At 40.3% G+C, this 144,179-nt stretch overlaps 1 protein-coding gene across 2 annotated transcripts; it reads left to right on the top strand.

Annotated features, from left to right (window-relative positions):
- The first annotated feature begins 64,014 nt into the window (after nt 1-64,014).
- runx1t1 (RUNX1 partner transcriptional co-repressor 1) lies at nt 64,015-132,032 on the top strand. Of its 2 annotated transcripts, none has more exons than XM_036566262.1 (11): nt 64,015-64,664; nt 106,771-106,908; nt 108,885-109,126; nt 111,118-111,207; nt 115,771-115,952; nt 120,296-120,546; nt 121,831-121,919; nt 122,648-122,849; nt 123,715-123,783; nt 125,907-126,097; nt 127,766-132,032. In XM_036566262.1, exons 1-11 carry the CDS (start codon nt 64,637-64,639, stop codon nt 128,042-128,044), a joined length of 1,761 nt encoding a protein of 586 aa, XP_036422155.1. In that variant the 5' UTR covers nt 64,015-64,636; the 3' UTR covers nt 128,045-132,032. The 2 variants fall into 2 exon arrangements, with proteins under 2 accessions (XP_036422155.1, XP_036422154.1); XM_036566261.1 differs by having other exon boundaries at nt 121,831-121,928.
- Nucleotides 132,033-144,179: the final 12,147 nt, after the last annotated feature.

The raw sequence follows: 144,179 nt of genomic DNA, 5'->3' as shown, positions 1-144,179 counted from the left end.
AGGTTTAATAATTTGCATGTATGAAGTCTGTAAATTGTTTCTTGTTAATATGGCTAAACCTTAACTATATGAAGTAGCCTATAGGCTACTATTACTTTAGCTATGCATTGTTTTGTTTGTAATAACTAATGTAATCACAGCATAAAAATCTTTTAAGAGCCCATACATGTTTCCTGAGGGAAACCATTCAATGTCTTAAAGGCTTCTGCACAGATTTATCCATGTTAAAAATCCAGCTTTTGGATACCAGCTTTAGATGGTATAAGTGGGTCTTTGATAATTGATGTGGCTGACAAGCTGGACATCCAGCTGGACTGACCAAAAGCATACCCTATGCTGGTCAACCAGTGGGTTAAGCTGATTATGTTAGTAGACCAACTTAGCTGATTGGCCAGCATAAGGTATGTTTTCATTTGAGTTTGATGGTCTAGCTGGTCTTACAATTTAACCAAATTGACCAAGCTGGGCTGTCACCTGGTCGATCATCTTGGTCAAACTAGTCATGCTTGTTGACCAACTTGGTCAACCTGGTCAATCAGCTAAACCATCAAACTCAAATAAAAACAACCTATGCTGGTCAACCAGCTGAATTAGCCATATGTTAGAAAAAAAGATTAACCTTGCACTGCTATACAGTGTTCCAATCTAAAGACAGACAATATGAACAAGACATGAACTAATGCTGCTCTCTTTGTGAGAGAAATCAAATGATTTTTGTACATCCTAAAGCACACAAAAACTATCAGAGAGTAACAATGTTATCATCTACTAGTTATTATAACAAATAATGACATACCATGGCAGGTAAAGCCTAATTAACCCAACCTTTGCCCAATCTTCATAGCATTGTGAGTAGATGGGGTGAACGGTTGAAGACACTTTCTTGTATTTTTTCCACCGTATTTAACTTTGTTTTCTTTACTGCGGTCAACTTCATTACTACTTAGCTCACTATAGCTCTGCTATAGCCCACACTAGTACAGCTCAGTCATGCAATCAGTAGAAACAGTTGCGTGGGATAATGCTGTGGTTACATGTTGGCACTGTGAAAAAAGTGCTGTCTTTCAGTGCTTTATTGCAGAATTGTGGTAAAACTATGCTACTACTGATAGTGCTGTGCTGCCCTGGAGAAAATGCCATGGTGATATCAGCTGCTGTAAATTGGTGGTGATCAGAGCTTTGGTGATACCTTTTATTTGTTTAGGGTGGCAGACAAACTGAAAACAAAGTGGTCTACAAATGAGACAATGGCTAAACCTGCCCTTAAATACGCAATGTCTAATTATAATAATAATAAACTAGGCACAGATTTTCAGGACTTTAGAAGAAAAAGCTGCAAAAAGACGTGCATAGCTTAATGCATAGCTGTTTGCCCTAAAATGAATATTAATAGAAAATTATGTAATGTAATGTTAATGAAAATCATTCATATTTGTTTTTGGAGTAAAACTATACCATATTAAGGTATAACATGAATGGGTGATAGATACTCACAGCATATCTACTACTGGGAGTAATAGATTGCACCACTGTTTGTGCATATGTGAAAGAGTATGTGTGCACGTTTGGGTTTATGGATGTGTTTTTATGTGTGTGTATATTTTGGACAAAAGCATGCATGTGAGTGTGTATGTGTATGTATGCCAGTGAGCCTGTGTTATGAGGAGTGAACGTGTGCCACCTTGTATTTGTGAGCATGTAGTGTATGGGATCTGGATGCTGGTCCTGTGTGTACGGCTGTGTTTGGGTGTGTACATATGTTTCTGCTTTGGGTTAATAACGCAGTGCTGGGTTGTGCTTGCTTCACTGGCAGGGCAGTCGTAACATGATCGTCAGTGTGTGAGTCAATAAGTCATTCCTGATGCATAATGGTTTATTTACTGAGGCGCTCTGCCATTGAGGCACAGGGGAGGAACACTCTCCAAAGTGGGTAATGTTGTGTAGTTCGGCCATATGCTGCTGTATTACAGCTTCAGCACCAGCGTGCACTGTAGTCAATCCATAATGAAATCATTATACAGAATCAAAACAAAAACAAAGGGTCTATGGAGTTTTCAAACACTTCTTTCTTTTCATAGAATGCTAAGAAGTTATATGAGCTACAGCTTGACAAACAGTATTGTAAAGATTTTCTGTGAATTCTACTATAATGTACTGTGTTCAAGCCAGTATGATACTATGTGTCTTAGGGGTTTATACACCATGTTGAACTCCCGGACATTTACAGTCGATTCAGATTATACTGTATTAAGCACCTTATTGTACAGCTACTGTAACATTATTGTAACACTATTGTAATAATACATCAAAACAAACAGTATCATCAGCTTTACTGTAAAAGTATTTTTTGATGCACCAAGAGATCATCATCTTCACTGCTATTAAATTTGGGTTTTTTTTCTGTTTTCTTTTATATAAAGCCTGAAATAATTATTTACAAGTCAGGGTCAGATATGATGACAACAGTCGATTTACTTACATTCTCAAAAAACAATTCTTTCACCAAGTCTCGACTGAGTTCCCTTTGAATACTGTTTTAACATCCTCTTAATCAGATTCATCCACTTGAGGAAGGTGTCCAGAGTGCAATCTATGCTACAAAATGTTCTTTGCACATTGCATGCAATTACACATTTCCACCAGAGAGGTCTCCAAAATACCAAATCTTACATAGTGTAGCTTTTAATGTTAAAAGGGCTAGCAAAGATGTTATATTATTTAATATTTAAGGACCAGGATAAAAGCAACAAGTTTATATGTAACTAGTGGTAAATTTAGTTAGCCTACATACCTAATGCTAGCTAGCTATCTAATAGCATGCTAGCATACCTAACTCAACCCATACCAACATGAAATAAAGCTTGAGATGTTCAAGTGAGTTCATGGACTTTTTAATCTTTTATTATATATCTTTTTTCTTTGTAAGTATCCAGTATCCCAAACAATAATGCTAATTTCAGCTAGCCATTGAATCCAGTCACTATGGAATTTATAGTGTCAAGTTAATGGCAAGCTAACAGTGGTGTACATTCACTCCCCCACATTGAGTTCAATACTATACAGTGCTTAAACACACATTAGAGTATGAGTGTTATGAATACTAAGTACAGTCATTATCTGGCAACTCTGTTACCAGTAAATTATTGTATATACATATCTCTTCATATTAATACAGTATATTATCCATTGTGCATTGATCACTATTTTACACTATTTTGGGTCAGCATATAATTGCACGTACATCACTCAGCCTTACAACAGTAAATGTCTACAAATATATAATGTTGCATAGCCATAGGTACCAGGTAAATAGCAGGTGCTTGTTTTTTTCCCTCATTCATATTCATTTTAATAACTCTCTCACCAAATCTGACATAAGTGGATTAATATAAAATTGACCTTCACTGGGGAAAAGAGTAAAACTTTAAGGTTAAAGTTAGACGTACGAACAGAGACAGCACATTCTCTCAGCAGGGGGAGATGGGAGATAATTGATTTTGGATGCAGTCATGCAGTGGGACTCACTGATAAGAAAGTTTTAGATCCGGATTATGTCAGAACTCTGCATATAAATTACATCAGTGTAATGAAATAAAAGCATTAAAAGCAGAGGTAGATGTAATTAAGTGCACGCCGCAGGACCCTACTGCATTCAGCTCAGCGGGGTTTGGATACCTCAGGTGGCAGAACATTATTATTTGACAAATTGTCTCCATGTACCCAAATGTATCTTTTATTCATCCTTTTGTTCCCATAGCTTACATAGTGAATTAAACTAGAAGCTGAGACAGATCCTGTGTGTTTTGTGAAACTCGCTCTGGTGTAGTCAATTGTATGGTATTTGTGATGGAAAGCTTATCTTACTGAGCATGCTTATGAGTGTTTTATATATATAGTGACCTGTCTTTGAAGGAAACAGGCTTATAAGTCAGTTATTAATCTTAAGACGTGTTATCCACTATAGATTACTCTATTAATAGTAACCATTATGAAGCTAATATGTAAGATATGTAGTTATAAGCATGAAGAACTGATGTCTGAACTCGCCTGCAGGTTCTTATAATATGTGCATGCTGGTGTTGACGAGTGCTCTGGGCCTCACTGCAGAACTGCATAAGCAGTAATACTATGCAACTTATGGTGATAAGCGGCCTTCAAAATGTTGGTAACAGCACATTATTGGTCATCAGAAAATGGATGATCATTAAAGGAGAACTTTGTTAGTCTTGGCTGTTTATTCCAGAGGGCACCAATCTTATCCACAATGGGAGAGTGTGACTGCAAGTTTTCATTCCAACCAAGCAGGAGCACACCTCATCACACCTCATATAACTGACCAGATGTTTGAAGACCAAGATCAACTGATTAAACTAGTGGAATCAGCTGTGCTCCTGCTTGACTGGAATGTTAACGTACCTGTCCTTTGTGGATAAGACTGGTGGTTGAATCAGAAATGCTAGTTGTCTCGAATCAATTCATATTTTCATAGTAGGTCATCATTTGTGAAATGACAATATGCATGGTTAGCTACTATGAGTTGGTGAGCAATTTACATCTAGTTTATTCCACCATTTCAGCATGATGACGTAAGCTGTGTAAACTGAGCTCTAGACGGAACATTCTGTTGGGCTTTGTATTACACTGTCTTGGTCACTGCTACCCAGTCTTCCATCCCTGCTTTATCCACTGAAAAACTTGAAAAATCCAGTTTGCCATGAAAGGTCTATACTGAAATTAAGGTACAGTGCAGGTACATTTTTTTGTCCATCAAGGTACAAACAATGTAAATATACCTTCAAAGGTACAACAGTTGTTTTAAGGTTCAGTTGTGTTCAGTTTACCTTAAATAAGTTTTTCCCAGGGGAAAAGTACATATTTGTACATTTTCATAACCTAATGTTTTAAAAACAGAACAATAAAATAAAAAGCCTGGAGATGAGACTGGAGAGTATTGTTTCTTCTCTGAAATAACAATTCAAGCTGAAGTAAAATGTACCACTCTGTAAAAGAAGTAGAACTATAAAAGTAGCAGTACTAAAACTTCAGTACTTCAGTACTGAGTAAATCCAATTTCAATCAGCATAGAAACTGAAGTTTTTTGGCACTATACTGTTTTTGATGCACTCCTGGTCTAAAATCCAGAAGCAAACACTAAGTCAGGTGTGAACAATCACAGAGCAGTACAGACACTGTCACCAATGTAACAACATGAAATTAAGCAGCAACTACATATGAATACAAACCAAAATGGAACAATTAAAAGTAATTATTTTCCTCATATGTAAATTGGAGTAGTTTATATGTAGTAAAGGTCATTTTCTCTCTCTCTCTCTCTCTCTCTCTCTCTCTCTCTCTCTCTCTCTCTCTCTCTGACTGCATGTAGTGCCCAGAGGGTACATTCAGAAGTCTTCCCCTGATAGGAGAATCTCCTTCCCAGTCAGGGACTTTTGAACACTTTTGGTGAGCAGATGGTGCCAGTCCAACAGGTGCAGACAGGCCGGAGAGCCAGGCAAGAGGAGGGAGCCTAGAGGAAGAAGAATTGCCTTCCTTTCCTTTCTCGTGCCCTTACCTCCTCATCCTCCCCTTTATGGGTCCAGATGGAGCCCCTGCAGTCAGGCAGGCAGTCCGGCAGCAAAGAGAGAGAGCACTGAAAGTGTGTTCATGGACGCTGAGAGGACAGACGGTGACTTGGACAAAACCAAGGGTCTCCAGAGTGAAGCTGGTGCAAGAATGCTTTGATCATCAGCAACGGCCATCCTCCTTCAACCACATCCTGCCTCACCTCTGGCTAAACAACAAAACAAACTACAGGAACAGGCAAAAAGGTCAGCACTGTGCCAAGATGCAGCTGGAGCTGCAGCTGTGTGCAGCTGGCCTAAAAAAGCTACATCTGACTGCTCTTCTGCCTGAGTTCGAGAAATCAGGCCGAATTCAATTTGCCATGTCCTTCACCCACTGTATACCCACGTTTATTATTAAACCCTAATTTCCATATCATCTCATTTAGAAACTCCTATTTTCTCCTGACTTCACAATTTGAGTTGGGGGACATCTGCTAAATTAAACTTTGAGGATCATTCCTGAAGATGTCCAGGCAGTCAAGGGCAAAAGGGTTAATGATGGAATCTAGAGGTGAGACAGAAAGAGAAGATGGAAAGAGGAACCTTGGAAGTCACCTCGCTTTAAAAAGATCTTGCTTCCATTTATGAACTGGATGTAATGGAATGATGTAACCTCAAATCTGAGCTATTTTAAAATGAAGCAGCTCACTCGCAGTAAAGAAATCCCCATAAAACATTGTGACTAAAGTCATTTTAAACACTGAGGTATCTGTACTTTCTTAAAATATTTTTAGGTTTTCACTTTTTTTACTATATAAATTTATATATCTTATCACAACCATATACCAAACTGTTAATGCTGAATCGTGGGCGAACATATTACATTCAGCAGTTATTGTGCATTAAAATTGTGCAGAAGTGTGTTCTCTGTAGGAGTGTGTTAACTTACACTTACACATTTACACTTCAAAAAGTAACTAAACATGTCATTTCACCAGGGGTGCCCAAACTTTTGAATAAGACTGTATGTTTATTAATAGCAACAACATAATTCACAAGCATAATCTAGCATCCCTATGCCTGTATGACACCCATGAACAAGAAGGGGAATCAGATTCTGTAGGCAGTCACAATTCAACACAACACTCGTTGTCCAAAATGTCTACAAACTGCGTTTAGCTGAGCAGTGAGGTTTCATTCATTTTTACAGCTGACAGTAAGTCATATTGGGCTCTAAACAACATGATCAAGCATATGATCTTAATGAATAGCTGAACATGGTTTGAGAAGGTTGAGAGAAGTTTTGGGAAAAGATCTGGGTGACTGTAGACGTCTACGTCAAGTACAACTTGGACACCAAACATGTATCAGCTAATCAACTATACTTGGGGTATGAAAATTGTGTATATGTGATATTTTGCCAAACCTTTCGTTTAAAAACATTTGAAAGGGAATTTTAAAAAATGACTTTGTTTACTTCTTGACTATTTAATTATACGTAAGTCACAAAGTTTTCATGTGTAATGCTCCAATTCTAGGGAAACTTACCAAGTCATAGTTGTTCATAGCAGTGGTGACATCTGAAACATTTAATGCTACATCAAAGAAGGTTATTACAAGAAATGGTTATGAATATACAGCTTGATACCAGAGAAGGTGTTGGCCTAAAACTTTTTAAATTTTTTTTATTTATCTGAGGCAGAGGGATTTTTGGAAGCTGTAATGCAAAACAGTTCCCAAAAAAGTAGTTTTTTTTAGATTTAATACTATTTTACCATTGTTGCCATTACATATAAAATTCATAAGGCTCATGCAGATTTATGTTGGTTTAGGATAGTAAATAAAACCTCTGTGTTGTGGGCATCGCGACCCCTGGTTCCTATCAACACTACTGTAAAGAAATCCGAGATGGTAAGTTTGCAATGTACCATTTCACAGCAAACCTTGCATGACTTTGTCTACATATCAATGATTGAAATATGCAGAATTGGTGGAACTCCCCTTTAACCCAAGCATCAATATGAATAGAGTGCTTCTAGCTTTACTTCAGTAAGGATGCTGGACTTGTACACTTTGTCCATCCCTGCATTTCAGTAATGGGTTGGATATTTGTTATTCTGGGCTACCTCCGCTCCAAATGAGTCGTGTAAGAGAGAGACAGGCAAAGCTGCCAGTCCTTGGAGGGTGAAAAAGTGGCTCTCGCTCAGGCACATTGACGTGACCTCCAGAAAGTTTCTCCTTTGTCCCGAACATCGGTGGCATGCCAAGGCTGCAGTCTGTGCCCTGTGAGCTGGCACTGCCAACAGGCCGGAGATTGGGCAGGGTGGCGCGGGCCATCTGGGATATCTCCAGGAGACGCACGCCGAGCTCACACTCATCAGCAGGTTTGAATTTGCACCATAATCACAAACAGACGTTCACTTCCTCCTCCATTGCCCTCCTCCTGCCTCGCCTTCTTTTGCGTTTGGCTCGCCGTGCAACCTTTGACCTTTCCCTCCTGTGAAGAGAAAAGATGACCAGTGATGAGAGGTGCAGGCATTGGTTTGTGTGTGTGTGTGTGTGTGTGTTTTTTTTCTTTCAATTAAGTCTAAATGCAATTAATGCATTATCAGATAAGCTATTCTGTTTGCACCACTCCAAATAAAATAACCTGTAAGTTCTACCTACCACGCAATCCGCGATTGAATGTTTAATGCATAGCTTTCTCTGTAGGTGCTGGCACTTATGCTGTATTCATGTAAACGCTGGATTTGCTCTGTGAAAAGGGAAAAGTACATATCTCGAATAAAAGCGTCTTACTGCATATACCTATTCCACTTACAGTAAGTGGTTCACATTATGTTATTAAAGGCTAAAACCATGTAAACTCACAAGGACACTGGCTTGAATTGATGATGAGTAAAGAAAAATTAAAAAATACTTCATACTTGCGCCCTGTGCAGAATTTACCTTGAGAGAAAGCTTTGTCTGGTCCCTCTTCCACCGTTTCCTGGGTTACCGGTTAAGGCATTTTCTTTATAATTCTTCACAAGTTAATGCTGGATGAAAGTGATGTTTCACAGCTCGGCGGACATTTCCACTCGTGTGGTGAGCAGCTTTATGCTATTATATGCTCTCTGTGACCCATATTGCTTCCTTAACTCTATCTGTGAAGCACCTCTGTTCAATAAAGCCAATTAGCTAGCTGCTGCACCCCACCCTATTGGTTCTGTAATCGTGTTAAGTCTATTCTTCTAGTCCTGGTCCAGTCACTCAACCATCGCCACATGGGGGTTTATCGATCACGCCACTCTTGTGGTCAATGTTAGCACTCGAGCCATCGCCTGGCTGCTCTAATGTACTCAATAATTGTAATTGTGTGATCAGAGCGGCCTGCAAAATGGCCCTCACAGCTGTGACGGCTTCATCGGCCTGGAGGGACCGCAGGGGACCGCTGGAGGAGATAGGAGATGGGGGCTGGAGAGAGGGACTTTGCTGCACCATTGGCCGCTCCCAAGGGCCAGGGATTAATGGCTTGTGTCTTTCCGCTACAGCGGCACATTATGCCAGAGCTAAGGGTGAAAAAAAAGCTTCCCCCACACACACATCTGGCACCGGCACTGCCTGGGATGGGCTCACCGGGACAGGGCCCACTCTTTGGCCCCTCACCCATCACCACCAGCTGCCAGAACTGCAGCTAACTGGGATATTCTCTGTAGCAGCGGAGTTACTGAGGATGCGTTAGGCTTATTTTCTAGCAAGAAGTGTATTATTCAGTGTGACATTCACTGTGCGCAACAATCAGTGTCATATTTTGCACCATCATCAGAATGAGTGGTAATGAAGCAAGACTTTCTGTGTTTCTCATTAGGCCCACTTCATGCTCATCATAGCTTGTATGAATTCGGAGTATTCAGAAATACCAAATCCAGTATCAGTAATCACAATAATCAGTGACAAAAATATAACATCTAAGATATTTTAAAAATTGTTCAAATTATCATCCAATATTTTTGTAGTTTTATTATTATTATTTGTTATTTCCACTTATAACGTCTGTCTCACTTTATGTACCAAAAAGAGCCATTATTCATTTTTGCTGACCTCTCATAATTCATTAGAATTAAACAGGCTGTATTTGTTACTGTGCCTTTAAAACATGTAAATGATTGGCTAGCCTGTACTTGTGCCTCAGTTAAAAAGCAGTCTGGGTTGAAGCACTGTTTGTAATGTCAGTGTGAATGGGCAGGGCTATACTGCTATAAGCGGTTATATGTAAATATGTTGGTTTTTGTGACATCACTAAAGCAATTAATGCGTTTTTGCAGCCTAGTTTTTCTTTTTTTATGAAGAGGCCAAAATTCACAATAATTCTAGTTGTAATAATTGGAACTAAATAATGGGAAGTAAAAAAATAATGTATTTCATTTTTAGTTAGTTTTATCCGATAGAATTACACTCGGCAAGTATTGTAGTAATACTCTCATTTCATTGTTAAGATTTGGTTGGAAACATAAGCATTGAAATGCCCAGTGGAAAACTGTCAAACATGATTTTTTTTCTCTATGGTATTTAGGTAGATGCCAAGCCAGCTGTTCTGTTGGTTAGGACCTGAACCGAAGGCCTTACTGGTTAAATTAACCACCCACAAAATTATGTTATTACAGTGGAATCAACCTATTAATTTCCAGTGGGGGACCAATTTCATGAAAAAAAACATCCTTCTGGAAAATCTATATACATCAGTGACTGTGAATATGAGCTGTAGTCTAATCTATATTAGAGCTCTTTACTGAAAGAGTCATGTTAAAACTGCAACATACAAGCTTCAAACTAAACTTTATAAGCTTTGAATGTCCATGTTTAATCTGGCCAAAAAGTGTTCATGTGTATCAGTGTTAATTTACTGCTAACATACTTCTAGAATCCCATAGGGACACTAGCAGAAATTAGCATTATGGTAAAGTGTATTATGTCTAAAGGGACTTTCGACCCTTATGGCCTGTACAGATGTCCTAGCTCTAATAGTCACAGTTTGCCATGACTGAAAATAATAATGAAATTGAGTAATGCCTGGCCTACACTACAGGATAATCACAAAAGGACTCCTGATATCTGGGTGGTATTCAACTATAATCTTCCCAGACTATTCTCACATACCACCAGCATAGCAAAAGCCTCGCTGTCATGGGCTGTGTTTCTTTAGATCTAAAGTCACCTTAGTTTGTGAGAAACTCCCATAAGGTTTTGAGGATCGGAACCATTGGTCAGGACTTCATGTGCATAACAGTAAAGTGTGTGGTGCTTCAGGGCAGATTGTGTAGTTTGGGGGACTTTAATGGCTAAGAACAATCAAGGACAGAAAAATCAGTGAAAAATGTCATTATGTGTGATGTCTCTCTTGTTGTCAACATGGCTTAGGATTTTTAAAATCTATAGTGTGGGCCAGGCGTAATACACACTGAAATAATTTCACCACAGGTATGATTTTAATAGACATTTTTACATAACCTCTTGTCTTTTATTTATAACACCAATGCATTGGGCTTATTTTCATAGGGTTCACAAGCTGTATTATTCAGTGTGACATCAAGTGTGCAAGGAAATCAGTGTCATATTTTGCATCATCATCAGAATGTTGTTCTGAGTTTCTTTTTGGGCTCAGTTCATGTTTATGCATTGCCTGTATGAATTTGGAGTGTATGGAAATGCCAAAGCAAGATGTCACATGAACTCCGCAGTGTGTATCGTCTGAGGCTTGTAGCTCTCGTAGCTTGTAGCTATTAAAGTGTAATGAGTTGTGTGGAGGCATTGCTCTTTGTTGTCTGCTTGTTTAATACTCTGTGAAATGTTTAAGGTTACAGGGCCTTTTGTCCTTGTAAGATGTATTGATGCATTTCTCAGTTGCTAAGTAACAGCAATAATTACGTCTTTTAAGCAGCCAACCAATTATTCCCCTGGTTTTTTGATGGCATGATGGAGAGGCTTGTTTATGAGTGGTATTACTGAATTAAAAAGAATGAATAATAATTAATCATACTGGGAGAAGAGAACGCCGGAGCGCCATTTATTTTCATAAACATTTTATTATGATAGCAAAAGCATATTGGGGCTGTCAAGTGCTTTTACTGACAAAGATAAGTAAAACTATGCTCTATTGCGAAAGGTTTTTACATTCACATACCAACACTGGAAAAAAGTGTGAAAATTAGCAGTGTCTCTCTCTCTGAGGCTCTGCATAGTCTAGAATCCTGATCCAGCCTGTAGTTCAGTGTCAATCATGCTGATGTTTAATTAGTGGATTTGCAAAGGCAGTTAAAAGAAATGATGTGGAGAATTGGAAACATTTTAAGCACTGACAGTGCTGATTTAAATGTTCCTCCTGAGACGCTGATCAGTGCTGTGATTTGGTTAGTGGAAAGGTGATGTGCCCTCTATGGGGCTTCTTTGATGCAGATTGAAAAAGGCAGCAAATGCTCAAATCATTCTGTTAAAACACTGAGTTTGAGGTACGTTAAGAGAACTGCCTCCACCTTTTCCTGGCTCACTCTGATCTGTTTACCATGATTCACCAAAGACACTGTCCCAAAAGGAGGCCTGGGTCATCAAGTCATCAACACTGGGTACAAATATTTGGTGGGCCCCTGGCTGCCTTTTTTGGGTCAGTGATTTTTTATGATATCACAGCAAATTACACATTACCTATGAAACACCACAATGGTGCTCATGATGCTGGGCACGTAACTACCATAACACCAGTATTTTTTTTCCCGGTCGAGACAAAACAGGATTTCTCTACTTTCAGGTCTTGCTTTTACAGGTGCCCCTTTTGAAAATCTAGAAACGGTAGCTTACTGCTGAAAACCTGAAAGCTTGACTGAGGTAGTGGCGAATGGCGTAACGGTTGCAGTGACTGGAGAAGTAAATAAAGCAGTCGTTTAGGAAAAACGTGGAGATGCTTCAGGATTATTATTGGCTGTACGAAGAAAAATTATTTTTTTTTCAGCTGTGCTGCTAGTAAAGTTCCCACCACTACTATCACCGTGAGTCAATTTAGATTTTCTCATATTGCTTGCAGGGGCCCCCTAGTGTCTCAGGCCCCTGGGCACATTGGATTAACCAGGCCAGCCCATAGGGCATTGTTAAAACAGCAGTGCTGAACTTCAAGCACCATTAATTCTCCACTATAGAAACCAACCAAGAGCCATGAAGTGAACTTCAGTGCTTCCACATGGTTCAACTTTTTGGAATTTTGGAAATATTATCTATTTTCAAATTATCTTTGGATTATCGCATGTTAAAGCACTAGTTCAGCAAAACAAAACCTCAGTGCTAACGTAGCATCAGAAAGCAAATAAGCAAGTCTACGTGAGATTATTTAACTCTTTTTTACAGTAACCATAAAATTAATGCAATTTCCACCTGTGTTAGTCCCTCAGATGGACTATGTGTTCTTGTCTTCAGCAACATGAATGGAAAATATTTCAATGAAAATGTGTATGATTTAAAAAAAAGTAGAAGTGAACAAAATTTTCATCTTAATAGGCGAGCAAGCAAGGCAATGTGTATACATTTGTTTTTTTTTGTTTGTTTAAATGGTATTTTTTATTGTGGCAGAGGTACACAGTCTTTTGATATGATGCATATTTGCATTTGTGCTGTCTGTTCTATCTCAGCACAGCCATCTTTGTGCAGAAATGTGGATTGTTTTCTCAGCAGGAGGTTCTCACCCATCTCATTTCAGCCCCTATTGCTCGCTAGCAGCTCAACATGATATCACAACAGTTCACACACACAGAGAACCAACAGTGTCCTAGTTAACGTGACTCTTTGGCATTGTAGTCCAGATCCCAGTGCAGTGCGTTACGGCCCTGGACGGGAAAGCAGAGTGTGTGAGGGAGGAGTGTGGGGGTGGGGGGGAGTCTCAGGGTTTGGGGGTGATTTGTCTCCGGTGCATTCCTGTCGGCACGCGGCGTTTGACAGATCTGCGCCCGGCGTGGCACAGAGGAGCGTGCCACAGATGGCGTAATTAGAGAGAGCTGAGCCAGGGCGTGAAATTTATCTTTGATCAGCACCTTCTCGCCAGATTGTCATCTATGTTAATATGATGATAGCGAAGCAGAGATGCATGGAGGAGCGTGAACCTGCCCCCCACAGCCCCCAATACACACACTTAATCCTTTGTTAACTGAAAAACACCCTCTTAGTATCAAGACATGGAGCTAAAGGAGGCAGGTATGAGGATTAATGCCATACAGACTCCATGCACTTCTCAGGAACACTGTGGAAAGGCTGGCTGCTACCGCATGTGTGCGTTTGGCTGTGTACTTTAGCCAGCCAGAGAAAATGAATTAATAAACATGAGTGTTCTCTCTGTGTTGAATGTCCTCAACCCGCAGCAAATGTACTTACACTGTGGGAAATTAAACAGAATATTGAGATAGTGAAAATGCCTGGCAGCCAGCTCTAAATAACACAGCCCTGCACTGAGGGTGGAGCTCTAAATGTGGAGATGACATGCCTATTCATACATACAATATACAACATTATATATGGACAATATACTCTCTCTCTCTCTCTCTCTCTCTCTCTCTCTCTCTTTGGCATATATATATATATATATATATATATATATATATATATATATATATATATATATATATATAACCTCATGTTACAAGTTGTTTCAGCCCAGACTGATCTATCTATTTATCTAGCCATCCAGCTATCTCTCTGCCTTTCTATCTCTAAGGGGATCTTTGGACTGGCTTGGCTTTGATAGAGTTATAGTTAGTTAGATCCTGTTCTGGATCCGCCGCGCTGAGAACAAGCTGACGAAGGTTTTGAGATTTGTGTTTCCTAGTAAAGTCCCGCTGACCCAGCAGGGACTGGACGCTGGGGGTTGGAGGGTGCACTAGGGCTGAGAGATGCAGCTTGGGGCTCCTGTCACAGATGAAGTCCGCATGCAGCTTTCATCGAATGAGCCATTAAGTATAATGGCATGTAGGTGTAATGGAATGTGCCTGGAACATCTGTGCAACTGAGAGAGACAATGAGAGAGAAAAAGAGAGAGAGAGAGAGAGAAGGAAGGAGGGAGGGTGGGAGGGGAAGGAGGGAGAGAAATAAGATAGTGAAAGAAATGGAGAAAGAAACACAAACAGAGAGAGAGCGAGAGAGAGAGAGAGACAGAGAGATGTTAATAGATTTGCAGATGTACTGCAGAGAGAACAAAGGATTTTTCTTCTTCTGTTTTATTGCTGTAAAGTCCATCTGCTCTGTGTGTTTGTATGTGTGTTTGAATGGCTGGTCTGGGTATTGGAGACCACCTTCTGAAGTCACTGTAGATTGTGTAAGTCACTCCACTGAGCATTCTGTCTGTTCAGCTCCATCCATACTGACTCTGTGAAATTACATGAGCAGTAAATGAGCTGATATATATATATATATATATATATATATATATATATATATATATATATATACATAGATAGATAGATAGATAGATAAATATAGATATATATAGATATAAATATACTAAATATTACTAATTTTTTTTTTTTATTTCACTTTGACCATCATTACCCTCATTATTGTGACCCTCATTTGGTTGTGATCCACATTTGCAGCAAGTTAAACAGGGATTGAAATAGTATATATTCTTACATATATATTGTATAATACATATGAGGTTATGGGGCATATTATTATTACGTGTAGGTACTTACACATACATATATTACACATATTATATATGTGACATACAGTACTCTACTTCCTGACATATAAAAACTAGTGCGTGTGTGTGTGTTTCAGTATGTGTTTCAGTGTGTGTTTCAATGTGTGTGTGTGTGTGTGTGTGTGTGTGTGTGTGTGTGTGTATGCATGCACGCATGACCCCCGCATCATTTAGATCTTGGGCCCAAGCCAGAAACGCCGCCCCAGAGCTAGCTCGTAATACGTAATAATGTGATATTTGCTTTCATGCTTTAAACGGGTGGAATGTTTGGACCTCCCATTTAGACACAACAGGAGTTTGGCACTGATCGTGCACAGGTGCAGAGAGGCAGAGAGAGAGAGAAAGAGAGAGAGAGAGAGGAAAAAAATCCCTGCTTCAACATCTGTGTCAGTGGCTGTTGCTATCTCCCCAAAAGCAGAGAGAGAAGCTGCTTAAAATAGCTGCGTGTGGGTTGGTGACTGGCCAAGCATGCACGCCCCAATCAGGGAGGTTTAACGGGAAAGAGTTGCACATTTTTTTTCTCTTCTTTCTTTTCTCATCTCCTGTTTCTCTCTCTCTCTCTCTCTCTCTCTCTCTCTCTCTCTCTCTCTCTCTCTCCCCCCCCCAAGTGGCTGCAGCTGAAGCTGGCCTGATCTGCGGCTGCTGCTGATACACTCCCATATCTGCTTGCGGATGTCCCTCTGCGAAGGTCCATATGCTGTGCAGCTGGTGTGTGTGTTTGTGAGCGAGAAAGAGAGAGAGAGAAGCGTGTATGTGTGAACTGCATGTGTCTAACAGTGAGGCTAGACATAATGTTTTAGAAAGACGTGTCACCAAGTTGGGCTCGGATGAATAACACGCCGTTTCCATAGCGCTGAGGAGTTTTCTCAGCGTTCTGCACCAGCTACAGCAGATGCTTTTTTCACCTCTGCTGCTGCTGCTGTTGATGATGATGATGAACGCTTTCACAAAGCCGAACGTGTAGATCTTACTTAATGCCTCGTAAGGATGTTTACAAAGTTTACCATCCTTGTATAGAAAATATTATTGACAGACTGACCATACTAGATTAGTAGAAAAAAATCTGGACATCATCATAAGAGCAGTCAATAGATGTAGTGATACCTTGTTTATTGAGGCTAATCAACTTCACACTAGGCCTGTGTCTGGTGACGAGTAACCAAGTTTCTGGGACAACAGCCCCGAGTGACGGTAAAAACTAATTTACTGCTAGTTTAAAAAGTTGTTCCAAACCATAGCAAGACACTAGACCACATGTTGGGTCAATTAATATCATACATTAATACCAGTTTTATTGTACCAAACACAGATAAGACTGCTCTGGAAATGTGGCTGTTGGGCTGAGCTAGTCTAACCCACTTGATGATGCACTCCTGTAAAGTTCCTTTACTTTTAACATACTTTATTGAATATTATTGCAAATAATTACAGTTGCCCTTCCAAACACAAAGCAGTTGAATCACTGATGTACATTAAATATCAATATCGTTCTATGTGTTATGGAGTACTGTGCAAAAGTCAGAGACCACCCTTCATTTATTAACTTTATAGTCCAAACGGCTATTAAGTACCAGTTTCAGGAGACATTACTGATGAAAGTGAATATAAGATAATCCACTTGCAAAAGAAAGGGTAAATTTAAAGGAAAACAACTGAAAAAACAGGAGTTTTCAAAAGAGTTCCATCCATCCATAATCTAAACCGCTTATCCTTCTGGGTCGCTGGAGCCTATCCCAGCTGTCATTGGGCAGAAGGCAGGATACACCCTGGACAGGTCGCCAGTCCATCGCAGGGCAGACAAACAGACATACACATTCACACCTAGGGGCAATTTAGCATGTCCAATCAGCCTGACTGCATGTCTTTGGACTGTGGAAGGAAACCGGAGTACCCGGAGGAAACCCACGCAGACACGGGGAGAACAGGCAAACTCCACACAGAAATGACCCTGGTCACCCAGCCGGGAATCAAACCCAGGCCCTTCTTGCTGTGAGGCGACAGCGCTACCCACTGCGCCACCGTTCCGCCCATTCAAAAGAGTTCCAATAATCATTAAAAAATACAGAGAAAGTGGGACTCCTCACAACCACCTGCAAGACCTTGTAGACCACCAAAGTGTCCCCATCAGATCCTTCCCTTGGAATTCTAAGATTCTATCCGACATTTGTGTCAAAATTGAGTTATCCACCTATTCCTATTCTGTGACAACTTCTTAACATTATGTGAGGGTTTTTTTTAAGTTGTATGCATTTTTGGACTCATTATCAAGAAAACAAAAAAAGTTAACTTAGTTTTATAAGGTTCTATCTGTGAGCTAATCAGCACCTGGAATACACACAAGAGGACCAATCAGGTTTTGCTTCTTTGTCCTGTCTACTCAGTGACAGCGGGAGAAGTTTATAAAACTTTATTAAACATGAAAACATGTTGCTGAAACTCCTGTCTTCTTGCAGTTCTTTAAAAAGTCTTATTGTTTTAAATTTTGTAAATACAAAGTCTTAAAGGTAATTAAACAGTAACTATAATTACAACATAAACATTCCTCCATCCATCTTTTCTTTTTCTTCTTTCTCCCAATATAAGACATTTTGGCTCATTAGAGTCAACATTTCTGATATGAAACAAAACCTCACACTGCCTGTAGACTGATCTACTATGCTTACTTGCCGGGACAGTTTATTACAGTAGCTGGTTGCTGTCTAACCTGAAGGAAACTTATAAACTAATAGTTCCTACCTAAAATTGACCTCTGCACTGGCAAAAAATGTAGCACTGACCTTTACACTTAATCTGCAATGCTTTTTGGAACAAGAAAAAAATGATTTGACCTGAAACAAGAAATAAATGTCATAAAAAATAAATCAATTATACAAATAAATGTCATAAAAATGTCATAGAAAGCATTAAATTTAATATTGCTTCATTTCATGTTTTGCCAGATAAGAACCTTATTCCACACATCAGTTTTGTTATTTGAAACGCAGAATCTTTGAAGCTCAATGTCTCAGAACTGCTCAGAACGCAGATAGAACCTTATATTTCCAAGGGGGTGAGATATACAGAACATAAAGCTCTCGTCTTTGAGCAATGGGAGAAAATCAAGCTCCGCTTTTGCTTCAGATCTGAAAAAACAATATTGTGATTCTGAAAGCATGTGTAGCTGTCAGGAAGCCATTACTGGACACTAAAACTGGATATCTTAGTGTGAAGTACGGGTTTATGGACTGATGAGTATTAATTTGTAATTGGGATTGCTTGAATTGTGAGAAGCGGCGAATGCAGCCAACGTCTAAGACTGAAATTTGGAGATTTCTTTGAAAAACTCTCCTGTCTCCTGAATAGAATATACACCCATACTAAATACTGAAGGTGCTAGGATTAGGATAGTTATAGAGGCATCTATATAGTTTTCTATTATAAATATATTTTCTAATATTTTATCTGATGCTCAAAAAGGAATAATGCTATGGTTGTTTTCTCTGGAAATGAAATAAATAAAGGGTGGTCTCTGCGGAGAGGACTTTTGCACAGCACTGAATATTTAATGTATTGTAAGACTGCATGTAAATATATTGGTTTAGTTCTTCTTTGTAAGGATGGGCTCCCCTGTAATGACCCCACAGTCTCTGTAGTATTCCCCTTTTGAAATAAATCTCCAAAGATGACGGAGTTTGTGAGATTTCTGTATATATCGGCCATCATTGGTTATTTAATTCAGCTGCTATGTAGTAGAACAGCATATAAACCTGAAGCAGCGGCACAAACAATTAGAGTGGATGTTGTAAATGTCATCTGATGTCTGCTCCATCACAGAGTGCTTATAATTCTGCTGCTCGCCAGCTAAGTGGCTGTTACTCTAAAACGTTTTTTATTCAGAACTTCAGGCCGGCTCTGAGCGTAATGCATAACCGACGAAAGCATCTCAGTCAGCCGGCGATGGTAAAGCTCACTCGGAAGGGCACAATTTTGAACAGAAAATTGCGGCCTGTCAGATAAACGTGCTGCTAGACAGTTGAGTTGTTGCATTTTCTGTTCAAGGCTGCTGCATTTGAACTCTTGCAGTGTTACAGAGGCAGAAAATATGTGTGCTTATAATGCCTCTGCATTCCCGACGCTAGTTTGACGTTTGGAACGTACAATGTTATTAGTAAGCTGCCTTTGACAGCAGCTTTGCTACATTATTGCATCTTTAGGTGTGCGGATTATTTGCAGGTTTTAGTATATGTGCTCTGAAAAACATAACGCGTTAAATCTGTTTCAAATGTACAGCATTTCCACGTGAATAAAATATAGAACATATATAGTACATACAGCTTAATGCAGAAGTAAACTGAACTGATAGTGAATGACAAAACTGTGTTAATGTAATATATTTTATTTTTGTAGAAATGATGCACATATTAGAGTCATATAAAATGATGTAAAATGTAATTTCAGTCTTTTTTCTTCCTGTATGTAGCACCCATTTAGCACATCCAGTAGGTGCAATAGCAACTTTTCTTGCTTTATAATTGCATATATTGGAGCCCAGCACAAATTGTATGTGTTATTTTTCCCCAACATGTTACATGTGCAGAAATGAGTTCCCTGTAAAGAATGTGCACTTATTTTAACTTAGAAAATAGCATGTAATTTGACCAGGAGTGCCCAAACTTTTGCATTGTTCCCTGTACGTTATGGCTTCCATGCACTAAAAAAGTGGTGCAAAGAATGCACTTGATTCAAGCATGTACAGCATTTTCACATTTGAATTGTGTAAATTCTATGCATCACATGTTGCAGTGTGACTGCTCAAAGCATCTCAGAAAATGTGCTTGTGTATAAGAATGAAACAGGTTTCGAACTGATTCCTATATTTGGTAATAACATCTGTTCTGTAATGGACTCTGTGATAGGACTGTTATCTGTTAACCAAGGTTAAGGGGCTGGTGTGGTGTAAACGTTAAACAGTGGACGAGAGCAGGGGTTGATCTGGAGTGTTTGCACTGGAAGTTCACAGAGCTCCATAATTATCTAATAACATCTCTAAACATATTTGCTGTAAATAGAACAATTTTTTAGCTGTCAATCACAGTACTGATGTGGCTCATTCCATATTTTATTTAGTTAAAGCATCTAATCTGCGAAGTCGAAAGCAATAGCTGTGCCGTCATTACATTTCAAAGTGAATTCTATTAAATTCTGACTCAAATTCAGCATTTTAATTTTTAAATGTAAATCATCGTGCATTGTTTTTTAGTCAAGTGACATGAAAACAATGTAATAGAGGTTTTGTTTTTCATTTTGGTGTATTTTCTGCATGTCGATATGGAAAATTAATGTAATGTGCACCGCATTTCACATTTTTCCACTGTAGTGATTGCTTTTCAATTTGTTCCTCTCCATACTTTTCACAATACGGTCAAAATGTCAGTGTTGTAGTGTATCCATGCACCATAAAAAGTAAGGAGTCACATGTTTTTCAGGAGAGCCACATTTACAGCAAATTAACAAGCCTCTACCGACATCTTTCCATAGCATACAGTGCATCTCAATAATGCAGCCAATACATCTGTGATATTTACAAAGCCTCATATTTTAATCAATGTTGTCTTTTATATAGACCATTCCATAGTTCAAATGATTTAGAAAAACAAATATTCAGATCTCTACTAGATTTGTATTATGCTATAATCTATTTAAAATTAAGGCAATAAATGAGATAAAAATAAGCTAATTATACATCAGCATTTATAGGGTACTTTCTATTGGGAGGTGTCTGTCCCAAAGTCTAACATAAAACGACTAGCGTGTTCCTTACTCATATTGTATTGGCTAGCATTTGGAATTATTCTAAACGTTAGTTAAAATGAACTAATTAACACTACAGAAAGATTTGCTAAAGTTTCTGAGGTATTATTGTTTAGGTAGTGACAAAATGAAATGCTTGATTATTTGTTTTAATAAAATAAACATTATTAAAATACAAGGTCGTTCAAAGAAAAGGAATTTTACTCTATAGTCCATGTCAATTTAAAGTCTGAAATTAATTTTCAGCTCTGAATTTGAGCCAATTTGACAGAATAATCCATATCACACACATGCGGCAAGCAAAAGCAGTGCACAAAGTTTAGTTTCACATTTTTTTGCTGTTTGCCAAATAGAAACAAATACATACATATGCTTAGTGTGACATGATGTTTGGTTGCTGAAGCATTGCACCATTAAATGACCCAGCGACCCAGGGCCTGGTACTCCAGGACCAGGGTTAGGAGATATGGTCTAAGTGAAAGAGAAGAGGTCGGTAACACTTTCTATGAATGTTGCATTTGTAAGCATCTATAAACACATTTATAACATGTTATAATGTATTCATAAGGCATTATAAACGTGGTTATAAATATTTATAAAAAAGAATTACACTGAATTACACTTTATAGCCATGTTTATTATACATTATGAATTGTTAATATAAGGCATTATAAATATTGTTAATAACATGTTATAATGTCAGTGCTAAAGAAGTCAGTCCCAGCTTGGAGAGCGTAAAGTAAAGACAAATACCAAGCTAACGGTGGTGTACATTACCTTTCCCACATTGGGTAAAACACTGATGGAGCACTAGTTTAAACTCTGACATTTGAAGCCTGTAATGTGCTTTATTGTGTATGTTTTAGTGTTTCAGTAAATCCTTCAGTAAATACTTCAACTTGAAGCCTCACTCTTAACACTGGAGGAGGCTTTAGTACAGTACGCTTCACTTTACTTAGAGCGGACAAATACGACTTATGAGCTCTTATAATTTGTTATCAACAGTACTTATAATGCATTATGTTAACAATTCATAATGCATAATAAACATGGCTATAACGTATAATGCATTTTTATAAATATTTATAGCCATGTTTATAATGTCTTATGAATGCATTATAACATGTTATGAATGTGTTTATAGATGCTTACAAAGGTGACATTCATAGAAAGTGTTACCAAGAGGTCTAGTATTGTTATTGTATAAATCATTACAGGATACTATAGTGATAATGACTAAATCGGTCCCAGGCTGTGTCACTGCCTAAATACACACCATTGCATACCAATATGTCATTTAATTTCATTCCACAGTATTCTGTGTCAGAATGGTCAGGATTGTTGTTTTTGCATTAATACTGCAGCCTGTCCTGTACAAAAGAGTCAGCTTGTTTTGAAGCGCTCTGCAGACCTCACTTCGTTTTTTCCATCAGCTTTTTTCTCTGACACTGATTATTCTTTGTATTGTTGCTGCCTGTCTCTGACACTGCCTATTATTGGCTGTGAACAGCCGCAGTACACGCTTTCCTGATGAGATCCTGTCATATTCTGCCGCAGCGTTGCCTCGGCCACTTCCATCGCGGCCTTCTATGACTTTTGTAGGATCAGAGGTCTCTACGAATGTGATGCATGTTTCACAGTAATAGGAATGTATTGTCTGGCAGCTGAAGTAACGCGGCCTCGGCGGAGCGGCCTGGTTAGAGGTGTGTGATCAAAGCAGAGAGAGGGCACAGAAACACACACTAATCCTCATTATTCTCCCCTTTTTCTTTCCTGCTCTCTCTTACTGTTTGGAATCTTTAACCACCCCTCCCTCACGCAGATGAAACCACCGCTCTGATCTGTGCTCAGTTTGTAACTGTGAATAATAGTGCGTGCCCTGGCCTGACCTGCAAATAAGCACGCGGGGGCCAAACGAGCCGCTTCAAAGCCTTGCGTGTGGAGCCTGATGTATGGGTGCGCTGCACATCACTAACGGACACGCAATTGGCTCCTGAGCAGCCACACTCAAACCCTCAACCGGTAACAGCAATGTTTTATTTATCTGCTCTGGACAGATTGTTGCACAATACAATTTTGATAACTGTTCTCGCAATATCGTCCTTTGCAATAATGATATTGTAGTTGGATCCAATATGCAAATGAGCATCTAATTAATCACAATTTTTTTTTTATTTTGTGTTGTGAGCATCTTCACCAGTCATAGCTTGTTAGTGTAGTTATTAAAATATTAAGCCTTAGTATGTAATAAGTTTGGACATTTAAGGGGTTATTCAGGATACTCATGTAAAAACATTGATTTACTGATGTGTTTTTAATATATATCACAAAGTATATAGCAATTATGACAGTACATTTGTAGGGTATTAGCCACTGTTAGGGCATGTTTACACTGAAAAATGAAAGAGAATTTAGTGTACTATTAACAAAGGGGAACCCTCAAGGTCTTCTTGGCTTTCAAAGAAATTCTAATGATTTCTGGGAACTAAAAATATCATAAAACTTTCAGTTGATTTGTATCTGATAGAATCATCATGCATCTTGAATTTAAACTCTGTAAGAGTTGTAGAAATCCTCGTAGTTCATTGTTACATTTTGCTTGAAAAAAGGGTTAAAATTTTTGACCACCCAATGGAACATTGTATTTATGTGGATTTATTCTTTTTGGTATCTTGGAGGAAACAGCTAGGTGATGCTATCTCATTGGTTAGGACTTCAGGAGCTGAACATAAGGCCAAATGCTGCATTCATGACCAAGTAGGAACTGAATTTTCCAATTTCCAAGGGGGAAAAGTTCATTTCAACCTATAATTCCCAATGGAAAGTTGCACTGGAAATTACTCAAGAGCTCTGTATGATATGTTATTTGTACATGATATCTCTAAATGCAAGGGGATCCTTAGATAATTAAAAGGGTAATCCATTCCATGCAATATGCTTTATCAAACTGCATCATAAAATTACAAGAAATGTTAACCAAACCTTTTTTTATTTCAATGTAAAAGAGCTATTTATATGCACAAAGTTGTGAAAGAAGCACTAGTTTACTATGAGCATCCAGTTTTTCTGACTTCAAATGGCTGAAGTTGCGTCTTTTAGTAGCTTCAGATGTCCATATTTAATCCAGAACTGCTAAAAAAAGTTAATGTGCATCACTTTTAGCTTAGCACTAGCATCTTACTATAGTGTATTAATGTGATGCATGTTTCAAAACAACAGAAATTTGGCAGCTATAGTTGTTCAGTCTCACTGGAAATTGGCTTCATTGTAGAAGTAGATTTTTTTTTTTGACTGAACTGAACTGAAAGCCTAACTCTAATCATGACTTGCCCACTGACCATTAATACCAGGATGGTGCTCTAGAACCATCAGAAATAAGGTGTATGTTACACACTGTTTAGTGACTGTACATAAGGAAGAGAAGGAGCCATCAGAGGAAGCTCCAGCTTGAAATGTTTAAATGGTCTACACACCAAGCAAGATCACTGCTGCCAGTTAAGAGTAAAAAGATTTAGTCTGAACATTTTTGATTTTAAAATTTGTGCTTGTTTGTATGGAGGCTATTCATTCGCAATTCAATACGTTAGGTATCCCATGGCTATCAAAGTAAGAATTGCTAGCATTCAATTTGACATCATATTACTGCAAAAAAATCCAGAAACTATAGTGAAGTACAACGTATAGTGTAAGAATATAATGCATAGCGTCAGAATCTTAAAGGTACTTAAAGCTCACATACATTTAAACATTTTATATACTTACTGGCAAGTAAATTCATCAATACCATTTTCTTAAATGCGTCCTATATCAAAAATTATATGAGTTTTGCATTTATATTTAGTGCAAAACGCCTGTGTTTGCTTTAAAAAGTGCACATTATAAGAATATAGTGCATATTGCCTGAACTGAGCTCATGAAAGGTGAACCTGTATGAGTTCGCATTAGCATCAGCCTGCCATTTCCCCATGAGATTCCAGGTGCTGAAAGTGACCTTTCGTCTCCACACTTCTCTCTTCTTCTCTCTCTCTCTCTTTGCAACACCATTAACTTGTCCATCCGCACAGGAACCATTGCAATTTACTCTCTATTATTAAAATCTTTCCTGGTGCCAAGCAATAGGGAAAAGAGCCTGTACCCCAGTAATCCAATAGGAAGCCATTCTGAATGCGTTTTTTTCCTCCGTCCTCCTCAAGGCGAACATGTTTTGAGGAAAGGCTCTTTAATGGCAGCCGGCTTTGAGTGGGTAATTGTGAGCGTGGAGGAGGGATATGCGGCTGAGTTATAAAGCACAAAGATGAAGCTGCAGAGGGCAATCACTTAACATTACTGCCATATCGTATAAAAGAGGACCTAATAAAGTGCCTCCAAATTGAGTTAGTGGAAATCTATGAAGGCCAAATATCGTAGTGCTCTTATGGTTTATTTGCAATTAAACACTTTCTCTACTTACTGACAGGCAGAAAAAAACTTCAATACCAGTTTTCCTTCTTTACGAGTCAGCAGTGAAAGAGCTGAATGGAAGCCAACAGTTCTTTCTTTCATTCTATATGAATATATCCATCCTAACATTAAAGCTTAGAATGATTATTTCATTATTAAACGTGCATAGAGCACAAAATGCAAAGCGCTCAATGCTAAAAATATACTCCAGCACAATTACGTATTGACATCATTTTTATACTCTTAGAATATCAGTATGTCTAATGAGTGTAGGTTGATTTCTGTGGTATTTGACATGCTAATCAGACTTAACATCTATGCAAAAATGCAAATAAACTTCTGTCTGGGTTTTAACCTTTGCTTAACATTCAAATATTACTATGGCACATGACACAAATACTATTAGAACACTGGAACCTATATTATTATTAGTCCCTGGAACTACAGATCTTTACCATCATCTTGCCATTCCTTTGATAACATGCACAAAGCTTTGGTGGGACTAAATGATGAGAACAAAACTGTTGTACAATGTTTTTTATCCCATAGAAATAAACAGGCTGTTTCTGTTACTGTGCCTTTAAAACTGATACATCTAAATTACCTCTGTTCTGATTGGCTCCTCTATATTGGGCCTTATTCAAAAACGTCTGGCTGAAACAGTAACGTCAGTGTGAATGGGCGGAGCTAAACTGCTGTAGGCTGCGTAGGCAGATTTATGCAAATATGTTGGGTTTCATGACATCATAAAAAATAATTAATTCAGAAAAGGCTGTTTTTCCTGTTTAGTATTCATATCCAAAGGACAGCATGGACTTGGGAGTGAACAGTATGTTTTGAAACTTCATTTTAACATACTACATTTAACATACTACATCAAACTCAGAAAGTAAGGGAAGTTCAATTTTCCATGAGTTTATGCAATGTCTTGTGTACCTTTCCCTCTTGGTATCAGAACTGACTCTTGTTTCTAGTGTTGTCATAGCACAAATTTGAACTAGCTAAGGACACATTCTCTGAGTGGAAAAGAAAGTACTTTTAAGTCACTTTGGATAAGAGTATCTGCTAAATGTCATAAATGTAAAGGCAATGTAAAGTCACAAAAACTTACCACAAGACTCTATACAACTTGCTAAAGACACAGGATGAACACACATAATTATATTAGTTATGTTATATGTTATGTAGTTATGTTATAACTGAAGTTTGGGGGGAGGAACATGCCTGAAACCCCTCCTTCTTCCAATCCAACACCCTATAAATTCACATCCTCACCTTCTGTTCCCGTGATGAAGGGCTCACAATCCCCACTGCCACCCCATCTCCTCCCTGTTCCTCAGTCCTACATTAGTCCTACTACAGCTAAGAGGTGGGGTCCAGCCTTCTAACTACAAGCAGAAGCTGCCCAGAGCTCCAGCCCAAGTTCTCAGCGTTCTCCCCCTCCCTCAATCAGTCTTCCCTCAGACTACCACCATGTTAAAGGCATGGTCTGAACTCACAAACCCAGTTTTATGAAACCATTTCCATACTTATTTCCTAGTGAGCATAAACTTTGATGAGCTGTCAGTAAGTCAAAATTAATCTCACTGACATTTCTGTCCATGTTCATGGACATATCGCTTTCAGTGTTCCAGCACCGTCAGCAAGTTTCAAATGCAAGCCTTCTCAAATTGGACTAAATTCTGATCTCGGTGCTGATAGTTGGTAGATTTCTACTCTAATTGGAACAATTCTCAGCTTCTCAAGCCTGTCAGTGCAAGTAAATATCAGGGGAAATAATACAAATACAGCAACATTTTTTAGTGATGTTTAAATAAAACACATACATTTGGTGAAACATACTTTCGAATTAAACATTTTTCTTGCCTTTCAGTAGACCTTGGCAGCTGATCCCTTACTGTAAATGTCAGTTTGTCAGTCAGTCAGTCAGGCAGCCTAAACTGCACAGCCTTTGCATTCTGATGCTGGAAAAGCAAAAAACAAGCACCACAACTCTGAATTAGACCTTTGTGCCAAAAATTGAATATTCAAATCAAACTGTATGGACTTACTTAGCTGGGCATCTGTCCATCATTTCCATGCTCAGACATGCTTAATGCTTGTCACAATGTATGTTAATGAATTATGAATTAGCAACTGAAAGGAATTAGAATAAGTAGAATCAGATTTGTGGTCATTATGGCTCCTTTTGTTATGTATATCTCTAAGCTCTCATCTGTGTGCAATCTAACATCTCTTTGCCATGCACATCTGGCAGAGCGAGAGGGGGACCAAATGTTGGAAAGAGAAACATTTTATGTTGTTCCTTCAGCAATGCTAATAAAAACCACACGCTACTATGCGCAAGCCGGCCAAGAATGGGGGAACTCTTCACATTATTTATTTGTTTTCCAAAGGAAACCAGCACTCACCACTATTAAGAATGAGTCAGAAGGTCTGTTTATTTGTAATGGGATACTTGCTCTACACTGTTTTACATATGGCCACAATTATATCACTCTTCTCTCCAATCCCTCGCAACTCAGCTGGGATCTTGCATCACTGGAGCGTATTGCTTTTGCAGCACTCAGCTCGGACGCGCACCCCTCCCCCCAGTGACTAAATTAGCAAGGAGAAACTGAGAGCAAACACTGGTACGCTAATCATTTGTCAACTGGACCCTGATTGGGGCATAACCTGGGCTTCTTTGCTTGTCTTAACTTGGTTTGTGGCGCCTTTTCCACATAGAACAAGAGGGTGAAAGTGGCTCCAGAATGAAACGAGGTTCAGATCTGGTCTAAAGATGGTCATTTCTGCTTTTCCACCCACAGCTGCTTTCCCTCTAACTCCAACTGCTCTTGGACATTGTCTGAGGGAAAACATCTTGATCCGTTTTATCCCTCTGTTATTCATGGACCCTTCTAACCCTTCTCTCCTCTCTCGCTCTCACTGGGGAGGAACACAAATAAGGGCTTTCTGGCACCGGGCCTTAGCGTGCGGTAAGGGCTTCATGTTAAAACACACTGTCATAGACCTCTCGGCAGTACACAACTCCTTTAGGGTAATTGCTCCCCTATTAGTTTCTGCCCATTGCATCTGACAGATATGAATTGGATCTTGCCATGCAGCCTGCTGATTAATGACATCCGAAATGGGGGTTTAATTGTTGGGGACGAGAGCAGAGAGCAGGCGAGGAGTGATGTGCCCATCTGCACACCTGTGATTACGGAGTGTCAGGAGCTCTTGTCTCTTTGCCCTCCTCCCAGACATAGGCGTCTGACCCCAGGGGTGGCACAGCAGCTCTGCCCAGTGAAAGGGACACCGGGCTGCTCTGGGCTGAGAGGAGGGTCATGCAGAACTAAAGCAATGGTTTGGCCAAACATCTAACATCAGCTGATACATGTTTGGTGGCTAAAGTTAGATCCTTAGGTTTTGCACTGGAGCTACAAGGCTAATGTAGCTAACAAGGAAAGGATGCTTATAGCCTCAAGGTTAGCATCATGCATATCTAAGTCATCAGATACTTGCCTTAAATTGCATCATCTAGTGAAGCCGTTGCAAATGGACTGTGGTTTCTGACACCGTATAACATCAGTGGCATGCCCAGACCAATTTTACAGGGAGGGACCTTGTGGGGCACAGAGTCCAAATGGGAGGGTGGGTAATTAGACATTATGGCTTAAAATAGTTTTAGACATTTTAGAGCAAGAACCATCTTTATAGCATTAAAGGAAAAAATACAAGATGTTTATAGTGTGTACAGTATGCAAATGTTTGAACACTACTGGTCAAATACCATGTTTTGTTGTTTGTAAAATAAGTTAACACATTCCTCTACAGATAACATATTTAAATATGGCATTTTCTGCAAATTTTAGAACACAATTTCTATTTATTTGCTGAGCTTAACATATTGAAAAAAATAAAATATAAAATATAAGGCCACATTTTGTGTTTTAATTTTTTTCCAATGTGTTACATTCATCAAATCAACAGTAACTGTGCATTAAAATGTGCAGAAGTGTGTGCTCTGTAAAGAATGTGTTAACTTTTTACTTCAATTTAGCAAAGTATGTCACCCTCTACTAAAATAACCACACCCACCAACCCCACCTTCACTGCCGCCTCTGCTGTTTTCAACGTGATTTCACCACAAACTCCATTTCGAACGTAAACAAGAATAATTGTGCCATCGTTGGATGGCAGGTTTCCAGTAAATCATGTTTTAGAACGCTAGATTGTATAGGCAAGTGAACTCCTTACTGTCTGCATTTCAGTTTAACTGGTAACATGATGTGCCCTACGGATGAATGTTTGCATCCCTTTTGTGATGGAATATGTCAGTTCTTGCCTAAGCTCTTGAAAAGTGGTGCAATTTCTAGCCTACATGGATGACGTTTCAACTCTGAGCACTTTTCTGACCTTAATCAGACTAGAGATACAAAGCTGATATGTAGGATCAGTTTAAAATGAGCACGCATAACATGAGGACGTGTGATTGCTAAGTAAGCAAGATAGCGGCGTCAGAAAAGCACTATACACTCACAAAGCAAAACAGGGCTCTGACTGTAAAACCTTTCACCATTTGGAAACCTCCTGCTGCATCCTGGTCAGTGGTTGGCCCTCCACAGCAGTCACTCTGTGTTCTCTGACTCTGGATAGAACATATGAGGCCATCGCACAGCATCCAAAACTTTGTGTACCGGCGCCAACACTCTGCAGATCACAGTAACGTGGCTGGAAATTCACACAATGAAAGGCAATTTCTCTAAAACAGAGACAGACAAATGCTAATGGTCTGTTACCTCCGTTAACGTTACCAGCCTAGTTTTTTTTCCACTTTGTATCTTTCAGCTCGAAAACAGTGAGTTTGTAGAGGCAGTAAACTGAGTCCAAGCATAATAAAAGATGTTGAAAGTTTTATTTTGTTAAATTTTAACAAGTAGAGTGTAAAAATGAACTTGATCTTGTTTGTATGCGTTCTGTAGCACTGCTCTATTATGTGACACTATATGGTCTCACAATGCTGTGATCCACTGCAGCCATTTTTAAATTATACAGAGCAGCACGATTACAGCCCTGCCCCCAAACGTGTTCTGCCTAGTCACCCCACCCGTCGTCCAATGCGAGTCTTCTCATTTATATAAAGAATCAATACATAGAACATGAGCTGTTCTTCACAGATGAGAACATTCTAGGTTAAAACACACTAAAACAGAAATAGGGCCCCCTTAAACAACAAGATTACATTTGAATCCCTTTTTATTACGCACTTATGTAAGCTGAGAATAGCTCGACCAGTTTGCACTGAAGTCCCTGTGGTTGCTGAATAATAAGACTTAGTATGCAATAAGCCTGGAATTTAAAGGGTTAAGTTAGTCAGCTAAATTGTGGGGCTTAGTCTCATTGCAGTGAGTGTAGTCTTTTATTCCGACTGCATGAGTCTGTTTTTGCCGCTTGTGGTGAGCACCATGCCACAGTCCTGTAGAAAGATTTCACTTTGCAGACCATGTTGCATTTTTTCTTATATAGTAAAATGTCAACTGCCAACTTCAGTGTGGGTCACCCATGGTGGCCTGTGGAATTTCTGAGGGGGGCCAGTGACACACGAGGCCCCCCAGTCATGCCACTGTACAACGTGCAGTTCAAAAAAATAACACATAGCTAAAAACAGTAGCAACAGCCATCATATAGCCTGAATTTTGTCCATACTTTTGCTTATTTTTTTCCATACTTTTGTCCATCAGTGTGACATACAGTGTCAGAAACCACATAAGGAAATGTGATTATTTAGGATTGTAGTTTGCATAATGCTAAAATGCTGCTTTCATTCCTTGTTAGCTACATTAGCAGAACTTCACCGTGAAACAAAAGAAGAAAACTTGTCTCGGTTGATCGACTTCATTTGGGCTGAGGGGGAAAACCTTGTACGTTTTACTTTTGGCTGAGCAATCATTTTAATACTGCATCCATTTTAGCACGCACATCCGCCATCTGTAAAGAGAGAGGGATTCTATTAGTGCTCACATTCACACACACCCATAATTAACCTGGTGCTTGGCGCAGCTGGCAGCCTCGACTCCTGTGCCACGGTGAGTGTAGGTGGCGTGGCAGCGGCACTAAATCAATGGGAGCTAATTGCCGTGGCCTTCTGCGTTCTGCTCCGCTGAGGCACTGCCGCAGCTCCGCCACTGTCCTCTGTCAACACGCTGGATTTCACCTCCTCATGGCCTTTAACGGCTAAACCAGCAAACCACGTGAGAACCCGGAGATGATTGACATTTGGCAGTCTGAAAGTACTCTAATCAAAAATGGCAAAAGCATATGCTCCATTATATTGCTTTTCTTGCTTTCATTTTTTTTATAACCCACTCCCCTGTAAATTCATATGTAATCCAAGCACTATACAGGTGTTTGCAAAAGCGGTGCAAAGGGCAGCCGAGCCTATTGTCCCTGCGGCTCTGTCTCACTTTCCTGGCAGGTTGCATTGCTCTGTCACTTATCCCAGTGATCAATTGTACTCCCTCAATCCACAATGCACTCAGAGCCAAGAATGGTTTTGCCATCAATAACAGTGAAGCCAGAAACCTGCTGCGAGCCCCCACTTACGTTTCAATGAAGAAATGCTATCTAGCCACACCATAAAAGGCATGCGAGCCCCCTGACTAAAGAAATGATTGTAAGTCATTTCTACAAATCCATTGCCAGTGATTTCTGTTGCCTTGGCATCTGCTTCTCTCAACTGTGTTTTTGGATTCATATTCAGCTGCTATGAAAATCACAAAGGTCCTATTGATCAAACACGGCTGTGCAGGTGCAAATGGCACAGTTTAAAATGACATTTCAAAACAGAAGTTTAATAGAATGTATTGTGAATTGAACACGATTCGTTTCTCATTCCATCTAATTTGATGGAAAAATGGTGTCTGCAATAAAAGAACAAGGCGAGTGTTTCGTCACTTTTGTAAGAAAACCTTGCATCCTCAAAACAAGACAGAGAAAATGTTTCAAAACTTTTATTTAAGTTAATTTATTTTGGACTATTTTTATTGGCTCTTCATCATAAAATGCTCATAGCATATGGGCCAATGTAAAAAAATAAATCTAAAATAAAGTTGTTATTATGATATAAACCCCCATATTTAACTAAAGTAATGTGAATATTCATGCATTGTACACACAGAGCACACACAGTGCTGAAGTGAATGACGTGAAGCTTTCCTGTCAGCTGCCCCATCAATCTCTCCTCTACTGGCTCTGACCTTCCTCTGAGACTGGAAACGTGTGCATTTTAGCATTATTACCGAGAGTCCCTCGTTAGCCATTAGGCCAGGTGGGAGGGGAGCGGGTGAAGGAGAGGGGCAGGGAAAAGGAGGAGAGAGAGAGATGAAGACATTTGGAGGAGCCTGACCTGGCCCGTTCCGCGTGTGATGGAGGCGTGCTTTCAACAGCTGGAGGGAACTCTCAGGGGAGCTTTGAGTGAGACGCCACCAGCCTAGCACACATATTTCACCTGGCCTGCCAGCAATAATACACACTACTGCTCTTTAATATTTGATGGACTGGCTGCTGAAGCTGTCTAGCAGTGAGAAGAAGAAAAGGATAATCAAGAAAAAAAAGGTAACAAAAGAGAAGTGAGCGTCCACTTTTATTTCCGCTACCACAAAATAGGAAACAAGACTAAATTAACTTATTTTTCAAAAGAAAAGTCCATGAGTATTTAAATACAGGCAAAAATATATAGAAAATACAACAAGTAGGGCTCAGAAATGTAATATAAAGTCATCAAGCAGAACCAATGCTTGACCATTTCCTTTTTTGTGTTCCAGCCCCAACATAATGTTCCTAAACTGGTTAGCACAAAATGAAAAGATGGTTCATTCTGTTCCTTTTACTGTATGTAGGCCTACTGTAATAAACTATTAGGTTTGGAAGGCTATTAGATTCGGTACGTGCGTATGTATAGACCTCTGAATTCATATTTTGATTCTGTAGTCAGCGTCATGCTCATATTAGGACCTGTAAGCAGTTTTTTCTATGGGAAAAATGAATGGCATTTGCAAAACTTGCTACTGTTGCTTCCTGTGGTACATTTTTTTTTCTAACCCAATACATTTTGTCTTGTGTACATTTTTTTTCTCAGAATTTCGCTGGAACCCCTGAATTACAGGTTTGTCTAGCAGTCGAAAAACAAATGGTACATACATGCTACATGCTAACGAGCTCATATATGCTACATATATTAGCTTGTTAGCATATAATAGAAGGCTCACCTTCATCCTGTCACATGAAAGTATACCTTCTATTAAACTTCAACACTGTTGTCAACACTACTACTATTATATGCCTACATTATACTGAAACTGTAGGCAACTACTGCCTCCTTAACAACCTTGTAAATAGGAGGATTCAGTGACATTGAGGGGAAAATTGTACAAATAATTGGATTTGGAACATTTTTCTTTACCTCAGGATAGTTATTTCTATAGAGTGAACCAGCTCAGACTCAGAGATCCTAATACAGGCATGACACCTACAGAGTGACGTATGACTTCACAAGTCTATTAAGGACATGTCCACACATACAGCCTAAGGAACCTTCCCTGTTTGTGAACCAGTAATTTGCTCCAACATATAGCTATGATATAGCCCTTAATAATTAACACAAAGCTGTAATAATCAAAATAACTCCAGATGCATTATGACAAAAAACAATATCATATGAGAGTGTACAGAGAAACAAAGAGGACATTAAGAGCTGTTGTATCTAATGGTCATGATTACTGAATTAATCTACAGCCTAAGCAAAAAAATACCAAATAAGTGCCTCACAAATCTGGTAAAATGATTAATTGAATGAAAACATTCAATCCAGAAGCATTTGGGAGGTTGAAGTTTGTGTTTCTTGCAAAATACTGTTCATTTCAGGTTTTCACTTTTGTTTCTCAAACTGGTTCAAAGCCCTGATGATATAAAAAATAACTATGCAGAAACCTAATCAAGTAACATCTTTTTTTGAGCCACAAAATATATATATATATATATATATATATTTATAGATAGATAGATAGATAGATAGATAGATAGGTATGTGTGTGTATGTGTATGTATGTATGTGTATGTATGTACAGATATATACATGACCTATATATATATATATATATATATATATATATATATATAGGTTTAAAATAGGTTGAAGGATCTAATATGGCCAGACTCAGAAAAGGGGGCATATTATACATTTTTTTTTCTTTTTGCATTTTTCTTTTTGCATTTTTCTACCCAAAAGCTAATAATTTCCATGTTTCTGTCAGTGTGGCCCGGTTGCCAGCTGAGAGCTTTTCTGTGTATGACTGCCATAATTAGAGTAAAGAGAGAGCGAAAGAAAGAGAGAGAGAGGGGGACTGCAGGACCCAGAGCTCCATATGGAACCCATTCTCAGCACTGCCATGCCTGCACGCCTCAAAGCTGCTCACGCCCATTTGCAGAAATTTGTCAAAAGTAATATGGGATCCAATCAATTCAAATGCTAACACATGTCCAAAAGACCCGATCAGAGAACAGCAGGTTGACTGTGTGCCCTGGCACAGACGGTGGGGTTGAAATGGTGGGAGCAGGCAGGTTGACAGAACTCTCTGCTCAATTCTCTGGAAATGGCAGACGGAGTTGGATTGAGCCGTGGTGACAATGACCGCTGGATCACTGAGCCACATGGACACCTGTGACTCCGGATCATAGGACTGGTATGCCTTCTACAAGATGACCAAAAAAGCCTCCAACTTTAGGGTTAAACAGTTTAATATTTTCTCCCTTAACACAAATGCAGTTGATCAGCCAAGACATGTTTGGTGTCCAAAATTTGCTTTTTTAGTTTTTCACTGGAGCTATGAGGCTAATGAAGCTAACAGGTAATGGAAGCTTATTGCTGCCAGGTTAGCATCATCCAAACTGTGTGAACTTGTTAAGTCAATTTCTCAAGCAGACATTCTTATTTGGTTTTTATAACACTGTATGACATATTGTTAGTGGGGAACCCTCAGGGCCTTCTAGCTCTTCAGAGAAGGCCTAATGATTTCTGGAAAAACTAAAAAGTAATAGATCTGTTATTAATGTTGCAATTTTATCCAATGTAACTAAGATCTGCAAGTAATTTATTTTCTCCGTAGTATCGAGGGTGATACAGCAAAGCAAGCTCTTCCATTGATTAGGCTTTCACAAACTGAAGTGAAGGCCTAACACATCAGGCTAGCTACCCACATTGCATGCTAGGAAATGAAATCAATCACTGGGTGGGACCACTTTAATGAGAAAGAAACTTTACGTTAGGCTTTCTGGGCGTCCTAAATACATCACTGACTGTGAATATGAGCTGTAGTCAAACGGAAAACAGCCCCTGTAGATCTATGTCAGTGTTTCCTTACTGCAATAGGTACAAGTATAGATAGAATATTGGTAATAGCTAAAATATCTGCTGATGTTATAGTTTTCAAGTATAACATTTGAGATGTCTTTTACAAGCTTCAATTGTCCTTGTTTTATCTAGAACAAACAAAAAAATGTTAACGTGCATCACTGTTACTTTTGCACTACCAAACTACAAGAATCTAGAATTAGCTAACAAAATCCATCATTACTGTAGAGGGTTTTTTCCTCATTTTTGACAGGGTTTTGACATTTGTGGCCAGAATTGAAAACTAGCTGTAATAGTCAAAATTTGCCACTGCATAATGTAGTTATGTTATAACTAAATTTTGGGGGGAGGAACATGGCTGAAACCCCTCCGTCTTCCAATTTAACTCCCTATAAATTCACATCATCATCTTCCATTCTCGTAACGAAGTATTCGCAGTCCCCACTGCCACCCCATCTCCTCCCTGTTCCTCAGTCCTGCATCAGTCCTACTACAGCTATGAGGGGGGTCTGGCCTTCTAGCTACAGACAGAAGCTGCCCAGAGCTCCAGCCCAAGTTCTCAGCGTTCTCCCCCCTCCCTCAATCAGTCTTTCCTCATAGTACCACCACATGTTGAAGGCATGGTCTGAACTCACAAACTGTTATCTAGAAAACAGATAAACATAGGTTGCATTGTTAAAAACAGTACTAGCAGCCTGAGTTTGCATCATGCTAATTGGTCCATAAGCTTACATTCCTTGTTAGCTGCATTAGCTTCATAGTTCCAGTGCAAAACTTTGGACACCACATTTGGGCTAAGTGGAGAATTGTGTAAATGTGATTTTTTGCCAAATTTTTGCTTTAAGTTCACTGCGAGGTATGTTGTGGACCCACCTCTGAAAGATTAATGAACTCAGAATGGCCAAGACACAAAAACAATTGAAACTAAACGCTGCATAACATCTTTAGAAGTGTCTTTTTTCATGTCTGTAATGTTGCTTGCTGAGCATTCCGCCACGGGTGTCGACAGACGCAGTTGTTATTGCATTAGTCAGAGAGTGTGCATGTCATTGGAGGGTTGGAGTTTCACCCTCTTGCTCTTTCACTCTCCCACAGTGTGTATCTGTGGAACGGCCTGTGTCTCCTGGAGAGCGGCAGCGGAGCCCCGCTGAACTGGCCTTTCAGGGAGTGTTTATGTAAACCAGGGCAAATCATTCCACCAATTACGGGGTTCGTGGGGTCAGTGTGGCCTGGACGGGGGAGCTGTGGATCAGCCAGGCCGAGTTTCAAAACATCTGCTGCGCGGGAATGGGAGGGAAAACGCGGCTGGAGCCTCGCCCTGGACAAACGGCCGGCCCACGAGAGGACGCTTGACTCCTTGACCGATAAATTTGAGCGGCGGAGGCGCTGCTAGACTGACGAGTGGAGCTGACCAAAATATGGGGCAGCAGCAGAGGAGAGAAAGGTGGAATGAAGGGAGTTCCAGAGGAATGACTGTTTTCTCCCTGCTTCAGTGGCAGCCACCCTCTCTTGCCCTCTTCTTTTTCTCTGTCTCTTTCTCTCTCTCTCTCTCTCTCTCTCTCTCTCTCTCTCTCTCTCTCTCTCTGTCCTTCTTAAACTACTTTTTTTAACTTGCTTTCAGTTCAACATGCGTTTGTCTCTCTATCTGATTCTTTTTCTCTCTCCAGTTCCATGACTCAGTCTTGTCCTTTACCTCCCCCTCTTTCTCCTCATCTCTCTTCATTTCTCTCTCTCTTTCTCTGTCTCTCTATTTCTTTCTCTGACTCTCTCTCTGTCTATGAATCTCTTTCTGTCTCTTTCTTTTTCTCTCTCATTCTTTTTTCTCTCTCTCTCTCTTCCTCTCTTTTTCTCCTCCTTTATCTTCTCTCTTTTCTGTCTTTTTCTCCTTCTCTCTTTTCCTCTGTCTCTTACCCTCTCTGTCCTCCTCCTTTATCTTCTCTCACTCCCCTTTCTCTCCTTCTCTCTCTTTCTTTTTTCACTCTCACTCTCTTTTTTACTCTCTATTCCCCTCTTTTCTCTCTTTTTCTCTCTTTTACAATCTCTCCCACTCTATCTTTCTCTCTTTCTCTTATCTTTTCTCACTGTATGTTTCTGTGTCTCCTTCTCTTTCATTCTCTTTCTCTCTTTCACTCACTTTTTACTCTCTCTCTTCTCTCGTTTCTTTCTCTTTTTGTTTCATCTGTGGCTCTCTTTCTTTTCCTTTCTCTGTCACTCTCTCTTCTTTATCTTCTCTCTCCCCCCCTTTCTCTCTTCCTCTAATTTTCTTTCTCTCTTACACTTTTCTATTCCCCCCACTTTTTTCTCTCTCCCACTCTTTTTCATACGGTCTCTCGTTCTCTTTCCCTCTCTCACAGCAGCGTGAAGGGAAAATGTGAGAAACAGATGTGGAGCCTTGACTGCAGATGTGCACGTTTAGAGGCCAAGAAAACTCAAATCTCGTGACACACACACACACACACATTTATACACACAGAGGCTCTAGGCTCTTCTGGTTCAAGTCCTTATTCTCAGTAATAGATGTAGGAAATTGCAATAATATACGCTGAAGCCCAATAAAGAGCATCAGTATCCTGTTAAAACTGGCATGTATTTGCCATTTTTTATCCATTTCCAGGAATCCCAGGACACCAGATGATGATAACCTCTTACCACTCAGCAGAGTTAAAACCATGCTCTTGTGTCTGCCGCAAACAGTCTAATGGTCTTAAATGCACTCAAATATTAATGCGCATCCTTTAGCTGCTATGAGCCAGGCAGCTATTGCAGAAACAATCAGCACCCGGAAAAATGAGCCCAGACGCCTCAGCCCCAGTGAAATGAGTGCAAACAGGAGAAATGCAGCACTTGAGTAAAAAAAGCCTGAATAAAAGGCTGGAAAAAAATTGAAAATGTGCATTTGCACTCACTGAACCACGTTCAATAAACGCAGGGCGAAAATATACAATCAGTCTCATAGAGCAAAAAACACAAAAATGGTTTTACACATTCACAGCCCTGATATGCTGAAGAGAAAGAGAGGACTGAACAAGGGGAAATGGACCTGTACAGTTTTGTCTCTGCAGTCTTCATTTCGGAGATGTTTATGTGACAGAGAGAGGACAAGGTTGCCATTGTGTCATTCTGTTCCTGCACCGCCCTCATTATCCCTCCCTGTGCTCTCTCACCCGGTATGTATTGATTGGACTGTGTGATGGAGAGCGCACCTCACGAATGACAGGCTGCCTGGAGCCTGAGGTTAGACTCAACTGTGTTCACTTGAGTGGCATGTGCTTGTTATGTACATTTTCAGGTCCAAAAACCTGAAAAAAAACAGAGAAGAACAGGACAGATAGGCAAATAAAGGAAAAGGGTACAGTTGGGTACAGTTATGGCTTTAGGCTTAGACATATAGATAATATAAATATATAGTACATATGAGACTACATAAAGTTTTGAAATTTGCAAAATTCTGCACTTTTTCTGAATCACTATACAAATGCCACCAAATTTGTGACATTGACCATGTTTAAGCCTTTGTACAAAAAAGGGCAGATTTTTTTGTCTTATCTCTTCTATTGAAGCTCGTGTTCAGATGACTCTCAGGTGGATTTGATCTTCTCATCAAGGCTTTTGCGCCAACTTGTGGAGTCTATTCCAGTTCGAGTGCATGATGTCATTAAAGCAAAATGAGAGACATACCAAATGCTACGAAATTCTGAAATTCAACTATTTCAAAGATTCTACTTTTCACTCAAATTGGTTTGCTGACAATATAGTTCTTTATGAAACATTGTGAAAACAATGCAAAGGAGAAAAAATTTTCATTCATTTTCATTAGTGCTCTCAGACAAATATATAGGTATATATATATATATATATATATATATATATATATATATATATATATAAAACAAAACAGTATTTCCAAAATGATATACTTTTTTCTCCATTCCTCATGAAATTAAGACCCAGTTGGTGTTTTCAAAGTATGTCTAAAAGACATAAAAAATACAATAAGAATGGAGATACAAGGATTTGTTTCAACAGTGACAATGTGTTACAATACACCATTATATATATATATATATATATATATATATATATATATATATATATATATATATTTATATAATTACATATATAAAAATACATATATGCAAAATACATATGGAAGATGTTACTACATACAAGTATTCATATACACATAAAATAGTACATAATGTACTAGCAGTATAGTACTGAAATTGTATAAAACAAGTGTGTGTGTATGTGTATGTCTATGTGTGTGTATGTGTGTGTGTGTCTCCAGGATAAGCTCTCTTCAGTGCGCCCCATCTGACTCTCCAGCTCCCTTCGACCTGGGAACGTCTCTCTGAGGACCAATAACACGTCCCTTGATTTAGTGTGGGGAGCTTATACTGAACTTGTGTTTAATAAGCAGCGCAGAGTTGGGCATCCCCTCCAGGACTTGGGGGATAATTACCTTATTTCCATCTCAGTCTGATTGGGGGTGGGAGGAGGGACCACATGACTGGGAATAGGGAGCCACTGAGGGTCCTGAGCAAGAGGAGGAGAGGAGCCCTTTAGGTTATTGGATATTTTATGATTTCTGTTTAAAGGGAGGGGAAATTTATGGCCCTGTATGTAAATGTGATTAATCAGATTTTGCACTCAATTTTCTTTTCTCCATAAAAGAGTAAAGCTGTGTTGTTCTCTGATTGTTGCGGAGAGTGTGCAGGTTCATAATGGAAAAGCCTGCTACACGGCTGTTTGGCAAACATGGTATTGTTGACAGGAATCTTGGCACACTCTGACTCCTTTCAATAATTCAGTGAGTGAGTGAGTGAGTACAGCAGGGGGGCTGGCTGCACAAGTGAGCTGAGAAACACCTCAACTTTCTCCAGAGCAATGTTCACACAATATTCGGCCTGAGCAACGCAATATTGCAGAAATCTCCAGAACCATCCTCGGCAACAAATATATTCGGACCATGTTGTTCTTGCTTACTTTTTCTCCTCATTTTCTTCAGCATCAATACTAGTATCAATAATGACAGCCATTGAATGAATGCCATTCATTATAAATCGGCTTTGCCGGTATACTGACAACCAGCTCCCTTGTCTCTGATTGATTCTGTCCCACTCTGTCTACGTCATTATCACCTGATCCTTCTTTTAAAGGTATACTTCAGCACTTTTCAACTTAATCTCAATCTGCCACATCTGTATTATACCATCGATTTCCACAGTCAAAAATTTCAACACATTTCTTGTGTGTCCAGAAAAGAACTGAAAATCTGTTGCCTCGAAACTTACTTATAAAAGAAGCAAATGGGCCGATGCTGAATTTTGTGGATAAAAGCGACAGCATTCCAACAATGCAGGATGAGAGAATGTCATACCAAAGCTGTTATTATCATGTTTTATGCGATTTTAAATACTGGAGCAGCACAATAAAAAGCAGCTCTGAATCATTTTGTCTTTCACCTGTGAAAACTACACCCACACTACTGCACCGACAGTAAATTACCACAAATTCTGGAGAACTAGTCCCATCTCTTAAAGAAAGAATCATACAGACTTAAGCTGGGCTTACGCCACATAATTTACCCCATTTTTAACCTTGATGTGTCCTTTCGGACAAATGTTCACAATCTGAAACACTTTGGGAGCCACTGACAGCATGGATGTCAGAGTTATCAGCCACCTTCCAATTATTTCAAACATGTTTGATTTTTAGGACTCAAAATGTTCACGAATCCTGTAATGTAAGATGGTCAGTGATGCGATTGAACAAGTGATTCAGGCAACAGCCAATAAGAGAGCTAGGAAGGAGACAAAAAGACAAGTATGCATACCTCCAGCTGCTTGTTGAACACAGGCAAAGAGGCACTCACTGTGATATCTGCTATTCATCTATAGTTTCTGTTTTCATTACGCCTCTTGTGTGTGTATAATAAGTGCGGTTCAGGTTAGCTTTGTTTGTATTGTGTAATATCAGTGGAAATTTGAGGGTTTAGATGCTTTTTGTACCTTCTTTTTGCCTTATCATCTAGCAGGCGAACCCTCAAGAAAAACACAAGAATTTCTGTAAAAGACTGATGTTAAGTGTGTGATGCTCTCCGGTTTTGATCTGTTAGGATTTTTACAGTCATGCAGTGTACACCCAGCTTTAGAGCTTAGTTTATAGATGTTGTTGACTGAAGAATTCATAAAAATATTCCACAAAAAATTCAGCAACTGCCCGTTGGCTTCTATTGTAATTGTGAGATAAAAGAGTTTCTGGTCTTTTCTAAGTAAAGTTAAATGGTTTATAAAATGATTGTGAATAGTAACTAAGCATATAGTACAAATAGATATTAGCTTGAGAAATACTGCAGTATTCCTTTAATTCTCTCAAACTACAAAGGCAAAGGATACCCATCAATGATATAAAAGGATAAATTAAACTGTGAGTCAGAACCAAGGTGATGGAATTAAAATAATAATAATCACTGATTAGTTTTGCTTCAGAGTTTGTGACAGTGTAGTTTATACAAAGCATTACACATATTAATTCATTAATTTATTCATTCAAGAAAGAAAAAAAGAAAGAAAGAAGGACCACCATTAACAACCCACATTTGTCATGAGCATCTCTCTCACTGGATTAGACATGTGGCAGTTCCAGCACATCAGATCAGTGAAAAGCTCACATACCAGAGTGAATGTGCAGCGTATAGGCTGTGGGTGGACAGGCAGATAAGAGCCCAGGCATACACTCACTTTATGATGTGTAAATATGTAAACATGACAGGTTAGGAGCAGAAGAATTTTTAATTGCATTCAAATTTAATTACAAATTCACTTATTACTTCCATCTATTTTCATCAAAAAGTGAATTAAATTTCAATTTGAATGTGTTTTTGCAGTCTATGATCCTATAGTAATAAGAATATTTTACATTTACAGCCAAAAATGGTCAGTGTGATACTTAGAATAGCCAGGCTGTTTTTGTTACCCTGCCTTTAAGACTGACATGTCTAAATGACCTCCCCTCTGAATGCTCTTGATAGTAGGAAATCATTTAGCATCAGTAGGTCTGACAATTCCATAAGTTCTTCAGAAATTACTTAAGTAACAGATATCAGCATGTATTCTTTGATGTTTTTTTTGGCCTGAGAAGCTCATTGTCAGAGCTGGGGTTCCACAGGGCTCCATTTTGAGGCCTGTGTTGTTTACTCTATGCATTAATGACCCCTGCAAAAACGTTCTAAATGCTGATATGCACTTTTATGGAGATGTTTACATTATCTATTGTTCTGCCCTTTGTGACTGTTCAGCACAATCTTAGGTCTCTAAAGCTAGTTCTTAATGATCATTGATGATCGTAATGTGTTATTCTCTAAAAATGTGACACAGAGATCATCTTTGCATCTCACATTTGCACACTACTGGGCACACCAATAGAATTAGTTTTATCTTTTTAAATATTTGGGTTTTATGTTAGATGATAATCTTTTAATTTGCAAATTGAACAACTGATAAAGCTAAGGCTAAAATTGCGATTTAGGCATACCTCAAAAAACAATGTTGCACTCACTGGACTATGTTTATTATTCTGTATTAAGATTTATAATTTAACTTATTTAACTCAGCGATGAATGCCATGAAGGGTTGTACCTGGTCTGCAACAATGTCTAGGTAGTTAACATGCCAAATTGATGTGCATATGAATGTCCGGACCCAGGATTTCCCAGCAGAACATTACCTAGAGCATCATGCTCCCTCCATCGGCTTGTCTTCTTCCTACAGTGCAACCTAATGCAATCAGTTCCTAAGGTAAGGACCACCCAGTCGCCCATGCGATGTAAAAGAAACTGGGATTCATCAAACCAGGCGACCCTTTTCCAGTGCTATGAGGGCCAGCTCTGACGTTTGTGTGGCCATTGTAGTTTTCAGAGGTGGACAGGTGTTAGCATGCCCATTGGCGTCTATATGACTGGTCTGCCACCACTCAGTCCCATATGTAGCAGGGTGCAGTGCACTGTGTGTTGTGACTCATTCCACCTGTAACTACTGTTAAACATTCATATGTCTTGTGCCTTCTGTTGTTTCAGACTTGACAGGATGCCCTTCATTGCTTTTGAGATAATATGCTTCATAATGGTTTGGCTCATTGTTTTGCTTTATAAAACTACATAATATAGTTGGATGTCAAGGAAGAGGAATGATGAAATATAAAGAATAATGCAAGAAATGGGTCCTTTATTTCAAAAAAGCACTCCATGACATGACCCTTTTAATATACTGGAGAAACCAAAGCAGAAGAAAATCAGTAAAAAAACTTTAAAGAGAGGTTACTATGCCCCATTTACTTTATGTGACCTCTCTCCAGAGAATACAGTGTTGTGTAACTGCTCCACAGCTCTGCAGCTGTCATGTAAACACATTCATCGTCCCCGAGTCCGGCCCGTGCTGCAGCTGAGGCAGACAAAGTGGAGAGTGTGCTGAAGGGCAGACACGCACCGGGCAATATTGCACCAGTCACCTTGACTCTGCTCGGCTCAGGAGCCAGTGAGCATTTCCCTTCTCCATGAGCGCCTGCGCTTGGCTTCAGGGCCCTCTAATGATCCTCTGTCTCTTCAGGTTAGTCATGCTGGCTGCAGCTCTTAACCCTCCTGCCCGTCGCCCTTTTCCAGCCTCCGCACCTCAAATCCGCAGAGCTCTAACGCTAGCTGCCTCTGGAGGGGTGGGGAGCTGCTGGATAAGGAAGCCGAAGATGAAACTGGACAGAGGCTGATTTGATGTGTTTATGAAAAGTGGATTGATAAAGAAGATTGTTTTTAAGCAAATGAACTGTAACTATGCTTTATTTTGTATTGGAAAAATGTATTTGACTCAAATTAAAACATCAACATATGAGATTTATTATTACACGTAGACTTATATGTGCAACATCACCGTCAAATTATGTTTTGTTGATTTTCTAAGTGAAAATAAGTTAACACATTTTCTGCAGAGAACATACTTATAAAATATTGCATTTTCTGTTAAATTCAGTGCATAATTTCTATTCATTTGCATAATGAAAAAGAATGAAACTGAAAATATTGAGTAAAATGTACCACAACTTTTCCACAGGACACATTTTTCAGCAAATGAACAGAGGTTGAGCATTAAAAGGTGCAGAAGTGTGTTCTTTGTCGAGGATGTGTTCTCTCATTTTCACTTGGGGGGACACCCAAATTTTTGCACACCACTGCATATTACAACGAAATGGACTGTATGTAAGTCAGAGATACTTTAACTTTTTTTCAATCAGGAGCAAAAAAAAAAAAATACATCTTTCACTCAATTTTATGAAAAAAAGATTCCTAGAATAGTAAGTAGATAAGTGCCTTGAATTGGCATAATTAGTCGAGTTTAAAATGCAGATTTAAATATGCTTATTAATTCCATTCTGCTCATTTCATATGACTGACTGCACTTAATTAAATCAGATTGATTAGACCTTTCCCAGACTTCCCCCACAACCACATAATTATGACAAATAGAGCACTCGCTACAAATGGAGGCCTTTGACGACTTCTCTCCCTGTCACCTTTAAAGGTACGGCTACGCTCGCACCTTCTGTCCGTATAGAGAGAGAGTGCCAGAGGAAACCTGTAACACTGCAGAAAGGAAAATGGTGGTTCTCTTTCTGGCGTCTTCTTCAACACAGCTCTCACTCATGGTGTATTACTGTCTGTATGTGAAATCCTTATATTGTTCTTGTATTTTATTTTTATAGGCCCATTTAACATTTAAGTACCAAAAACATCATGTTTAGTTTTTAAATGATCATTTTGCACCCTCTTTCATTCCTTAGTATTAAACAGGCTGTTTTGTTACAGGCTTGTTTGTGCCCTCTTTCAGAAGGCAGGGCTGAAACACTCCTTATAACTTTGGTGTGAACTTCAGTGTGAGCCAAACTGCAATAGATTCTGTGATATCACAAAAGCAAGGAATTATTATGGCTTATTTGCCATATATGGCCAATATGGTCTGAGAGTCAATAGTATGTTTTAAACTTTAATGTGCTATATCTGTAATTTAATCACTTTTATATAAATAAAAGTGAAGAAAGTTAATTTTTCCATGATATGCGCCCTTTAAGCATTTAATAGCAGTTGGCCAACAGGCAATGACCAAAGGAACTAAAGACAGAAGAGATGTAGTGAGAGACCGATTCAGCGGAGTCTTGGCAACGGCAGCAAAAGGATATTAAATTTTAATATCATAAGCCTCCAGTATTGTTTTCAATACAGCCTGTGGTATTACATTAGCATGATCATTTAATACAGGCCACAAGGGCCAATTTAAAGTGCTTTATTTGTGAACTTTTAGCCTTGTAGCTGAGTAAACAGCAGTCAAATGAAAGGCGAATCCTTAGCAAGTGAATATTTGATGGTTGTTGTTACATTTCTGATTTCTTTGACATCATCATGTTGTATGCATTCAATTGTCCATTCATGTTTAAAGAACTTATACAGAGTGGATTTTTTATAGATCTATGTATTCATAAGGTGGTAACAGAAAACTACACAGAAGCCTCAGCAACCAAATATATTATTTTTTTCAGTATTTAATTTGTCCACCCTTTGCCAACATTGCAGCTTCTATTCTTTTCAGGAGACCTGATTTCATTTTTTCAAAGAAATCTGCAGGGATATTTTCCACACCTCCAAAGTTCAGTCTTAGAAGCTACACATCCTTTCAGACTCCTAGCATTGAGCTGTCTTCTCACAGTGGACGGACAGACAGAAACTCCTGTGGATTTGTTCAGATCTGAAGCAAGAGTGGAGCTTGATTTTATCTCTCATGAATGAAACTTTAAGAGCTGTTTATCTGATGGTGACAGTTTTGATGGTCTACCAAGTCTTGCATGTGATTGTTAGGAGCCTCATTTTTCTGTATCTTTTAACCATTTTTTAACTTCAGCTTTAAAAACTCAGACTGACAGATTGCAAGCTGAATCTCAGTGATTGTGTGACCAAAGTCTCTGATTATTGGTCAATTTTATCGCCAGTATAATCAGCAGACCAATATATAATTTGGGCCTTGATTAAAATTACTACATGCGGTCATAAACGTATTTCCTTAAACAAAAGGTTGAATAGAGCATTTTAAATAAAGTTTTCCATTAAGAAGCCCAAAAGTGAGTTAAATGAATTACAACATAACATAGAATTTAATTAGATTATTTCCTAACTTGTCACATACCTTAAGTGTATTTAAACCTTTGTTCCACTTCGAATGAGCTCTACTCATAATCTTGACATCCTCTACATTGAGAATTCAAACAATTAAAAAGTAAAATGTTGCCTAAATTATGTTTCTTTTATTATTTGTCACCATAGCAACAACTGATTTTGAAATTCAACAATGCTGATAATGTAAAACTACTGTAAAATACCTAAAAGTTCACTTACCTAACTAAGCAGGATGCTTCATGCAACAGAGTTTTCTAATATGTGAGGGAAGTCTAACCCCTAAAGAGATCAAATAACTCATAGGTCAGAAAGAATTGCCTGACCTCAGCCATGGAGCTACTGCTCATCTTTGAGAGGTTAGAGGACCCAAGACCTTTGAGCTTTGGCCTTCTTTATCTGAGACGTGGAAGACATTTCAGTATTCTAGTGAACAGATGGAACTATTTTCTGTTGCATGTGAATTTTCAGAGATATATAAGAGAAGTATCTTTTAATATTTCTTCTTTTTAACAGATCTGCTGTAGACAAAGAGACCAAAGAGAAAATATAACAACCTGCCTGACCACTCCGCTAGCGCTGAGGGCTCTGCCGATGCTTCTGTTAGTTATGAGAGGCGCTGTAACATGTTTATTGTTCCCAACACAAATCTCTGTTCAACATCCTTTGAAAGATTGATAAGACGTCAGTTTTTTTAATGTTGACAGGCCACTTTGAATAACAGCTTACAAAAAAGGATGGAGCGGCAGAAACAAAAGGCATAAAAAAGCACTCCCCAGGAGCCGATGAGTTAATGGTTGATAGGGTTATTGTTGGTGAAGTGTTTCTAGAGCTTTGATTGGGATTTTGAGTGGAAATTATCTCACTGGGGGGGTGGCTTTGTCCAACTGTGAGTACCGTTCATTAACACACACTCTCTTTCGCTCTCTCTCTCTCTCTCTCTCTCTCTCTCTATTTCACTCCTACTCCCTCTCTCTCTCTCCATAATATTTCTGGAGATAACAGATAACATCCAGTAGCAGCAGCAGCAGCCGCACAATGAGGTGAGGAACTGTTGCATGTGTCGGACGCTGGCTGAGTTCATAAATACCGCTCTTTGTTGGAACATCTCCTTATCTCTTCTCTCCACTGCTCTCACTGCGTGAAATGGCCTGATCTAGCAGCTAGAGGACAAGAGCTATCAGATGACAGTCAGAAACCTCCATCCTCAAGCTGGTCTGAATAGCCAGCGCTGTCTTCATTCTTGTGAATCTTCACATGTGCACATCAGGGTCCAACCGATATAGCGGTTTGACAATAAAATCGGTCAATATTGGGAAATATTTTGCAAATATATTGCAATTGGAGCAAATTCTGCTAACAAAAAATGTTGTTTAGTGGCTCCTTTTATATTGTAATGAAGACAGATTTTATTTGAGAACTAATAGAAAAAAATAGCCAATTAATAATGAAAGCATTAATAATTCTGGGAAGCACCTCCCCTTATGTTGCAGTATTTAAATGATTTAAAAGGCCTATATCATGGAAAACCACATTTTCCTTGTTTTTTTTTAAATAAACATGTGATGTAGGATGTAAACGTTGTTCACTGCCTATACACTCCATACATGTACTACGTATACTGTGTATGTATGTATTCCTTATGAATAATGTTCAATAATTGATGGATGAATTTTGTCAGAATTCACTCCTTTTAGTGTAAGCTAGCTGTTCTAATGCTAATTACCCTCACCAGTCATAAGGCTGACGTGGCTTGTCCTGCCACGAAGCTTTAACAAAATTGAGTGTTCTGTCCCACTCTGGTCAAGTCTGAACAACTTGGTGAGCACAAGCTAACAATCAAGCGAAAGCTAATTTAAAATGAATACCTGAACTATTAAGCTAGCTCATCTGTCTCTCAGGTTGTCATCCGTTTGTTCGTTTGTTTGTCCAATGGGTTATGCCAGCATTCCATCATCATGTTCATTTGTTTATCACTTTATGTGTCCATTGTGGACAGTAAGTTGTCAATCAAACATGTTTATTACAGTATTAGAACCATGCACTGACTGTTCTCAGATAGGTCTGATAAGTGTTTTTGAATAGTTTTATTTCTGTCTTTTTTTTTTTTTAATCAAACTTTGCTGGTTAAATATGATACAAATATAATATGATACAACTTACAAATTTGTTCAAAAATTTTACTCTGTGGAACTGAAAAAATAACAACTGAGAAATCACAATCACATTTGACTATTCACAGTTTACCAATGATAACAGCACTGTTTAACTAAAATTATTAGAATTTTTACATTTTTGATCAGGTAAAATTGTATCAATATCAGCATAGATAAATGTATCGCTGATATAGCTCCATTTTTGTCGTTTTTCAGTTTTTGACATAATTTGAGAATGCCTATTGCCCTTTACATTGTGTGTAAATTTTGTCATGAATGGACTAAAAGAAATGACAAAATTACTTGGAAAAAAGTCTGGTTCCATTGACTTACATTAAAAGTAAAGTATGTTTTTTCCTTCTCCTGTAAAGTTACCATTTTGGAGATATGAGGTTTTGTTCTGACATATTATTTTATTTATTTGCTTATTTATTTGTTTGATTTTCAATTTTTGAGATCATTTGAACGTGGCAGCTCTCTTTTACGTTTTGTAAAAAATGAATGATGAATAGACCAATAGAAGTGCTCCAAAATCACACTGAATAAAATCTCTTCACATTAACTTATATTAAAAGTTAAGAAGTTTTTACCCTCTTCTGTAAAGCTACTATTTTGGTGATACATGTTTTTCTTTGGATGGGGCGATATGTTGGATCAGTGTAATCATGTTCTGTAGGTACTATCGGTTATTGGTATCGTAACTACTTAAAATCAATATTAGCCATGAAATATTTATACTAGTCGCGCCACAGTGCACATGTGGCTGTTGTCCTGTAGTTTACTGAGTTGAGCTACAGTGTTGAGGGTCACCCTCACCTTGGAAGGCAACCCACGAAATGGCTCCAGTCAATGAGACATGCCTGATTACACCAGCGGTTCATTTTTCACACTCTCCAGCTCTCCCCCCACGTTGATTTGACAATAATTGCGTGATCTCTTTGGGCATTGGCTGTTCTCAAAGTGGCATGGGCACTTGGCAGTCATATTCATTTAATTACTGAGTGCGTTATTACCATCAAGCACTTTCCACCTCTCTCACGTAATGGCTTCTCACACATTGCGGTGACATTTTCTTTCATCGGCGGCCGCACGTCTAAAAATGCCAGAGCTTGTGTGTGACAGCTCTAGTCACTCTGCTCACATCCCAGATCAGACGAAGCAGCCGTTCTTTCATTAGCGTGCTATCACTCACTCGACATGGCCGCACTTCACTGAACTCCCAACGTTCTGATCCGTATTGTTGTCAGTGTCACAAACTTTTTGAAGTACAATCAGTTTTCGAAGTGGAATCTCACCGTTTTCTACTTTCTCACAATGTAATAGCAATCACAGCTCATTGTCTGTGTTAAGTCAAGTGTACAAACTCCCATGGCAACCACAGGCGACATTTTAAAGCCTCTTTGAGCTTCTCTTTGTTGTTATTGATTATTCCAAACGCACTGATGGACACGTGCCCATTGGTATTGATTCACGTTGGGGTTTTCAGAGTTTATTTTATGCAAAGTGCTGCTCCTTCACTGTATTGTCATAGTTTACATGCTGCACAGCCTGTAATTTGCATGGTTCAGCTGTGATTCATGATTTGCTTTGTTCACCTTATTGAAGAAGAAAATGACTCTTCATATCTAATTCCATCAAATAAAACTTCTTTTTGTTTCTGAACATCATTGCCATTCTTTTACAAACACAATTTTTCATTGAACACTATGTGAAATGCCAAAAAAACAGCGGTTAGTCAATTCTGTTTGACCTTTATTAAATCGAAAACAGGACAAAAACATGATATTTGATGTTTTACATTATGAACTTCATTGTTTTTATAGATATATGCTTATTCCAAATTTGATGGTTGCAACACATTTCAAAAACGGTTGGTACAGGAGTATGTTTACCACTGTGTTACATCACATTTTCTTTTAACAACACCTAATAATCATTTGAGGACTGAAGACACCAACTGATCCAGTTTTGAAAGCAGAATTTTCTGCCATTCTGCTGTTATATAAGTCTTAAGCTATGCCTCAGTCTGGGGCCTTTGTTGTTGTATTTACAGTAGGAGACAGGTAGGCCAATCTAGCACATTTACAATAGGGGACAGGCATGTCTGTCTAGCACTTACACTCTCTTGTTACGCAGCCATGCTGTCGTAACACATGCAGAATGAGTCTTAGTGTTGTCATGTTGAAATAAGCATGGAGGTCCCTGAAGAAAACAAGGTCTTAAAGGCAGCATAAAAGCCAAGCATGTTACCCAGTATTACACAATCATACCATGACAGACACTGGCTTTTGAACTTTACACTGGTAACAATCTGGATGGTTCTTTACTTCTACTTCTTTAGACCTGAGGACACATAAACACCCATTATTTCCATAAACAATCTGAAAGGTGGTCTCACATTTCACAATACACATTTCCACTGTGCATCAGTCCATTTCAGATGAGCTCAAGCACAGACAGCATTTCTGGATGTTGTTGACATATAGTGTGTCTGTACATAGTCTTAGCCTGCAATGGTGGAACGATGACCTGTGTGTATTAACAATGATTTGTCAAAGTATTCCAGCGCTCATGCAGTGACATCCATCACTGAGGCATGCTAATGTTTTTTGGCCTTTTGTATGCAAAGAAATTTCTCTAGATCCCCTGAATCTGTTGATAATATTATAGGCTGCAGAGAATGAAATACCTAACATCTTTGCAAACGCCTGTTAAGGAATGTTGTTCTTAAACAGTTGGACTATCTGCTTATACATTTTGTGGCAAAGAGGTAAGCCTTGACCCATCCTTGCTCAGGGCAAGGCCTTTCCTGGATGCTCCTTTTATAACCAAGCATGACCACATCACCTATTTTAAAATGTTTTCTGAACATTTAACAATGTTTCCAGTCTTAAATTGCCCCTGTTTGGAACATGTTGCAGGCATCAATTTTATAAAGACCATATATGTACAAAAAAAAAATGATATTGATAAGATAAAACTGTAGTTATCTTGTCTTTGTACACAGGTCAAAATGGATTTACTAATCACTGCTTTCAGTTTTTAGTTGCATTTCACACACTGCCAACTTTTTTGGAATTGGGTCTGTAAGAAAAAAGGCTTCTGATATAACTTGCATTCTAGAAACCTTTCTCGAGGGTATTGGGTGACGGCAGAGAGAGAGAGAGTAAGTGTGACTCTGTGCTATTTTCCCCCTCAGACAGCCGGCAGGGCTGAAGAAGATGAAGGTCCTGGATGGAGTGATTATGAGACTTGCCCGAGACAAGCTGTGTTCATAAAGGTTAGGCAGTGATCCGTGACATAAAGAGCACTTTTCCGTGTAGTTAAAGCCTGACATCGGTTAATGGGCAACACGGACAGTGAGAGACAGGCAGCTGAGGGAACCGTCCCCATCTCTAAAAGCAGAACAAGCTTTTAATGTTAGCAAGGATGGCAAGAAAAAAAGAGGACGTAAGATACCCCCACAATTAGGAAAGCCAGAGCCAGTGTTTTTCCAGGGATGGAAACCTCGTGAAATATTGATTTGCCCAAAAGCCAACTTTGATGGCTTGAATTTGAAGCCATTTTTATTTGCATCTGCCACCTGAATTTTAAGGCCCTTTTAAGTTTATTTATTTATTTAGAGAGGTTACTTTTCCGTCGCTTTTCCCAGTGCAAAAGTATCCTTGCTTCTCTTCTCTATATAAGCCATCCGTTTCATTCATAACAACAAGGACAATCAAAAGGCTTCCTTCAGACACCTGGCACAAAAAACATAACCAAAAGCAGAAAATCCCATTCAATGGCAACAAAAGTTAGAATCCGATGTAGTCTAATGGTAGCCATGGTTACCATAGTTACAGCACCCACCGTCTCTATCATCCGTGCTGTAAAGGCCTCGCCAAGGGCACTGACAAGCAAACCTCTCACTGAGAATGTTCACAATTGCTCACCGACGAAGAACCTCAGTTGCATTTGTTTAATTATTTATTTATTTATTCATTTATTTACAGTGCAGTTCATATCTGAAACAGTGTTATGAATTTTTCGACGTGCACAACATCGTAGTTAAGTTGAGCAGTTAAAATTTTATGTCCAGTTCTTTACTCCTTCATCGCCCCCCGTTGTGTCGGGGTGTAGGGGGGCTGTACAAGAGTGGCGTCACTGTGACCTTTTTGTGTTGCCACTTTTAGTGGAGTGACCCGACTGTACTCATTAAAACCGATGTAACGGATCATTCCCCACTAATTGTTTTCGCTGACAAATTAGGTCTCAGACTCAAGGCTTCCGCACAGCCTGAAGCAGAGTTCTGGCTAATGACAGCTTTCGCATTCTGCTCTTTTCTGTGGGCGCGTGTTCATATATTATATATGGAGAGAGAGGAGTGAGACAGACAGACAAAGAGCAGCTGAGCATGTGAAAAAATACCACAGAATACAGATGATGCACTTTACTGTGTAATGATCAAAATAGAAGAACATTAGCACTAGAACAACGAGAGTGGACACGTAAGATGTGGAGTAAGAGTTTATAGGGATTGTGTGGATTGTGAGAAGCAGATATATATATATATATATATATATATATATATATATATGCGTGTATGTATGTATGTATGCATATGAGTTGTATTGCTGTTGTCAGAACAAAGTCTTATATCTCCGAAATGAGAACTTTATAGGAGAAGCAAAAAACATTCTCTACTCTCTCTCTCTCTCTCTCTCTCTCTCTCTCTCTATATATATATATATATATATATATATATATATACATATATTCATTTATTAATGCTTATATCTTGTACCATTTTGTCTGGAAGTTAAATAAATAAAAGGGTGGTCTCTGACTTTTGCACAGTATTATATGTAATTTTCACATGAATAAAATCACCACAATTATCAAAAGTAAGTAAACTGAAAGATGAAATTGTCTTTAATATAATATGTTTTATCAATGTAAAAATGATGTACACATTTGAATCGTCAATCAATAAATGACTGTACAGTGTGGATTATTTTTCTTGAAGAGGAGAGATACTGTGAGGATATTTTGTTGTTGTTGCAGTAGTACAGAGTGTTCAGTATCATTGGTATTCAGGAGAGAAAGCTGCGTGTGTTTTTCTATCCCCTGCTCTGCCTCATCCCCCCAGCCCTCTATGCATTTATTTTCTCTCTCTCTCTCTCTCTCTCTCTCTCTCTCTCTCCTCTCTCTGTCTCTCTCTCTCTCTCTCTCTCTCCTCCACCTGTTCCATGGTCCAGTGGAGGGCTGTGTGAACGCTATCAGGGGAGAGTGTGTGTGGTGCGGTGCAGCCTGCCTGGCTCCAGTCCATCACGGGTGCACTCAGGCACTCAGGCTGCGCGCCCGTCCCGCCAGAGCTGCGCAGGGAGCCCAGCTGCGGCCCCAACTGCCGCGTTACAGCATGACGGATGGCTTCATATCAGGTGTTTAAACTGAGTGGCCGCTCCATCTGCTGAAGGATTCTGGAAGTCTGCGGCTCGCACTTTGATGAATGGCGAGAAGCGACACTGCCAATCAGCTCAACCTTTGGCGGCATCATTTCTCCATTCTCCCTCTCTCTCTCCCTCTCAATATCTCTCACTCACTCTATTTCTCTCCCCTTCACTCTGCCTCTCTTTCTTTCTTGCTTTCTCCCTCTTTACCTACCCTTCTCTTTTTCTCTGCTCTCCTCTCTCCCCCCTCACTCCTCTCTCCCCCTCTATCTCCCTGTATAGCTCTCGCTCTCTTTCGTCTTGTTCTCTTTCTACCTCTTTTACACACTCTCTCTCTGTCTCTCTCTCTCTTTCTCTCCTTCCTTTTCAGTATTTTTATTACTCCCTCAAATTCTTTTTATTTTGTTTCAATTTAATCTCTTTTTCCTACTTTCTCCCTCACTATTTCTCTCTCTCTCTCTGTCTCTCCTCAGTCCTTTCCTGCAGTGAATATCTCACCCCCCTCCCTCTCTCTGTTCTGCTGTCTCTGTCTCTCTCTCATTGCTTTTTCTCTCCACTCACACCCCCCACCCCCACCCCCACCACTCCACCTCCACCGTACGCACAGAATGCTGTTCAGCTGTGGGACGTCCCAGGGCACCAGCAGGCGCTCTGAAAGTCAGATGTATTCTGCACATGACTCGTCTGCTGGACTCCCTTCTCCCCAACTGCTACTGTGTATAACCACCATCACAGAGCGTGAGCAGGATCTGGCACTTAGTTACTGTCTCTTACGCTGCGTGCTGCATGTGGCGGTTTACTCAACATGGAGTCACTCGTGGCATTAAATTGCATGTATTTATTGCCAGCATTTCTGCTACACAGTGGGTTCTCTTCAGCTTTGCTTTATTTAACATTCTCAGCACTGTTTACACATAAACCATAGTATAATAGATTAAAGAGATAATGTGTGAAGTGCTTATTATTGTGTATATCTATATACTTAAAAATAACACCCTGGATTGTAATCAATTTGTTTATTTTTCCATAAAATAAACCTTCTAATAGTTCTGACATTTGACAAGTTGAAAATATGTTGGCATTAATTGCAACTGCATATTATGTTGAGATAAAGTCTATAAATGCTCACTGTAATCTATTTGATTAAACAGAGATGTGTGCTATAACTAAAATTAAATTCGACTAATTTTCAAAATGTATGTATTTTTCAATAGTTGAGATGTAAACAAAGACATTTGATGTGAAATGGTTTGTTGTGAAAAAGCTTGGACTGGACTCATTGCAGTGGTGGTGACAGTAAGTAGAGGTTGTAATATCTACTACACAAAAGTAGCCATTCTATTAGCTATCCAAAGAAATGAGTCAATCCACATGAGTTTGATATGCTGTTGATGTAAATGATGGTAAAATAATGGTAAATCAGAAAACATATGTTTTCTTTTGGCAGTATTTTGCCTTACAACACCCTATATGTACCTCTCTGCCATGAATGGATTTTAAAGAATAAGTTTTAGGCCCAAACCTTCTCAAAACAATCATTAAACATTGTCTCAGGCATCGTATAATGTATTTGTAACTATAGGCTTTGGGTGTCTGGTTCCTGTCAACAATGGGCATCATTCAGTAACTGTTCTTAGGAAGAAATTTCCTCTTAAAACCCACTTACATAGTTTTCACAAAGATTCTGATATCCACCAATGTTTTCTTATTTGGGATTTGTTCTTGGGTAAGACCAGAATCTACAAACACTCAATAGCACAAAGTGGGAACAATTCTGCGGTCTGAGAATGCATCATGAATCTGACGTAGACTTTTTCTTCCGATCTTTCTCAAGAACAAAATTAAGAAAAAACTCAAGATATTGGTGAATGAGGCCCATTGTTCTGAAGAATTCTGTCTTTTGCCATATTCGAGCTGGATTAGTTTTACCAGTGGAGGTCCACTATTGTAATTTGCAAGGAATTGGCGATGCCGATTAATACAGGATGAAGTGTTTGGGTTGTTGTATAATAACATTATAGGTTCATGTCCACATTACTATTAAAATGAGTAGTAATACAAACAACAAAAACATCCTGTTAATGCTAGACAGAAGATTATTAGGCTTGTAAAGTGAGCTTGTTCAACTTACCATATGCTGCCAACAAAACAGAAATCACCTAGCAAATATTGTAATAGTAGTTCTGTTTTAAACTTGATAAAGAAACTGTGCCAAGTTAAGCTCCATCAAGCCTTGCCTTTTAGTTGCCACTGTCTATCACCAGGTTTTGTTGTTATGTTACTGTGAGGTTAATCTGGAAAGGACCAGTACTGTCGACTAAAGGAGCTCCAGGGTCGGCAGGTTATAGAAGGTAATTCACACCAGAATTGTTACTCATCAGACTTGTAAAACTATGTACATGGCAGATTAGTATTGGATCAAAATCCCAGATCTCTTTGCAAATCACTCAAGTTACAGCACCTTCCCAGGTAAAACTCATCTCAAATAGGTCTTTTGTTTATATCTTAACAATTTCCTCTTGCAGACATTTTCAAAAACTGGTGAAAGTAAGTACATGCAGCATTTATTTATTATGTCTTTTTAGTGTACATTTGGCTGCAAGGCAATTACTGTACATATTTATTTCTTTAGTTTTCCCCTAGCACAGGTTAATTTCCTATGCAAATGTATAATGTCTTCATGATAAATAAATGAATTATTTTTGTCTGTTTTTGCAGAGATTATTCTTCCTTTATATTCACAAATCCTCCTGATGTTGACAAATGTGCCAAGGATGAAAGCAAATTTTTCTTCGTCAAGCTCTCTGACCTTCTTAAACAGTATTTGTGTAGCGTGTATGTGTGTGTGGTGTGTAAAACTGTATCTGGCTTCTTAATTCATCTGCTCTGCAAACACTGTTCCTCCTGCTACAAATGGAAAAGTCATTTGATTGAGTGCACTTCCAGTTGTTGCAACAAGGCAGGTCTTGGCAATTTAATTTGCCGTCTCTCATCTAGGGCCTTATATTTCAGCAAGCATGATTCAGAAAGACTGCTTCTCTCTTGCGCACACACGTGTGTGTGGGTGTATGTGTGTGTGTGTGTGTGAGACTGACAAGCAAGGCAACATTACACTTCATGTGTCTTGTCTGTCAACTTTCATCGCCAAGGGGAACAGGGTTGTTGGGAGGCAGATGTGTATGTGTTACTGTGAGATGTTTTTCACATGTGAACACTTCAAAAAGAGCTGTAGAAAGGCCCGAACCCAGCGGACACTCAGACACCTCCCAAAGTCCCACAGCTGCCCCAAACTACAGCACTGCCAGACCTATATATCTGCCACATTAGGCTGATCGACCTCGCAACAGCTCCAGTGGGGAAACACGATTCCGTTTTGTTTTCGCCCTGCTTTTCATTTGCACAAAGCGAGCTCTGTTGGGCTGCGTCCGAGGGTCCGCCTGTTTTTATCTATTACCTCTCTGAAGAAAGAGGTGAACGCGGCTGCTGTAAATCACATGATTTGTTGATTCGCGTCAGCAACATCAAATATGGAACAAAGTGTGAAAAATTATCCCACAATATAGAGGCTGCAGACAGGGGCTGGTTTGTGAATTAGGCAGAGGCTCTGGAGAAGGGCCCACTAATTACATTATCGCCGAGGTAGACGCTGTTGTCAATTTCCTGCCACTTAGCTTTTCCCCCCTTTAGCTGGAGCAGCCATACGGTTTGCAGTAATATCTAAAATGAACCACATCTTCTCTCCAAAGGCCGTGTTTCTCCGCACAAGAGCCAGAAAAATGCTCTTTCAAAAAAATAAATCTTTTTTTTTTATCGTTAAGGATTTGGTGTTAAACAGACCTGTCCAGGGTGTATCCTGCCTTCCGCCCAATGACAGCTGGGATAGGCTCCAGCACCCCACCGCGACCCAGAAGGATAAGCGGTTTAGATGATGGATGGATGGATTTGGGGTTAAACATTTTTGTTCTTAACAACAGTGAATCTATCAGTGCATTAGTCACTAATAACAAGACCATTAACAAGACCAAGTTTAAAGTCCCAGGGAACACCTTTATATGATACTAAAATTGAGTGTTTTATTAAATGTCCAGCCAAGTTTAAATAAAAAAATAAATAAATAAAATAGAACAATAATAAAACACAGTTTAAAACCTGCTGATCAGTCCTATTTGAAAACTTTGATGAGTTTGCATGACATAGCTTATAATGTCAATCTATTCCAGTGTTTTGTTACTGTTTTACTTCATTCTGGGTTGTGCTTTGTAGACTATTTGCCTGTTCTTTCCAGATATTTCCAGGCAGCTAATGGCCTTGCTAGCTATAAACACACTTTTTTGTTCTTTGTAATATTGATCTAATAACAATGTCGGACTAAAATTTGCACTACTGAAGTACTGAGGTAAGGGAACAGTACACATAGGGGTTTTATTTTGCAGCTCAAAATTTCAAAACAGTCAAAATTACCATTTTAGCCTTTCTTGTGTTAAAGAAGATAAAGTTCTTATTAACTTTACTGCTGGACGTGTGTCCAGGAAACGCTGGTGTGGCTGGTAGAACATACAAACAGACAGATGGACACGCAACTAGCTACATAGCTCAGTAATGCTTGCTAGATTAGTTTTTGCTCAGCTGTTAGCTTCCTTTTGGTAAAAACAAACACAGAGACACATTTCAAGCTGTTCGGGTGGGACAAGACACATCAGGCCTGGGATTAGTGAGTTTATTACTTACATAAATACTACTTAAATTTAAGACCACTCAATTTACCTCGAGAGGAGAATTTTAGCAAAATACATTGGCTATTTATTGAGCTTTGGGAAGTTAATCACAGGATATACTTTGTATGTGTATGTATATTGTGAGCCCATGAGAGCAAGATCAACCTAGCCTGAAAGTTCAAAATATTGGGCAGCTTTGTATGGAAGTATATTGAAATTCTAGCATATGTAGAAACACAACCATAAACCTGAGGCTTTTCACTTTTACATCAAGGATACATTCAGTTCAGTAAGAATTCACACACACTGGAGCTGTGAAGGATGTAAAAACCTTGAGTACATCTGTCTGTATTTATCTTTATTTGCTTTTATCAGCTCTTTCAGGCCCAGAACTGCAGAATATGTAAGGGGGTGACCTCCTCACATACTCTGCAGTTCTGGACCTGAAAGAGCTGAAAAAAGCAAATAAAGATAAATACAGACAGATGTACATTTAATATAGACAAGTGTAAGTAATTAAACAGTTTCTTTGATCCATATTAAAACAGTGTAAGGTATATTGTACATACATAGACATAGTAATTTAACACACAGCTATGTTAATCAATGTATGTTTTTGCAAGAGGACAAATTATGATGACTGCATCTGTGCTTGTCTGTGTAATACAGAGGATGTCACCAGTGTTGGGATGATTGTCTGGAGCAGTATACTGTAGGGTGAGGCTTTGTTTTATTGTGCTGCCTCACACAGCACCTCTTTTAACCAAGATTAAGATTTGTTTTGTCAACACACCCATTTGGCCAACGTCATTCTGTTGTTATTATTACTGAGTTCTGAGATAGTGGCCCTGACTGTGTGTGTGTGTGTGTGTGTGTGTGTGTGTGTGTGTGTGTATGTGTGTGTTTTGTACATTTTCAGGACAAAAATGACTCTGAAGATGGAGAAAAATCAGGGCTAACCTACAGGACCTACAGCACTGTACCTGTTCTGATTTTGTGAAGTGCATTTTATTACATTTCATTTTTTTATCTATAGTTAGACTAAAAGTCCAAGGACACCCTTTAAAACAACCGCAGTCCATTTTCCAAGACATATTTCTGAGGTTTAGATATAAGAAAATTAACTTGCAGATCATTCAAATTCATTGAAAGATAATTACCTGCATAAGGAAAATAAGTAAAAAAAAAACAGGAGTTTCCAAAACTAGAGTTGATTAAATACATAAAAATATATAATAGGGCCCCTGGCAAGGCCTGGTAGACTACCAAAACTGTAACCATCAGATAAACAGTACTTAAAGCTTTGAAATCTTTAAATCTTTGAAAGAAGCGTGAAAATCAAGCTCCACTTTTGCTTCCACTGTGAGAAGACAACTCAATGCTGTGGGTCTGAAAGGATGTGTAGCGGCAAAAAGCTGTAACTAAAAAAGGAAATGGAAATAAATCTTGCAAATCTATGGAGCCCTGCTGGTGACATCCCATATAAATAAAAATAACCCACGGCCATGCCTTATTACCGAGTGGAAACGAGATCCTAATGCGGGACCACGACTTAGTAAGGTGTGGGAATGAGATAATTAAGTTGTGGCCACGACTTAGTAAGGTGTGGGAATGAGATAATTAAGTTGTGGCCACGACTTAGTAAGGTGTGGGAACAAGATCATGCCTTAGTAAGGCGTGGGAATGAGATCCTAATGCGTGACCATGACTTACGTTTTCATGCATCAGGATCTTGTTTCCACGCCTTAATACGTTGTGGCCATGCATTATTTTTTTTTTATTTATACAGGATGTCACCAGCGGGGCTCCATATAAATCAAACAAAGAAACTGCTAGTGTGCTCAGAACAATGGACTGACCACCCCAGAGCCCACCATTTGCTGAACTGTGTAAAGCAGAAGATGTAACCCACTGAACTTTGGAGGTGTGGAAAGATATCCCTGCAGATTTCTTTGAAAAACTGAAAGCAAGTCTCCTGAAAAGGATAGAAGCTGTAATAAAGGTGAACAGTAGACACATTAAATACTCAAAAAATGATAAAATATTTAGTTGTTGAGTCTTCTGTATAATTTTATGTTAAGCATATATTTTCAGATTTCTTCTCTGATGCTGAAACACTTGTGCTTAATGGCCATTCTGACTGGAAATTAAATAAATGTACAGTATATAATACAGGGTGTATCCTGCCTTCTGCCCAATGACAGCTGGGATAGGCTCCAGCACCCCACCGCGACCCAGAAAGATAAGCGGTTTAGATGATGTATGTATGTATGAATGTATGTATGTATATAATACAAATAGATCATATTGTTAGTGCATATAGGTACTTACATATATACAACACGTGTAAGATATAGGCATGACTCCACGTCCTGACACTGTATAAAAACAAGCCTGTGTGTGCATGTTGGTCGCAGGTGGCCCTCCGGTAGATGGGGAAGTGCAGGAAGCCTGCATGGCCGAGTGTGTGTGTGTTTGTCCCCCCGTGGAGGCGAGGTATCCTGTGTGTGCGTGGCCCATCGCCCTGGGCGGCCCACTTCCAGGAACTCCACCAGCAGCAAAAACAGCGCAGTGTGTGTTTCCTGCTCTCCAATGGTGTTATCAGTGTCCACGGCAGCCTCTCAAACCCCGTCCTTTCCCCTGCAGGTTTCCTCAACCACCGTCCCTGCGCCTCCGGTGTCAAGATGTTGCTGTTTGATTGTCGAGAGCAGCTTTTCTCGGACGCACACTGGGCACAAAAGGGAGCAGAGTGAGTCTTTGTGATAACGCAGTGCAGGGGTGTATGTTGTGTGTGTGTGTGTGTTTTTGAGCTGTTTTGACCTCACCTTCTCTCTTCCTCTTTCTCCCTCCTTGTCTCTCTCTCTTTCTGTCCTCAGCACACCAGCTCAGAGAAGAGGAGACTCACCAAGATGGCTTTGTCTGAGAAGAACAAAGAATATGAGTGGCACATCAAAAAACTCTCAGAAGAAAGCTCATGTCGGTTTCGCAGGTATGGCCCCTCTGCAGGTCTCCTAGGACACAATACGCCAAGTCACAAGCAGATTAGAGGAGATACAGGGGACCTGACTAAAGCAGAAATGATTATAGTGGACAGGCCTGCTATTTTGCTAGCACGTTTCTCTTATTTCTGGACAAATACTACCACAAAAGTATGTTAAGCCACACTATGCGTGCAAAATATCTACCCTCCTTTAAAGTGCACTCATTGCTGACACATGCCTTCCAATTGCTTGTATAATCTCCATAGAAAAGCAATGCTAATAGAATGGGACTCTGAAGCAACCAAACAAGAGCCTAACGTCGCCATGCCCAATGCCAACTATCAGCTAGAGGGGTATATAGCCCCCTGGCATAGGGCTGTGGAGCAGTGGAACTACGTTCTGTGGCCTGATGGAGCTCCATCCACTCCCTCTGTGATAAGTTGGAGTGATCCAGAACTAATCATCCAACATCAGTATCTGATCTCACTAATGTTCTCATGACTAAATGCAATCAAATCCTCACAGCAATGTTCAAACATCTAGTGTAAAGCCTTCACAGAAGAGTAGAGGCTGTTACTGCAGCAAAGAGGGGATAAACTGTCTATTAATACTCTTAATTTCAGAAGAAACACTGGTTGAGTTGGTGTCTCTGTTTAGGACATATATGTGTTCTCAGTATTATTCAGTTCATACAGCATGTAAAGCTCTTAGCAGTTTAAATGAAGGAAAAAACACTAAGCAGAAGTCTATAGAGACCATATTTGGGGATGCAGTCTGTCGCATAGGAAATAGGCTATAAAGACAAACACTGAGGCGAGCCAGAAAGCACCATGGAAATAAGAAAGTGGCTTGTCCTAAATTGGAATATACAATTTATGGGTTAAGTTAGGGTTAAGAGAGAGACGGCGAGAGAGTCTGTGATGCATTAACTTCAATAGCGTCTGTGTGAAAGAGGCTGTTATCATCAGGCTGTAAACGAAGCTTCTGCTTTCCCTGGCTGGGCAGGACGAGATGAGATCCAGATGGAAGAGGAAAGTGTTTGCCTTGAGTTATTGCAGGAGACAGAGGGAGAGGGAGAGAGAGAGAGAGAGAGAGAGAGAGAGAGAGAGAGCGAGAGGAAGAAAAGAGAGAGGAGAGAGAGAAGAGAAGGAGAGAGGAGAAGGAGAGAGAAAGAACAAGAAGAGAGATGAGGAGAGGGAGGGAGGGAAGGAAGGAGAGAGAGAGAGAGAGAGAGAGAGAGCTTGCCAATAAAGCACTACTGAGCAGAGAGAGATAGAGAGGGAAAGGGAAATCAAGAGCGAGAGATCCAGAGAGAGATAGAGAAAGCAAAAGAGAGAAAGGGAGATAATAGAAAAAGACAGAAAAACAGAAAGAAATCGAGACAGAGAAAAAGTGAGCGCGTGCAGCACACATAAACACACGTTCATCTTCCCCAAAACAGAAATGGCGTAATTTATTTTCTCTCCTCTGTTCATTCTACCCCTCTTTTTCTCCCTCAGTTCACTCTCTCTCTGCTCCCCCTCAGCTGCTCCCTGTTATCTCCGCCCCTCTCTCGGCGAAGCCCCGCCCACTCCGCACCTGGAGCTTCCCGGAGCTCGCGGACTTGAGCAGGAGGCAAAAGCGCCCGCGCGCCACGGACGGAGCTACTCTCCCTTCGCGCGCATCCTGCGAGCTGTGCATCTGACCGCTCGTGCGTCCAGCACAGGAAACCGCTCCGTGCTGTTTTCGTTCGCACCGCTAAAGGACGACAGAAGAGGGAAAAAGTGGACTAGACCAGCGCGCGCGAGACACCGACCTGCCCCCCGACCCACTCACCCTCACCCCTACACCCGCCACCGGGGCTTTAGCGCTCTGTCACGCGCGGACTGGAGCTCGAATCTCGCCGCCTCGAGCCTCGCTGGAGTTTAACGGACATCTGTGACGTGTCGGAGGAAACCTCGACCGTTAGCGTTAAACACGGTTCACACTGACCGGACTGAGCCTCAGTCTGCTTCATCCAGCGCAGCGAAACGAAGACAAACGCGAAGCAGCGCGACCAGACGGGCCGTTTGGACCGGCGCTCGAAGCTCCTCGCCTCGCTGGAGTTTAACGGACAGCTCTGACGCGTCTGAGGGAACCGTTACCGTTAAAGTCGGTTCCAGCCGGCGGGACTGACGCTCATTTACTTCACCTAACACAACCAACGACACATTACCGGACCGTTTGGACCGGGGATTAATATTTTTGCCCTCGTTAACGGCGTAACGCATGGTGGGAATTTCAGCCTCTCTTCAGTGTAAGTAGCGCCGGTGTCCTCTCGCTTCATCTCTGAGCTAATCCTGTGGTGCTCAGCCGGAGCAGCACTAACGGCTGCTCACTTTACCGTCTTTAATATTTCATTTTTAACCTTATTTGTTGGGGTTAAAGTGTGAGATGTGAAGGAGTGAATGAGCTTTATTTAACTCACCGTAAGAGCTAACGTTAACGCTAGCAGTCTGAATTAACGTTAGCTTTCGCTAATGCCTTTTTTTGCCTTTTGCTGTTTATCATGTTAACGGTTTTCATTCGTTACAACTTTAATTCACTAAAAGGTAGAAGGTAATTCACGTTTTTACTAATAGTGAGGTGAACATTGAATAAAATAACTACACATAACACATATAATGACCTCAGATGTGCAAAAACTAGCTGAAATCGTGTTTTCTGTTTAGCATTTTTTTTTTAAAAAGCACCTTAGCTAACACTCTGTAGAAATGTCCCCTTTGCCTTCTCTCTTATTTTGGATCAAAAATATTTGAATGACATCATTGTTTAGCTCATATTAATGTGTTCAGGTTTCTGTAGATTTAAACTGTATGTTAGGTACATAACTAAGACCAAAATGTACATAATTACCTCTGCAGTGAGGTCGAATGCCAGTAAACCACATTAATGCACTGCCACATGGCCACATACACACTTTGGGTTTTATGTGAATATTCTTCCATAAAATCTCCAATACATTGTGTTAATGGAAGTGCATTAAGTCAAATCAGTCTACTGATCAGTATCCATCCCTTCTATAACCAGGACTGTACTAAACTAGACGGACTACCGTCCACTTTCAACTGCGACAACCATAATCCATAATAACTGAAGCCAAACGCCTTTTATATTGCCAGCACATGTCAGCCTTCCCCTCTGAACGCTGGAAATATGACCTCATGCGTCCTAAACCGGGAGAAGAGACACTAAGGAGCTTTACAAATACTGCTGGTTAGTTTGCCGCCTCCACTTCAGACCATCCGCATTTGCAAACGGCTCTTTGCCCTCACAGCCGTCCAACTGTGGTCTCCGATCCACCCTGGTCTTTATTTCCACTTTCCCTTCACATGACTGAGGAGAGAGATGGAGATGGAGAAATTAAAGCGAGACGTGGCTTTGGGCTGCTTGAAATTAAAAGCTTTTCATATTTTTTTTCCTCTCTCCCTGGGAACTTGGTCTCTGTGGCGATCAGTGTATCTTTTCAGATGAAAAAAGAAGCTTTGGTATTTGGTGAGGCTGCTGAGGGTTTTGTCTGTAAACTGTATAACCGTTCTCACGGTTTGGGTCATGGACAAAAAGGATCTGTTAGACTTGCATTTGATATGTTAACGTTGTCCTGTAAAAGTCCCTCATTTTACACTGAAAAAGCCAGCGTCGTATTCTAGGCAGTTACTAATGTTAGACACAAAGTCCGTAAGTGCCTGTATTTTGTTGTAGATAAACTGTCATGTCAATAATTATTTTTCTTTGGTCGTACCCTGTGTCTTGTACCTCATAGCTCTGACAGATTGTGATGCACTATGTACATCAGTGCTGACAAGAACAATATGAGCTCAATATCAAACTGGTCACCACCTCAGTGCTGTCAGTGTCCACTTTTCTCCTTTGAGATTGGAGGGACAGTTTTAATTAAAGTCAAACATGAAGCAGGTTGGCTGGAGGTGAGTATTCAGTAAATAAGTGTTGTGTGTGTGTTATCTGGCCATGAGGCTGTTTAAACAGCACAAGGCCAGGCTGGGCTGGGGCAGCAGAAGCAGACAGCATCGTCCTCTGGCTGAGGCCATCTGCACAGCCACCAGCCGGCCTGCCTCACACCTGTTCCCCTCTCCCCCGCTTCCACTGGCCCCATGTGGGTCAAACGCATGAAACCAGACACGGCCATGGCCTAATGAAGAGAGGGTCAGCCTGCTGGGTCCAGTGCCTACACCAGTGCATGTTGCTGTAGGCGTGCTAAAGTGTGACTATACCTACGTATTTATTTTATGGTTATACTTAAAAATGAAGGGTCCTGAATGTTTCTTGGCTTTGTATCATTCTAGGAAAATGTCGATCGATACAGAACCCTTGTATTAATGTGGAGGGTCTTTAAACCTTAAAAAAGGCTCTTCATGCCCACACGTCTCATTTTCAGCAATGGTACTTTAAAGAACCTTGAATTGAAAGGTTCATTAGGGAACCAATACTGGTTCCAAAGAACCCTTTATTTTTATTAAAAAAAAAACATGCTGGTTATTTTCTCATTAACTGTAAATAGAAGCAATGTTAAAAGTGATGCACATTTCTTTTTGTCATCATCCAGAAAAGCATTTTACCGAGTCATTATGTTTATTTGAGACAATATATCGTATTAGTTGTTGTACTGGAGTGAAAAATGTGGTTTTCGTTCACCTTATATGCATGCACCAAAACATTTGCTGTTGAATACTTACTGTGTTTTTAGGTGACGAACTACAGACATTCTGGCCAAAAGCCAGGTATCTTATCAGTGTAGTCTGAGACTCACTTCATTAGTAATGTCACCCAATCGTTAACCCCTTATATAAACGAACTCATTTTCCCATCATACTCTTGCACCAATACTTAGCTTGTTTAATCGGTCTGCTTATTTGTCTTTGTCCACTTTGACTGGGAAAATAGGCAGTCAAACTGCTCTCTGCCAAGTTTACATTTAGAGCAAATCTGGCAATGAGAAATGCTTTGTATTGACCGTGGTCTGTAGGTCGAGAGTATGAATGGTGATATTAAGCTGTTGTAACAATCCAAAAAGAATGATGCTGTCTGCTGTTTGAAATTACAGTCATGTTCACCCTGTAGACTGTGTTCTTAGGGAATTCACCTTAGAAACAGTACACTGCAAAAAAAAAAAGCTTTTTTTAGCTTTGTCATGTATGAGGCTCTTTATATTCATTGAAGACCACATTCGGACTTGCTGACACACTCGACCCACGGCTGGAAGTGAAGGCTGGGAGATGTTTTTGTGTGCAGGGATAAAGCCCTCTTTTTGTGAGGGCTGTCGATTTGCTTCGACATCAGTTGCTGCGGAGGGCAGGCAATGAATTATTGATGTGGATGCCATCTCCTAGAACCTATGCTTCAGATCGATACGAGGCATTGATGGGTTACAAATTTATTCGCAAGAGGAATTTAGACCGCTGGTTATAGAATTTTATCACGTGCCGACATCAAGTGAGATGAGTGAGTGAAGGAGTGTGAGGATGGAATGTAATGTAATGATAATGCATTACAATAATGCACAATAAACTCAGTACAATACGATATACATTTTCCCCATTGTCTTAATTTTTAAAGAGCAGCTCAGGCCGAGTGAATGAAACAATATATTGTTCAATTGTTGGATAATTTGTATTGTATTTATGGAAAATGTGGATGAATGAATACACGCATTGAGGCAAACAGAGTGATTCTTAGATCTAGATTTCAAGAGCAAGACATCGCTGTCATAACTTAATCTTTTATTTCCAAAATGGTAACGTGCACTCTAATAGAACAAGGTTTTATTCCAAGTCATTTTGGATCTTTTGTATGGGCAGCAGTTGTTTTTAAATAGTGTCAAAAAATGAAAACTGGAAAAAATACAGTTGCATGGTTTGGATAAAACGGTGAGGAAATGCTGTTCCTACACGTTTGCAGAGCAGAGAGGCTGTGGTAGAGTTGCTGTGGGCTACAGACTATATGTGAGCTAGTGAGGAGCCAGCGTTGGTCCAGGGTTAACCAAACAACACACTGCTCCACTGCTCCAGCTGACAGGTGTCCTGGCTGCCTGCCCTTGCTCGCTCGCTTTCTCTCTCTCCCTCTCATACGCGCGCTCGTTCACTCCCTCACTCTCTTGTTAATCCCATACTCATTTACCAATTAACGTCTCTTTCTCTCCATCGTCCTTACCCCGACATGTGCATGCACACACGCACACACATTTTTCTCTCTCGCATCCATACATAATATACACAATCTCTCTCACACAGTCACGCACATTCAAAAAAACACCTCCCTGTCTTCCCCTCCTCTCCCTCTCTCCCTCTCTGTCTCTCTCTCTCTCTCTTGCTCTCCCCCTCTGCTCTCTCTCTCTCTCTCTCTCTCTCTCTCTCTCTGTTTATTTTCCTGCCTCCATCTGGACCAGGCTGATATTGTAATCGCCCTAATGCACATTGCCTTCCCCTCAGACTCACACACAATGTGCCATCCTGACAAGCCCCTTTTTTATTTCAGATAAGCCGGGGATGTGTGTTTAATGAATACAAAGCCGCGGTGTGTCGCCGTGCACTCTGCCAGAAGCTAATCTTATTGAATAGGTGCTTTTCAGTGATGCAGAACGCGATAACAGTGCAGGAGTGAAGATGTAACCTGTTATCTCGCACCTCCTCTATTTTCCTGTCACAGAATTTACATTTAAAGATTAGCTGTAAAAGGGTAAAAGATTCAGGGTGGTGAAGGTGTTAGGATGGCAGGGGCGTGTGCGTGTGGCTGCACATGGGCATGCAGGCGTGCAAATGTGTTGGGTAAGGGGGAATAGGAAGGTTGAGTGTGTGAGAAAGGGCAGAGAGAGAGAGAGAGAGAGAGGAAAGACAGGGTCTGTCGTTCAGGCTGTATCTGGCATGTGTGTCAGCCTTGCGGCAGTTTCTAACCCTCTCCAGGCCCAGCTCCTCGCTCCCTGGGAACAGAGATTAGCACATTGTTATCTGTAATTGGGTTTGGTCTGTGGATCCAGGGCAGTTTTAAGTCACAGAGAAGGTGAGAATGGCAGATGACCGGCATTATGTATTGGTATATCTGTGTAAAGGCTTGATTGGTGGAGAATATGGGCCGTGTAATGGCTTGATTAGGGTTTTTTCTTTTCTTTATGAGGTGACAATTGCTGAGGGATGGACTAAGCTTCTTGCTGGATGTCCATAAAACCCCTCCATAAAAAGGATGTTTTTTTTTTCCTTTTTATTTTTCTGCAAAGGTCAGTGAGAACCACAGCCAAGCTGCAGAGGAGGCAGCAGAAATAGTAGGTACAGCTCACTTACGCATGGTTGATGGTTAGTTAGGAACATTTGTTGCCTTCAGAACTGTACAAGAGTGTTATTATGCTATACAGCACACACCTGTACTGTTCTTCTGTTTTCACGGGGTGATGGTGTCTTATCTGTTCTGGTCCCAATTTCTGATTTATGGGCTGCTCTTACATAATAAATGTGATATATGGATTTTGATATGTATTTTATGAAAAGGGTGGCCTCTATGGCCCAGTAAAGAGGAGTGTAATTAAGATTTGTTTTGCGCCCTGAAGGCTCGACTCCTTCAAGAGCTCCGGATCAATAAGCAGAGACAGTAGGTCCCTGTGTTTTCACTTCACATATTGACATATTCAGTCAATTACAGCGCCTTGAGAAAAGGAGAGAGAGAGAGACAGAGAAAGAGAGAAAGAGAACAAGATGGATGGATAGAACTGCCCTTATCGCTTGCTAGCTGTGGATAAATGGCAAAAAATGGAACATAATTGTCATACACGATTTTCACTGAGACTTTATGGTCTATAAGCATTATACCATGTTTAAAACTCCCTACTGAGAATTTTTCCGCTGCTAGAGAATCAAACTTGCTATTGAATAACATCATAATAAAAATATATATTTGTACATAGCCTATTTAAAATGGCCTGTTACTTTCTGTGACTGAATTATTTTAAAATGGATTGAGAGTGCTGTGGGGCCTATCTGCAGTTGGCAGGTAGTGTCACAGACACTGTGGTGGGACAGTAGCAATACGGAGGAGCTCACAGGAAGATTGTGTTGTTGCCAAACGATCAGCAGGCGCCTCGGAAATGAATGCCCGACGTCAATTATTTTGCACCAGAGTCAATTCATAAAACAGTCCTAAAGTGGTGGAGGCAGGAGGAGGTATGGAGGACGGAAGAAAACAGGCAGTAAAGAGAAGTGCAGGTGGGGGTGGATTGGGGGGGTGGACCTCTTCTTTTCAATGTGGGTTCATTTTGTTAAACGGCTGTTGCAGCTTGATGTTGAATGGAGCAGGACCCCTGGCGCATTAGAAGTGTATTCAGATGAATAGGGAATTGTGGTGAATTACTTGGCATTATCTCCCTATGTTATCACCATCTCTCCATGAAAGACTGAAGAGACCACTTTAACACAACAGCATGTCAGCCATCAAAAAGAGCCGCCAGTGGTGATACACTGCCATGTTGCAGAAGAAATACCATCTTAGTGTTTTTCTTTGTGTTTTGTAGTGACATACTAGTAGACAAGGCAGGTGGGATCACTTCCAGACTGGTAAGGTGAGACTGCATTGGAGAATGAAGGAAGATGATACAGATCTTAAGTACTTGCCCTCAGAGGCTTGTGTGTGAACTTCATAGAAAGCGTGAGGTGGAGAGCAAAGCGAGTCTTGGATCCTGTTTACGGTTGTTCATGTGCCTTTTTTAAACTGCTTGGAAGGAATTCCCCCTGCCAGGATGGTCAGGGCTTCCGGCACAAGCTGTGCACCGAGTCACTGCCCTGCACACATGAGAAGAGAGTTAACAAGCTGGCTGATCTGTTCCCAGGGCTTTCTTCGACTGCTTCAACCAAGTGTAGCTTCTCTTCAGCCTCAATTAGCTAAGATGCCCACATCACCAACCCCTAGAACACATGGCTGTACCAATATATCATGACAGAATACATTGCAATGCAAAAATGTGACTGTAAACACTGAAGATGAGCGATATCAGCTGCCTTCTGTTAATTGTATCAGCACTGTTTGAAAGGTTATGACCAAAGGTCGTAATCTGCTTAAACCGTTTTTACTGTCTCCAGGCCTGCTGTGAGTTGAGATCCTACAGAAATCACATCAAAATGACCAAATGAAGCTTGTTGTAAGCAATCCAGCAGTTCCACTTTCAGTGGCAGTTTTCTTTAGTAGGAGGGAATCATTAGGGGTCTCGATGAAGTGAGTGGAGGACAGTGATCCATGCTGTATTGACCCACCAAGAGGATTAGTGTATCAATTAACCTTTATGTGCGTGACACAGCCACTAAAGGCCTGAGGTTGTGGCTGCTGCCTGACCCATAGAACCATTCTATCTCCTCACAGCATTGTGCGTTTGGTAGGAAAGATGGCTTTAACCCCTTAAACTGAAGGCTTATATGTGGGCCCTTGCGGTTTAAAAGATTAATTCATTGTTAGTAAGAACAGCTTTACTCACTATTACACATTTAGAAATGATCTTGAAGTTGTCTGAAGAACCATAAGAAGAGCAGTTGTCACAGCTAGTATCACTGAACTGCTGTTGCTCATTGTAAAGCATGTTAAGGTTTTGCATCAGGTTAGTATCCATCGATTTTGCAGAGCAGTGCACTACTAGTAAAGTTGCTGACCAGCGTGTTTTAACGTGCAGAGATGAGGAAGGTATAGATGAACTCTGAGTGCCTGCCGCATGGATTTGCAGTGAGTGTTATTTCATGCCCTTGTAGTCCCTCTCTGATTTATCGCTTCCAAAATACACCCCAGTGCCAGTGTTTAAATAAGTGCAGATTGCGGTGAGCAGCACTGCGGAGTCGAGATTAAGACCATACTCCGAACATGGAAGGGCTTCTCATGAAGCAATAAAATGGCAGAGCATATAAATCTATCTTGCCTTATAAGGTCAGAAATGTTTTAAGTTGTTTCAGGGTGTCTTGTGTGTGCCAGTAATTGCTTTTCCATCTGTCTTTATGTCTCTTTATCAACATCTGGTTTAGTGCGCCATACTTCAGTAACAAGTATTCTTTATAGGACAAGAGTTCCCAGCTCTGCTAGTGCGATTAGCTTAGTCTTGACTACCGCTTTGAGTGCAGATCTCCACATATGCTTGCCATTACTCCATACCATTCACAAAATGTAATAACTTTTTTTTCTTTTTCTTTCGGGGAGAGGGTGAGTTTGTGCATCGCTGTGTGTTTTCCTTTTCTTTTCGCTTCATTTTTTCCATAACTGTAAAGACTTTCTTGGTCTGGTCTTAATATTCCCTCAGCGACTGGACAAATGACTGGCTTTCAGGGCGTTCAGGGGTGCACAAGTGTGATGGGAACGGTTCATCCCTTTAAGTGCGGCCCTGTCTGTGCCTCCCATACCTTTAAACAGAGAGAGAGAGAGAGAGAGAGAGAAGACAGCAGTTTTCTTTCTGCTTTGCTCACAGCCGTCTCATTTGGCACATGAAAGGATGCGTCTGTTTCGAGCTGTTCCCCTTCTCGGAGGAACGTGCGCACACTTTGGCAGTGTTGCAAAGATATGATCTTAATCTGCTATTTCCTCTTTGGCAGTATTAAATTGTCCACATAATAATTCACAGCTGCACAGGGATAGAATATAATGGTGCAACTGAGATTTTGTGTTTGGTAACCTTTTTTTTTTCACCCCACCAACTCCTCCTACACTATAATGTCAGTGTGCATGTGAGACATCTGTTATCTCAGGGTTGGACAGTGTTGCCTGCAGATTGTGCCAACTGCCTTATATTTCTGTTGCATCACCTTCAAAATTTTGTCCCACAGCAATCAGAACAAGCCGTGCAAGTCACAGTATTTGAACTGCTCACTCATTTAATCCTTCTTCACAGCCACATGGCAGCTATTATACAGCAGCAGCCTGCTGAATGCCAGTTTCTAGGCAGATGTGTGGGGCAGATAAAGCCGCTGTCCTCATGTGTCACCTGGAGCAGGGACACACCACGCATCGCTGACACGCGCCTCTCTCTCCAGCCTCAGCCTCGCAAGGTCCTCGTTGCTAAAGAGACAAATGCGTTTGGCGCGCATGGCCTCGGGCTATTGCTTTTAATGACGAGGCAAACGGAAAAGTCAACGGCTGATTAGAGATTGAAGAGACGAACACGGGGCATGCTTATTAAGATCCCTTTGGCTCCTGCCTGGTCCCTTCCTGCCACGCGGCACCAAGCATTACTCTCTGAAAAGGCCCTTTGCGTCAGCTGAGTGCTGGAGGCGCTTGCATGTTTGTGTTTGTTTGTGTGTATGTGTGTGTGTGCGTGTGATGGATTAGAGAGCTATAAATGTAGAGTTGGGGTTTATCTGCGATTGGCACCATATTTCTCTCCCTGTAGGATTTGGGGACCGAAGAGGAGGGGAGAGACAAGAATGCCTTTATTCAAAACAACTGTTTGTGCGTAATTAACATATGAAAGGAAGCTTACAATCTGGCAAATCCCCACACTTGTTTTCAATTATTTATCTGCATTCTGGGCGAGGGTTGGGGGCTGGAGGGGTGGGAGGGGAGCTCCTCGGTGCCATGAAAAGGGAAGTGTTTTCACTGTGACTGAGCTGGAGGGCCTCTGGGAATGCACTATCACACATGATGAGATGGAAATAGAGTTAAGCTGCAGAGTGGATTATGGTCGATGAGGAGTGGACCGAGAGGCAGACTGGGGGACTATAGTCCCCGCACGAGACACACACGCGGGTCAGTGTGATTATTGAATGGGCTTCAGTCAGTGTTTAGTGCCTTTGTAAGAGACCGAGCCAGGCATTGATCCGGCTGGAAACCGCATGACAGCGTGTGAAATGTAGATGGGAGCGAGAGGGGATTAAATACGGCTAGAGCTGACCCCAGGGATGCTGTTCACATATCATCTAGCACTCCTTTCTTTGACTGAGATGACCATATACACTATACGTCCAGACGTTTGCAGACAGCTGCTCATCCAGCGTTTCTTCTGAAATCAAGGGAATTAGGGATGGAAAAGGGAGTTTGTGTCTCGTTGCTGCAGCCTCTACAGCCTGTTAGTGTTGGAACATTGGTGTGAGGATTTGACTGCATTCAGCCACAAGAGCTTCAGCGAGGTCAGGCACTGATGTTGGATGAATAGGTCTGGATCACAAACTCTGATTGATCCCAGAGATATTCAATGGAGCTGTATCACTCCAGAGATTACGTTATAGTAGTGATTAACAGAAATGAAAATTCCTAGGTGTCATAGCTCTTCTTTATAGTCAGCATGAACGGTGTTTACAAATTGCTTGTCTAAGGTCCATTGAACCATGAAAAGGTTCCACATGGCCGACATTTTCACGGTTCAAACCGTCCAAGAGAAAATGAAAAAAGAGCATTTTCATTCCCTGTTTCTGACTTTCATTACCATTTAAAATTATTTGCGAAGTGATTTTGACCCTTTTGAAAAGTGTTCTATTGGACCATCTTGGCTAAAAATCTTTAAGTTTCGTAATTTCAGTGCATCCCGACTTTATGCCTCTGTAGCTGATGCTTGGCCTTGGGCATGGTGACCTTAGGCTCATGTGTGGCTGCTTCAGAGCATCCCATTCAGTTGACAACCTGCTCACTAATTGGAAGGGGTGGAAACCTTTGGACATATACTGTACGTCTGACCTTAGATCAGTGGCCCTGCTCAGAGATGCTTTGTGAGTATGAGCCTAGGAGAATTTGGGTGAGAGGGTTGATGGGGAGGGTGGAAGGTGTGAGTGGTCAGACAGAGATAGAGCCATAAAAAATAGGGGTACATGTAGCTGGGTGGGGCCTCCTACTGTGTGCCACTGTCATGGGCTACAGATTGATGGCTGGGCCTATATCAGCACAAGCCAGGACTAGTCTGGACACAGCAGAGGAAACCAGGGGAGGAGCAGGAAAGCAAGGGGCAGGAGAGCGTTTCAACGAGAAAAAGAGAGAGAGACGGTTATGTGTGTGTCTGTGTGAGAGACAGAGAGAGCTATTGACCAGACATATAGCCTCTGTGCCAGAAGCCGCAGAAGTATAGGAGCAGGGAGGAGCAGAGAAAGCAGAGGAGGAATGGAAAAGGGAGAAGTTAAAGTCAGAGGGATCACATGAGATCATGTTTAGATGTGTGGGTTTGTTTCCTAATTTCACTGAGTGGACGAGATTGTGGTTGTATACCATATTCAGCACTGTAATGTATTTTTAAGACTCCCTCCTGGAATTATGGTTCAACGACAGTTTAGAAGGCCTGCTGTATTTAATAATACAATGTCATTGGGTTCAAAGCTGCTGTATTTGGTGCAGTGGTGTGACTGAAGTAAATCATCTGCACTGTGAGATCATTGAAAATGCATCAGTAATGCTGAAGCAACTAGGGCTTGCTTGGGCCAAGGTATCTTTTAAAAACATGTCATTCTTGTAGATCTCTATCATTTATTGGATGTGTGAACAGCATTCCTTTCAAACACTGCTGTAGGAAAACTGAGGAGTGAAACAATGTAATGTGTCATTCAGTAGCATCTCAATTCAGTACATGCAGATATTAAACAATACCTTCAACAGACTGGAGCAAATAAAGTGCTCAATAAATATAACAAAAACCAAAGAATTAAGTCCACAACAAGGGCAGACCATGCTTCCTCTGCAAATGTCCTCCCCTTTAAAATCGAGAGCAGGGAGAAAAAGCACTCTTGCATATTAGCTTGTGTCTTGTGCGTTATTGTAAAATATTGTACTTTTATAATGTTGAATGCTGTAATAAACTGAAAATGAAAACATAAATGTATTAACATATAGCAGATTGAAAAGTGTACCACTGTATCGTGTCAACCAAATTTATCAATTGTATTCACCTTTACACCCCTAGAAATGTCTAGACCTTTACTGGTCGTTCTCTTTTTTTTTGCATCTATTACTCTGGCCCGTATGCCTAAAGGAAAGCAGATTGAGTTTGCAGCATGTGTTTGTGTTTTTTTCACTCTGCAGTTCGAAGAACAGAAACCATATGAGCCACACATGTGCTGTGTACCCTTACCAGCACTTTTATTGTTTCCCCTCCTGCAGAATTAGCATTGCGTTGATGTGAAATCACAGTCAGGAGACGCTCACTGCTTCTTATGTCAGCGAGATGGAGAGGCTGCTATGTGTGATTTACAGTGAATTCAAAATGAGAAGCGATGTCTTCTTTTTTGTTATGTGTTTTGGATTTTGTGTTTTGTCTTGTTTTGTTTTGTTTTGTTTTGTTTTTATCTCAGCTGTGGAGAGCGGCCTTGCAGCCCTGGCTTCCCATGGCTGTGTGAAGTGGAAGATAGCGAAAACCTGAAATCATCTTCGTGGTGACTCACCCCCTCTCTCTCCTCTCTCTCTCTCTCTCTCTCTCTCTCTCTCTCTCCTTTCCATGGCCCCTCTCTCTCTCTCTTTCCTTCCCTCTTCTCCTCACTCGCCCCCCCCCGCCTTCATCAGCCCCCATGCCGTCTGCGGGTTTGATTTAGTGGATAAGAGGCTTTCTTAGCAGTGGGCGAGGGATGCTAATGGTGCACATATGCTGTGAGACAGTGTTTTATTTTACGAGTCAGACATGAGGCGATTCTGATTCAGGCGAGGTTGAACATAACTTATCCATCGCCGCGCCTGCTGCCATATTTTATTAATGGCAATACGTTTCTCTGATTCTGAGGCTCTTCTCGTGCAACTGTTAACTCTCTCTCTCTCTCTCTTTCACTCTGTCTCTTGCGCCGGTGAAGAGGGTAACTTTATTTCGTGTATTGTACACACACACACACACAATGGGCGCTGCTCTGTGGGTGCTCCTGCAGTTCGGCAGGGCTGCTCACCTCACCACATATCTGCAGTGCCTGTTGTCATGGCAACAGCAGCGGGCTGGGCAGCCGGAGGCGCTGTGTGGCATGGAGCAAGGTGAAGTGGGCCAGAGCTGGCCTTGGCCAGGCTGTCGGGTCAGTGGGCCAGTTTTGCCACAAGTCTTCATCTTCTCCTCTTTAGGCATACTTTTCAGCCGACCTTCAATGTGTTTGCTGGGGCAGTAGGTGTATAACCTATTTATATGTGTGAAGTTTGTTTACTTATGATGTCACCTGTCAGATCCAAGCTTCTGGGTTTGTGGATATGTGATATTTAGTTTTGCTGCCTGTAATAAAACATCAACACGGGCATGATAAACAAGGGCAAAACATATTGCAAGTATTATATGTTAAAACATTTCTTGTTTTTTCTTGATGTAATAATACTAAGGATAGGCCTGCATTATTTTGACACATACAGAAGCATTCATCATTAATAAGTGCTGACAGCATACAATGAAAGAATTTTTTAATCTGCATATTGCAGATATTGTAATCGCAAGGGCTGATTTGCAGTATCAATTAACAGATAACATATTGTGCAGCTCTAGTGATAGTATTAATTTGAAAGCATTGCTGTGGGATCAACAGCCTGAAAAATAGTTGCAGTAGCTTAATTTATGCTACATATTAACATTGTCAATTAAAGTAGTCTAGGGCTGAGTGCTGTTTTCACAGTGCGCAATATGCATTGTGATATTTAGTTTTTCTGAGGTCTAATAATTTGGAACAGACAAAAAGAACCAGTAAGACCAGACTTAAGAAATACTATCAAAACATTTTGGTGCAATGAATTTTATTCCATATTTCATCTACTGTGAAATTTTAATTATGCTCCCTTTGCAATTAAACATTTTTTAAGCACTGATGATATCTGATGTATGGAAAGTAGGCCGATCTGATCTATGTGTTTCATTCACATATCTGCCAATGCCAACACAAAAGCTGAAGAAATTGGGCCCAAATCTGTCTGGAGTAACATTACAGAGAAATGTAAACTATATTTGTCAAAATTATGTCAATAATCTTCAAAGTAATTATCTGCCGATACTGATATGATTCCATTATCATCACGTTTCCACAGCAATTTGTCATGGCAATGATAAATATCATATTGCCTGCCCCTAGTAGTGTCTGCCTGCAGACTGTTTACTCAACATGCACTTGCAGCTTATGTTGACGTATTTTCAGTTTCAGGTCAAACAACATTCTTGGTTCATGGAGTGTGGGATGGGAGGGTATCTCTTCCGGTTAGTGTTGTGTTTTTAGAATAGTGGCATGCAGGGGAACTCCTGAGCGCTGAGCAGCTCTTTTCCTCTGCTGAGTCTTCCTTGATGGGGACAGCGAGTACCAGAGAGAGAGGGCAGGCTGGCGGAGGCTTGTTGATGCCCTAGGCAGGGCTTGCGGAAGGCAGATAGAGGGGCTGGCCTCTCCGGCAGGACAGTGGAGGTCAGGCCACCAGCTTGCCCACCCTTGGGGCTTCCGACTTTAATTACCTGAGGATCAAAACATCCCGGCCGGCCTGGAGGAGAGAGTGTGTGAACGGGGGATATCAGGGGCCGCGCGGTCCCACGGCAGCGACATCCTGCCCGGCGAGGCCGGGCCCTGTCCGTCCTGGTTCCTGACAGCAGCCTATCTCTGCCGGGCCCGCGGTTCCTTCCATTCTCCAGGCCATTGTGTGGAACAGGGCTGGGCCAGGAATGGCTGGTTCCTGTTGGACTCGCTCTCTAACCCCCCCCCAGCCAGCCCCGGCCCTACTGACAGATTCCTCCTGTTTTGTTTTTGCTCTCTTTTTGTTATTAGTGATGAGGATATCAAGAAAAAATAACAGATTGATGAGACTTTTTGGTCTTATCTGCTCCCTTTTTTCCTCTCGCTTCAGTGTGTGCCGTAGATAACCTAAAAGAAATAACTGACAAGTTACAGCAGCACTAGGCTTGTGAGATTGTGTGCAGTATACCATCGTTCACTTACGCCCCCTAGCCATCGCTGATTGACGATAGTATTGGGGTGCGCGTGTGGTGGGAGGCAAGCTGTTATCCAGCACTCATAGGAGAAAGGTGCTACAGGTATTGCCTGAGAGGCTGCTATTAACCTACAGACTGAGGAGTCTCACAGCACTTTTTTACAGTAATCCATTTTAGCACAGCAAGTAATGTGGTAACACCACAGTATAGCCTGCTTAAACCCGAGGAATTGTTTGCGTTTCTTGTCAGAAACTGGCTAACTTGCTAAGCTACTTTTGTTCTCACTTTGTTTGGTACCCTCATGTTCCGTTCGTGGAAGGCAGCAGCACACCTGTATCTGTTTGTGAGCACGACCATAGCATAAAAATGCTACCTAGTGCTGCTGTAGAATGTTCTGAGTCCTGACAATTTATCAGGACGGATATAGGACATAGACTACACATTAAAAAAAGAAAAGAAATACATTACGAGACATATATGCTTTCTTTTTTTTTGCATCTTAAAGCCATAGATGGTGCGTTTTTTGACATTTTCACTTGATAGTCATCATTTCCCAATTGAGATGAGTCGGAAAATTCAAATAGTTTGAGAACTTGAGGAGTAAATTAGGATTTTCAGTATGCAAATCAGCTTGTCTCTAAGGTTTAGCCATGAGTTGTCTGAACTCTATACACCACCAGAGGGAAGTGAAGAGCCTGCATCTTATGATTTACGCTGTGCCATCTGATGCCAGGTAACAGATAGTACAAAGCACAGCTATAGCACATAATAAGCATCATAGAAAAGCACTGAGGAACATCAGATTGAGCTGAAGCACAACTAATATCATTCATTGAATTTATCAGGTTTGGCGTCAGCTCAAAAACTCTTCACAAGCTCAGTGCTTTGTATGAGGTGAAATACGATGTGAATAGACAGTAACGTTGGCTGAGGTAAAAACAGACAATTAGTATTTATCTGTTTAACTTTCAAGCCACATGAGCACCTACTGTGGACTTGTGGTCTGGGTCTTGATTCAATTTAGTACAGTTATGCATAGCCGGCTAGTGGTAACTTGTAGCCTTAATATTCCTATTCTTTTTTTAAATTATTGTTAGAATATTTTTCATATAATACCTCACAATTTCAAATATCAAATTGAATCACAACTGAAATGCCCATCCCTACTTCTCCATATCATCAAGCCTAAGCAGCAGTCCTTCCTTTCAATAACATGGATAAGAGAAAATGATTAAGCAGGAAATTTTTACACTTAAGTGAAATTTCAGCGCTTGTTTGCGTGTATGTTTCTTTTCAGTGTGGATTTCTTTGAGCCTCTCTGTAGTGTGTAAATGTGCTGAGAAGCAGAGCGCTGCATGTGTGCACGCTGTGTGATGTGGATGTAGGAATTATTATAACACAATGAAACTGTGTATGTGTGTTTGTGGGTGTGGGTGTGGGTGTCAGTGTGTGTGTGTGCATGTTTGTTTTTTTCAGGATAGGTTTACCTAGCGAAGTGTGTACCACTAGCGCCACCTAGTGAGCAAACCTAGTGGACTGAGCCATGTCTCTATCTCCCTTTCTTTCTCACCCTCCATAAAAAATAGATAGAATGCTGAATTCTATCAAACATGAGGGTGGTTTGATAAATGAGCTGTGCTGCGTGTTTGAGAGAGGAGTGCTGGTGCTCAGCCCACCTCAGGCAGCAGTGCGGCGGCGCGGCGAGCACGACTTGGCTCCTGTTCAAACGAGAGAGCTGATTTGTGACTGATGAGATAATTGGCTTTCATGAATCAGCAGAAGAGGAGAGGGATTGGCTCTCTTTAGCACAACTGCCTGCGTCCTCTGCTACAGTTAACTCAACTCAGGAGCGCAAATGCATACACACTGAATGGTGTACTGTTGCGTCAGTTGCAGGTAATGCTGGGCGGTAAATCATCCGTGCCAACATTAATGGTGCGGCCATACTGATTTTTAGTTATAGCAATAATGACAAATGAGGAATTCTTGTTATGCTGGAATAAGAAATTCTTGTTTTACTTGTTTTCCTTTCTGGAAAGCAGGTTTCTATCTGGGTAAGATTCCCATAAGGTTGCACTGATGTGGGGTCTGTGGGCCAATGCTGACACTTGATAATTTCCATGTGCATATCTCCTGATACATAAACATATAGTAGAAATTGATAACAGGATTCACCTGGATTAGCAGTATGGAGAAATTTATTAAGGTTTATTTCTATAGAGTTATACATGTAATAATATGAATAAATAAAATGAAATCTTCGGAAGTTTCAAACATCAGTCAAATCTAAATATCTGTCCAATGCTGATAATTTATTTAAGCAATTATCTACTGATACCGATACACCATAATAATGGTTACAGTATCATCGTGCACCTCTAGTTTATAATACAGCATGAGGTTCCTTTTGTCGTAATTGTGAGAGAAGCCGAACAAATCGGTCCACTCAAAACAAGCTATACCAGGTCTGTGGTGTTCCGGTAGTATGGTGCCACTTTATTAATGCAGTCTTAAATATTATCTGACATCATGATATGCTTGGAAAATATCGTCATATTGAATTTTGTCAATATCAGTCAGCACTAAGTGAAGGGTAGGTGTAGGTGAGGAGGGAATGAGGGCAGGGCTGATTAGCAAGGCCATGTGGAGAAGGTAGAGGGAGAGAGAGAGACAGAGAGAGAGAGAGAGAGAGAGGAGAGAGTAGCAGCCCTCATCCACAGCCTGCTCTGAGACCCAGGGACACCAGAGTGGACAGATGGCTGAAGAGCTGGACACACAAATACACACGCACACACAGGCTGTCCCTATCTTCCTCTTACTGCTTCGCTTCTACACACACTCAGTGCAGCACGATGGATGGGCAGAGAGAAAAAGAGCGGATGGCTAGAAAAGATGGCTCAACATCTCGAACCCTCAGTTACAGCACTATTCATCGGCCTCTCACCGGCCAATGGGACACACACGTCTGCTCCCACCTTCTGTCCTTCAGTGCCGTCAGCACATCAGACAGAAATATAAACAGGACATGAAACATCACAGCCCTCCCTGTAAATTACAGAATGTTATGTCTTACAAGTACAAAGTTGTTATGATCATTTTGCTGTACCTGCTAAATGTAGAACACAGTTATTTTATTAATTATATAGCTATGTAAGGAACTATGTTTACATTCAGTTTGCTTTCTTTATTAGGTAGACTTTTTTTCTGTTTGGTTCAATTTTAACAAATGATAAATGTTGCGAAAAAGGAAAGGGATGTTATTTGTTTCCAAAAAACAAACTGTACATTCAGCAATACCTTTTCATCAAATTTGAATCATGCTAAGTAAGAGTGTCACGATTCACAGAATTCATTATGTTTTGTAATTGTTATTATGCTTCATTCAATATTAAACTGAGCTCCTTATTTGCTCCAGTCTGTCAACTGTATTGTTTGGTGCTTGTGCGTACTGAGTTGGCTTATATTGAAGAATACAATACAATACGATATATTGTTACAGTCCCAATAATAAAATATGTCCTGCTCTACGTACAAACACAAATGTGATATACACTGTTTATATACACAAAATATGCAGTTTTGACAGAATTTTTCAGCTCTGAGCTATAAGTAAGAAATTATTCATATATACTGTACTCCTTTGTGATTACTTTGTGATTGAGTTTAATAAACAGACAAATTAACAAATACAAAAGTCTGTCCTTCAATTTTAAATTAAATTTTAAGCTTGTTTTTCCTGTATTTGGACTGTCAGTGTCTTTGTGCGTGCCGCGGTGTGTTCCGAGTGTGCTGGGGCCGTGATTGAAACTGAGCCATTTACACTGCGATTCTCACTTTCCTAATGGGCACTTGTGCTCTTTAGGGGTTCGGTTAGACAGACGGCCGCTCCCCCCACCACCAACACCACCACCACCCTCTCCCTCTCTCTTTCTGTCGTTGTGCTATACTCTTTGGCCGCCCTGCTTGCGGGTTTCTCGTCATAGAGCACTAATGGCTTCCAGCTGTGTGGAAAATCGGGCCCTTTGGGCCGGGCGAAGGCAGGGAGTAGGCAGAGGAAAAGCTAGACTAATTCGGCCCCTTTGTTCTGTGTCAGCGGACCACAAAGGACAGCCCTCTCGCGTCTCCCTCCAGCACAGGTCAAGCAAGTGTGTGGATATGTGGGGTAAATGTGTGCGTATATATCAGGGCTTCTGGAGGCGGAACGATGGGGGGCACGCAGACACTGCCGTCCCACCCACCCGGACCCCAGCTCATGGGATCAGGGCCAAGAGAGGCAGCGGCAGTCAACCACCATTCATCAAGAGCTCATTGGCTCCTTATTTTGAGCTCCACAGCCATTCAGGCCCTCAAAGCTCTCAACACAAAAGTCACAGAACAGGTCCCATTCAGGCTGGTAAAAGCAAGCTCCTCCAGTTAAAGGAAAAAAATAGACACTACGCTCCAGCGGAATCCCCTTAGTCCACGCTTTTCCCATCTCTCATTGTCTTCCTATTACTCTTTTAGTCTGTTAATGCAGCCACTTGCTTAAAGCAGTGCTTAGAGGGGAATTCTGCTGTTTTTCTAAATTAGTACGTAAATCAGTCATTAAGATGTAACAAAGTCATTCAGAGTGGTTTGAAGTGAGATGCTCTGTTCTAGAGAAACTTAGAGAGTCAAAATTGTTTACAATGGTGGTGATAGGAACCAGACGTCTGAAGTAGTTAGCGTGTCTAAAAGCACACAGAAGGCTATTACAAAATGGTTATGAATACACTACCTGATGTCTCTAACATTGCTTTACAACAGTTTTGAAAAGGTTTTGGCGTAAAGTGTAATTTTTAAAACCCATTCATTGCAGAGAGGTACATACAGGGTGTTGTATGGCAAAATAGTACCCCAGAAAGTTATTTTTTTTAGACTTACTGCTGTTTTACTGTTATTAACATTGCATAAAAACGTGTAGTTTCACTGGCCATTTTGGATAGTAAATAAAATGACTATACGTAGTAATCATTGTGACCCCTGGGTTCTGTCACCACTATTAATGTCTTTAATGTGAAGTGGCTCATTGTAAACCACTCTGAGTAACTTTGTTTACATCTCAGTGATTTGATTACGCAGCAATTTTGAATATGCATATCACTGCAGTTTAGTTCAAAGGTATGATTGGAGGTGCATCTATCTTGTATCATTAGCAGCTCAAGTCAAAATCATTCTCTTTACCCTCTAATGTTTATGTGAAATGCTTTAGCTAGTTAGGGTCATCTATTTTGAGCGCCACAGCCATTCAGGTCATCAAGTTCTCAAAACGAAAGTCACAGACCAGCTCCCATTCAGCCTGGTAAAGACAAGCTCCTCCAGTTCAAGAAAAAAACCACTACGCTTCAGTGGAACCTCTTTAGTCTGCTGTTCCCCCTCTCTCATTGTCTTCTTATTACTCTTTCAGTCTGTTAATGCAGCCAGTTGCTTAAAGCGGCCGTTTATCAGGCTGGGGCCGAATGTGCACTCTCCACTCCTCCCTGGACCTCTAAAAAGGCACACTGGCAGAGTAGGCTAAGAAAAGGCTTGGCTATTTTGCGTGGCGTGTCTGCTTCTAAGTAAAGCCAACAGTGTGGCAGCTTTTTAGAAATGTACTCGTTTAGCAGGAAGGGGCAAAGGGGAGCCTCAGGCTTTGTAGGCTTTGTACTGTGCTGAAGAGAGGTGTGTGTAGTTGGACGTGCTGGACACACATGAATGTAGAGAGGATTTTCTCACGCACGCTAACACACTGCTAACCTAAACACTCACATGCCAGGACATACATGCGGCCGTGTCATGGTAAGTGATGGCTTTGGCTTTGTTCAACTGTCATTTGCATTTGAGCAGAGGTTTGCATCTGTAACTAGATTTTCTTAGATTTTCTTAGACTTGCCTACCGTTTTGAACGTTAGTGTTGCTTTTCAAAACTGTTATTTTTTTCTATGTGTGGCTATGGCTTAGAAGTATTGCGTTGTGTACTGTTGAGACAGCATTGTTGTGTTTTATTTTTACAGGTTGCATCTTAGTCATGTTTGGTATTATTTACAAATAAGCTTCATTTGAAGCTAATTCAAATGAACCTGTTGTCCTCAGGAGTCATTAAAAATAGAGATGGCACGATACCACTCTTTCTCTTCTGATATCGATATTGAAACCTTGTGTATCTGCCAATACCAATACCAAGCCAAGATTTTTTAAATGACATGAACCTGATGACTCTGGTACAGAGCACAGAAAAAAGGAAAGCTGCTTGTGTAAATCCGCTGCCAGAAGAGTGGAATCTGATTTTTCTGTGGGCTGCCATGTTTTCATAGGTACAGTGTTTTACTGTAATGTGTATCAGGGTGCCCCACACATAGGCTACACATGTATATTGATGGCCACTCATATATTTAATCGCATTTGGAGAAATTGCAACAAAAAATATTTCATATTGTTATAAAGAGGCATAACACAGTGTCACTGACGTGAAGCATCTTGTTTTTCTTGTGGTCATCCCCATGGACTTAAGTCTTCGTGTTAAAAGAAGCCTTTGTTTATCCGATTTTATCATTACGATAATGCTAATTTTTGATATCTGTACGTTTAAATAACCTCCCCATCCCCCCACAGTGCCTCCGGTCAGGTTTAATGTGGGGAACATTGTGTATCATAAGCATCTGTAATCAGAACCATTCACTTGTCTTCTCTTTATTCTGTTGTAATGTGTGGAATTTAGGCTACCAAACCAACACCACTGATGTGTTTTTCCACTGTGTAATTCTCTAATGTAGACGGTTCAGCCAGCCAAAGAGGGAGAGAGAGAAATAGGAAGGGAGAGAGAAGAGAGATAGAAGAATGGAGGGAGGAAAAGGAGAGAGCGGGAGAGATAGGAGTGATGCTGAGGTGAAAGGCTGAGGGAAAGAAATGTTTGAGAGAGAGTGAGAGAGCGTGAGATGCTATTAAATAGAGGAAAAGGAAAATTCAGACCCTGCACCCGTCTTCACTCTCTCTCTCTCTCTCTCTCTCTCTCTCTCTCTCTCTCTCTCTCTGTGTAGTGTTTTCTCCACATGGAGCTCATCTGCTGTTTAAGGCGGCTGGGAGAAATGCCTTCAAGCTGACAGGGACTGAAAGCCCAGACATATGTTAATCACATGCAGTGATGGCAGACTGGGAGGAAGGAGAGGGAGAGAGCAAGAGAGAGAGAGAGAGAGAGAGAGAGAGAGGAGAATGGAGGAGAGCAGAGAGCGATAGGGGGGAGAGAAAGGGGGGGAGGAGTGCCACTCTAGAGACTTAAAACCCAGCAGCGGCAGCAGCAGACGAATGCCTTTGTTAGGACTCTCCAAATTGATTTTTCTTTTTTTAATGAGGCTGCTGCTTCTGCAGCTGTATCTGCTACTGACATGATGAGGAGGGGGAGCGGGGGCAGGGGAGGAGGGTGTTGTTTTAGAGGAAGGATGCGGCTCAGGTCTTACAGATGGGGAACGCAGTGTGCCTACATTTTCTCTGGCCCAGATATATAGGCAGTGAAGTAGGCCTTGCACATGATGTGTACCGGCAACTGTTGTATTCATTTTAATGTATGAATCAGATACATTAAAAAGGTCCATTCTTTTATGCTTGAGTTGACTACCCTTACAGATACAAGCATGCCACATATTAACTGGCCTCAGATGTTGCTTTATCTGGGTGTAGTAGTAAAAATTTGAACTGAAGTTGGCGTAAGCAGGAGCAGATGTGAGTGAAATCAGAAGTGGCCTGAATGCTGTTGTTTTTGGAGCAGTACAGCTAATGTGGAGCATGTGAGAGAAGAGTCTAACCCAGGATTAGTCCCAACCTCAGCTTTCAGACCAACATTTAGCAGCCTTGCCTTTATCTGCATTCCTCCATCCACTGACCCATTTTAGTTTGGATCACTTCAGTCCAGTTCAGTTCTGTTCAATTCGGTTCAGTTAATTTCAGTTTGATTTGATTTGATTCAGTTTTGCTTAGTTTAGGTAAATTCAGTTTAGTTTAGTTCAGTTCTATTCATCAGTTAATTTCTGATTAATTCAGTTTGGTTCAATTCATTTCAATTCACTTCAGTTCAGATCAATTCAAGTCATTTGAGCTCAATTCATTTAATTTCAGTTCATTTCAGTTCAGTTTCCATGAATGCAGTTTGATTCAGTCTAATTCAGGTCAATTAACCCCTTCAACAGCCAGGGCCACTGGTGGGCCCAAAGCTTTATTACCCACTTATATATTATAAGTATGTAATAAGCCTGGAATTTTAAGAGGTAAAGTCAAGTTAAATCAGTATTTGTTTTATAGAATCTTATATCTCTAAAACAATTGTACATGTAAAATAATTTAAGATATGTTAATGTAACAAGATTTTATTGTATTTTTTTAAATGTACAGTATAATTTTAGACCTTTTCTATCAGTCCATCCATCATGAAATGTTAACACAATGTAAAGAGCAGCTGGCCTTTTCATATAGTGAATAACAGCAATAAAAAATATATAATAATAATAAAATCTGGTGTAATGATACAAGATATTTATATGACAGTGGCAATGTAGGTTACTACTATTACAGAATAACAATAAAAAATAACAATGATGTTACAAGATTTTCATATGACAGTGACACATATTACAGTAAAGAGAATGTTAATCATGTATGTGTCTCTTTCTGACCTTCCAATTAGAGCCACCCTTCTGCTTCTGTATTCATTATATTCTGTATATTCATTTGGTTTTACTATTTTTTTAATAATCTACAACTTCTTGCTCTTGGGCTCTCTGTTTCTCTCTCTCTCTCTCCCTCTCTCCTCCCCTCTTTCTCCTCTCTCTCTCTTTTTTCTCACGTGATCTTGTTCAGTAGTGTATGGCTGTTTCAGGTCAGCTGGGAGGAGACAGTAGAGGAGGCGGGCAGTGTGTGTGTGTGTGTGCTGGCTGTCATTGTCTCAGCCTCGGGACTCTGTATGTGTGAGCATGTGTGTGTTAGCGCAAGGCCCCTGTGGCCACACGTGCCCCCGTTAGTTCTGGGCATCCCTGTGCTCAGAGAGGAGAGAGTCTAGTGGCAGTTCTCCATCTGCCCCTCACCCAGAGTGAGAAAGAGAGGAGAGTAGAGGGAGGACGAGAAAAAGCCAAAGAGAGAGAGGGCACTTGGATACTGTGTTTTCCGGGCAGGCTTTATCACTCCAGCATGCCAGGTGAGGTGGGACAGCTTTGAGCGCACTGTACTGTACTCAGGGTAGTGTGCGTATATATATATATATATATATATATATATATATATATATATATATATATATATATATATATGTATGTGGGCATTTTAAAGATAAAACAACATTTTACTGTAATCAGAATACTTGCATTCCATATGAATTGCAGTAGTATTTACAGTAGTGGCCCATTTTCTCTAAAAATGAGCATATTTGTTAGGGCTTTCATTTTTACACTGATTTATTACATTTACAACATTGTTCTTTTATTGTTTTAAGAGGCAAAAATATCCACTATGGGGGCATTTTGGCCTTTGCTCGTGTTTAACTCCAATACAGGCTGTACAGTACTTATGTAAGTGTTTCAGTGTTCGTTTCCTTCATGCACTTGGCTGTACTTCTGAACTTAGAGGAACTCCTTTATGCTGAGAGGCTTCAAAAGTCTTTCGTTTTTTGCCACTTTCAACTTACAAACTATGCTGAGGTATCATTTAAAAGATGAAAGATTAGCTCAATTATGTGTGGGTGTACAGTACAGTGAAACAGCGATGCTTTGAATTTGTTTGACTCAAATTATGGATGCACTGATACTACTTTTTCCCTTCCAATAACAGCGATACCTGATCCTGCTGCTACTGATAACTCAATTTAATCTTTAAACTGTTCAATAGGTGCCTATAAATATTGTGTCACAGATAAAACATACTAAGCTTGAACAAATGGCATTTACTGGTTGGATAACATCAAATTTATTTAATTTTTTAATGCTTTTTTATATTTAATGTATTGAAATATCCCAGCTGGTCCTGCCTTCCCTCGAAACACTGGTGTTACAGATTTTTCCATTAGCGTTTTTGCTACTGCTTGTCTAAAGCATGAATAGGCCCACACTACCGGCATTGTTTCATCGTTGCTGTTTCATCGCCGGTGCTACAACTGATACAATGTCAGTATTGGTGCAACACTAATTCAATTATGTACATCATTTCTACATAAACAGATGATAATATCATCACAGTTTTATCTTTCAGTTTACTTACTTTTGGCAAAAATTATGTTTTGTGGAAATAAATTCATCAAACTACTTTTTTAGTGTACTTACAGTATCTCTCTGTGCTTCTGTATGTATATTCACTTTCCTGGCACAATTTATGCTCTGTCATGTTACGCTGCTGTCAGAGTGGGTTCTGGAGAATGAGATAATAGTCACAAATGGAGGATAATGGGTGGAGATGAAATGCTTGCATTTGGAAGAAGCAAAGTGGAATAGCAAGAAGGGGAAGCACAGAGACAGAAGGAGGAGGGCAGAGAGAAAGAGAGAGAGAGAGAGGGCAGCTGGCAGTCTGTGTGTGTATGGGGGTTGTAGGCAGCGCTGAGTGCTGTGTGCTCTCTGGTCTTCACAGATGGTGTTGTGAGACAGACTCTGCTGGCACTGCCCGCCATGCTGCTCTCCTGTGTGCCATGGGCACTCTGACTCTGCCAGCCTGAGCCTACCCACCCGCTACTCACCCTCTCGCGCTCTCTCTCTGTCTGTCTCTCATTTTCTCTCACGCCTAAAAAATAGTCTATATCATAGATAACCTTATCTATATCAATGTAAATGAGGCTGAGTCTCAGCAGTAACAGACTGGAGAGGCAGAGAGTGGCAGCCTATAGCAATTTGTTAAAAATACAAAGGTGGAAAAATCACTTCAGATTTATTCAGTAGACTCAAAAAATGTCTAAAAAAGCACGATTGCATGAGTTAAATGAATTTTCCTCACTTTTTTTTAAAGTTTGCTGTAGTATGCAAACATTGTTAAAGTTTCAAAACATTCACTCCATTCAGTCCATAAAGACTAAAACAAATACATTGACCATATATATCCTGCGTTTTGAATGAAGCAGAATACAGACATCCAGTCAGAAAATAGATCATTTATATCTGTCTTTTAAAGACACGTTCTAGACGACCATTTTCCAGCCCAAGAGAGGTTGGAAAATGGTCATCTACAAATGAATTATGACTACGGGGACATAAAACCATGCAGCAATGATATATAGACCCCAGAAAAAAAATCAAATACAAGAAACAAGCATGAAATGAGACACTTTTTAAGGATATGTTAAATTGAATGTTGCAGTCATATGTTTTACTCTGTGTTCCTTCATAGTCAGAGCATTTGCGTCTTTTCTATTAGAGCTCTCAAAAAGGCATTTTTTTAAAGATATGAATGGCTTTGTATTCCGCTGGAGTGTGTATTTGTGTGTATATGTGTGTGTGTGTGTGTGTGTGTGTGTGTGTGTGTGCTGGAGGGATCTGGAGGAAGCAGCTGGGAGAGAGAGCGTGTGCCAGGTCAGGGACACTTGAGCAGAACTGACACTGGTCTATTTCGGACACCCATCTGCACTGGAGCTACCGTTCCTCCAGGCCTCGGCGACGGACAATCTGTTCGCTCACTGGCGCTGCGCCAGACTCAGTGCCGTCCATCTGTGGCAGGGACTGGAGCTCTCAGAGCTCCCTCTGCCTGTGCTTTCCGTGTTAGCCAGAACACTACTGCAGATTTGCCTATACAGTTAGCGTAAACAGATTTCAGTCTGTCTCTGTGAAGTGCATAGACTCTGTAAAATGAAGGATCCTTGGCTTGGGGCTACAGTCCTAAAACCTTAATTGGTGTATATGGTGGTTCTTAAAAAAGGTTCTTCACATAGATATCTCATTTACAGAAGCAGTTATTTAGGAAGCCATCTATTGAAAGATTCTTCACAGCACCAAACGTGTTTTTTCTGTGGCATCCTGAAGAAACATTTGTGGTATCTTTATTTTAAGCCTATCAAACCCAGGTGATCCATTCTGAGAATCTAGCAATGGCTCATTTAAATCTACTGCTGGAGGAATTACATGCATGTCCATGTTGGCCATTGAGTAGTGAATTAGCATGTAGAATTGGAGCTTATGTGCTATGATGTTTTCTGTCACTGTATGAAGGATGCATGAGGCTTCCTTTATTGTGGGATGCACTGTGATACAGGAGTTAGCTCCTGCAGTCTGTTTAATCAGAGTAATAATGAAATCTGACTGCTGTGCAACTTATATTACTATTCATGCATTTTTTGTTCAAAAATTTGTGACAGAAACTGCATAAAAGCTTACACATTTTTGGCTTTGTAAGATCATGGTTTTCATATATCAAATAAATGTGACAACAGCACAGAGAAATTATGTTATTGACAAAGAAAAAAGCAGTTAAACGGCAGCAATAGCTGCCTTTTTGCATCAGCCATAAGCGGTTAAAGAGTCTGTGCATCATCTTTTTCCTGCCATTGTAGATGCTGCGGAGTGTAGGTCAAAAGTTCACTTTTCGGAGCTGTGCTAAGCCAGGTTGTTGTCCGTAAGGCTCCAGCAGCCATAACAAACATACTGCATGACCACGGCTGTTTGTTCAAATGGAGTTCAGACAGTCATAAGAGACAGTATCCAACTCTCCAAGTTGAGTTTAATAGACAGAGCAAATGAAAACAAGGCCATTGCCCCAAGTTCAAGTGTTACAGACGACCTCTCCAGAGTGCATTTAGCCATTAAGGAGCTATGATGGCAGCCAGCATGTTTAGGGTGCAGCTACTGCCCGAAGCTATGCCTCAATCCTTTCCACTCCAAGCCATTAGCAAACCAACTAGCCACTGCCTCCCAGCACAAAAACACAAAAGCACTCACGATGGAAGTGCCCTGATGTTAGGTCACCCACCACCATCTCCTGCTTCTCCAGCCTGCCAGATGTGACTCAGATCCTTTTTAAGGTCTCATGGAGGGGAGGGGTGGAGAGAGATAGAAGGGAAAAGAGAGAGAGAGAGAGGTTTTTGTGCGCGCACAGTGAAGGGGGGGTGAACAGGGCTAGTTGTTTTCTGAATCTGGTTCTACTTAGTAAATCTCCATCCTGGCCTGCATTTCATAAATTGTCTACATATTTTTCTGAGCACAGGACTTAACTCGCTCTAATTTTTAACACATGGCCTCTGTCATGTGATATTTTCAAAACACTTGCAGACGGAGGTCCCAGCAGAAATATACCGTCATCCTGCCGCCAGGTCTTTCTTTTTTTCTTTTCTAAACTCCCCTTTACTTCTTTCTCTCAGGCTCTTTTGCTCGCATTTTGTTCCCTTCTGTTTTTTCTTTATCACATAGCTGTGTTTTCAGTTAGCTGGGCCATATATTATTAGCTCACATTTTTGGGTGTAGTAAAATAGCATTTCCCTGATGTAAAACATGAGCCTCTTTATTATCTGTCGAAAATTGATTTGGCATTTATAGCCGTGGACTTGACTTGTCTTAACATCAGAGGCTGCGAGAGCGGTGCAGTTGTTGCCAGGAGATCACAGTGGCCCACCATAAGGACAGAGGATAGCCCAGTAGACTAAGGTCAGCAGCTCACACGGTCATACAGTAAGGTGGGTAATGAGTAGGAGTGTAATGATTTCAATCTGATATTGTGTATGTAAATTTAAAGGGCCCGTATCATGGAAAACAGAATTTTCCTCACTGTTGTAAACATAAAACAGCATGATGTAGTATGTAAACACTGGTATATAAACATCGTTAAAATTTCAAATCGTCACTCCTAGTCCATGTCTGGAAACTAAGCTGCCAAAACAACTGTTTTGAATTAGTTGTTTTTGTGATATCATGAAAACCAATACATTTACATATATCCATCTGCTCAGCTTACAGCCGTTTACCACCCGCCTCCCCCCCTTCACACTGAAGTTATAAGGAGTGTTTCAGCCTGGGCTGGCAGCCAGTCAGAACAGAGGTCAGTTACAAACATCAGTCTTAACAGCACAGTCACAAAACAGCCTGTTTAATTCTAAGGGATAAGGAGAGATTGGAAAATTGTTATGTGAAAATGAATTATGACTGTTTTTGATACATAAAACCACACAAACGTCATAAGTGAAATTAAATACAAGTGTTGGATATGAGCCCCATAAAACTATCACTGAATTCTCTCATTTGTCGTTTCTAAAGGAAATCACTGTCAGTGATCTAAAAAAGGCATCTGAGTGCATCTTGTCTGTATGTTTATAACTGGAGATGTTATAAAGGAGGAGAAAGGTCACTGGATGGAAAATTAATGGGAAAGCTCATCAGAGAAAGTCCCGCCCTTCAGTAAAACAAGTCGTTCGGCTTGCTGGTTACACCAAAAGCAGGAAAAGCCTCCCTCTACTTGGGCTCTGTTGTAGAGATCTGTGCAAGCGCAGTAGCCAGAATAACACAAAAAAGAACACGTTATTGTGTGTTAATGAGGCAAACACTACAAACCATTTATGAGATTTTTGTCAGATTTTACGAGGGATTTCAAATATGTTTTGAAACAATAATTTGGCCTTTCAGTTTTGAGTTTTTAGGTCTCTCCCCATTCAAAGATATAGAAGTCTTGTCTTGTATGACTGGAAATAACTGCTTGGCAGTGTTGCCAAGATGGCCAACTCAGTAGCATTAGTTTGCTACTTTTTAATCTTTTGTTTTGAAATGAAAGTGTATGTTTTTGTCAAACCAATCTGTGTAGAATAATCTGTAGATTCAAAAATAAAATATAAAAAATATCAAATCTTAAAGTAAATCTTCAAGTAAATCTTGAATTGAAAATCATGGCAAACCTGAAATGATGTGTACAGTTACACCCCTAGTAATGAGAGAGGACAAACCTCTGGGGTGGTCTCAAACTGCCTTGTGAAACAAAAACACTAGTTCCTTATAAACTTCACAGAGGTTCCACAGAGGTTGATGTGAAATTGGATCATGTGCACCTGTGCCCTGAAATACCACTGATTATGCATGCTCCTATGTGGGAATTGTCGATGCTGATATGTGTTATTTTTCACGTACATATCTGCCGATACATAAACATTTATAAAATGTAGAAAGTGGGAATCAGCATTGCAAAGAAGTGTAACATTTATTGTGGAGGGTTATGAATGCGGTAAAATGACTAAAATGCAGATATTCAGTAAAATGAATAAAATGCAGACAGTATCTCAGTGTTGCCTGAATGTTCTGCTCTTCCTGAATGCAAAAAAATCATTACTAACATTAACATTACTTATTAGGTTAAAATATTGGTCAAATCTGTCCGATAGGAATACTTTATTTTAAATCAAATTTTGCTGATACTGATATGATTACAATATCATCAAGCATTCCTAGAAAGCAGCGATGAAATCTTTCAATGACACTGTGTCACTCCTGAAGTGTGAGTAAATCACAGAGAGAAATGTCTGACTTTGCTTTGTTAATGAATGTTCATGGGGTCCAAAACAAAAAAAAAGGCCAAACAGCACATTGGTGCCTAGCCAAACTAAGCCATGTGTCTAGGTAAAGCACATTGCATGTACTCTCTCTCTGCCTCTCTCTCCCTCTCACGATCTTCAGCTGGCATCTGCTGGTGCCAGGAAGCTGAGTGAGTCATTGACTTGAGAGTTGGATGAGTTTCAGATTAGCGTTTGAAAGCACTAATCTCAGTATAAAAGCTCTTTTATTGACAAATGCTCCAATTCTGCCTCTTCAGATAAGAAGTTAGTAAATAATTATTTTCTATTTGTTCAAAACACGTTGGAAATTGCAGGACCGCTTGTAGAGTGATTGCAAAGTCGTATTCCCATTTCAATTATGTGTCTTTTCGTAGATGAGGCAGAGGGGGGGGAGATTACAGTACAAGCCGTCTTTATTTTCATTTTTGTAAGTTCCCCCATGAGGTCTTACACTTACAAAGCTCTCAAAAGATTTTTTCTTTCCCTTTTTTGCCTGGCAACAAGATACAGCACAAATCTCTGAGATTTCAACGGATGCATAACGGGTACTGTGAATCACTTTTATTGTTCCTCAACACTTGTTTTCTTCCTCTATGCCTCATGCCAATAGGGTCTTATTTCAACAGATGGTTAAAACAGACGTTACTATAAATCCATTCCGACGAAGAGCAAAAAAAAAAAGAGAGAGAGACTTCCGCCCTTAAACGCTGCATCTGTTTTATTGGTCAGTTTCTTTCATTTTCAGACACGAGTCTCTATTTTGAAGAGTATCAGCAGATGGTTCTCCATCGTCCGTATTTATGGCAGAGGGAAGTCTTTATGTTGTCATTGCCCTGTATGCCTGCACTGGGAGCATGTTGCACCACATTATGGACCTGCAGTGCATGTCCACTTAGTGATGCCCACTTCCTCCACACCAGCACTGGCCTCTGAAGAAGCAGTCATCCTGTTATGTAAATGTAGTGTTATGTAAAGGTGTTGATTTTGCTCCCACTCAGGGATTTTTGGTACTGAGAGCAATAGAATTGAATAAGGGAATCAGAATGAAATTTAGAGTGCAGTGAGGCAGGTTTTTGCTTTTGCACTGCATCATTGAAATGACAGGTGTCATTCATATTCTTTAACACATTGTCACAGGACTCCTAAAACCGTATTTAATTGTCACATCTGCTTAGTGTATCCAAGCCTTAACCCCTTGAACCTTGAGTGTGCTGTTCAGAAATTAATCTTAAGACTTATTACTACTAGGGATGCACCAATATGGGAGTTGTGGGATGATATATTGCAAATTGCAAATCTGCTGACACCAATACATAAACAGGCATCTAGAAAATTGGGACGAGATCCACCTAGATGAACAATTTATTAAAGCAAATGTTTGTAGATACTGATATGATTCTGATATAATGTCTATTCTCATGTCTACTATGAATTACTCCGGAATTACTGCAGTATTTATTTAGATATTTATTTTGATAAACAAAACTTTGGCAAGAAAAAATACCATTGTCTGAATGAAAAGAACTAATATACTAGGCATTATTTTGTATCAGTATAACGATAAATTACATCACTTTTCTGAGAACATCATGGATATGATCAGTACTTAAAGAACAGTCACCAACTTTATGTTTCATTTTAAGAGAGCATAATTAGCAGGGATCCATAATGATACTGAAATCACATTGGTGTTGGCAGATATGTGCTTAAAAATATATCGGACAGATGTTTAGATGTGACAATATTGCAAACCGATATTTGATGATGTATTTATCGTACTTTGGAAGAACAGAGCATTTAGGCAAATCTGGGCCAATGAAATTTCTGCTTTTTATTCATTTCACTGCATTTGTAACCCAGCAATAATAAATGTTATATTTTTCTGTAAAACTAATCCAAGTTGATCTAGTCCAAGTTTTGTAAATGTTTATATGTCAGCATCAGCAGATATGTGCATGAAATATATTGGATATCAGCCCACAGTTCCCATATCTGTGCATCCCTGATAATTTATGTTTATTTGGATTCAGCTGCAACACAATATGTTACACATTAAAAACACACACTTACTCACAGTATGTTTAACACAGTATGTTCATAGTATGTTTTCAATGTGACATCACTTTTTTCTCTTTCAACTTGTGAAACCTCCAAAAAAATGAAATGCTGTGATAATCGTGAAAATGTATTAAAGTATCGTGACATTTTTTTTTGCAATTGTTATTTACTATGCAAATTGTCCAAAGAAAAACAAGTATCTCTAAAGTAACAACTTTACAGGAGAAGGCAAAACACTCTTAACTTTCAATGTAAGTTTATGTAAAGAGATTTTATTTCAACATTTCTATTGGCCCATTCATTATGAAATTTTCACACAATGTAAAAGGAAGCTGATATTCTCAAATCATGTCAAAAAATGAAAAATTTCTTTGGACAGTTACAATATCTTAGCCAATACTAATATATTTGTTTTGTAGTTATGAGGGTGAAGGATTGAAGTGTGCAGACTCTTTACAGTTCAGCTGTGGTCCCTGTTCTACAGTTTTGAGGTAGTTCGCATTAGCAGGATTTATAAACATTATGAGCATCTGAGTTTGATGCGTGGAGGAAATAAAGGCAGGCAGCGGAGGCATGCTGGCGCTTTAAATATTAAAGTGGCCAGGTTGCTGGGAGCTGCGGCGGTGGGTGGGTTGGTAACTCTTGAGTGAGCACAGGCTGATGAAGGTCCCCTCAGCCCTCGCGTCATTTGATGGGACGGAATGGAACGACGGCACACCACCTGGCGCCGGCCAAGCGAGGATCAGGAAACAAGCGTGCCTGGGGAGCGGTCTGGAAAAGCGAGGGCTTGGGGAGAGGGAGGGAGGAGAGAGGTGGAGGGAGAGAAAGTGAGAGAGTTGAGGGTGGGGGGGGGGTTGGAGCAGAGTTAGATAGAGGTCCGAGGGGACAGGCCTTGCTGTAGGGAGAGTGAGAGGAATAAGTGTGGGGAATGAGCTCCAGGACGGCGGGGGCGTTCATACATCTTCTCTGACAAGCAGAAGGGGTTTGATGGGCCACGCTCGGCGCGCTGTTCCATCTGGCGGAGATGATTGCATGGTGCACAGGCGTGCGGCAGGTTCATAATGTATTCTGGAGGGGAAGAGCGCACTTGCATACCAATGCAAGCCTCCAGCTCCCCCAACTTCACCCTGAGCTTCAGCTACTCGAAACAGCTTCTGAATTCCAATTATCTGACGACTCAATGTTCCTCACACGCCCCTCAATCTTTCTATCTCCTGCATCTCTCTGAATCCCTCCCTGCCTTATCCTACCATCCTGTACGTCTGTTACCGCATGCCTGCGCTCAGTCGAGGCGCAGTGCCTGGCTGGAACGGTGCTGTTGTCATGTCATTCCGTATATTTGCTGGTTGTGTTCTGTGAAGCGTTTCCTGCGAGAGGTGCCCTCCATCTCCCCCTCTCTCACCACCTGACCTCTCTGTGATGAGTGTGAGGCTGCGCCCGCCGGCAGCGGCCCCTCGCTGAACCGCTGCCATCTTGTCGGCATTAGTGCGCAGTTGACTGGCTCCCTGTGGCTTTTATGTGTCATGCTTTTCCCTTCAGCAAGAAGTGGTACTGGGCAGTATTGATAAAGTTAAACATGGCAGTATTTTCTGAATATAGTCCTATATCAAATCATTTTTAAGTTAGTAAAGTCATTGAATCCTTGCTTCCTGCATATTGGTTCTTAAAGAATGTCTTACAAACTTGTCTTACATAGCCTGGCTTGACTTTTCAACTCTTAAAATGACAGCAAAGGGAACCTTACATAGTTTTCTCAGTGTTAATCAGACAGAAACAACATTTACAGAATGAAAACTTATGTTTTGTTTAGTTTTGTACAGTGATGTGAAAAAGTCAGACCATTATTTCTTTCATTTTCAGTCAAAATTGTCATTAATTACAAATTATTCATTTCTCAGTATCATAAAAGGAAGATTTTTAATAAAATATTATAAACAAAAAGATTACTAAAGATTAACTAAAAATCATGTTAATGTTTTTTCAGTATATAGTGTGTCCATCTTTGCTTTCATTACAGCTTCTCTTCTTTCCCAGAGAGTTACTTTCAGTTTTTCTATCCACAGGGATATTTTTCCACACCTCCAAAGTTCAGTCTTAGAAGTTGGTTGCATTTTCTGCTTCTGACAATCCAAGTAATCCCAAACATATTCAGTAATGTTGAGGTCTGGACTGTGTGTCCAGTGGAGGTGATCATTCCATGAGAAGACCAGCAGCTTCTTTGTTTGAATTCATTCTTTTTTTGTCTGTTTCGTCTTTCGTCTTGACAGCTGCACATCCTTTCAGACCCACAGTGTTGAGTTGTATTCTCACAGTGGAAGGATGGACAGAAACTGCTGTGATTTTTCAGAAGCAAGAGTGAAGCTTGGTTTTCTCTCAGTGATGAAGCCATTAAGTGCTGTTTATCTAGATAGTTTTGGTGGTCTACCGGGTCTTGCACTGTATCATAGCGCTGATTACTCTCCATCTTTTAATGTTTTGGACCTGATGTTTTTTTCAGTTATTTGTCTTTGACTTTCCCCTTCCTTATGCAGGTATATTATCTATTGTGTACTCAGAAATCTCTCCTGAAGATGCATAACTTGTACTTTATGTCTGCTTTGACTGGGTAGTAAATAGATGTGGGATGGTCTCTGATTTGATCCAGTATTGTATTTAACCGTTTAAATAAAATGCACTGCAGTTAAGTTTTTGTAATGTGTCAATTCCACCAATACTGGAATACCAGTGTAGCCAATGCGCTTCTGCTCCCACTGAAACACATTTCCTCTGAGGAAGCTCTCTCACTGACCTACAGGGATGCCGCGATGTGGATTTCTGCATAGAGCAGTTAGGACGGGCTTTGCAGGAGAGTGAAATCTTTATTCATTTTGAGCAGAGCGGATGTGTGTAAGGTGCTCACAGCGGGCCTAATATAAGCCGCTGTTATCAGAGGAGACTAGATTTCACAGAGCTTCTCCTGCACTAACTTACTGAAGGTGAGTGAATACTGCAGGAGCCGCTGTGTGGGAGGATAAATCTAGTTTGAGCCTAACTCTCAAAATGACAACGCAGTTAGGAGAAACTGGCTCCTCGCCTATATTAAATCCACCTCGAATTTGTGCCTATTCAAGAAAGCTTGAATTATTATTGTACCAACATTTTAATATGTATTGAGTAAATTGATCATAGTGTTTTATTTATGAACTTGTTTTTATTCTGTACTCCATGCACATCGACATCTATTTTAGCTATCCTAGAATTCACTGAGTGCAGTCACTGCGGTGAGTGATGTAACAGATATGCAACTATGGCAAAGCATGCGATATCAGACCATAAGAAAAACAGAGCAGCGCTGAGCTTTAGCTGTTCATGTTAGAGAGGAAAAAGGTCCATCTGACGCTGACTGGTTACATAAAAAGGACCAAATCGGGCTGGTGGAGGATGATGAAACTGAAAGCATTGGTTTCTAGCTGTGGGATGCCCTCGGTGTGTCTCGCCTTAGATGAAAGGAGGTAAAAATAATTGTTTTAATGACTCACAGTTCTTGCCATAGAATTTAGTTGAATTTGAACATTGTTTTTGTTGTTGTTTTTTGTTTGAACTGCCTCCTCACTCGAGTGATTCTCAAGTGAAGATATGCAATCGTTTGGTGGGCCCATGTTGAGGTAGAGAGATAGCAGAGGCCCGATCCAGCAGCTCAAATCCTGTTAGGAGGATCATTCAGTAGCAGCCTTCACAGCTCCTCTCTGATTTCCATCCACACACGACTGCAAGGGACAGATAACAAACACAGCAGAAGGTCTAGAACATTCTTCCAGATCTGAGCGGTTAGTCCTGTGTGAGACTAGCTAATTTACTCACCATTGGATATTTCAGTTGATTCAGCTGGGGTAGTGCTGGGCAGCATTGATAAAATTCAGACATGTATTTTCCAAACATATCGCAGTATCACAGTATGATATGATATTTACATTAGAATTAATGAAGTTAATGAACCCATGTTCTCTTAAATTCCATCAAACTGAACCTTAAACAGTATCGTAGGGCCCTGTGATTTCCGCAATGTGGGGAAGGGACAGAGTGCCGGAATTGAGGCATAAAATGGATGTCAGATACATGAAAATCTATGAAATTTGGAAATTTTTGAGAGATTATTACAAAATCTCTGAACATACTAAACATTTTGTTCAATTTGTTCTTACTATCCAGAAAATTTGTTGCATTCCTTGTAGAAATCCTGTTGTTCTTTCGGCAGCATCCAGCCTCTGTACATCAGTAAAGCCACTTGAGTTAGCTAGTTGACTGTGGAAATTAAACAATAATATTAAAACTTGAACTCGCTAAACATCACTGGTGTTTTCTTCAGTCTAGCTAAAGTATCAATGTCTGTTCGAATAAAAGCTTCTTGTATAATGAGATTTTGACTGTTAATGACAGACTGATTATGGCTTATTTTTGCTAAATTATGGGCAGTTATGACTGATTATGACAAACTCTTTGCTTGTTTTCTTGAGATGTCAAAATAACGGCTATACTTTATAGTTATACTGAGATTTTGATTTTGTTGAAATAATGGATTACTTTCTTCAGATTTTGAATGATTGCATCAAAATGATGTTTTTTCTTTTGAGATTTTTACTGATTATGTTGAAATAACGGTTTATGTTCTCAAGATATAGCTACTTGTTTCAAAACAACTTATTTTGTCAAGACTGATTATGTTAAAATAAAAGCTTGTTAATTTGAAATTACGAGTAATTATATCCAAGTCTAATATGTATAAATAATGTCTTATTTGCAGCAGGAAACTTCCGCAATTTCAATAACACTAAACATAGCACTTGTTCTCATCATTACACCCCTATATGATAAAATACATTATACAGGAAAAATAGCTGTCTAATGTTTGATAGCTAACACATATTAACATCAGATAACATCCTCATTTGTCCTACCAAAAAAGTTGCTCCCCCATCAGGCGCTCATGATACAGGATGTTGTATATGTTATGGTAGCAAAACAATACAGTATGTCGATAAGGTGTCTGAGTTTGACAAGGACAATGTGAGGCTCTGGTATATTATTTTTCACCTTTGCTGTATGGACTGCTGAGGAGAGATGCCCTGTTTGTGGTACCCGGTGGCTCCTGAGTGCAGCAGCTATTGACTGGCACTCACTGCTCATGAAAAATGACAAGGCATGGAGTGAAGATGAGGCTGTTTGTGCTTTTTAAGGCTCCGTTCGCTGTGGCGTTTAAAGGCGATCTATATTACTCTAGCGCTCTTTTGAAAAGTAATAAAAGACCTTGGCGAACAGGAAAATGGAAAGCACTTCATCGGCCTTCCTGGGAGCCGCATTAAATCTCTCGCTGCATCAATAACCATCGCAGGCCACCTAATATTCATTTGTGCGCCTCATGCGCAGATTTCCCATTCTTAAAGGAAAAGTAACGGGCAGACAAACAGACTGTGCACGTTAACTCTATGCCGGCGATTAACTCTGTCAAATCAGTGAGGGATGATGCACGCTCTAGTTTTTGATTGAGCCTGTTTAAAGTGCCTGTAAAAGAGAGAGCTCGTTTAGATGCCTCTGCACCTGCAGTATGTAGCTGTCTGCACACAGGACACCTCAGCAGCATTTTAAGAAGCCTTTTTTTTATGATGTTATTTGATAGATCCCTTTTGAGCATAATGAAAGCCATAAGTGCGACTGTGCGTTTGCACGAGCCCTTCTTTGTCAGATGCGGAGTTTTTAGTGAGATGTTGTTGAGAATGAGTCATATCATTACTGCTCCATTGTCTGCTTGCACTTTGCACTTACTGTGGTGGAGATAAAGTGAGATTACTGCGAGAAGAGAGCAGATGTTTCGGTGCATTTTTCCGTTCTCTTTCTCTCCTTGAATATCTGTGGATTTTATTTCACATGCTAGTGATGTATCTGCTGAAAAGGGAGAGGTATTATGATGACTAGGACTTCGCTCAAACAAAGGGAAAGTGTGCGCTGTAAGTACGCATCACATTTAAACCCTCCGAGATGAAATATTAAACGTGAATGTGCTGAAGGAATTATGCGGGGCTGAATATGTCTGAATAAAGGGAAGATGTAATTTTCACATTGCTGCACAGTCCCATGTGTTCCAGCTTCGCGGGGCTGACAGATATTGATGGAGAACAAATTGTAAATTCACACCATCTTTTTTTTGTATTATTTCTCCTTCAGCCCTGTGTCTCCATGGGGTCTGATTCTCATTCTGCGTTCTCTTTGTATGTGTGCTGGGTTGTACGGATTAAAGCCTAACCCATTACTTTATCGTCCATCTCTGTCAGGCGTAGAGCAAGGATGAGTTTCTCATGCTCCGGGGTTGTGTTTGCCTCCTCCGCGCCGCAGTCCAATCATAACATTGACCCAGGTGTTAATCCCCAATTACACATGTGTACGCAAAAGCAGCTTTTGATGTTGCCCAGGGCTGCTGCCTGGTCCAGAGCTAAATTGAGCCTGATTCTTTAAAACCGTAGACTACATCCGGCTCAAACAGCCTTTTCTGACATCTTTATGTTGCTGAATCTTTTGACGAGGCCTTCTAATAACAGTAATCACACAAGCTGTTGGTATTTGAAATGTTTCTGTGTGTATCGCCTTTATTCATTCGAAACTCTCACAGTGGCAGCTCAAGTGACTCATCAACGTCAGAGCTAGTCATGTTTTTAACATTTTAGTGCAAATGACTGGCCGCATGCTGGGATCTTAATGTTAAATCAAGGTTCAGTGCTGTATCCTGTCCCTCTCCATCACCAGTCCCTCTAGACCCCAATTAGGATCTTTCATCAGATGCTCTGTGTTCTTGCCTCACTACAGCCAAAATTAGATCATTTGATCCGTCCCTGGCTTAGCGTGGAATATGTGAGTGCCAAAGCTTAACTAGAGACTTTTCTTAGGGTCCCTTTCATAGGAATAACTCCTCAAGGAATAATGTGAATGTAAGCGCTTCTTGCTGACAGTAGTCTAGCCGAGCTACTGCTCCTTAACCTATTAATTTCCATTAATTTCATGTCAAACCATAGCTAACAAGTTTGTTTTTGTCCTTCATTTGTCATATTTAATTAGTCTTTTGGTCACATGCGTCCACTGATTATAACAAAATAGTACAAACACATACAAATTTTCTAAACCGCTTATCTTTCTGGGTCATGGAGGGTGCTGGAGCTTATCCCAGCGGTCATTGGGCGGAAGGCAGGAAACACCCTGGACAGGTCGCCAGTCCATCACAGGGCAGACACACACACATATACGTTATTACAAGATAATAGAAAATCCAAATTTGATTGTGAGTACAAACATAAAAATGACAAGTAATTAAAACCATATTCTTAGATGTTTATTCAGTGTATAAATATAAATTTCAGTTCTAAGGCATTTTTCCGTATCATACAAAATTTCCTTGGACATGAATGGGTTAACAGCTATTGTTTATATATATATATATATATATATATATATATATATATAGACAGCTTATTACAGTAGTCGCAATTACCAACACAAGATAAACATAAAACACAAGATGTTTTATGAAGTAAATAACACTGAACTAAAGTAACAGACATCTGTTCTATTTATAATACTGTTATGAAGTATCATTCCCACCTATACAGCAGAGACCTACTTAAGAACACTATATATCAATTCTAATCAAAGCACAAAAGTACAGTTTCTGTTAAGAAGACTTTTTTGGCTGCAGAACAACTATCTCAGTTTTTCATGTCTGCAGCCACACATGTTGCAATAACTGCAATAACTTACAGTACATTTACTTTTGATACTTTTACATTTAAAAGCAACTCATTGTGTACTGCTGTACTCAAATAGAAATACAGAGAAGGGGCTTCTACTTTTAAATATAAAATAATTCAAGCAAAGTTTTACCAGTTGTCTCTTTACTCAAGTGTAGGATTTTTGTATAGGAATATGGGAAACTATGTGTGAAAATCATGATTTACATTTGAGGGCTTCAAAATCTTATAAAAACCTGATATATGGAACTTTTTACACAGTCCCTGCCCTATAAGTTCTGTTACTTGGGAATAATACTTCGTAAGAGTGTTATAAATAGAACAAAAGTCCATCACTTAACTTTAAGAGACCTTTAAGAGATCTTACTTCACAAAACATCTTATGTCGTCTAGCGAATAATGGTATAAGCTATTCACATATATACTCAAGTCTTGCGTTATAAATATATCATTCAATGCTAATGCATATGTAATGAAGTCCCTATGAAAGTAGCCTTCAAATGAAGTCTGACCTAATATTCTTCATGTAAGCTGGAAAGCAACGATCATTTCTAGGCAGAGAGAGCACAAATAGGTGAAGAGAGAGAGAAGGATCTCCAGCAGTATTTTTTACTGGCTGCCTGTTGGAGTCTGTTATCAACTGAGAGGATTGGGTCTGTCTGGGGAGCAGGTATGAGCCAGATTAACCATAGTGCACACTCACGTGTTTAGGGTACACAACTTCACACGCAGATACACAGACGAGATTCATGGGAAATGGTAGGTATGCGGAGTTGAAATTCCCACCTTCTTTATCTCGTCTGCTCGTCTCTGGCAGGCGTCTGCTGGGCTGAAGGGAACAGACTTTCTTTGGAAAAGAGAGAGCCAAGTCCCCCTGGGCCCTCTGTTTTTAGTTTGCGTGGCTGTTTATAAGGGCTCAAAGACACTGTTAATTTTGTCGGAATGTCTTGTATCTTCACTTAAAGCCGCCGAGGGCATGTGGTCAACACCAAGTTTTGTTAAAGAATCAGCTGAGTATTTTTATAACATACAATTGGGATTTATTACGTTTGCCATTTCATGTTGGAATTTATGATGTCATGTGCTATTTGAACAGGTCTGCAGGTCTTTAGTCCAGATGTGAATGTTGCTAAAATGTAGCATCTGTTTTCTCATTTCCTGAGTAGTGTTGCACTTTTGGCAAGAAGACCTTGGATCGATCAGATGCTAAACTTGTGTAACATACAAGCAACTAATCAAACCTTTGGCTGATTCCTACAAGGCTGAGGAGCATCGCCGCTGACCCAGAAATCCATCCCCTAAATATGACAACACACTTTAGGCCGTGAGTGTGACATCTCCATTTTCTCTGAGACGACTGGCTCCAGAGGGCCGTGACTAAAGCAGTCGTCATGGAGCTGTTGCGTTGCTTGAAGAGTGAGCTTTAAAAGCCCTGCTTATCTAACAGGCTTAGGCTATCACTGCCTCTCTCACTGCACTCTTCCTCCAGCCCCCTCTGTCCCCCCTGTCTGCCACAGCACTGCCCCCATCCACATGCCCTCATGTTCTCACACACATACATGTGGTTTTGCCTGTGGGAAGAGGGTGTGTGTGTGTGCAAGGGAAGGAGGGAAGCTGCCTCCCCTCTTATTCCAGCTGCCCACCTTAGATAGAAGCAAGGGCTCAACCTTTCCATCGTGACCCCTCTCTGTTTGCTTTTGCACCCCTTTTTTCCCCTCGTGCAGTGTTCAGGATGGCGATTTGATAAGACTTTCAGATACAGTTAAAAGCTGTTGATGAGAGACATTATGTGCAGGTCCTGATCACACTGATTCAACATATGTGACCTTTATATTGACCAGTATGAACGAACATGTATGTGTACATATATATGTGTTACAAGAGCTCAGGTGTATGAAAGCTGCTGAGATGCCACTAATATATATATATATATATATATATTATATATATATAATGTAAAGCATAATGAGAAATATTACATGTTAAGCCTTAGATTTAAAATGTTTTCTTTTGCTGAGAGAATTTTTGCAGTATGTTCTATTTTCTCCTCTTCATCTATCTCTCTCTCTCTCTTTCTCTCTCTCTCCTCCCTTCCTCTCTGTCTGTGGGTGGTTCATAAGTCATATATTCCTGTAGCTGAGGTTGATAATGTTAGAGAATGTAGGTATCACAGTTGAATGCTAACTCTCCCGCTCTCTCTCTCTCTCTCTCTCTCTCTCTCTCCTCTCTCTCTCTCTCCCTCGCTCTTGTGCAGATCGCACTGAGAAGCGCTCCACCATGCCCGACTCACCTGCCGATGTGAAAACACAGTCCAGGTTAACTCCACCCACCATGCCTCCTCCCCCCAGCACACAAGGAGCTCCCAGAACCAGCTCCTTCACGCCCACCACATGTGAGTGCCACACACTCACACACGGACACAGGCATGAAGTGAATCTCTAATTTTAATCACCAGATTAGGATTCTATATTAGACAATTCAGTACATCATTAAATCTGAAGTTTAGTCTAATTTTATTTGATAATTTTGAAAAGAAATTCAGAAAAAAATACGCTGAATACATGAACGTGACTGAAGGAACTGTTTACACAATGGTGGAATATAGATCATAAAAACAATGACAGAAATGTGGGAGGTGGAGGTTCTGAGGGGGCTGCAGCATTAAAAATATTATTATTATTATTATTATTATTATTATTAATAATAATAATAATTTTAAAAATATTATTATCATCATTATTATTATTATTACTAATCTGTTTTTTTTAATTCCCCGCGACCCAGAAGGATAAGCGGTTTAGAAAATATGTGTTTTGTTTTTTAATTTTCTGGTTTTTTTTTCACTGATTTTCAAAACCTGCAGTCTTTATCCACTGCTTAATGCTGTATTTTCAATACAGCCAGCTGACTTGCTTCCCTCACCAGCTGTTTGCCACTTTGGTAGGTGTGTCGCTACAACACAAGCAAATTTAGCCTGGGCTTAAATTTAATTTTAAAAGAAAATCAACTGACACAATAGTGTATTACGTTTTGAATACATTAATTGTTTTTTTCAACCATATCTCTGCCTTGGTCTGTTTGAGCATTGAACCCCAGCATGTAGCCTCGCTATGGGCATGAAGAAATCAGTTACCGCCCACATATCAACAATCTGATTGGTCGCCGATCAGCTCATTTGAAGAAAGTTGGTCCAGAGCAACAGTTCTGTTCAAAAAAATTCAAAGGGAACAACAATTGGTTGTCATTTTACATGAAGTTACTGTATATGTCACTTAAATGCTGCTTAAAACTTCAGTACCCCCAGCTTTCCCATGTGTCTGTAAACCATGTTTTTGGAAAATGAATTGAAAATTTATATTAGCTAAAATTAAAAAAGATGTTTATTGAATATGATTTTCAATTATTCAAGAATCATTATTAGGATTCAGTGCAGTTGAATGACATTTTTCACATGCATCAATAACGCACATCACAAAAATTCCACCTGTTAAAGGCAGACGATGTACTGGACAGTGTTGAGGGGCTGTGCAGCAGCAGCCTCGCTCTCTGCTGTCTCCAGCAGGCTGCTGACTGGTGTCTGAGAGAGAGCATCACGCATGAGAACCCAGGGGACTGCCTGAGCGACTCCGTATCAAAGCCAGGCTCACTGCTCCCTCACAACCCTGACTGAGGGTAATTGAGTAGTGCTGTGCTGTCTGCAGTGCTAACATGCTCCTTTCTCCCTCTCTGGTGCCAGATCCCTAAAAAACAGATCACTCGGACTCTGCAATTAGCGCTTATGAAAAAAAAAAAACAGCAAGCTGGCTCCAAAGCAATGAGGAGCCTTTTAAAGGCAGACTCTAATTACACATGCTGAAGGTTTAACAAAGCAAGCGCTTTGATTTCCCCCCATGTAATTGTTACCAGATGCAGCTGAAGTATCTCGTTTCTGTGCTGTTGGAGAGAGGCCAGGCAGGCGAGGCTATCACACAGCCTAATCTCATTAGAGAGACGTTGACGCCATGCTGGATCCCCTCTCGCGTATGGTTCACATCATCACACTGGGCACGTTTGACCACATGCATTCTCCCCTGCTACATTTCATATGTCTGATGTGCAGTACAAGAGCACATGGCTACACCCTTAAGGCCACCAGGGCTGATTGGAAGCAAATGCTGCTGTGTTGCAAGAGATTTGAGGAAGCATTATCAGTGGGTCCCAGTCATACATGGAGTGGCAGTTGATTACAGTGTTTTTGTTTTTTTGTTTTTTTTTTTTCAGCTTTGAATGTAGGTCCTTTAGTGGACTGGGTTAAAAACATCGGGCATGTTGTACTCATCTTGGTTGTCATACTTGATTATGATGACTTGTTTTTTTCTGGCTTTTCAGTAACAAATGGCACCAGTCACTCTCCTACTGCGCTGAACGGAGCTCCTTCTCCACCCAACGCTTTCAGCAACGGCCCTTCGTCCTCGTCCTCCTCCTCTCTGGCCAATCAGCAGCTCCCACCAGCCTGCGGAGCCCGGCAGCTCAGCAAGCTAAAGCGATTTCTTACCACACTGCAGCAGTTTGGCAACGACATCTCACCCGAGATCGGCGAGCGAGTCCGCACGCTGGTGTTGGGCCTCGTGGTGAGTCCACACACTTTTTAGTGGATTATATTTAGTGTTTCCTTTAGATCTTATTCAAGCCAGTTGGTAGACCCTTCCAAACAATCAGTGTTGTCATACGTATGTGGTGTGACATTTGGGGCCAGAGTAGATTTACAAATAATACAGTTTCTTTTTTTTGTAATTTAAGGGTGCTTTCACACCTACCTTCAAATTTTGCAGTTTGGTCCGAACCATAACAGCAGGTGTGAAAGGTGCCTTGGGCCACAGTCCAGTCCAAAGGACCAAAATTTGGTCCAACTAAAAGAGGTGGTCTCAGTCCGGATCAAACTGAACCATGTGTTGGTTCTTTTGCAGTGTGAAAACCCTTTTGTGAATGGTTCAGACTTTTGGACGCAAGTCTGAACCATCCACATTTGCCCTTTTCTTTTGGGCAAAAAGGACCAAAAAAACATGAACTAACAAACGATAGGAAGCAACTGTTAGCCCTAAGTTACATCCTAATGTCTGTATCTCATCCAAGCCAGTTAGTTTGACTGAATGCACAGCAGAGCCTGTTTAATGATAGGGGTAACACTAATATTAGTCACTTTCAACATATTAATCATTATGCAGAATAGGTTGGATTATTACAAGGGATTGGGACCAGGATCATCACATATTCAAGCACAAACATCTTCTTTCTGTGCGCCTAAAAAAATAGGCTTCTGTAAAAGATGCCTTACTAACACAGCCATATGCAGGCTCATAGAGGCGAATACAGACAACAAAAATGAGTTTGTGTTGTTATTCCTTCACTTCTTAAGGATTTTGTCTTGTCTGCAGCAAAAGCTATGGGAAAAAATAGTAGCTCATCCAACAAATTGGATATAGATGTCTGCAGCTGGGTCCAGCGACATACTGTACCTGGTCTCAGATCCAGCTGACTGAATATGCAGCTCCAGCTAAGAAAGCATTTCTACGAATAATATCTAGTTATGAAGTAAGCGGTGGTAAAATAACTGTGCCTTTACCAGAGGAGGGCTGCTTTAATTAGCCTCTCTGAAGGAAGGTTCTTTTTTGGCGTGTGTTTGTTTATTTTTCACAGTGTCTACACGCAGAGGCTTCCTTGTGTCCCCTTGGCTTCCATAGCTCGCTTTAATACGCTCCCCTCTCTGCCTTATTGAAAAGAGTGACACACTTAATTAGCGCCGGCGATGCTGGAGAAAAGCTCAGGAGGCTTTCTGGCTGTCAAAACAGGCCGCTGCAATCTGGGCGAACAGATGTAAGCCTAATGTAACAAAATTCAGGTCTGGGAAATGAGGAAAAAGCTGTGTATTTTTCTCCAATGCACTCCCTCTCTCCCTCTTTCTCTCTCCCTCTCTCTCGCTTCCCTATTTTTTTTCTTTTTCTTTTTTTTTTCGCGCTCCTTCTTGGAAATAACATCTTGAAAATTGAAAATAGTGTCACCATCCTGTCAGTCTGTTAAAATGAGATAGAGCAGTGAGAGTGGGAGATAGAAATTAGTCATTTCTTTTTTTTTTTCATTGCGATAGGAGTTGTAGGCAGGCATGGAGCAGCTGGAAGGGGCGATACATGCCAGCTCGGCAGAGATCAGAGACTAGCGAGAAGCAATATCCTTATTAAACAGATCAAACCGCCTCTCCTACACCCCATGTAAAGCAGCCGCCGGCCTGCTACATACATGTTGTGATATGTACGTTATCTTGTATCTTTTAGGCAGACACCAGAGGCGCAGTTAACTTGCAAGGTTTAACATTGACATTGTTGTTATTACTGGGGTTTGTGTGCGTGTACGCATTCACACTTGGGCTTCAGTCAATATTTGCACACGTTAGGAGCGGCCAAGGCAAACGTCCACATACGTGGCCCTCCATATGCCTCCCATTCACCCCTCAAATCATTCAATCTGCAGCAGGATATAGTTTTGCCTCCAATAAGTAATATTATCACATAATGTTTTCCACATGTACTCATGCGTGTGCTTCTTCTCCCTCTCTCTTTCCCTCTAGAACTCCACTTTAACCATAGAGGAATTCCACTCCAAGCTGCAAGAAGCGACAAACTTCCCGCTCCGACCTTTTGTCATCCCATTTCTGAAGGTATTGCACAAGCCAACGATCTGGAAAGCATTTAAACAGCTCTGGAGCTGAGACGCAGATGTGCATTTTTCTCTTAGTTCATCTTTGTTTTTTTTTGTTTTTTTTTGCTTTTTTATCCCTCCCTCTCTCTGAGTTCAGGGAAGAAAAGGATCCGGCATAAATGGATATGTGAATTCCCTCCATGAGTTGAAAGACCTTGAATTTCCTGTGCACTGGGACCTAATTTTTGTTTCTCCTTTTTTTTGGTAATATTTTATGTGGAAATGAGGGATGTAAACCCACACAAGCCCCCAGTGTAATAGTGCAAGCGCGGTTCTTTTTTGTTCAAACTGCCTGATGGAGTCCCCTGTTTGGTAATCGATTTCTTCGTGTGGTAGATGTTGGAGGGGAGCGCACGTTTGAAACCATTAGCAGAGCAACATGAGCTGCTGCGCCGCTCTGAAAGAACACCAGCCAGTGCCCTGGTCTCACTCCATTTGTCACTGGGCTACTTATTACATTACAGCTCAGAGTGGCTTGTGTCTGTTTATGTTAGGCCACTTAAAGTGAAATGCTTAGGGAAATAAATGGATCATGAGTGCAAATAGGTTAAATTGCATCTAGGCTTGATTTTGTAAAGCATTAATAATGTCAAATGGCATTGTGCGATAAGAAGTATTTATATTTGGCGAACAGTACATACAAATAGATAACGATATTATGTTGTAACTAATCGTTTTGTTGTATTGCTGGTGTGTTAGCTTGTGCATTAACTCAGGGAAGGTATAGTAGCTTGTTCCTGGCTTTTTATATTGGCACAGCTTTTATTGTTACATATTTTTTACTAAGAAACAGGCCTGAATGGATTAAGCAAGTCTCTAGTATTGCACTTTTATAATAGTAAATGTTCTATAAATAAATAAAGAAATAGAGTCTTTCTGCAGGCCCCTTAGTTGCCATTCCAATAGTAGAATGGAAATCTGGTTGAATATTTTCATTTAACTGTTATCTGTTTAGCTAGAACACTGTTGGCTCTTTGTGCATGAAATGTTGTGTTGAGCTGTTAGTGAGCAATGAGCAAGGGACCTCCAAAACAGGCAGAAATTGCATTTGATTGCTACTGTAAAAAAGGGTTAATGTGTTGCCGTAAGGCACAATTTAATGCTCTACGATCCAGAATATGTACTGAATCAACACCCCACCATATCATATCTATCTAAAGTATACATTTTGTAAATTATTACATCCCTAATTTATATACTGCTTGATTGTATGTGGATGCTGATAAGCTTGTCATGAGCTGTGTTTGAATACAGCTAAATCCACCGCTCTTAACCTGGACTCATTCATCCTCATCTGCTTAGAAATGACAGCTGTTATACAGCACACCAGCACACCTCCCTCTTTGTGTAACCTTCATACCCTCCCCCCTCACCATCCCTCCCTTTCTCTCACTTTCTCACACACACGCACACACACACATTTTTGCACACGCTCTCAGTCTGTTTTACTCGCACACGCGTTCTCACTTTAACAATGAAATAAGCAGTTGTTGGAAATGGCTCGAGTCCAAGTTGTTTACTACACAAGAGGATGATGGAATGGGGTCCCTTCATTCGATGAGAGCGGAACATGGCCCCTTTCACGCCGAGTGGCATTCTCCGGCATTTCGTCTTGTCCACGGGCAGCCCTGGGCGGCTGTGCACTGCAGAAATTGGTCCCATTAGGCGTTGTGCTGGTCGCTGACGGATGCAGGGAAGCATACAGGGACACTTCCCCCCGCTCCGTCTCTCTGCGCCGCGCCATATGGTTACTGTATCATGCAGTCAGGAGGGGTGCTATCAAAGATGCAACTTGTGTTCTCACTCTGTCTCTCTCTCTCTCTCTCTCTCTCTCTTTGTCTCTTACTCACTCTCTCTCTCTCTTCTGTCTTTCTGTCGCTCTCTCTCTCACTCTGTCTCTCTCTCTCTCATCTAATTTTAGTGCTTTTCCTCAAAGGAGCCTTTAATGACAAATACCATATGGCTGTGGGAACAGGGGCTTTTATAAGTGCACAGAAGCGCAGCTGCAACAATGTGCATTAGAGGCGTTTTTTCATTAGGCTAATGTCATCTAACAACCCTCCCTTCAGTGTTGGGTTTGTGGAGAAGTGCTTACTGGAAGGGCAATGCGCACCATGCTAATGATGTAATCTGGAGTCAATACCAGCTGACTGCTTTTGTGTTGATAATTTTTTGTGTATGATTTCTCTAAATGGCTGTTTTCTTAGATGTCAGACTTGAGCTGGAATATGAGGATTTTACTCCATGTCTCTCCGAAGCACAGAGCCAGGCTGTTCTGGGACACGCACAGCAGGGCAGGGTTAGTGTTCTACCACATGCTAGCAGTGGGAGGAAGTGAGGATTACGCAGATATGTGGCTCATTGCTTTGTGGTTTGTCTTTGATACAGTAGTTAGTACAACTAGCTGTGTGCTAATGGACCACACGAAAACAGAGGACTGCACAGAGCTTTTAAGCGTCGTTTAAACAGTATATTTCCTCAGTCTCTCAGAAAGTACTTTCGTGTATATTATTAATTATGAGAGTGATAACCGAGAATGAAAACTAAAAACTGAAAGTTGTTCTTTTATTTGCTTTTCAATGAATGTAGGAAGCATACAAATCTAGAAGGTAAAAAAGAAAATACAATTTTGTTATTAATCATTATCCTTTATGCTTTTAATAGGGTAAAACTGAGCAATAAATAGAAACAGTTTACATAAAGTAAATCCTTTAAAAAAATAAAATATTATAATATGTAGGCTACATAAATTTTTGTCATTTGGGATTTTTTTCCAGCATTTGAAAAACTGAGACTACAGATAACATCTGTAGCATACTTTCATGTATAATAACCTGTAGTGGAGAGATTCTTGAGAGTCATATGCTCTCTTGATACTCAACATCTACAGAGATTATGAATAGCAGTGGAATTATGAATAACAGTGAAATAGTTCCATGTGGCATGTGACTTTTTCTGCTGTTAATCTGCTGCCTCTCAAGCTGTTTGAACAAGACTATGCAGGAGAGTGAAGGAAAGTGTTTTCATTCACTACTAAAATTTAAAACGTTAGATTTTTATTCAGCATTTCACATACTGTCCTGCACCAAAACCAATTAAAAAGGACTGATTCTGTTGTCTTTTTTAATGAAACATGCAGTTGTTCATATACCGACAATATCCATAATATGCTCAGAAAAGCAAATTTTTTATCTCTAAAGTATATCAAGATAACAAGAAAATATTGTCACATCGCCCACCTCTAGTATATGATGGTTGGCTAGTGTGTCTAAATAAACTGGGTACCACTTTACAGAAGGGCAGCATTTGAAAGGCTACATGACACTTACATATGCATATATAATAACAACTGACATAAACCTACATTACCATTCATAAAGGCTGATTCCAAAAAGCCTCAGTTTTTCGCCTCAGAAAGTATTGCCATCTGACTCTTGTTGGAAAAACCCTTCATAAATGGGTTCATATGAGTTTATATCAGTTGTTATGACAGACTTATTCCTTATGAATGCAACCCTTCAGTAAACTGTAACCATAAATTGTTTGAACAGGCTTTCCAAGTCCAATGGATGGACATTTTGTGCTCATAATTGCTTAATACATAATTCACTACAAGAGCTGCCACTGAGGGTGACCTGTCACTAATTGTGATGACCTTCAGTTAATGAAAGTCTGAGGTCACTGGAGTCAAAGCAATCTCTCTCCCCTCTGGTAATTACCATCGTAAGCTGTTAACGCACCATTACCTCAGCCAGCCAGTGACCAGGGGCAGCTTTTCTCAGCTCGTGTCACTATCACCACTGAAGTTTATTTTCCATAATAGACCCTGGATAGAAATTTGGAATGGAATTAGAAGTACGCTTCATGCATATTTTTCAAAGGGTTGTCCAGTTCACAGCTCCTAGTAGGCATGACGTCTTTGAAATAGAGCACTATGGTTACCTCCGGAGAGAGAAAGGAAAAAGAAAGAGTGCACTTGTGCAGGTGCCTTATATGCTGTTTGGCTGCTGTAATGCCCACACTGTTTTCTGGATGGGGAGTTATGAAAACCTTTCATCTGCCGTAAAAATGCTCCTCTTTCGCACTGCTTTGAAGTGGCAAAGCCTCCGAGTGCTTTTTGGAGAAAGCCAGCTCACCTCCTAGTAATCAGCACTGAGAGAGAGAGAGACACGGAGGTAATGAGAGAGAGAAAGAGAGATAATGCTGGCCACTCTTAAACCACCTGCTTTGAAGATGGCACTTTCCATGTTGACTGTGATTTTTACATGCCCCGGTGCCAGGCAGAGGGAAGACTGAAAGCACTAATGCATGGTTAGGGTCACAGGCGAGACGACGCTAAGCAAGAAAGCACCGAAGTGAGGCCCATGGCTCCGCACATTTTACCTCCAAAGAGCTTCCCCACAATCACTGTAATGGGTAAACAATGCTTGTAAAAACACTGGAATGTGGCCAAGTGCATTGTGACATGCTGTCTTTGTCTGACTGGTGCAGTGCCAGAGCTAAGCGCTATCTCCCCCTACAGGCCAACCTGCCGCTACTGCAGAGGGAGCTGCTGCACTGCGCTCGGCTGGCCAAGCAGAACCCGGCGCAGTATCTGGCCCAGCACGAGCAGCTGCTGCTGGACACCAGCATCGTATCTCCCGTCGACTCCTCCGAGCTGCTGCTGGACGTCAATGAGAATGGAAAGAGGAGGACGCCAGACAGGTCAGTCTGCTCTGCTGGGACTGAAGTGAACGAAGATAGAATTGTAATGAACAAAGACATGGTGGCTTCTTCACTGTGGCTCAACCAATACGCATTTAGGCTATTTTTACCTGTGTTATCATTTATCAGCCTGTATTGCTGACATAAAGGTGAGCAGGTGTTGACCGGAATTGTAGCAGTGTCTAAAAGTGTGATAAATGATAATGACACCACCAAATTCTCAAAAGAGGATGGTTTTCCTTACATCAGTGTGGTCTGTTTGTTACAAAGTAGTTATCTGTGCTTTATTGGTGAGATTTTTGCAGATACCAATAAATTAATAATGTTAGTGTCAATCAGTATTATTTTCCAGTCAGGATATGAGTCAGGCCTTTACCTTTGCTGTCAGTGGTTGGCACTAGAAGACTACAGCCCTAATTGCTGGATCAGAAGGAGATGTTTAAAGATGAGCTTGGCTAGTCTTTGCTAGAGCGAGCCACTCTTTGTATACTGCAGTATCATGGACCATTGACTTTCTCTGCAGCTCACTTTAATGAGGCAGAACTTTGCTTTCCAATGGAGGAGAGTCTAAAATAGACACATCTGGGGAGTACAGAAAAACTAAGGCTGCAGCCAAAACTGCATACTGCCATAGTAATAGTACGTCAAAATAGTACACATTTGTTTGCTGTGTATTGATCAGTTTAGTATATTGTCCCTGTCCAAATCTCCAAAATGGTAACTTTACAGGAGAGGGCAAGAAAAATCATTACTTTTAACAAAAATTAATGAGGCGATTTTAGAGGATTCTGTTGGTCCAGTCATCAAGACAAGGGTCACTGCTGTGTTCAAATGATGACAAAAACCTTTTGGACAGCAACAATATGTAGTGTGGTTTTGGATGCAGCTTAAGTAAAGAGGCAGTGAGTCATGCAGGCCAGTTTGGGTTAGCAAACCAAAGCAAGCCTCAGGTCTGCATGTCTGCTTTAAACTTATAGGAAGGTACAGAAAAATAGATAAACATCTTCTTACCTTAATATGAAAAGCACATTGTCCTGTTTTCAGTGCAAAAAAATAAATAAAATGTACTTTTTTATTAAAAAATAAGATCTGATATTAATACATATCACCCCAAGTCCCAGTGGCTACGAGCACCAAGCATGCGGTCCTCCTTTGCTCTTTTTTTTTCTATAATACCTGCATATTTGCGGGAACTTTAATGCCTGGTGAGGTGAGCCTGGGGGAATGGCTGATAACACATACAGATGAGGCCGAGTTCCCATCCGGCTGGCTAAGCGCTTCTGTTTCTGCTTAGCTCTGCACGCCTCGCTTCGCCTCGCCGCACTATGAGCAGCGAGGAGAGCAAACGTAATATTGGAATTTGAATGGGATCTACGGCGTTCTTAATCACACGGTACAATGTAGGGTCACTACAGTCTGATTAATATCAAAGGGTTTGGAAAGTACGCCTACAGAGTTGAGAGAGCTCCCCAGAATGCATGCATAGTGCTTTTCTCTTCATTTAAAAGAGAAATGTGTGAGGACACCTATTTGAATAAAATATTCCATTGTGCCGCATGGCCTCTATATCTGTGAAAAGTAAAGAAGCTGAAAAAAAGCGCTTGAATTTAAATGAGCTTGGCTTAGATTCAGTGAATCTCTAGTGATGCAACAGAAATATCTGAATGTAGAGAAAGACGAAATTTCTTTTGCGAGCTGTCTGAGATTATTATATTATTTTTCTGCTTTTAGGATATTTACTGCAGTTCCTCAGGTGACTGTTGTGTTTTAAAAATAAAGGGTAAAATCCTGTTTTGAGAAATGAGGGAGAAAGTTGGAGTGAATTTGAGTTTTTTTGAGAATTCTTTTAACCGATAACCAACTGTCATTAGTCAGTGATTAATCGTTAACCAGCATGCCTAAAAGGACACGACTCATTCACAGTATCAGTTATAAAACAGGAACTTCCAGTTCTGAAATCTGATTGGCTGAGCTATGTTCGAAGCCACTGTAAAATACTTTATATGCACACTTAAAAGCGCACACATCAGCTGAATTCTGTATTAATACACTGAGATGTTAAAAAGTGTTCCTTGGATGGACCATGGAACGTAGTACTGATAGATGGGATCAGACATCCGCTTATACATAAAGTAAACGACCTGAAACCATTGTAAACATACCAACCAACCATGACTGTATATAAAATGATGAGCAACTACAAGTTCTATATTCCCAAACGGCACTATTTTTTGGCTGCAAGCTTCAATGATAATAAGGCCTCGTGGCTACTGTACCTTCATGCGTACGGTTTAGGATCTCAAATGAACCTGTCCTGATCTAAAAGAAGATTATTAGAATCTAGCTTATTGGAAATTAAATAAAACGTAGTTCAAACATTTTTTTAACCGATAGCATTGGTTGAACAATTTATTTTTTGGTTTATGGTTAATCGTTCCATCATCACCATCCCTACTTCCTTCGATTTGAGTCAATATATCAATAGATATTTAGAATGGAATTAAGAGCATAGTACTGGAGTTGTGCAGTGCAGTGCTCCTAGGTTTAGGCATGACATCTCTGAAATGACATTCTATGGTTGTTAATGAAGAGAGAAATAAGAGGTCAAAATGAAGCCTGATGCAGTGTTTTGTATACTGTAAGAGGTAAAGCAGAAAAAGGTTGAATTGAAAGCTGCAGTGTTTGAAACTGGAGGAGGGGCAGGTAGAAGAAAAGCAGTAATATTTCATAGGTGCGGAGCTGTGTGTGTTGGGGGAAGGGGGCTCTAGGAAGCATATGGAGTGTGGTGGATGAGCATTAGGAGTCCATAAAAGCGGCTCATTAGGAAGTTCAGTCTGTTTGAGCAGTAACACAGGGAGCTCCACCTCATGGGGAGGAGAGCCTCAGAACACACATCCAACACACACTAGAGCTGCAGTGAGCTGCTAGTTATTTCCATAATCAGTTAATCGGGGGAAAAAAATGATTATTAGTTTGTCAGTAATTAGCATTAAATAATTAAAATTATATACAGTGTTTCATTTAAAAAAACATTTCTCCTTTTACACAATGCTCTTTCAAACATAAAACACTTGGCATATCTTCTAAATCATCCTCACAGAAAAATAAGAGGACAGTAAGTATGGAGGATGGGGCTATAGAAACAGATCTGACGTTGATCAAACCTGATATTACTGACCACATACAAGACACGCACAGTCCTGACTCAACGCAGCAAAACAGCACTGAGCATGCACGAGTCCAGTGCTTTCAAAAAAGAGAAGTTACACAAAATACAACAGCAAATGGAGTTTTAAAAACCCTCTGCTATAGTGAGCGATTGCCAAAAGCTCAGTATTCACTGACCTAGAACGTTTTTGTGTGAACAGGAGGCCAAAACACAGAGGACAAAAAGAACATTTTAAGAATGTAACCATGGTAACGGAATAGCATCGCAACCATGCAATTTAAACAACATTGAAATACAGTTCATTCCTTCAGTCAACATTGTCTAGTTTTCTACTTCATTTAAATAGAACTAGCTGAATATCTGGCAATGACATGCTATTTTGACTTTTAACTGTGGTTTAAGTAACATTTTCATAGTTATTCATCATCCTGTGTTTTTTGTTTCACGCAAAAGTCATACTTTTATGTCAAGAGAGCTCAGCTTTCCACAATTTACAGGAAAAGATCTTTTTAGACAAGTGTATTGTTTCCATATTTTTGTATTTTTTGTTCATGCACAACCCTGCACTGCAGTCTCCGCTGTCTGTATTGTCTTCAAATGAAGTGATGGGAATATTACATATGAATTGCAAGCATTGTCAGGCTTAATCGGTAACTAGTTGAAAACAAGGTTTTTATCACACATACGCACACCTGTAGGTATCAGAACAAGTGCACACTTTGCTCATGGTCACTGACACATGAAAGGAGTGAAGGACGTTGCAGTGCCAAAGCTCCAGGGGTTTCCACGCAGCAGGGTTGTGTGGGGTCAAGTGTGCTGTGACTCATACAAGCGAACATCCTTTAAGGTCTTCAGACCACACACCAACAACACATCCTTTATAGTGAGAATACAGCTCTCTCTCCATCTCTGGTTGTAATGTGCCGATATGTTCAGTGGTAGGAATGACAGAAAGCCGTGTTGCCTCAGGAGCAGTTTCAGCAGTTTTCAAACGTGCTCTTGACACAGCCAAAACCAGAGAACAGCGGAGACACCACATCTTTGCAGACATCCTTCTCAGTGTCACCTTCTCTGACACCCTCAGTGCTCAGAATTCTCTCTTTCTCCTCCTTTACTCTTCTCCTTTTTCATAACCCCCATTCCGCCCCCTCTCACCCTTCTTTCCTCCCTCCAGAACCAAAGAGAACGGCTTTGAGAGGGAGCCACCACATCCGGAGCACCCAAGCAAGCGGCCCTGCACCATCAGCCCGGGGCAGCGTTTCAGCCCCTCCAACGGGCTCTCCTACCAGCCCAACGGCCTGCCTCACCCCACACCGCCCCCGCCACAGCACTACCGCCTGGATGACATGGCCATCGCCCACCACTACAGAGACACCTACCGCCACCCCAACCACCGGGAGCTCCGCGAACGCCCACGGCCGCTCGGTACGCTCAGGGAGGGAGGGGCTTCTGTACATACATGACATCACAATTAAATTTGATTATAGTTCCCTAGGAAACAATTCAGTGTCTCTCAGATTTCACCACGACTTGATTCTGTCTAATTATTTTGATGCATAATTATGTTTAGAAATACACTGAATATACAAATATGACTGGAGGAATTATTTACACAGCAGTAGAATGCAGACATTAAAAACAAAACACAATATTTGTTTTTTGTTTTCTGGGGATTTTTAAGACTTTTGTCCAAAAAATGAGCACGTACTCCACTGAATATTATTAAAACGCAACGGAATCACATCTAGAAGTCCAAAATCAGTGGAGTAGGGCTGCAAATATTGACGAATTCTTTTGGCCGATGACCACCCATGGTTAGTCTGCAGTTACACGTTAACCAACAGGCCTAAAATTAAGGATGCAACCCATCAGACTATCAGCGCATATAAAAACAGAAAGAGAGTTGCATGTCAAAGGCAAAATCCTAGTTATAAAATATTTATTTAGATAGAAACTGTTGTTTATTGGAAATGAAATAAAATTAGCTTTTGTAACTGATAACATTGGTCAAACAATTGTATTTTTATCAGTTAATGGTTAATCTGTTAATCATATACATCCCTACACTGGAAAATATTCAAGTTTCTACACTCCTGTTTGTGATACTGTGAAAGGTTTTTGCTAAATGTATAGATACAGCCTGTGTAGCAGAAGGATCTCTGGTTGATGCCTCACATCCTCCACGTCCTTTTAGAAATTAAATTAGGCAAACCACATGTGGAATAAGGAACATCGTTTAAAGCTGATCTGTGGCACATATATATACTAGCTTGACAAATCACAGCCAAATAGGGCTAAAAATGTGCTAAAAATACGTAAGCGTGCTTCTCTATGATGTATGAATGAGATATATCTGAGCCTGGCAGGCCTAATTCGACCAACAGAGAGACTGTGCCCACAGGGCAGCGCTGTGGAGAAGAGTGAAGAATGAGAGTATATTGGGGGTAGGGGGATGGAGGGGGACGGGGGGGGCAGAGTGTGAGCGATGAAGAGTGTGTGAGTGTGTGTGAGAGATGGCGAGTGTCATGAAGGGCCTGAGTGATCGCGCTGAAACAGACGGGTTTTTATGAAACGACTCCGCTGCTGAGGGCCAGTAGGAGAAATGGGAAATCATGGTACAAATAGCAATGAGTCCAGTCCTTTCTCATTCTGATCTCTTTCCTTTTCTCTCTCTCTCCCTCTCTCTCTCTCTCTCTCTCTGTCTTGCAGGAATGCATGGAGGCTCACGTCAGGAGGAGGTCATTGATCACAGGCTTACAGACAGAGAATGGGCCGAGGAGTGGAAGCACCTTGACCATGTAAGAAAAGTAATAACATTTTTTTATTACTATTCAAAGCACGTACGTGTATGTGTGTCTGTGAGTGGGAGAGAGGTAGAGATTTAATGTTTCATTTAATCAAAGTGGAAAAATGCTTTTTAATGTCTGTCTTTGTGTGACTGTGTGCATATTCATGCATATCGTTGCTGTTGTAACAAAACCTTGTATGTCTGAAATGGTGGCTTTACAGGAGAACATTCTTAACATTTCATGTGTTTTAAAGGGCCCATGTCCTCTTTTTATCCCTTAGCATTAAACACACTGTTTTTGTTACAGTACCTTTAAGACTGATATATGTAAGTGATTCTTATTGGCTGCATTGTTGGGGCTGAAACTCTTTCATTCCAAAAAAGCGAGGAAAATGTGGTTTTCCATGGGTCCTTTGATGTACTATGGTTTTATTTAAAGTCATTTCTGTTAGTCCTTTCATCATGAAATGTTCGTGCAATATAAAGGGCAAATGGTGTTTTTTAAATGATGTATAATAATTGAAACCAAAAAAAAAAGTTATAAGATGTTGATATGGCATTGATGATAACTGTCAGATATTTTTAGCAAATCTTCCTGCGAGTGAAATAGCTCAATACCGTGAACTCCAAATTTGTGAATTAAATCAAGCTACAGCTAGTGTAAACCGTGTTGCCCCTGTTTTGTCTTTTGTACTGTTTGCACTGTGCTGTTGTACTCAGCGTGTCTGTGGTCCACAGCTGCTAAACTGCATCATGGACATGGTGGAGAAGACGCGGCGTTCTCTGACCGTGCTGAGGCGGTGTCAGGAGGCTGACCGCGAGGAACTCAACTACTGGATCCGCCGCTACAGCGACGCTGAGGACCTGAAGAAGAGCTCCAGCAGCAGCAGCAGCCAGTCCAGACAGCAGAGCCCTGCCAGCCAGGACAGCAACCCCACAGGTAGCAGCAGTGAACACTGTCTGAATACCATGCACTGTCCAAATGCAGGGAACCACTGTGTAAAACATAGCTGGCTAAACTGCTTGGAATATTTCTTGTTTTAATAATTATTGATGATGCACCGGTGTGATACACTGGATCAGTATCAGCACTGAGACTGACCTCATTAAACTGGCCGGGTAACGGCCAGACGTGAAAGGTCTAAAGCTTTAAAATGGAAGAGTGTCATTCCAAAACATGAAACACATCAAATTCTCAGTTTGTGTCTTAACTAATACAACTGAATGCTCAACATACAGCTAATAATTATGAATGAATGGCAATACAAGCAAACTCTTGTTTGTTTAAGAAGTTGAGTTTCAAACATGAATGTACCATGTATTTCTTGTACAAAACACTGCAGCGTGTCAAAATAAAACCACCTCTTAAGAAAGTCTGAGAAAGTTCTGATTGGCTGCTCTTTATTGTGCCTAATTCAAAATGTAGTCCAGGTCAAAACATAAATAAATAACATAAATATAAATGAGTGGGGTTAAACTGCTGTGGTCTGAATAGGTGGACATACATAAATGCGTTGGTTTTTGTGACGTCACAGAAAAAGTCTGTTCAAGAAAAGCTGTTTTTTACAGCATAGTTTCCATATACAGACTGAATGAACTGGTTAGTGAATGATATGTTTTAAACCTTAACAATCTTTACCTACTACATCAAACTCTTATTTTAAAAAAGGAAGGAAAGGTTTTACGTGATATAGGCCCTTTTAATTAAATTCACAGAGAATAGGATACGTTCTCAAGTACTGTATTCTGCTGATTTATTGAGGTGAGTTATAACGGAAGAGCCTGTTCCTCTTTCTGTGTGTCAGAGATCCACCGGGAGCTGCTCCACAGGCCAGTATCCGGCTACGTTCCTGAAGAGATCTGGAAGAAAGCAGGTGAATAAGCCCTCTTTGTCCCATTGTTATTGCGCCCCCCCCACACACTCCTACGCACATGCACAAGGAAATTCAAGGGGAAATCATTTGGGCCATTGGTAATAAGGAGCTTTTTTAGTCAATTTATCACACAGTCAGCGCACAGTGCCGCTGAAATTTGTGAATTTGTGTCATGCTGCGCTTTAGAACACTCCCAGATCTCTGGAATATTCTTTTGGAATATTTTTTGAGTCCTGGAGTTTCCTGTGCCTTCTGGAAGAGTGTGTAGGCTCTACAGTGAGCGCCCTAGTGATAGACTTTACTGTAGCAGGGCTCCTGTACACATTCCAGTGGTGACGTTAGATCATAAAGCAAGCGATCAGAGAGCGTTAGTGCTCCCAGGCTTTAGAGCACTTAACTACTTCTGCTATTAGAGCAGGAGGATCTGGCTGGCTCTCCTCTCTCAGCGGCACCATTTTATCTGAGTGTCAGTTAAAAAAATAGATAGCGTGATTAAAAGGCTTTGTTTAAAGAGTAGGTGTTCTGGGTGAACTATGGCAGATGATGGATACTGTAACAGGAGATTGTTTACACTGGCTTCTGCTGACTTAAAGGCATCTGCTGAAGCAGTTGGCATCTTTGCTCTGTGGTCTAATTGAAGGCCTCATAAGGGCAATCTAGCTAATCTAGCCCAAGAAAAAAAGAAAAACGTTATGAACTGGTCTTCATTTTGGTTGAGGCATTGCCATCACAACATTGTAGTACCACCCTGCGCGAATCACTGCAGATTGAAATTCCATCTGAATGGTGGAATATAATCACAGTTAAAATGTACCAGGGAACATAGTTAATTTTCCGTGACCTCAGCCCATCAAACGGAGGACTCGATGCACCAAACCACCGCGGTTTAACAATTCAGTCCAGTCCGGATGAAAATTGGTTCCCATTTTGTAATCCCACATTGCAATCACACTGCAATCACATTTATGATTGAGGAGGATGGTTTGTGTGACCGTGACCATCTATTTCTTTAACGCAGGAGGCATCTACATAACAGTCTAATTCATGACAATTTAGTCCGTAAACGACACTCAAATGCATCCAGACACTTTAGCTGAACAATGTCCATGCTCATTTTCTTTCTGTGCTCCTTTGCTATTAGATATACACTATGAACAAGGAATTCAGGTCTAGCACATTCCTATTTATAGTGATTGAGCATGTATCATGTGGAGAACACTGTAAGTACCTGTTCTGGTTTAAAAAGTGAGTGGATGCAGATCAACCCTTTGTTTTAGACCAACTCTTTACAGTATGCAATGAATATTCATACCCTTTCCATGCAGTGTCCTACCAGTTTTCATATCCTGTACTGCACGGGCCTCTGGGAGCACAATTGAAATGCATAATTTAAATATAAATTGCCTGATTTGCATATATAATTAGACAAGGTGCAGCTTTGAATGCTGAAAACAACAAAAAAAACCCATCTCCTGGTCCTGCCACTCAGATGAATTTCTGTGTCAAAAGTATTTAGCATCAATGCAATAACAATGCAAAACTCACCAATAAAGTGTCAGTCAACAGAAAAAAAAAAAACTCTTTATGCTTTGTAGGTGAAAAATCAGTTGATTACCCTTCCTGTAATCTGTTTTTTTGAGGTAGTGTTGTCGAGATTTTATTTATTTCATTTAATTGTTTTTGAAGCAAGACAAAACAATTGTCCTATTTTCCTTGTTTACTTGTCTTCATCAAACAGATAAAATCCCAGTGATGTTCAAACAAAAATGAATGTTTCTAATTAATCCCAAAATGCCCTTTGTCAGCTTTCCCATGAATCAGACCAATACTTCAATTAAACATCCTGCAATTAGTTTTCGAAAAGGACTTTAATGAGATGGAGGATCAAAAAAAGTAAATAATTACAGTTAATGTTGTTTGGGGCTGATTATATCCTCACTGAATAAGTAACTCTTAAGATATGTAAATTTTGAAAGTAACAGTCTGTCTGTTTGCTGGATGAGTTTTTGTTGTTATACTGAGTTATGTAGGTAACAGCTGTATGTTGATGTCCGTGTCTGGCAGTATTATTAAAGAGGTTAAGCAGGGAAAGGTATTTCATGGTCCTGTGGCATCTCTTTCAGAAGAGGCTGTGAATGAGGTGAAGAGGCAGGCCATGTCCGAGCTGCAGAAGGCCGTAGCTGAAGCTGAACGCAAAGCTCACGAGATGATCAGCACCGAACGTGCAAAGATGGAGCGCACTGTGGCTGAAGCTAAGAGACAAGCGGCTGAGGATGCGCTGTCCGTCATCAACCAACAGGAGGACTCAAGTGAGGTATCTAAGCTACTTAATAGCTACCTAATATATACCTGATTTTAAAGGTAAAATACCCAATTATATGCAACTGTGACAAGATTTAGTCAGTTTTAATGCTTCAAAAATGTTTTAACACTTAAAAAAGTGTATGTTAAATATGAACGTTATGAACGTTGACAATTTTTTTTCCATTAAACTTAAACCTATAAAACATTTATGCATAAATTTAGTGTCATATGACAGATTTTCTTCTTACAAAACATACACAGCATGGTGGAGAGGTAGAGCTGGACTGAGGAGGAGACGAGAGCATTTTTAAAAGGAATGCTTCCACTTTTTGGCTCTTACAGAGAGAGATATCCAGAAAAGGCTACAGCCTTCTAAAAGAAAAGTGCTCACACAGCTCTATATGGCATAGAAACATGATCTCCGCATAATGGTTCAGATGGAAACATAATAATAATTTTAAAAAAGTAAATAAAGGCATATGCAAAAGTTTAAACACCCTGGTCAAACTGCGTTTGGCTGATTTTCTGAGTGAAAATAGGTGCACATCCTCTACATGAGACAAACTTAAATATGGCATTTTTTGTGCTGATTTTTGTGCTGCTGGGCAGCTAAAATTTTAGTTTTTAAGCTTTTTCACTTTATTGCTTTCAGTTTGTGAAGAAATTCAATGGAAATGTAGCTACTGTGTGATCAAATTTTCCTTCTTGATGCACACTGTCAAAAACAGGTTTAGTATTTTGGCTTGCAGCATGGTCATACTTAATCTAATATGACTGGAGGTGGTTCAGCAGAACTAATTATAGTTGTATTTTAATGACGTGTTTAATACCTTCCTATCAACATCCAGTTGTGCCCAAAATCCAGTATGTGTTAATACCAGTTAGCATGCTCTGTGTTCCAGGTTCATATAATTATGTCCTTAGGAATCTGTTCAGTGAATGATTTTGTTCATGGAAATTGTTAGACAACTAAGATGAGAGTAGACTTAAAACATGTCCTAGATACTTCCTCATGCAGGCTGGTGTCATTTAGAAGGAGACAGCATGGCATTCGTCACCTGAGGCAGGGCCTGCCCTTCCTTTGCCTGAATAAGACATTTGGACACTTAAGGTGGTACTGATTTAGTCAGGGAGGGTATTGGGGGAAGAAGCGCGCCGTTACCGAGCACAGTGGGGGTCCGGCTCATTTAATCAGTTAGTGGGGGAAACACGGCACACATCTGAGTTTAATTGCGTGAGCCGTGTTTATGCACACATCTCCCCGGAGGATCGCATCGGTAGCTGTTTATAACTCTGGCTTCCTGTTTCTGCTCCACATTCAGAACTTTGTCATAATTGCTCTTATTTGGCCTGAAGACATATACAAAGAGGCCCTTGCTGGAACCTGAGTAGCGCTGGGATCTGGGAGCATTTTGGAGTTAACCTGTAACAAATGTGTCCTCATGTTCCGCCATGTGGAACAGGGTTAGATGACGCCATCATGAGTCACTTTTTTCAACCTCCGAACCCTCAAAGCGGTCATTTGTCGAGGAAAATAAATTCCTTGTAATTCTGAAATACAATAGATGTAGCCCATCCACCATTCATCTGTATTATTTTATAATTACCCATGACAGACCAAATGCCTTGTTTATGCACGTTGTACCTCTAACCTTCTGCCTGTCCCCTCTCCTCGCAGAGCTGCTGGAACTGCGGGCGCAAAGCGAGCGAAACCTGCAGCGGCTGTAACACGGCCCGCTACTGCGGCTCCTTCTGCCAGCACAAGGACTGGGAGAAGCACCACCACGTGTGTGGCCAGACCTTGCAGGCCCAGCAACAGGGAGACACCCCTGCTACCGTCAGCTCCTCAGCCACTCCCAGCAGCAGCGCAGGCAGCCCTGCAGACACTCCTTCTGCTGCCACGCCCCGCTCAGCCACACCCGGCACCCCTTCCACCATAGAGCCCACGCCGCGCTAGAGCCAGAGGCGACCTCACCTACCTTCACAGCCCTCTGGGACTGCCCTCTCTCTGCCTCGCTTGCTCAAAGATGGTAAAGATAACATGCTAACAAAGAAAAGAGATGATCACCCAGCGGAGGTCCATATCGGGTCATATTGACTTGCCATGATAGAGAACGCAAAGATATTCTTTGTTTTAAAAAATTCTCAGTGTCCTTTATTGTTACTATAGCTACTATTGATTATTGTCGTTAATGTTAACCGTTGTCGTCGTTGCTCTCTTATGTTCTTGTAAATAAGACGAGAAAAAGAAACTGAGTAGACAGCTGAGACCTCTGGATGAGCACATTTGACCTCCCCTTTTTTTTTAAATTTTGTTTGTTTGTTTTCTGTTTTCAATGCTCCTTCCCCTCTCCAGTAGCTGGGATATGAAACTAGTTGACCTCATTGAAAGACACTTTACCAAACAACAAACCAAGGGATTACTTCACAGCTGTTGTAAACAAAGACACAAAGATGTGATAGAAAAAAAGACAGCATTCCAAGACAAAAACAATGAAAAAAAGAAAAACATTAGGGCAGGACACCGTGGAGTGGAAGATGGATGGCATCTCTGGGTTACTTACTGAACTCTGCAGACCCTCAGCACAGTGTGCAGATGTGCAGCAGATTGTAAAGGAACACAGATGTTCATCCCTCGCTTTTCTGAAACTTCTGCGAGACATTTGATCGAATCCAGGTCAGTGGTCTGAGAAATAAAAGTCTGTTTCGCGGAGGAATGTAAAGACACGGAGGACTCAGCAGCCCGTGTGGTTGGCGGAACGTCACACGGCTCCATGGCGAAGGATGCACGCGGGGTCTCGATTCCAGGCGCACTCCATCAGCCCCCAAACAGGACGTGAAGTGATCAGCCCACCCGAGCAGGACTGTCAGATCCTCACTATGACAGCGGCTTGGAAGGAAGGGCTAAAAAATGACCCACACGTTCATCGCAGGCAAGTTCCTCCACTCCTGGAGCCACTCCAGACCTCGTCCTTGTCCTGCCCAGCTCCAGCTCTACCATCAGTCCTCGTTTCGTTTCTGATTTTTCCCCCTCTTAGCTTTCATTGTGTTGAACATTTGTGTCCTGTACTGTCTCCAATGGTTATTTATTGTACGTGTTGGATAATTGTGATGCTTAAAACCACGGTCATACCTTTTAGGCTCATCCCTCTAGCTGGTGCAAAATAACATTCTATCTTGAGCTGCTTTCCTATTTGTGAGTGTTCGTGGTAGTTCCCTAGTAGATCTTTAAAAATAAGAAGAAAAAAAGACGCTTCTCCCCCATTTGTCCTCGAAAAGAAGACAAAAGCTATCTCTCAGAGCTGCTGCTTCAGTCTAACGCCGATCTTTTCTGAGAACTAGCATGTTACATGGAATGCTAACATAAATGTTTTGTACATGGGACGTACATAAATGTATTTGCACTGTCACAAAGTTCCTCTCAGCATGCTTCTTTTTTGGAGTTTCTCGATAGAGAGCCTTACGTCACAGATTTTCTCTGTAGTGCTTCTGTGATTTTTTTTTATTTTCTGTAAAAAGGAAAACAAAAAAAAAACAGGAAAATAGTTTCACAACCTGCTTTTGTTAGTAATGTTTCTTTGTCCTAAACACAATAGCAGAAAGTCATAACTTTTGCTTTGAATAGTTACAGTGCATGCACATTACTGAACGTTGTAATATATGTTGGTTTTTGTTTTGTTTTATATAAAAAAGAAGAAAAAATGTACATTACACTAAGAAACTAACTTTCCAAATGCAGAGGTGTAAAACAGACAGCTTTAACACTGCAAAGCACCAGGTTACACAGTATTACAAAAGAATTAACATGGAAGACAGCCAAAGACAGACATGAAGGACCAAAACCTGATTTTATCCAATATTTAAACATAGAAAAAAGAGATTCACTCAAATGCACCGTGACTTATTCTTTGTTTTATCCGAGTGTTCATCAGGGGAAACCACCTTTCCATTTGAAAACCTTTAACATTCTCCTGTCCAGAGCCAAGACCAGCCCTGCTCAGCTCGTACGGAGACAAAGCCACTGAAGCCGGCGTAGCTATGGCTGAAGGTTTAGAAGATAGTGGTCTGACCTAATGAGCAATAATAGAGAAGGTGGCACAAACCCCCACCCTAATGAGGTTCTCCTTCAGCTATTTTTTTTTTGGCTTCATCAGCTTTAACTGGTTGGAGTATCACCCCAGAAGGGTACGTGGCCGTGGCAATGGGGGGATTTGGAAGTCCAACTAAAGCAGCACACATTCATAAAGAACATATCCAAACATTGAAGCGTATCAGCTCATGTGATACAGTAAAGCCATGTAATATAGAAAGAGACCATTGAAGTTCAAAACTGTTTGCCTGAACCTAAACGAAAGGAACGAAACAAAACAAAACCTCGTCAATGGCTTAGAAAGAAGAGGGGAGGCTTTATGAGCACTTATCCCTCGGCACTGGGAGCGCTCTCCCCGAAAACCATGGTGCTAAACGTCTTGGAGAAAGGCTGGATCTGAGCTGTCTCTGGGCTTTCTCTCTCTCTCTCTCTCTCCCTCTCTCTCTCTCGCTCCCTCCCTTAGGTCTATCTCCCTTTCTCCTTCACTGTCTTTTTCTCTTTCTCTCTAGACTTGCTGAGGTGAAACGACCCAAAAAACAAAACTAGCGAAGGTGTCTGACACCCATTCGCATCACAGAAGCTGTGAGGCAGCCAAGCTGTCTACAAACACTCTAATGTATTGTATTTGAAAAGTATATACAATTAGTGTGGTCAGCATATTCAGGGCAAGCTGGGTAAAACAAACGATAAGTACTGCGGGAGATAAAAACAACAAACAACAAAAAAACCCTAGAAAGCTCTTTCTCTTCCTTCCCTCTCTCCAGTATGTCTGTTTTGCTACGACCTTTTTTTCTTCTGTGGCAAAAAGTCTCACTCTACCTCTGACAGCATGTTTAGAGCACCAGTCGCTGAGCAGAAACTGGTCTAGTCAAACCAAATGGGCACGCGAGAACAGGACTAAAATCCAAAGTTAAAAGCTCATACAGCTGCAAAACCATATCACTACTTGGTAACAATGCAGACCTCATAAAGAGAAAAAAAACTAATGAATAGAATAAATATGCTGAAAAAGAAAAAAAAAACTTTTTTACGTTCCTTTATGCTTGTCACACATACAGATCGCGCTGAGTTTGATTTGTAAGTAAGAAATCAAAGTGAGAAAAAAAAACGATTTCAGAGTTTTGACTCCATTTGATATACAGTATAATTCAAGAAGTGGTCGAGTGAGATACGTGATATATTCCTTTATCCCCCTCCCTCCCCCCGTCCCCTCCCCCCCCTTATTTCTTTTTTCCTCTGTTGTAAGAAACGCTAGGCTGCTTGTCAGTGTCGTTTAGGTTCATGTTCTAGAGTCATACTAAACATGAGGTGTGTTTGGGAAAAAAAAGAAGAAGAAGGCTGGTCATTTTTGCGCATGCCTGTTTTGCCAATATGTAAGGGGGGGAGGGGATGTACATGCATTTTGCAATTTGTAAAGTGATTTAAATATTTGGCTGACGGACGGGCCAGAGGAAACAGAGCGAATTGATTAGCCGGGTGGGCACAGGGAGGGGTGGGCGTGAGGGCGCTAAGAAATTTTTATTGTGAAAAAAAAGGAAAAAAAAAAATAAAAAAAAATAAATGAAAGTCGTTGTGCAATACTTAATTGAAACATGAACCACAGGTTAATGGTAGACTGACACTGGGGGTGTGCTCTTTCATCACTCTTTGTCAGTATATTCTTGAGCTTTTGAGTCTACTATGTCAGAACTGTGGTTTCTTGTTTATTCCGTTTCTTTTGTTTTTTTTTTTTTCTTTTTTTTCTTTTTTTGGGGGGCTATAATCAATGGTCTGTCAGTCTGTGAATCTTTGCAGTATGATTCTGGTATTGTTGTACTCTTTACTGTGTAATAAATATGTTAATACCTGCACTAAAGCCTGCGGGCTCTGTTTGACTCAATTCAATGTGGGACCCGAAGGGCATCCATGTATTTTAGGCCTCCTAAACGTTGTACCACTCACTCTTAGCATCGGATTGATCAAGTTTACACAGATTTTCTCCTTTATCCTAAGTGTAGTCAGACACTTATGAGAACAGCTCAGCCAAAAATCAAATGTGTACAGTTTTTTCAACCCTTGTGTGGTGTTCAGGTCTGTGAGATCCATTGTCAATGTTTACCAATAGAAAAAAATTATGTGATTTTTTATATCTTAACCTCAGATTCTTGGCCTTTGCTCATTTTCTGTGAAGAACATATAAAATAACACATTTTCAATGATTTCACACTGTTCACCCCGTACACATTTATATTACACATGTGGTGTTGGGGTGAATCCGCGGAGAGTAAAAGTGTGTGCCTTCACTCTGTTCTCCTCCTACATGGCCTGCTGTTAGTGTGTGTGTGTGTGTGTGTGTGAGGGTGGACAACATGGAGAAGCTGCTGACTGGCTACAGCTGCTAAAGGAGAACCCTACACTGGCCACTTGTCATATTTTAAACATCTGATATTTTTATATAAATTGTTATGGCTGTATTGATTTACAAAAAACAATAATATGGTGGGTCCACCAGACCACTGAACAACAAACATATCAACACCACACAAGCGTTAAACCAATCTGATCCAAAAAGACATACTTTGCTTTGGTATCCAAAGCTTGCTTTATTAGTTTTACCAAGTATTTTAATGTTATAGATTAGTATGTAAGTAACAGTATGTAACAGTATATACATAGAATGTCAAACTACATCAGCAGGTCTATTTGAGATTACCTAACAAGGCAGTTTGAGGCACAAGTGTGATGACTTAGGCAAGCAGTTTGCATACTGAACAAAAATTAAAACTCAACACTTTTTTTTGCTCCCATTTTCCAGCAATTTGATAAAAAAGTGAAATGTGTTGAGCTGCTACAGGCAAATGGTGGTCACACCAGATACTAATGTGGGAATTCTGTTTCACGAGCCGCCCTGTTTTTTGCAGGGTCTCAGTGAAATGCTTTCAGTAAAAAGTGCTGCATGTATAATTTTGCTCAGTATAGAAGCTGATTAATATCTATAAACTTCCATTTGCTCATGTTAGCCTTGTAGCTCCAGTGCAGAACTAAAGGAGCAGGCTTCAGACACAAAGCATGCCTTGGCTTAAAACCTGTTTGGAGTGATGAAAAACTGTACATTTGATTTTTGGCCCAGATGTTCTTCTGAATAGCTCCAGGAATGACTGACGATGCTGTAATATGCACTCAAAATATCTTGTATGTCCACTTACTGGTCCAGTGAGAGGTGACCTATGTGTAGATACATACTACTTATAGTAATGGTTGAGGACGGATCTCAAAATCCGCCGGATTTCTTACACACTGACTTTGTGATCTTCCTATGCTAAGCAGTAGTTTTTTTTAAAAAAATAAGTCAAATAGACCCCCGACAAGTTTCTGCTCACAAGTTTCCACAAGTTTATTTATTATATTATTATAAACAATTATGACTAATTAGTAAATAAAAAGACTTATGCACACCCCAATGAGGTGAAATTACACGTTTTGTTGATTTTCTAAGTGAAAATAAATTGACACATCCCCTACAGAGAACGCATTTAAATAAAAAAATAATAAAATGTACCATAACTTGCACAAGTGACATGATGTTTAATATGTGAAATTCAGTAAATAAACAGTATCTGTGTATTAAACTGCATTAAAATGTGCAGAAGTGTGTTCTCTGTAGAGGATGTGTAATTTACTTTCACTTAGAAAATAAAACATAGTTTGAGGAGGGGTGCATACAACTGTGTGGAACTCTGAACACATCTGGCTTGTACATGAGTCAGAAATGTCATTATTTTTAATTATTAGCCTTGTGATTAAATATTTGACCGTGTAATATATGGAATGAGCTGAAGTGTTCTCTTTATAATAAATGTATTTAGAGATATTGTGAAGCAATTATGGATCTCTTCGAACTTGAAAGCATTTTTTGCCCCCTGAACAGGAACTGGGACCCCGTTACAGCCTCACCTAAAAAAAATCCGAAAATCGCCACTGCTCATAGCTACATTCACTGCCAGGTATTAAACCTTCAGCGAGCGAGAGTGATATTAGCTCTGTGTTAACACTAAAATGATAGCAATCTGTGTTCTTATGTAATACACCAAAAGGAAAAGAGGCAGAGGATGAAAGACATGAGATCAGATCAGCTATATTCTAGGCAATTTTCATTAAAGGTGCTCTTTGCTTGTGTTTCACTTCTGTTGCACAGTGTTCATATATCAGTTATTGGAAGAAAACCTCTCCAAACTCTCCATTTTTGACGTTTTTCAGTTTTTGAAATAATTTGAAAATGTCTGTTGCCTTTTACATTGTGTATAAATTTCATGATGAATGGACTAAAAGAAATGGCCCAATATTATTTGAAAAAAACTGCTTTCATTGACTGACATTAAAGGTAAAGTAGGTTTTTTCCTTCTCCTGTAAAGTTACCATTTTGGAGATACTAGAACAGCAATATGTACTTTTAATAAATATGACTTTTAGATAAAAAAAACAATTCATGATCTTTTATGCAGTTTTGACAAGTAAAATATTTAAATGCATATTTTTAGCACTTTATGCATGAAAACATTAATATCCACAAGTTTTCACTTTCAAACCAGTGGAAATAACTGACCTGTCTAATGAGTGTTATATACTCTACTATATCACATGATAAAAGGGGATGGTTCTCTAACCACGTGAAACCAACCATTAAAACTGTGACATGTTTAGATTGGAATTCTTGTGATGAGATTAGATTGTTATATTTTTGCACGTTTCCAAAAGCTTGTTAGCTATTGAGATGTCTGTTCTGTGGCTGCTTGACCCCCAGAACCACAAAAAAAAGTCCTGTTCAACCACTCCAGTATTCCCAAAGTTAGACCCTTGGACCCATCATTGTCAATGTTAGGTTAAGAGTGGTCCACCACCAAAAATATCCAGCCAAGCGCAGCTCTTTGGTCAGAAATTGCCCAATTTCCAACAAATCAAGCAACAATTTGAAATTGTCACTTATTTCTGAAGGGTTAGAGGATGACTAATACAACAACTGATGAACTTCAGTCTCTAACTGCACACCAGCAGGTAGGTGTTTCTAATAAAGTGGCCAGTGAATGTAGGTAGTCATGATAAATAGTACAATAAGACCAAACTGCACTTACAGTCATATGCAAAAGTTTGACCACCACCCTCCCCCCACCCCAGATGAAAAGTCATGTTTTGTTGATTTTCTAAATAAACAAACTTAAATATGCTATTATTCTGTAAATTTTGCATGGGCCACGTTTATTCATTTTTATTTATTTATTTTTGCCCAATATGTTAAATGCAGAAGTGTGCTCTCTGTAGAATTTCATTTATAAATTCATGTGGTTTGACTAGGGGTGCATAAACTTTTGCATACGACTGTATCAAACTGGACGTGAAAAGAGAGCTGAAGCAAGGTCATAAAAGCTTAGAGCGCCAGGTGTGACATTAAACTCGCCTTCCAATTTGCGATCCATTCTTTACTGTAATTTCACTGTATTTAACCTTTAACCCAGTGATAATGAACAAACGTATATTGTAAGTCTTCAGCTGGAGGGCTGAGCTATAACAGCCACGGTAAAGACGGCAAGCTTTTGTCCGCCTCTCATAATGACCTCAGGTTTTTAACTGCCCTCCCTAAGAGGAGGCTATTAGAGGGGAAGGTCTATATTTGAAATTGTCACTTAATTCTGCCCTCCACCCCCCACACCCCTACCCCCACCCCACCCCCTTCATATTTACCTAATGTGCGAAATGTTAATATTTCCAGTGTTCGGCCCCGTTTCCTCTCGAGGTGACAGCATTGACAGGGCAACGCATTTAACATGGCAATTAGACCGGCCCGACGCACAGCTTTGTAAATGTGGCATTCTGCCGCTGCCCGGACCCCATCACAATTAACCCCCTTACTTCACAATCGCTCGACCTTCAGAAACATTAACAATCAGCCCTTTGAAGGGGACAAAAAAACATTTTCAGAGAGGCTCTGTTGTGAACCGTGTCCACTCTTTATCTTCCTTTATGACCACTTAGAAGTTGATAGAGCCCGGGATGAGTTAGAACGGCGAGATATGTCTGCCATTCACCGGCGAGGCACATTGTGAGCCTTTTTTTATTATTATTATTTTATTTTATCACGCTGCCAGAATAGACAGCGCCTGAAATAAGCGCGGTCTGGAGAACTGCTCTCGGCCGATAACAATACAAATGGATTTTCTCAAACAGAGAAAAACAGCTGTCTCCATTATTTGAATGCTTCACCTTTCCCTGCTCCATTAATTGGGTCTTTGATCACAGGCAGAGGTGCAGAGTGCCTGATAAGGAATGCGTTATTAGTGAAGTAGCCTGGAGGACTGAGCCGCGCGGGCTGTGCGAGATGAGATAAACCCATAATGCCTTGTGTGTGAGAGCGCGCGCGTGCGAGTGAGTGATAGGCCCCATCGTCAGGCCCTGGAACGCTCACAGAGGGAGAAGAAGAGCAATACTCCAGCGTGATGATAGCTAATGCGGGATATAAATTCAGCTTCCAGGGATGGAACGCGGGATTAAACTCCATAAAGAGTCCGCCTCTAAATGGTTTACATTTTTTTCCTCCCCCTCCTCTCTATCTCTCTCTCTCTCTCCCTCTCCTTCTCTCTCTCTCTCTCTCTCTCCCTCTCCCTCCCTCTCTCTCTCTCTCTCTCTCTCTCTCTCTCTCCCCCTCCTCTCTCTCTCTCTCTTCCTCTCTCCCCTCCTCACACACTCTCTCCTCCACTTCTCTCTCTCTCTCCCTCTCTCTCTCTCTAAATCAAACTACGTCGCAGAATTTTCGCTGCGCTTTCACGAAGCCGGAGATATGTGGCGAGGAACATTACTACTGTAGGCCTTCGGCGGAGGAGAAAAATTGCGAGGGAAAGAGAGATTGGAAGAAAAAAAAGCACAGTCTCCCTGTGGGAGTTTACTGAGAGTGCCTCTTTGATGTGCTAGCTGATTGGAGCTAAGCCTGTTTACACTTCCGTGTCCATGCACGAGACGCGGAAGTGATTCGTAACACCTCATTGGGAAATCTTGGGAAATTGGCTATCATGTAATGTGCCTTCACCTCCCTGCCCTGCTAACACCAGCAACAGCAGCTCCAGAGGAATCAGAGGAGATGGTTAGCAGTAGTGCTGAGCCATATATCATCTGCACTGGTGCACCACCACTGATACACACACACACGCACACACACACACACACACACATCTTCTAAACCGCTTATCCTTCTGGGTCACAGAGGGGTGCTGGAGCCTATCCCATCTGTCACTGGGTGGAAGGATACACCCTGGACAGGTTGCCAGTCCATCGTAGGGCACCACTGATATACAGCTATACTAATTTTCAGTTTTGGCAATAATGAGCAATGGGTCATTCTACCAAATGCAGCAGAGTGAATGTTTATGTGTATAATTTAAGTGTGATCAGTAATTTTGTAACACCACTGACTAAATGACTAAAATCTGTCTTGCCTCTTTAGATTTAAAGTATGTAGAAAATGACAAATATTGCATTCATGTTGTTATTTTATTGCAATTGTAAACTCACTGAATGGTTTGTGAGTAACACCACTGACACAGACGTCTGTAACATGAAGCTGTGAGTATTTTCACCAAAGTTATCATGAATATAAAAGATTTCACTAACATATTTGAGATATTCATACAAGAAGCCATTCAAAATGATCTTACATTTTTCTGACATCACTGACAAATCTTAACACTTCAGCTGTTACTGCTGTGGCATGACGCTTTTCATGCACAATATGTCTAAAAATCACTCAAATAAAAATTCAACATTCAACATACACAGATGCCAACTTTCTGTGATTTACTCTTATTCTGACATCATTTAGTGGCTTCAAAATGGGACACCATTTACCACAACAATGGCAGAATGACCCAGATAAAAGCTCACTTAAATACATGCCATTTGCTGGGTACTTCACATTGTTTCATAATACATAAGTAAATAAATAGTATGTTTACTGTCTGTAGATGTTATTTCTGTTTGGTTAATGTTTACAATACAGTGTAAAATTCATTTTAGTGTAATTTTGAGTAAAACAATGGATCAAATCAGTGCAGTAAAAACAGCCATGTCAGGTTTCTAAGGTCATTTTTTTCCATTGCACATTCAGAAACAAGAACTGTCTCAAACCAGAACTAAGGACACTTATGTTTCTAGTTCTTTATCCTTCTGCTTGACCAGCTGAAACCATCATCAATTAACAATTCAATTCAAACAATTCAGACTGTTTAGTCATTTTATGCTATTCTCAATCATCTAATTTGGCTAATAACCTATCTTGCTTACTATGTCTTAACGCTAATTTTGCTTACATGAAATAACAGCACAAGCAAAGTTTATACTTTCCTCAGCTGCATGTGAAAATATGAGCAAAAACACACGTTAAATGCCAATAATGTTAGCTTTCCAACTATCTTATGTCACCTTAGCAAACTCTTTATACCATAGTAGAATGGAATAGAAATCAGTGGTTTTAAAGTATGTTATTCAGCATGATTATTTTGATTGGCTGTTTCATGAACATTGTTTTATAAAGTTAAGATGCTCCCAACTGTTGCGAGTAAGTTTCAAATGAGTTGCAGGACACTTTACATTATGCAACTCAAGTGCAATTTAATTTCATGTAAGTTTCAAGCAACCAAAGTTGCATGAAAGTATTCTCATGTAAAACCACCCTTAAATATCATCATACTGTGATGCATTTGGGAAATATTGAATTTTAACATCACCGCCCAGCGCTAACGCGGGTGTTAAAAAAAGAGCAGCACTGGTGCTCCAGTGAGGTGGTGGGAAAAACATTTCCTATTAAATTACAGAACACAAGGTTATCTTTCTCCAGCACATGCTGCACTGCCCTGGGCCGGGGTAATCTGTTAATACCATTCAGCCAAAATGACATTATTAAGGAAGTGCGGCAGTACATCTCTGCACAGGGCCCTGAATGATGCATGCGGTCGGCTCTCCATCTTCCCAGACAGAGCCGCTCGCAATGGATGTAGGCCACACTGGAGAGAGAAATATAAAGAGAGAGAGACACAGAGAGAGAGAGAGAGAGGGAAGGAGGTGGACAGAATGGAGAGAGAGATAGTGTGTCTGCTTTGGCAAGGACAAAAGCTCTGCTTAAATGTCAGCTAATGGCCTCGTGCAGCCCTGCAGATGAACAGGGCAAGGCTGAAAAAAAGGAAAAGAAGACTGTCCCTTTATCTCTAGTGGCCAGTACAGCTCAAGTCCAGATTTATATGGAGGAAAAGAATGACTCCTCTCTTACGTTCCTCCTCTGGGCACTACTGGCACTACTGTACTGTAGAAACTTGTAATGCACTAAAGTTGTTGGCAGCAACAGATGCTCCACTTTCAGACAGATGTAAACAACTGAAACTAAACCTCCATTATATATATATATATATATATATATAATGGAAATATCCATTATATATAGTCCTATAGCACACTCAGGTAAACAGTGCATTATCATCCACTGCCAAATTATGGACCAATAAAGACTTTTCATCATTTATTCATTAAACAATGAATCAATAGTATATTTATAATTAATTATAATTCTACATTTATAATTATAATTTATAATCATATTTATAATTAACATTTATAAAAATCATGGTAACATTTTAGTTGGATAATCCAATTGTAATGAACTTTAGTAGTTTAGTCAATGTTTCACCCTAAATTACAGTGTGACCGAAAACATAACCCTAATCCTGGAACTATAACTTAAACCTTATTTTTAAATATTTCTGCATAATCCAGTTGCTGAGATGTAAACAGATTCATTTAGATTTTGATGTGAAGTGGTTTATTGTAGAGAAACTTACAGTGCTGGTGGAACTAGGGATCATGATGCCTATGGTATAAATATATCATTTTTTATTATCCTAAACAACCAGCTTTTATGTGTAGTGTTGATTACGGTAAGATAGTGGTAAATCTGAACTTTGCATAGCCTACTATTTTGGCTCTCTGCTATAATTAAGTTTTTAAAAATATGTTTTAGGCCAAACCTTGTCTAAAACTATCATAAAACAACGTCTCAGGCACCAGGCAGAGTATTTGCAACTTTTGTGTAATAACTTTCTGTGAAGTAGCTCTGAGGGGCATTAAACACTTCAGACGTCTGATTCCTACCAACAACACTGTGAATAGTCCTGACTCTGTAAGTTTCTTTAAAACAGAGCATTTCATTTACGTCTGTGTGATTAAACTATGTCAGAATTAAAAAAAAAATGGGAGAGTCCCTTTTCAAATGAGAGTTTGACCATTTTGTTAACGCTTTCCACATCAGAAACAAAAAGTGAAACCATAATTATGTATTAATACAGATTATAGTTTACTATGCTATAATTGTCATGCTATGATTTTTTCCTTTTTTTGTATTAGTCATTGTATTCAACTTCTAATAACTATTCTAGACGGGGTGGGGTCAACCACACTCAGCTAAGATGGCCTTGGAATTGTTTGTTTGTGTAAGTCGAATATTTGCATTATCCATCTCTAAGTACAACTGAGTTGATTCATTGCTAGCAGAGGTGCACTGAAACCCTCATCTATGCTCCAGACAATTAGGCACCTGCTACATCTTTATGAGTGTAGCTATTATTGTTGTTTTGATATACTATTTTAATGTAATTAGAAATTGTCATAGATATTCAAATAATGAATTACCATTACTTTTGATTTTTACTCTGCATCGACAGGTTTAATTTAAAACATGGCAAAAACATAAAAAATGATTTTTCATCAAATTCCAGTCTTAAAATATCTGCTCTTTTACTTACAAAAACAAATGTGGAATCAACTGAAAGTTTAAAGTCTGCACTTTCAGTTTTTCTGTTTGTTTCAATGAGCTGCTGTTGAGAAGTTATTAATTTCAAATTACACCATGCTTTTGTTATCACTGGCAATTACAACAACTTGTAAGGACTAAATATAATTGATTGCTACATAACCTGCATTCTAATTAAGATACATGACATTTTTACACAAATTTTAGCACACAAATTGCACATATTGGAAGAAAATAATAAAAAAAAAATACAATATACAATGTTCCATAACGTTTGCACAAGCCACATTTTTCCCCAGTATGTTACATTCAACAAATAAACCGTAATTGTGCATTAAAATGTGTAGAGGTGTGCTCTCTGGAGAGGATGTGGAAACTTATTTTCACTTAGGAAAATCAACAAAAACACTGAACTTGATCGGGGCACCCAAACTTTTGCATTTGACATGATGAAAAATGAATTATATAACGTGTTGGGGGAAGAAAAATATAAAAGATAACACTGTATTCATAATGCTTTATAAGTGCATTTTAAAGGCATTATCTGGCCTGTAAAATACCTTATAATGCCAGGCAGAAACTTGTATAATTGCTTGCAACTAGTTACACGCATAACATTTTACAATGTTAAAAGAGCATATAACTTCATAATGTCGTTTCATAACATTTTAGAATATCTGTTCACAAGAACCTTGTAAGCATAAATATTATAATATTGTGCAACACACTATAACAAGGTTGTGGTCTATGACCAGACATACATCCAGGTAAATGTATGGAGTAATACTGTATGGATTAAGACAATAGGTACTTAAGACTGTAGGTACTGGATCAGGTACTTACTAACAAACTAACTGGGAACTGTAATGCAAGACTAGCTGGCTACAGGTGTTAGACTTGGCAGTTACCTAACTTGTTAACGCAGAGAACTGTTTCATATTAGCCAGTACATAACAGCAGTAACTGATAGCTGCCTTGTTTAGGAATACAGCTAACAGTAGCTACAGCTTTAAACGAGTTATGTTAATAACCTAACTTCACTTAGATCCTATGAAGAGCACTTATAATGCTCTATGAGGTATAATGTACTGAAGTGAAAATTCTTTAACATTTAAAAGACATTTCATTCAAAGCCTGCAATGGCCTGCCAGCCTATAAACTGTTACAATGCATTACAACATTAATGTGTACAGTGTTCCTATGAACAGATATTATAATGCATTATGAAACCTAACTTTATGAAGTCACATGCTCTTGCTTTATGAAGTGTTATGCATGAAATTATAACTACTTAGGAGACATTATAAAAGCTTATGCCACACATTGTAAGTTGTTATGAATGCCATATAACATGTTATAAATGCATTTATAGTGCGCTAGCAATACTGGATTCCAAACAGTGTAAGGAAAAAAGCTCTTTTCTTCTTATAAGGTGTCTTCTAATGGATGGATCATGTACAGCAGCAGTCAGGGAGGGCAGGGTGGGAGCGGGGGTATATCTTGCTCTTTTTCAATCTGCTTTGGGCCCATTTCGGCTCTCCCTGAAGCTCAGGTGAGGGCCAAAAGTGCCGACGCATGCACAGCTCTGGGGTTTGCGCGGCTCAGATGATTGATGGCTGATGAGGGCTGAGTGAGGAGCAGACCGCATGGCACCCACTGTGTGTTTAAGGCGTGATTGATGCTTTGCAGGGATCCCCCTCTTCAGAAGCACAGCTTGCGCCGTAGACGCGCGGGTCCTGCTCTTGCTGACTCAAATGCAAAGTTTGTGTTTATGAGAGTCGACATGATGTGCAATAAAACTTTAACATGCAGAGAGGCGGCACGACCTCCAGCCCTCAGTCAACAGCTCTGCTCTCCATGCCTGTTCTTCAGCAGAGTGTGTTCTCCATGCCTGTTCTTCAGCAGAGTCTGTTCTCCATGCCTGTTCTTCAGCAGAGTGTGTTCCCCATGCCTGTTCTTCAGCAGAGTCTGTTCTCCATGCCTGTTCTTCAGCAGAGTGTGTTCCCCATGCCTGTTCTTCAGCAGAGTGTGTTCTCCATGCCTGTTCTTCAGCAGAGTCTGTTCTCCATGCCTGTTCTTCAGCAGAGTGTGTTCTCCATGCCTGTTCTTCAGCAGAGTGTGTTCCCCATGCCTGTTCTTCAGCAGAGTCTGTTCTCCATGCCTGTTCTTCAGCAGAGTCTGTTCTCCATGCCTGTTCTTCAGCAGAGTCTGTTCTCCATGCCTGTTCTTCAGCAGTGTGTTCTCCATGCCTGTTCTTCAGCAGTGTGTTCTCCATGCCTGTTCTTCAGCAGAGTGTGTTCCCCATGCCTGTTCTTCAGCAGTGTGTTCTCCATGCCTGTTCTTCAGCAGTGTGTTCTCCATGCCTGTTCTTCAGCAGAGTGTGTTCTCCATGCCTGTTCTTCAGCAGAGTCTGTTCTCCATGCCTGTTCTTCAGCAGTGTGTTCTCCATGCCTGTTCTTCTGCAGTGTGTGTTCCCCATGCCTGTTCTTCAGCAGAGTGTGTTCCCCATGCCTGTTCTTCAGCAGAGTGTGTTCCCCATGCCTGTTCTTCAGCAGAGTCTGTTCTCCATGCCTGTTCTTCAGCAGTGCTCTTCATGCTCTGCAGAACAGTGTGTTCTCCTTAAAGTTTCTTCAGCAGTGTTCTCCAAGCTTGTTCATCCTCCATGTCTGTTTTTAGCACACTGTGAACAGCACAGCGGGTTCTCCACACTGCAGAGACACAGCAGAGACGTTCCTTCACCCTGTTTGCATCTTTCAACAAAATGATGCAGACCAGCTCAGCTCTCTGCTATTATTACAAGAGTTTGACCTGTACAGTATTTTACTCTGATGTTGACATGGAGGTCTGGCATATTCAACCTACTCTGTAATTTTGGTGATTAGACGTGACATGCATTGATGTATATTTCATGTACATGTTGGTGAAAATACACTGTACTTTGATAGGAATTTTGGTTTCCTAGGCATATACTGCACATATATTTTTAGATATGAGAACATACAGTACTGGGCGAAAGTTTCAAGCACCTGAGAAATTTACATGTAAAAAGTTATTTATCTGGTCAGTAAGAACTCTGTTTTGGAAAATTTGTTTTTGAAAAAAAGAAATAGTGGAAAAAACACATGTAACATTAATACAATAAGCACTGATTTTACATACGCTAATGTGTGCATTTAACCACTT

The sequence above is a fragment of the Colossoma macropomum genome, unplaced genomic scaffold (genome assembly GCF_904425465.1).
Source record: "Colossoma macropomum unplaced genomic scaffold, Colossoma_macropomum, whole genome shotgun sequence".
Lineage (NCBI taxonomy): Eukaryota > Metazoa > Chordata > Actinopteri > Characiformes > Serrasalmidae > Colossoma > Colossoma macropomum.
The sequence above is the reverse complement of the archived record's forward strand: the minus strand, read 5'-3'. Positions and strand labels throughout refer to the sequence as shown.

What these genes read in the sequence shown, in the direction of transcription:
- runx1t1 (XM_036566261.1), top strand. Translation starts at nt 64,637, where the DNA reads ATGGTGGGAATTTCAGCCTCTCTTCAGT. An exon ending in CTCCTTCACGCCCACCACAT is followed by an intron (nt 106,909 to 108,884) that starts GTGAGTGCCACA and finishes CTGGCTTTTCAG; the next exon opens with TAACAAATGGCACCAGTCAC. An exon ending in CGAACGCCCACGGCCGCTCG is followed by an intron (nt 120,547 to 121,830) that starts GTACGCTCAGGG and finishes TCTGTCTTGCAG; the next exon opens with GAATGCATGGAGGCTCACGT.